The following is a 144,179-nucleotide window of genomic DNA, read 5'->3' as shown; positions in this document are numbered from 1 at the left end:
CGTCTGCAAGATGGATTACTGAGTCTGGAATGTGTGAGGATACAGTGGAAAGTGTGAAAGAAATTCAGAAAGAGGCGACTGAGGAGGAAAAACTTGCATGGAAAGAGAATACGGGTAAATTGGACTCGAGTGGGTGTTGGATTGATTGTCAGAACAGCAGCGTTGGATGTTGCCTGATGCGTATGTACTTGCAGTAGTAACGATGGCGCATGGAGCAGTGCACATCAGTTCTAAAGGAATTTGTAAGATGTTGGCTCCAGTCTGGAAGAATGATGGGATTAGTAAATGTGCAGAGAGAGTGGTGAGAAATTGCATGATATGCCTGATGCATAATCCTGGTAAGGGAATCCCCACACCCGCTGGTCATTTCGCTCTTCCTTCTTGCCCCTTTGAAGTGATTCAGTTAGACTTCATTCACATGGATCATTGCAATAATCTAAAGTACGTCCTAGTGGTGGTCTGTGCTTTTTCCAGATGGATCGAAGCATATCCACTGAAAGACAACACTGCCTTATCCACTGCCAAAATCCTTCTCAAAGAATACTTCCCCAGGTTTGGAATGCCACGGATTGTATGGTCAGATAATGGAAGTGAATTTGTAGGGAAAGTTATGCAGAGTGTGTGTGCCGGTTTAGGGATAAAACAGAAGTCCCACAGTGCGAATCATCCCCAGTCTGCTGGTTTGGTTGAGGGTTACAATGGCACCCTCAAACTGAAACTTGCTAAAATACAGGCTTCTACGGGTTTGTCCTGGCCAGATGCACTACCTTTGGCCCTGTTATCTACAAGAGCGACTGTGCATTCTAGAGTAGGGCTTAGTCCGTATGAAATTGTATTTGGTCATTCTGCAAATGTTTGGGGGGTACCTAGACCGAAGGAGTTTAAGCAGCTGGAATACCCAATGTTAATTGATTACCTTTTCGACTTGACTGCTAAATTGAGTCTTATTCACCAACAGGTTTTCGATGCATTGCCAAAGCCACCTGAGAGTCCAGGTCATCAACTGAAACCAGGTGACCAAGTGGTTATAAGGAATTTTGGACGGACGAGAAATCTCCAACCCAGATTCGTCGGACCATTTCAAGTCCTGTTGGCGACGAGGACTGCTATACGTGTGGCTGGCCGAAAGAACTGGATCCATGCAACGCACGCCAAGCGTGTGCCCCTGCCGCTCCCTTATGACAATTGGGTGAAGAAAGGAATCGGCACTTCTGAAACTGAACAAGTCCCCAGGTTTATCCCTTTCAGTGATGCAGAACTAATCACTGATTCATCGAACTCTGACTCCCCTTCTGAAACTGCTCCTTTGAACTCTGAACATTTATCCTCTGCATCAAAAGAACATTTGCCATCTGCGAACCTGAACATTGCAACCCCTGCTGAAAATACACTGTTTTCGGATCAAACAGCTCCTGCAAAACTGAGATACAACTTGCGGTCTCACAATAAGGACAAATAAAGCAGGAAACTGCCTATTTTACACATTTGAATTTTGATACATTGCCTCCAGCCAGGAAGTTTGCTAACACTTTGTATAGTTATGTTGTTTTAAATTGCCTTGCCGTCTGGGTAGCCGTAGGGTCGTGGCTGTGTGCCTAGTTGAATCTGCGGGGGTCAGACACAAGGTCGATCTTTCTGTTAGTTCTGGGAACTCCCAGGACTGATAGAGGCATTTTCATCTACGTACACATCATCAGTGGTCGCGAGCGGTCGTAGAAGATGGAGCTTCCTGAGCTGCACCGAGAGAATGTAATTTATGTTCGCAGAAATAGACTTTACAAAATTCTTCATAGCAAATGCTTTCTGATGCAATGTGCAATTAAGTTTTTGATTGTTTTAATAACGTTGGTGGGCGGAATCATCTTTGGTGTGCATTTAATTTTTACACCGGTAACAACTACAGTACCGCCTCTTGATCCTGTTTCTTCTACTGTTGCTTCTGATCACTCTTTTCACTCGTTTCCTGAACATGAACAAGCTCGACGCTCAGAATTCATTAATAACACATTTGTACAGCTCTTGCATCAACACCAACTGGTAGTTAACATAACAGACTGCTGGGTGTGTGGTTTGATACCCCACACTATGGATAAAGGCATCCCTTATCTGGTCTTGCCTATTAGCTATAATGGATCATTTCAGGCCTTTCAGACAATTTTTGTCTATGCTCTTGAGACCTATCCCCCGCATCCACCACGTTCCACTAAATATAACTCTGCCAATAAAGCTTTAGTCAAGGGAATCATTGACATGATTAAAGACGTCAATAACACCCCATCTTACCCTAGAGATGAATTACGGGTATATTTGAGGTGGAATTCTACAGAATATCACATTAGTTTGGGAGAAAGCAAGCGTAAGAGCTCCGCTCCAGTCTGGGTCGTACCTCACCGAGGTCAAGTCTGTTTGCAAGGAAATGGGAGAAATACGAGAGCTCAGCTAGGGAAGAGTGAGTGCGTTGAGACTTATGTGTATCCGTCTAACTCTTCCCTTGCCTTTCTTATTGCTAGGGGTACCTACTTCATTTGTCAAGATAGAACATATACATGGCTGCCTGCTGACTTTTCAGGTTCATGTTATATTGCTCGACTGTTACCTCCAACGTACACTGCTTCTTCAGACTATCACAAGACCAGAGTAGCAAGAGGTGTTTTCAGCAAGGAAGATACCGCTGGTCAGGAAGCTGGAGACTTCTTCAAAGGTTTCCTTCCGTTCTGGGGGCCTATGGCCAATAGTAGAAATATACGTCAGCTAACACAGGTAGTTGAATCTACTATTACAGAAACTGCTGGTGTCCTTAGTAATTTAACAGCTGAGCTTCAGGCGGATCGTCTCATGACGTTGCAGAACCGTATGGTTCTAGACGTAATACTTGCAGATCGAGGTGGGGTATGCAGAATGATCCAATCGAGCTGCTGTGTTTTTTTTCCCAATAATGCTCCGACTGTCTACGAAGCGATCTCTAAGCTACACAAGATTTCCGACTCTATTCACGTAGACAAGGGAAACTGGTCCTTAATGGAATGGCTTTGGACTCTGTTATCCGCGTGGGGATGGAAGGTTCTGATGGTCATTGGTATCATCCTAGTATTTCTGTTCTCGTGCTGCCTTATTATCCAATGTAGTCCCGCTTTGTGTAGTCTCTGTGCTGCAACCTGTTTCAGAAAACCACCTGCGTTTGGAGACAAGGTACGAGAAAGGATGATGATGCAACAACATGTCACTGACCTGATGAGCATAGAGATAGATTCCGACATAGACTGAGTAATTGCCTATGTAAGGGCAAAAGGAGGGTCTGAGGTTCCGTGACGATTTGAACCCGTGTTTTCAACATTGTCGTAAATACATAATTTTGGTATCAATGAACCGCAAATGATCCATTTAGTCTATCCTGGTGTTTTCGCTATGCTACGAGCAAGAGCACTCCTGTTATGAACACATTTCTGATCTACCCATGGCATCCATCTTAGATTACGGCAGCCATTTTGTATTTCTTGCCCTCACATAGTCAATGGACACGCAGTGACCTCTGATCACTTCATTTCAATTAAGGACACGTAGGCTTTGGCCGGCGATTCACCTCTCTAGTGACACGTGCACCTTAAGACAGAAAACGCCATAGCTGCATGACTCGACAGAAACTGCCTCCTCTGCCTGAGGCCAGTCCTGCCATACTGGTTCTCGTGTTCGTTGGCCTGATCATGATTAGGCGGCCGAAGCTGGTAGCCTTGCCCATTTACGACCCACAAACATCTCTTATCCTGCTTTTCTATCTTCTGCACCTGGCTCTGCTCCTTTCCTTCTGGGCCTTTATTAGGGGGAGGTAACGAAATTTACAATGAGGCGGTCCGGCTCTTGAATGAAAAGTTGACATTTGATTATGATAGAACAGTGGGAACCCCTCGTTCGTAATGTTTTGACATCAGATATTGTTGAAGATTCCTGTGTAACACCAAATATTTATTGTTTAGGACACAAGGGTTTTGAAATGTACTAACATGTAAAGAATTTGCCCCGAGCTGAAAATTTAGTATTTAAGGAGCAACCCACTTTGTACAAATCGAACAGGCTCCTAGATACTGCCCGTGTGTAGTTTCTGTGACTTCTGTGTCCCTGCAGTAATAAACCTTTGGTCTTTGACGCCACCATCGAGAAGCCCGTGTTTCTGTTTATTTGTGCACCGAGACAGGTAGAACTCCGGGGTCTTCGGGTGTTATCCCTGACACCTCTGGACGGAACCAAAAAGTCCAGAACTCCAGAAGGCCAAGTGCACTTCTATACGGTTGCCAAGTAGGCTTTGAAATATACTAAACATATCTGCCCGTGTTCGTCGCCCACACATTCCTCAAAACATTCAGCTACTAAACGGACTCTAAGCGATAATGACTAATTTATACCACTTCCTATCTGTATTATTGCTACTCAGTCCTTTACAATATTTCGTTGATTGTAATGTTATAATTTCCTGCATTTGTGGTCTTTGGTCCAGCTTTTCTCATGGTATCACACTTGTCGTGTTACTGGTTAATGTAGACCATCACTAGACTTATGGTTCAGTACATCTCTCAAGTGCCAATTAGCAAGATCTGCTCTAGTCACGCATAAGCCTGGACACCCTGCCAGTAGGGAGGTTTAAGCCATCGCCCCTAGTCCCCACAGGGAAATCTCCCAAGTTCTTGAATTTCAGTTTGGTTTTTGAGGCTATTTGAGGGTGTGTGGGGGGTTCTGAATCTCAATCTAATTGTTAGGTTGCAGTGGTAGGAGGGAGGGACATTATTTCCAGAGAAATGTTTATTGCTTGCAATGTTCTCACATGACTGGTATGGCACATGTGGTTCCAGCACTACAGGAACATTGTTATATTTGTGTCGCCGTCACTGATACAATAGGGCAGCCCTTTCTCGGGCCCACCCACGTTGCTCATTTTTCACAGTTTTCCCTTGTCTGAAACTAGGTTCCTTATGTGAAACCTGAGGGGCTGAACGATTTTAGGAAAGCTAGACTGTGGTACTGAAAATTCTGCACCCGTGTCATAAACATCGCCGTATCATGACGATTTTGGTACCAGCAGACCGGTAATGATTTGAATACTATGCATAAGCATTTTCATCATGATCGAGTCACGAAATCACCCTGAAATCAAAGTTTTCATCCTGAACCCTCAGGTTCCATTTTGTGAACGGCAGGCACTTTGTGATTGCCCTCACATAGCCAAATAACTAAGGCTAAATTCGATCTGAAGGACACGTACACCTTTGCTTACTCCACTGCCTGAAGCTAAACCTGTTCGGCTAGCTCCTTTCCCAGTGACCGAATGAGATTAGTATCAAGGCGCAACATGTCGTAAACAGTTCATCGCACACAAACTATGCCTAATCTTACACACACCTGTCCCTGTTTCTTCTTTATGACCTGCTTTACGAGGAGGAGGTGCCCGTTTTTATTGGGGGTCCGTCAATATCTGATGAAAGTTCTGGGCCTTGCCGGGTAATTGATCATGGACTGGACAAACTGAAATGTGGGCTTGTCATCATGACTCTGCTTTTTCTTTGTAGTGAAAATATGTGAATGGTCTACTGTAAAATAAGGAATGTTTGCCTGAAGCATATAATTTTGTATAAAAAGAGAAGGCTGGCTTTGTAAATTTGAGCAGTCTCCTGAGAACATACATGTTGTTGTACTTCTAGGATACCTGTTACTAGCTGCAGCCAATAAATACGATCTTTGACTTCACCAAGAAGACTCTGTGTTTCTGTAGTCTGAAACAGGAAGGACTCGAAGTCTTTGGGTGTTCTCCCTGGCACCGCTGCGTTCTTAAAAACCCGGTACTTCAGTTGGCGCCCAACGTGGGGCGGTATCAGCGGTACCGGTCCAAGCCAGAGGTTCGTGAGGAGCTCCGTGTGAAAATTCTGGAGGAAGGCCTCCACTTCATCGACCCCTGTATGTCAACGTGGTCTGAAAGTCTTTGCTGCGAGGTTCCCCGCGTCCCGACGGCTACGAAGGACTGCTGCCCTGACTATCGCCCTGTTTTGGACCCTTGATGATTGGTAGAGCGAAACGATAGACGAGTCTTATGGTGACGTCATCGATACCTCAGTTAAGTATAAGTGAAGCGTCTCCCAGTCCTTAGTTTGGTTCTTAGTTTTTGGTATCCCCTTGCGATCGCTTTGATTTGGAACTTGCAAGTGCCAAAGCCAAAGGACTCGTGTATTCACAAGACTATCATATTCGATAATCCTTTGAAGTTTGAAGCTAGACTAGAGAGCGAAGATGCCTGCTCTTAGCAGACTTGGAAATTTGTTTTGTCTTGGTTGTAATAGGGATTCCCAGTTGGAGGACTCGTGTCCGGTTCCTCCGATTGGAACTCCGACCTATGAATTATATGTGAAACATGGCGTAGGCCCTATCACGTATAACGAAGTATGGATCCGATACACCAGAAAGGATGGTGTTTTAAAATGGCCCCAATATGGTAGTTTTGACACAGAGATTTTGGATAATCTAGAGGTTAAACTTTTTAAGAAGAAAGCCCGGCCGGCGATGTTTGACTCTTTCCGCTTACGGCCTAAGGAAGCCAAACAGAAGGAAATTAAATTAGCAAAGAGAAATAAGAGAGAAAGGGGTATCTAAATAATGCAAGCTGCTACCCAGTTTAAGGATAATGAAGAAGAACAGGCAAGTGAGAAGTTGCACAGGCAACGTAAAATGGCGATCGATAAATCTTATCCAGTTTTGGCGCCTCTTCAGCAAGATGCAGCAAAAGAACTTGAAAAAAATCCTTTAATGTCACACTTGTTGAGCTCACCACCCCCTTATGCACAGAATGCTACGGCACCACCGCCACCAGTCATGGCCGTACAACCTCCGATTGTTGTGCCACCTGTGATTCCTCCACAGCCAGCTCCTCTTCCGTTGGCTACCGTTCCTTTGGCGCAGCCTCCTCAGGGGCCGCCAACTTTGCCTTTGCCTGCTACTTCTACGTCTGTTCTTAATGCTCCTCCTGCTCCGACTCTGGATTCTCCTACTGTTGTTCCGTCTTCCCTTATTCTTTCTTCTTCTCCTTCTACTAGACAGCGAATGACTGCTGCCTTTTCTGGTTTCTTTTCTCCTTGGTTGGGACAATTCGGTATGTCCCCTGCTACAGAGCGTAGACAGTCACGTAGTCAATTGCCTGATTCTAGAGAGAGAGAGATATTGGATCGTTTGGCACATAAATGGGTTACAGACCCGATAAGATACGAACTAGAATCTATCATGGATGTCTTCCATCAGTGGGAAGCATCGAAACAGAGATACGTTTTTGAGAAAATGTGTGTTTTTCTTTGTGAGGACTTGGAAGAAAATAATTTGGATTCCAATATGTCTGAGTTGTATCATGTACGGTTCGAGTTTGCAAAAGGCACAATTGTAGGTTCTGATGTTAAGAAAGCAGTTGCGACATTGTTGTCGTTTAGGAGTGAGAGTGTTTCTCAGTTGTTGTTTGAGTCCGAGGTTGAGCAGAAGGCAAGACAATATCCCATGAGAGAGGTTCCCCCAGTTTGGAGGGAAGGGGATGCAAATGCTAATCCCGCCATTCCGCCACATTTTCAGCGTGTGTGGGTACATGTTCCATGGAAGCGAGCTGAGGTTTTGGCTCTTATACAGACATTGCCTGATCCCCGTAAAAATCCTGCAGGGTACTACAAGGAATTATCACAGACTGCAAGCTCATGCATTATGAATTTAGCCGATATAGACATGCTGTTTGTAAATGTCGTTCCACAGCCTTTATGGGGAAAGATTTGTCATGCAGACCATGATAAAGAGTTAGGCAACACATGGGTTAATATTGCTGCTGCTGATGGCAGACAAGTTGGTGGTGCTAATCTCGAGCCTTTAGTAGCAGAACTTCCTGGTAGGATTATTACATATATGAAGACTTTAATGCCCAAATTGCGTGTTAATTGGGGCAAGTTGTCTGCGTGCAAACAGAAGAAAGATGAGACTGTGTCTGACTTTTTCATGCGGTTTGAAGAGACTTTCGTAGATCATAGTGGTCAGGATATGGCTAGTGAGGGTGGCCAGAGACTGTTTGTAGACAAATTTGTACATAATTTGCTTACTGAACTGTGTAATAAGTTGAAGGATTCTGAGAGTGCTTGGGCTGTTTCCACGTCAGCACAGATTTTAGCTACGGCCCAGTACTATGAAAATAGGCGCAAAGATGAGTTAGAGAAAGCGGATAAAAAGACAAAGGAATTGAAGACTGAAGTTCTTCTACAGCAAGCTTATCCACCCCGTAATAATAGCCAGTGCGATTATCAGCAACCTCAGCAATATTCGAGAAACTCGCAAAGCAACGAGTCTTCTCAACTGCGTTTTTCGTATGGTCCAAATCAGTGTGCGTATTACAAAGAAGAGGGTCATTTCAAGAGTAGTTGTCCGGTTTTGTTACAGTGTACGAATGGTGCTTCTGGTGCAAGAGGTCGTGGTGTTCAACAAGCGCCTAGAGGTAGGGGACGCGGTGCGTTCCAGCAAAACACACGTTCTTTGCCCCCACAGAACTCAAGGAATCGTTTTGACCAGCAGAATAACACATTTGGTAGGACAACTCAGTACTATGCTGATGACTACTATGCAGAAGATGAGAATATGAGTGGTAATGATTGTTAGGACAGCCATGGACAAAGAGAGGGAGTTGTTTCAGTTCCAGTAGATCAGAGTGGACCTTATGTTGAGGTGATTACAACAGGTGTGTCAGAGCCTTTTCGGTTGGATACTGGTGCTACAAAGAGTTCTATTATGCACTCAAAACTCCCTGGCGCACCTTTGTCTGGCGAAATGAACGTTTCAGTAGGTTTTACTGGCGCCCCGGTTAGGAAGCCGATTTCTAGTCCTATGTCCCTTTCTGTTGGACCTTGTGAATTCGAAGCACCCCTTATTCTTACAACAGGTTGTGGTGAAAACTTGTTGGGATTGGATCTGTTGAAAAGATTATATGCAACTTTGTACTGTTCTCCTTCGGGAGTACAACTTAAACTGGGTAAGAAAGTGGTTTCTCCAATGTATTTTTCAAAGGATGAACTTCCGAAAGAATTGTCTTCTCTTCCGGATATTCTTTGGGCTACTGGTCCTAATGATGTAGGTCTCTTGGAAATACCGCCAAATGTTGTGACATTGAAAGCCAATGTTAAAATGCCACGCATTCCCCAATATAAGATCTCTAGCGAAGGTGAAAAGGCGTTGTTAACGATCATTTATGATCTGACTGAAAAAGATGTAATTGAAGAGACAAGAGGTAACATTTGTAATAGTCCTGTTCTGCCTGTTTTGAAGCGTACTGATCCTTCTCAGCCACCTGTTTACAGGTTTGTGATTGATCTTAGGGAGGTCAATAAAATAGTTGTGCCACAGTTTCCAGTTGTCCCTGATATCACTGCCCTATTGACTATGATTTCAGCTTCAGCCACTTGGTTCTCGGTGATTGACTTGAAGAATGCTTTCTTCAGCATCCCGATTGCCGAGGAGAGCAGGGATATTTTTGGCTTCAGTTTAGAAGGCCGAAGCTTCCGCTTCAAACGCGCTCCTCAAGGCTACTGTGAAAGTCCATCAATATATAGACAGGCTTTAAAAACACAGCTTGATACGATTGTTTTACCTGACGGCGCTACACTTATTCAGTACGTCGACGATTTGCTAATCACTGCAGATACTGAGGAGATTTGTAAAGAAGCCACATTGTCGTTGTTGCGTCATTTGTGTGATCTGCATCACATAGACTCTCTTTCAAAACTGCAATATTGTCGACAAGAAGTAACCTACTTAAGTCACCTCTTAACGAAGGAGGGAGGGAAATTGACCCCAGAAAGAATTCAGGCAATTGCAAAATTGAGTGTGCCAAAGACACAGAGAGAAGTGCGTGCTTTCTTGGGCATTACATCATATTGCAGACAATGGATACCAAATCTTTCCTATTGGCCAAACCTTTGGTGGCATTAACTTGTAAAGATACACCAAATCCCATTCCGTAGTCTGAAGAGTGTCAGAAAAGTTTTTCCGAATTGCGTGATGCATTGTGTTCGGCTCCTATGTTGGGTGCTCCTGACTACAGTAAGCCCTTTACATTGTATGCCCATGAGAAAGAAGGTTGTGCATTGTCAGTTCTGACACAGTCTTTTGCGGACCAACAGCGTCCATGCGCATACTTTTCGTCGACTTTAGATCCGGTAGCTAAGGCGTTGCCGAGTTGCTTGAGAGCCACTGCGGCAGCAGCTGTTTCTATTCGACAGTCTGCTGGGTTAGTGATGAATAACATGTTAATTGTGATGGTCCCGCATGCAGTGGACACTCTGTTAAACAGAACAAAGACACAGCACTTAGCTAGTGCTCGATTGTTAGGTTATGAGCTGACACTGTTAGTGAGTCATGTGCACATAAAGAGGTGCTATACGTTGAATCCAGCCACGTTATTGCCGATTTCAGTAGAGACAGAAGAAGAAACGAAAGGGAGGATAGATCTTAGGGATACTCCTCTTCCAGAGTGTGATGGTACCTTGTGGGTTGATGGTTAGTGTTTCAAGTTGCCGAATGGTGATACGACTGCAGCATATGCTGTGATGACTTTGCATACGATTGTTGAAGCTGCACGTATCCCACAAAATTTAGCGCAAGCAGCAGAGTTGATTGCACTTACAAGAGCGTGTGTGTTGGCGAAAGGAAAACGAGTGAATGTTTACACGGACTGCCAGTATGCATTTGGTGTGGTTCACAGTTTTGGAAGATTGTGGAAAGAACATGGGTTCCTGACTTCGCATGGTGCTAAGATCCAGCATGGTCAGTTGGTGAATGAACTTCTCGAGTCACTGACCTTGCCGTTACACGTCGCGATTGTGAAATGCAGTGCACACAAAAAGGTTACTGATGATGTTGGTCGCGGAAATGCATTTGCGGATGAAGTTGCGAAAGAAACTGCAAGGAATGTAATGAGTCGAATGTATGTTGCAGGCCCTGCAAGATTGGTTGGTGACGTTGGTATGTGTGAAGATACGATTGAGAGTGTGAAATCCATTCAAGCTGAAGCTACAGAGAAAGAATTGAGTGTGTGGAGAGAAAGTATGGGTAAATTGGATGCAAATGGGTGTTGGGTTGAATTGTCAGAGCATCAGCGATGGTTGTTACCCGATGCGTATGTGCTTGCAGTGGTGACAATGGCTCATGGAATGGCTCATATCAGTGTGAAAGGGATTTGTAAGTTGTTAGCTTCAGTATGGCAAAATGCTGGAATTCCTAAGTGTGCAGAGAATGTGGTCAAGAATTGTATGGTGTGTCTGAAATACAATCCTGGTAGGGGAACCCCAACTCCAGCTGGTCATTTTGCGCCTCCAACGTATCCGTTTGAGGGTTTGCAGCTAGATTTCATCCACATGGAAAGGTGCAACAATTTGAAATACGTACTCGTTGTTGTTTGTGCCTTTTCAAGATGGGTAGAAGCATATACCTTAAAGGACAATACTGCCTTATCCACAGCTAAAGCCCTTGTCAAAGAATTCTTCCCCAGATTTGGAATGCCGAGAATGGTTTGGAGTGATAATGGGAGTGAATTTGTGGGTCGAGTGATGAAGAAAGTGTGCGAAGGGCTAGGCATTCAACAGAAATTCCACGCTGCAAATCCCCCCCAATCAGCTGGACTAGTAGAGTGCTATTTAATTTAATTTAATTTAAAGGAGCTTGTAGAGCGCCTGGTGACGCCTCCCGGCGTGTCCCCGCGCTGTGGAGAGAGTGTGAGAAGGAGTAGAGGACAAAAAAACCCATCAACAAGTGAAGAGGCAAGTTTTTAGTTTCTTCCTAAACAGGATTTCATTATTCTCCATCCTGATATCCGCAGGAAGAAGGTCCCATTTCCTGGCCGCCAGGGTCCGGAAGGATTTGCCTCCCATTCTGACCTTTTTGGGGCGTGTGGTTCTGAGCAGACCCATACCTTTAGACCTAAGCGACCTGCTCGGTTCATAGACAGTAGCCAGATCCGACATGTAGGCCGGTGCTCTGTGATGAATTATTTTATGGCACCACAGCATAGCTTTAAAATCAATCCTCTTCCTAATGGGCAGCCAGTGGAGGGCTACAAGAGAGGGGCGAGATGGAGCTCGCCGAGGGAGCCTTAAGACTAGGCGAGCTGCTGAATTTTGTAGCACCTGAAGCTTTTTAATATTTTTCTCAGATGTGCCCATGAGCAGCACGTTTCCGTAATCAATACGGGACGTTATCAGTGCTTGCGTCATGGTACGCCTGGAATTAATAGGTAGCAGGTCAAGGGTGCGGTTCAGAGTTTTCATTACCCCAAAACATTTGCCCACCGTTTTTCTTATATGGCTGTCAAAGGACAGTTTATTGTCCACCCACACACCCAGGTTCTTAGCCTCTCGGGATGGGGAGGGCAAAGGACCAAGGCAGCTGGGCCACCACTCATTCGTCCATTTAGCCTCATTGCCTCCCATGATGAGGACCTCCGTCTTAGTCCCGTTCAGTTTCAGACAGTGGTCGTTCATCCAAGTGGCCAGTTTGGTCATGCAGACATTGAAGTTATCCGCTTCCTTGGAAGGGGCTTGGGTCAGAGAAATAAGGAGCTGCGTGTCGTCGGCGTAGGAGACAAGCTCCACGCCGAACGATTGCACTACCTCTGCCAGAGGGGCCATATATAGATTAAACAGGGTAGGGCTCAGGGCAGATCCCTGAGGCACCCCCTGCTCCAGCCTCACCCTGTCGGAGAGAAAGCTCCCCCTTTGGACTTGAAAGCTTCTATCAAGCAAAAAAGCCTTCAGCCATCTCAGTGCCTTTTTGGTGACTCCAGCTTTATTTAGACACTGTAGCAGGATGGAATGTGCTACAGTGTCAAAAGCGGCACTGAGATCAAGCATGATGAGTGCCATTGTCTTTCCCTCATCTGCTCCCTCACATAGGGTTTCAGTGGCCCTCAGGAGGGCTGTCTCCGTAGAGAACCCTGATCTAAAACCCGACTGGGATTTATGGAAGACATTATGGGTCTCCAGATGTTCCATCTGTTGGGTGTTAGCGATTTTTTCTGCCAACTTGGAGACATACGGTAAAAGGGATATGGGTCGTAGATTATCCATTACATCCTCACTGATGTTGGGCTTTTTCTTAATAGGTAGCACTATAGCCTGTTTCCATTCCTCTGGGAGGCAGGCGGTTGAAAAGGATGTTAGTAACAAGTGCCTCATGTGAGGTTCCAGAACTGAGAAAGCTTCAGCTAATATTTTAGGAGGAGCCGGATCTCTGGGCGATCCCGACTTGATCTTGTTACACATCTTAGACAGCATCTCATAGGAAGGGACTTCAAAAGATTTGAGACAGACCGGTGTGTTTATACTTTGCTCATTTTCAACGAAATCTGCGGCCGGGGCTCCCTGTTTAGAGAAACTGGTATAGATCTTACTTATTTTACCAGCAAAGTACTGAGCTATGTTATTACATGATTCCACTGAGTCATTTTGGATAGTGGAGGACATCTCCACAATGGATATCTCCTTATATATTTGGAATAATTCCCTGGAGGAGTTGCCAGCTTCCGTAATCCGAGTGTGATAGTGCTCAGCTTTTGCCCGGCGGACGGCTTTATAATATTCTTTCTGTGCAGTTTTATACTGTGTTTTTATGTCTGCACAGAATGTGTAACGCCAGGCCCTCTCAAGTTTCTTGCAGGCCGTTTTCATGGTCTGTAGATCTTGTCCGAACCAGGGAGCACTTTTCTGCGACCTTCTAGCATTGGGCATAGTGCGGCTAGGGGCAGTAATGTCCAGAGCCTTTGTGACAATATTGTTTAAGCTTTCATTGGCAGCCTCACAGTCAACTCCTTTCGGAAGACCTTCATCCTTAACAATTTGAGTGAAGGAGTCTAAGGAAAAACTTTTCCATTTCCTGCGTTTATACCGCAGAGACTGCTGACGAACGAGCTCAGTTTTTTCCAGTTGGATTGAAATGGGAATGATATAATGATCCGACCAGGGAATGGGTATGGGATCAGTAGTATGCACTCCCTGCCAATTACCAAAGACGGGGTCTAATAGATGCCCTAGTTGGTGTGAGGGTTCTTTATTTTTAAGGTCAACTTGAACCGATTGCAGTTCCATACATATGTCAGCTGCATCTTTGTCTAAAGGATCATCAAAGTGAACATTAAGGTCACCCAGAACTAACAGTTTTGATTTCCTTAAAGCAAGATGGGTGACCACCTCCATGAGGGTGGAATTGAAATCATATAATCTACCCGGTGGGCGATATATCAGAATACCTGATATCGAGTGATTAGGACCAGTGTTGATACTGAAGATGCCAGCTTCACTATGATCAACCTGAGTGAGTACAAGGGAGCAAACGAGAGGTGCTTTGGTGATAATGGCGATGCCACCACCTCTGCCGTCCTTTCTATCTAACCTGGCTATAGAATATCCGTTAGGTAGCGCCTGAATAATATCCGGATCCGAATATTCATCCAACCAGGTTTCCGTTAAGAAAAGGATGTCGAGTTTCAGGTCGTCAATCAAGTGGTAGATTTCCAGCGCATGCTTACGCAGCGATCTACAATTCAGTAGAGCTGCTTTAATGATAAGGCCGGAGCTAGTATCTGGGACTTGGGGGCGGGGCTCGAAGCTACACCTCCCGCATTTTGTAAGTGACTGGGCCATCGTGGTGTGCTTGCAGGTAGCATTCGTATCGGGTTGTAGAGCTAGTAAAGCATGTCTATCATACCTTATGGAGGTTAGTGTCAGGCTGCCAGGGTCCGTGGCCCCGCGCCCCGTCCGGCCGCGGACGGGCGCAGACGGGCTGGACTTTGGCTCGACTTCGGCGCGCTTCCGGCGCGCCCGCTGCACGCGTCCGCTGCGCGGACGCTGTCCGACACACATTTATCCTAAAGGGGGGAGGGGTCGCTAGAGCGCTGAGCTCAGCTCCCAGAGCCCGGATGTCCAAGGCTCCTCCTCGCCCTCCGCATCAATCGTCCATAATTGGACGTGGCGGACCGGGGCGGGAGTGGGATAGTTAAAATGCAGGAAGTAAATACACAAGAATTCACCACACTGAGCGTTTAAAACTAAAGCCTAAATGCTAATAAAAACATTCGCCGTTATAACAGCGCGCACAGTGTCCCACAGAGACTTCAATTAATTTCGCCAAGTGAAGGGGGCTGCCTCTGCCACCGGCAACACACTGCTCCACAGCGAGCGCGGTCTCCCAGCTGTTTAAATACCCTTGTTAGTATCAGCGTCGCTAGAGCGCTGAGCTCAGCTCCCAGAGCCCGGATGTCCAAGGCTCCTCCTCGCCCTCCGCATCAATCGTCCATAATTGGACGTGGCGGACCGGGGCGGGAGTGGGATAGTTAAAATGCAGGAAGTAAATACACAAGAATTCACCACACTGAGCGTTTAAAACTAAAGCCTAAATGCTAATAAAAACATTCGCCGTTATAACAGCGCGCACAGTGTCCCACTATAATGGCACGCGAAAACTGAAACTGGCAAAAATTCAAGCAAGCACTGGCCTTAAATGGCCTGACGCTCTGCCCTTGGCACTCCTATCAACGAGAATGACTGTTCACTCGCAAGTGGGACTTAGTCCTTATGAAATTGTGTTCGGCCGCCCGGCCAACATATGGGGAGTGCCAAGGCCAGCCAAATATAGCGAGATCGAACACCCTGTACTGCTTGATTACTTGTATGAATTGACGCCTAAATTGCGTGTTTTACACCAACAGGTCCACGACACTCTGCCTCAGGCCTCTGAAGCTCCAGGACATCCAATCGATCCTGGATCCTGGGTGCTGATTAAAAATTTTCAGCGAACAAAGAATGACCAGCCCCGGTGGACCGGCCCTCATCTAGTCCTTCTCTCAACAAGATCAGCTGTTCGAGTGGAAGGGAAGAAACACTGGATCCACGGCATTCATTGTAAGAGGGTCCCACTACCTCTTCCGCACGACCGTAGGGTCCAGGAGGGGATCGCTGACTCTGAAACTGAGACTGTGCCTCGTTTTCTACCTTTTAGCGATGCACGTATAAGGGGAACAATTTCTAAACAGGAAAGCGACAATATCTTGCAAGAAGCTGTGCCTCCGTCAATTCGATTGAACACTACAGAGCCTGAACTCTTATTCCAAGACCAGACAGCACCTGGAAGAAACCGTTACAATTTGAGGCCGAGAACTATGACTATGGACAAATATTATATTTTCTTTTTACTTTTTGATTGTGCAGCTCTCTCATCTGAGGAACTTGCTTATTTTTGTTTTTTCGAACCGCCATCCGGTTCTGCTGCTAGGGTCGCGGTTGCCCAAGTCTTTGGAGTGCAGCTGAAGACGTTAGGTCTACAGTTCTGGTCAGTCTAAGGGAGTTGCCCTGGACTGACAGAAGCACCCTTTAGCATAGAATACCCTACCACCGCGGGCAGCAAATTAGAGAGGATGGATTTTTTCAAGATGGTGAGACTTGCCAAACGTATGAACTTTAAAGACAAAATGTGTATATTGATGACGAAGAAAAGATCTTTGATATTTTGTATTTTCATGTTGCTTGGTGTAATGATGTTTTTAATAGGATATGTTTTATTCACTTTTCAAGTGAGATTTGCACCCACTACACAGCCCATACCTCCTCCTACTGTTTCCTCGCATTCTTTTCACCCTCTGCCTCAACATGAGTCCTCTAGAAGATTAGAGTTTTTTAATAACTCTTTCGTTCAACTGTTACACCAACACCAATTAGTAGTAAACACAACTAACTGCTGGGTGTGTGGTATTATGCGGAATACAACAGATAAGGGTATCCCATACTTGGTCTTATCATTTAGCTACAATGATTCTTTGTGGTCGTTTCAGACGATGTTCATATTTGTCATAGAACCATATCCCCCACGTTCCACGAAAAGTAACTCAAGCAACAAAGCATTGGTAGTAGGAATTGCAAATATGAGCAGAACTATTGACTCGTACAGAACGATTCCTAGGGATGAGTTGCAAGCTTACGTTAGATGGACTATAACAAAATATGGAGTTGCTTTGAGTGAGAACCAGCGAGCAAAGAGATCCTCCTCGATTTGGATTGTACCCCATCAGGGTCACCTATGTCTGCAAGGTAATGGCAAAAATCCCAGAGCTCAGTTGGGGAAGAGCGTTTGCACTGAAACACATGTTTTTGCATCTCGAAATTCCCCTTTGTTCCTAGCAGCTAAGGGTACTTATTTCATCTGCCATGATAGGGCCTATACATGGCTGCCCCCTGACTTCTCGGGTACATGTTTTGTCTCGTTCCTGTTGCCTCCCACCTACACGGCCGCGGCAGATTACCATACGACAAGGATAGTTAGAGGTGTCATCAGTAAAGAAGACACTGCAGGAAAAGAATTCAGAGATTTTGTAAAGGGTTTTCTGCTATTTTGGGGGCCTATGGTGAACAGCAGGAACATAAGGCAATTGACAAGGGTGGTTGAATCCACTATAGTTGAAACTGCTGGTGCCCTTAGTAATTTGACTGCTGAGCTCCAGTCGGATCACCTCATGACTCTTCAGAACAGGGTCGCAATAGATGTCATACTTGCAGACCGAGGTGGGGTATGTAAAGTGATCCAATCAAGTTGCTGCATTTTCATCCCAGACAACGCTCCGACAGTATACCAGGCCATTTCCAAACTGCATAAGATCTCTGAATCCATTCACATGGATGAAGGAGACTGGTCATTGATGGGGTGGTTCTGTGAACTGATATCTGCCTGGGGATGGAAGATTCTGATAGTCATTGGGATGATCTTAGCCATTCTTTTCCTGTTCTGTCTGTGTGTACAGTGTGCTCCTGCAATATGTGGCCTCTGTGTTACATCATGTGTAAGGACACCTGTATCAAGAAACGAGCTGAGTAATAGGATGATGCTACAGCAACATCTCATTACTTTATGAATATAGACCTGTACTCAGATTAGCGTGAGTATAGGTTATTGCCTATGTAAGGGCAAAAGGAGGGCCTGTGGTACTGAAAATTCTGCACCGTGTCATAAACATCGCCGTATCATGACGATTTTGGTACCAGCAGACCGGTAATGATTTGAATACTATGCATAAGCATTTTCGTCATGATCGAGTGACGAAATCACCCTGAAATCAAAGTTTTCGGCCTGAACCCTCGGGTTCCATTTTGTGAACGGCAGCCATTTTGTGATTGCCCTCACATAGCCAAATAACTAAGGCTAAATTCGATCTGAAGGACACGTATACCTTTGCTGACTCCTCTGTGACCTGGGCAAGCTGACTCCACTGCCTGAAGCCAAACCTGTTCGGTCAGCTCCTTTCCCAGTGGCCGAATGAGATTAATATCAAGGCGCAACATGTCGTAAACCGTTCATCGCACACAAACTATGCCTAATCTTACACACACCTGTCCCTGTTTCTTCTTTATGACCTGCTTTACGAGGAGGAGGTGCCCGTTTTTATTGGGGGTCCGTCAATATCTGATGAAAGTTCTGGGCCTTGCCGGGTAATTGATCATGGACTGGACAAACTGAAATGTGGGCTTGTCATCATGACTCTGCTTTTTCTTTGTAGTGGAAATATGTGAATGGTCTACTGTAAAATAAGGAATGTTTGCCTGAAGCATATCATTTTGTATAAAAGAGAAGGCTGGCTTTGTAAATTTGAGCAGTCTCCTGAGAACATACATGCTGTTGTACTTCTAGGATACCTGTTACTGGCTGCAGCCAATAAATATGATCTTTGACTTCACCAAGAAGACTCTGTGTTTCTGTAGTCTGAAACAGGAAGGACTCGAAGTCTTTGGGTGTTCTCCCTGGCACCGCTGGGTTTTTAAAAACCCGGTACTTCAAGACTGATACACAACTATTTACGCAGGCACTGCATTATTATATGTTTTCTCCAGGAAACCCATTTGAAACACAATTCCGACCCCAAACTCAAGCACAGTTATTGGGGAGAGATACATGCGGCCCCATACATAGTTGGAGTATCAATAATTCGAAGAGTTCTAGGCTGGTCCACACAATCACGCAATTCACACAAACAGATCCGGAGGGGCGTTGTATTATAATCACGGATGCGTCAAGATGATGCAGGTTACATTGGTGGCTGTCTAGGGCCCTAATGTAGATGACCCGTAATTTGTTCTCACAGTATGGGCTAAGATTATGGCTATGGGAGGAAAATGGTGATATGAGGCGGTGATTTCAACACAGTGCCTAATAATGTTTTAGACTTGTACCCCACATCACCCTCATCACAAAGCGACAGTGCAGTTAAAAAATATCATACACACACAGGCTGATTGACATTTGGCACAGTAGAAACCCCAATGCTCGGCAGGGTAGCTGCATCACCTCCTACAATAGTGCCTGCTCCTGACTGAACAATTGGTTAGTTACGTGCTATTTCACGACATGGACTGTTGATGTGCTGCAGTTACCTTGCACGCTTTCAGATCACGCTCCAGTTCTGCTTCAGTGGAGGGTCCCTCACATATTACCATGTGCTTTCGGCTAGCAGCTTCTCCCACAAACCGTGTTGGACGCTGCTTTTAAAGAAGAAATCAAGCTTGAACACATGCATTTCCTATCTACAAATGAGGGGTCAGTAGGCTCTCCGTCTATGCTGTGGGAGGCCTTCAATATGGTGATTAGAGGGGTGAGCATTTATAAACAGATGGGAGTGCTCGGATCTATTCGCTCAACTCGTACTAAACTTGAGAGAGAAATCAAATCTCTGGAATTACTCTACTTCAGCTCCGGTGATCCTAAGCTGCTGGCTTCTATACAAAGCACCATATCCAAATTTTAAACCAAAGCCGAAAGGGAAACTAGATTTCTCCGAAAGAATGCTAGGGCACGGAGTAATGGAGAGAGCGATAGACCCGGGAAAACAATGGCCAATGCACTTAAACAACATACAACACCAAACTTTATTGCTGAACTTGTAGATAACGACTCCTCCCCCATCAGAGGCCAAATGGCCACACACGAATGCCTGACCGCATTTTACTCTTTTGTTTACACTGCAACACAGATTATTTCCAACCCAGACTTAGATGACTACCTGGACTCACTAGAACTCTTATGGCTCAGCGCCACCCATAGACAATATCTGGATGAAGCATTCACTGTCGACGAAATTACGCAAGTGATAAAGGGCGTCCCGAGTGGGAAAGTCCCTGGGCCAGACGGGCTGACTACACTATTTTACAATACATATGCAGAACTACTTGCGTCACGCCTTCTTGATGTATGTCAGGAAACGCTGGAGATTGAGGAATTGCCGCCGCTTATGAGGGATGCTGTAATCCATACCCTACTGAAGCCAGATAAGACACCGACCTGCTGTGACTCTTACAGACCCCGACTGTTAATTAATGTGGATGCCAAAATTCTAGCCAAAGTAATTGTCAACACGCTGCAGCTATTAATGTCTCTTATCGCCCAACTGGATCAATCTGGTTTTATTCCAGGCAGTCGACAGCCCACAACTTGCGCACCTTCATTTCAGTCCTCCACCAAATTGATACCAAACTCAAGCCGTTGCAGTATTCTTTGATGCCACAGAGGCATTTGACTCCTTGGAATGGCCCTTCTTGTTCAACATTTTGCCCAGGTTGGGCTTCAGCCTCAGCTTTGTTAAATTGATCAGCCTATTATATACCAATCCCACTGCCCGGCTCCAAGCAAATGGCTTATTCTCAGACCCCTTTCCCATTACCTGTGGCACCAGGCAGGGGTGCCCTTCTTCCCCACTCCTATTTACGGTGGCCATGGAGCCATTGGCAGTTAGGATTTGCCAGCGCCACTACTTTGAGGGTTGGTCTTCATGGACAGAAACCTCATAATCTCAATGTATGCTGATGATATCACGCTGTACATTAGGAAACCAGATGACAACCTAAACTCCGTGCTGCGTGAAATACTCTCCTTCAGCGGTCTGTCGGGCATAAAAATAACCTGGACGAAGTTCTCCATCTTGCTCTGTACAGACACCCCACTTGACACTACACTGTAATTCCCACTGACATGGGTGGACTATGAGGTGAAATATCTTAGGGTCTTGTTTAGCAGGGACCTGCAACAGATTTGGTGCCTCAATTTCAGATGGTTCGTAGACAAGGTTACATTTTGGGCTGCGTTACCCCTAACACTGGCGGACAGAATCGCCATATTGAAAATGATTGTCCTCCCCAAATTGTTATATCTTTTTGTGAATATACCTATACCGCAGACTCAGGCCTTTTTTCAATCCCTATGCTCTATCACGATTGCCACGATCTGGGCTCGAAGCCAACCCAGAGTGAGTCTTGACCTGCTCACTCGTCCACCATAAAAGGAGGTTCTGAGAGCGCCTGACTTTGAACTCTATGCTCTGAGTGCGCAGACACATTTCTTCATTATTGGGTACACCATGTCCAGTTTCAACACCATGTGGCTACCGAGAAGGATATAGCTGATTCCATTCTGCTATATGCAGCTGTATATGCACTCTATCATGGACCCCCTACCAAAATAAACACAGTGGAGACCGTGAGATGTGTGTGGGAAGGACTGAGGAAGTGAACAGGAGCATCTTTATTATATGCACCCTCTACTCCACTAGCATCACACCCACACTTTTCAATCCTTCATGACATGTGCGCTGTAGATTGGGCATGCAAAATGGGCATATCAACGTTAGGTGACCTCTAAACTCAGGGGGTGTTTCTGGAGCCGGCGGCCATTCAAGATGGAGCGCTGACGTTGGTTCTTGAATTGTTCTTATACTGTCAGCTAAGAGCCACTTGTAGGACATTACACCCTGATTTTTCAGCATCCCCTGCTACCATGCAACAACTGGAGCATACACTGGTCAACCCGTCCTCTCGCAAATGAGTCACCAGACTTTACACTTACACTCAGGCACACACCCCATGGAATGCTCCGAAGCCAATGGAACAAAGGAGATCGAAGTTAGCAGACCTGCCTACAGATGAGCAGTGGACGTTTTGCTGTGCGCAGCTACAATACTTGTCCCCAACCTATAAGTTGAGTCTCATACATTTCAAATTCTTACACCAATACTATCGTACCCCCTACAACTATTTAGGTTAAAGCTGCGGCGGACTCGCAGTGCTGGAAATGTAGACGGGAGGGGGCCGCCTTCCTGCACATAGCATGGGAATGCCCAGCCATCTCAGAATATTGAGGGAAGGTATGTGACACAATCCAAGCCGTCACTGGACAAACATTGGAGCGTTCCGCATTAGTGACATTGCTGGGCTATGTGGAGAAGATCCCACCAGGGTGTCCCTGCCTTACTGCTATGCTTCTACTATTAGCAAAACACAGACTGCCTATACATTGGGGAGCCCCTCACCACCCCGAGTTCAGGAGTGGGTTCGAAACATTGCATATTGTCAGGTACAGCTGGCGAATGATTGGGATGTCATGCCCATGGCATCTCGCCCGAAAGATATCTGGGGGCCTTTCATGATCTGGCTAAGAGGCAGTGATGAGGCCTCCAATGAAGACCCCAGGCGATGGCTAACTCCCAGGAAACATCCCAATAGTAGCCTCGCCATTACGTATCTTACGAACAAAGCCCTGATACTGATAGTGCTATTCTTATAGCCTGCCGCTGAAACTGGCGACACACCATTAACCCCTTCCTACACTAGGACACCACAACAACCTTCGACTGATCTGTCTAGATTTTGCCTCCTTATGATTCAGTATTCTGATTATTGACCTCCTAACTCGAGACCTTTAAGTGTCCTGCTGTTACATTTAAACTGTAATGATGAAATCCATGTTTGTGCTATCACTGTTATTCTCTAAAGTGCAATTCATGTCTGTATATGCTATGTTTGTGTTTGCCTGACAAAACTTGAATTAAAAAAAAGAGTATACAAATACAATGTTCTCGACTCATAAAACTTGATGACATATTTAATGTACCTTTTTAATTATTTTATTTATGTTGTCATTGGATAAACCGCTTCCCCATTTCCAATCTGGAAAATGATTAATTGGCTTGAGAAACTAATGACATTTATACATCTTTATAAGCAAAGTTATGTATTTGCTGAACTGTGCTGTCTGGAAAAATAAACAGATTCTGACATAAACGAGCATAAATTAATGTATTAAATCCCCAGGATTCCGTACCCCGAGTACTTTTCACTGGAATAGTGTCATGTCAAAATCTATAACCATGTTCTAAAAAGAATTCAGGGGATTTTATAGTTTTATATGGAGTGACCAAACACATTGTCAATAATTAAAGGTATTTACAAATACTAGTTAGCAAATTATTCAGATGTTTTGACAATATTAATATAGTTGAATATTTCCTGGAAGTACTTTGAGCTGTGTAGCGTTCTAGTTGTTACACGTCACGTTGACGTGACGCACGGCGGCCATGTTGGCGCCGGATATGCGCGCGCATCATTAGCGCGCTGTACACTCACCGGAGCAGAGCGCCGGCCGGCGCTCCTCGGACGAGTTTATTTAAATATAAATAAACATACACAGTACTGCCACCACTGTCTCAGAGTCATCATTATACAACTTTACAGTGGCGACGAGGTCGGGACGACGACCAGACCGACGCTGGGAGCACAGGAAGGAGCACCAACCACGTGGCTCCCACGAGGCACAGGGACACCAGGCCCATCCAAGCACCAGCAAGGTACACCTGGAGCAGCAAGGGTGGGGACACTCCACAAACGACCCCAGTGAACGCACAGAGGCAGTGAGGAACCCGAGGAGCGTGGCAGTGCCACAACACAGCATTAAAGCGGCATAAAGGCCAGAGTTACAGCAAGTCCACACAGCAGCCATAGCACACGAGCCACCTTCCGGCATAACCACGCACAGGGAGCGCTGCGCTGGCTACTAAAGAGGAGGAAGGGGGGTCTAGCGACAAGAGCCCCCAGAGGAACAAGCACAAGGGAGAAGAAAACAGCACCCCAGGCAGCCCCCCAGGAAAAATCACCGACGGGACAGGCGGTAAGGAAGTGAAGATGAGTACCCCGGCGGGATACGCAATAGCACCGGTACAATTCCTACCGAAGCCCGGAGAGCCTCTAATGAAGTGGGAGGACTGGAAGGAGTATATAGATAACTTTATAGGGGTCCTAGAAGATGAAAATGAAGAAAAATTCACCCCCCAGAGAAAGAAACGGATCCTATTATTAAATCTAGGACCAGAAGGACTGAGAATATACAAGAGTCTAGTACCGAAAAAGAGAGAAGACACAGACAACGATGTATATGCACACGCGGTGGAGGACCTGGACGAAAGGTATCGCCCCACCATCTGTGTGTCAGTGGATAGATATAACTTCCAGCAAAGGAAACAAAAGGCGGGAGAAACTATCGAAGAGTATGTAGCAGCATTGAGAAAACTGGCAGCCACGTGTAAATACGCGCTGTGGGAGGATGAATTCATAAAAGACCAGGTGGTCATGCATACCACGAGTGCAAACGTACAGGACAAATTGTGGGCGAGCGGTGATACCACGCTAAAAGATGTGTTGGTGATAGTGAAGAGAGCAGAACTCGCAAAGAGATGCGCCAACGCAACCAAGAAAGAGGTAGCCACTCCCACCATGGTGAACAGAATACAGGAGGAAGATCACCGGAAAGACCAAAGAAACAAGCAACCACTAACCAAAGGAAGCAGCAGATGGCAAGGGAAACTGGCGAGCAGTGAGAACAAGAAAACGTGCTACAGGTGCGGAAGCTGGTCCCATGAAGCCCATGACAGAAAATGTCCGGCATTCCGGGCCAAATGCCTACACTGCGGCATCGTAGGTCACTTCGAGAAGGTATGTCGAAAGAAACAGCAGAAGGGAATGGTGAAATACGTTGACCAAAGTGAAGAAGACCCCGAGGAAGTCACGGAGGAAGAAGTGGTCACTGTCTTATGCATATACGATCAAGTGTTGAGCGTGGACAGCAAGAGATCTACCAAACCAGTCCTAGACTTGTCCATAGGCGGCATCACCATCACAGTTGTGGCAGACACGGGATCTCCGTTCACCATCGTGCAAAGAGCAGTGTGGGAAGAAGAATTCCAACCCAAGTTAGGCCCAGAACTGGAGAAACTTGACATACGGCCAGTCACTTACAACGGGGATCGCATTCCCATGTTAGGCTTCCGACACCTACTATTCGAGTTCAGAGGCCGATCGGCGTGGTGCAAGCTATATGTTGCAGAGAAAGGACCCTCCGTCCTAGGATGGCTAGACCAGGGTGATCTCGGCATAAAACTCGACCCCGGAGGAAAGGAACAAATTCTCCTCACAGAACAGGAGGAATGGCCAGACTTGAACAGATGGAAGAGGAACTACCCGAAGGTGTTCGGGGGCACGGTAGGAAGAATGGAGAAATTCCAACATAGAATAGTGCTTAAGGAAGGAGCCATTCCAGTGGCACACAAGGCGAGGAATGTGCCCATCGCAGTGAGAGAAGCGGTCCAGACAGAACTCCAAGACCTGGAAAAGAAGGGCATCATAGAGCCAATTACCTGCGCCGAATGGCTAGCGCCCTTGGTAGTAGTAATGAAACCCAACGGGAAGGTCAGGCTCTGTGTAGACCTGAGAGAACTCAACAAAAACATAGTAGTGGAGAAATTTCCCCTTCCCAGGATAGAGGAGATGTTGGCAAAAACCAGAGGGGTTCAGTGGTACTCCACCATCGACCTCACGTCAGCCTACCATCAGGTGGCACTGCACCCGGACAGCAAAAGCCTAACGTCCTTCATCACCCCGTTTGGATGCTACAGATTTTGTCGCATGCCGTTTGGGCTGGCCTCGGCGGCAGCCGTCTTTCAAAAAATGATGCACCACCTATTCAGAGGCTGTGAAGACGTCCAGTACTTCCAGGATGATATCCTGGTGATGGGAAGAGACAGAAGAGATCATGACCGGAAACTAGAGAAGGTACTGCAAACATTGGAAGCCAAAGGTCTCACGGCAGAGTGGTCGAAGTGTCGGTTGGGCCTACAATCGGTGACATACTTAGGCCACGAAATTGGACAACAGGGGATCACGCCTAAGGTGGAGAACGTGAAGGCCATTGCAGAGGCACCGCCCCCCAAGAACAAGGAGGAAGTCAGGTCGTTCCTGGGAATGGCGGAGTACTATAGCAAATTTGTGGTACACTTCGCCTCCAAAACCTACAACATGAGACTGCTGACCCGTGAAAGCACGGCGTTCCAGTGGACACCGGAAGCCCAAGCAGAGTTTGAAGTCATCAAAAAGGAGATCTCAGGAGCCATACCGCTCAAGGGGTACGATCCACAAGGCACCACCGTGCTCATCACCGACGCCAGCGACAAGGGCCTAGGCGCAGTCCTCATGCAAGACCGAGGAAGAGGAGACATGGAGACAATCAGCTTCGCCTCCAGAGCGGTGACAGAGACCGAAAGCAAATACAGTGTCATCGAAAAGGAGATGCTAGCGGTAGTGTGGGCCACGACGAGGTTCCGGCAATTCTTATGGGGCACCCGATTCCTGCTTAAGACGGACCACAAGCCGTTAGTGAAGGTACTAACATCGTGTGGACATGCCAGCGCCACACCCAGGATATCGAAAATGTCCTTAAAACTGCTGGAATTCAGATATGATGTAGAGTACATCCCAGGGAACAAGAATCGAGTGGCGGACTACCTGAGCCGAGCAGCAGCCATGGAGCCTGGGGAGGAAGATCCAGCAGATGGAGGGGAATTGGTGGCGCTCATAGAAGATCAAGAGAAGGTAATTAGCCTACAAGAATGGATGGAGGCGTACGAGGAAGATCCCGACATCAAAGATGTAAGGGTGCACATCATACAAGGTTGGCCAGAGAAGAGAAAGGTGAGGACAAACCTCAAACCATTTTATGAGGTGAAAGAAGAATTGTCAGTAGGAGACAAGGGCATCTTCATCTACCGCGGAGACAAGGTAGTTCCCCCAAGAAATCTCATCAACAAATTGCTGGATTTATTACACGAAGGCCATCTGGGAATAGGAAAGCTCAAGGCCCGGGCGAAGCAAAATTACTGGTGGCCAGGAATGGACGTAAGAGCAGAGAGGCATGTCAGAGAGTGTTCCCAATGCCAAGGGGCCGACAAAACGTTGAGACCACTACGTCCAGCTCTAGGAAAATTTGACAATCCCTTAAATCCATGGGAAGAGTTGTCTATAGACATTCTAGGACCGGTGCTGGATGACCAGAGCACACAGAACTATGTATGCGTCATCATAGACCGTTATTCCAAGTGGCCAGAGATCAAAGTGAGTGAATCCATGGACACGGAGAACATTCTAGAGTTTCTGTCCGAAACGTTCACCCGTGAAGGAATTCCTAAGTCCATCCTAAGTGACAATGGACCCCAGTTCAGGTCGGAAAGATGGAAACAATTCATGGAAAGGAATGGCATCTCCATAAAGCACACAGCCATCTACCATCCAGCGGGAAATGGTTTAGTCGAAAGATTTAACAGAGTAGTGATGGGAGCCATACAAGCGGCTATTTCCAACAACAAAGACTGGAAGAGAGCGTTGGAGAATATGGTATGGGCCTACAGAATAACCCCCACAGGTACGGGGTACAGCCCATTTCAAATATTGAGAGGACGTGAGCCCTTCACGCATGACAACAGGGTCTGGAAGGAGAAGGTGGTAACCAGTGAGTGGTCTCCGGCCGTAGTAAGGGCCAATCTTGAAAGAGCACAAGCCATCTACACCAACAACTACAACAAACGCAGGAATGTGAAGGACACTCAATTGGAAAGAGGAGAGTGGGTAAGAGTAAGGCTAGCCACATTACAAAGAAAAGGAGACAGCAAGTATAGCAAACCCTTGCAAGTCAAGGAAGTATATGATCGAGCGGCTCTGCTCAGCGATGGGAATGTGTGGTCGCAGGACCGCATGGCCAGGTGCAACAAGATAGTGAGGTGGGGACGACGGTCCTCAGAAGGTGTGGATATGGATGACGTGATCGGGGAAGAGAAGCCCAGTGGAAATGAGCAAGAAGACGGAGCAAGTGCCAGAGGAGAGCAAGGAGGTGAGGAAGGAAGCGAGACTCAGAGAGCAGAGATGGACGTGTTGGGTGGTAATACCAATGATGAAGGAGCAGTGAGCGGAGGAGCAGAAGATACAGAAACGCAGGGGCAAGGTGCCCGAGAGAACATTGGCAAGGTGACCCGGAGAGGCAGACAAATTGTAAGACCTGTCCGATTTCGAGACTTTGAGCTAGACTGCGAACTGTAAGTGACTGATCTTGGGTTTGGTAAAAGGGGGAGATATGTAGCGTTCTAGTTGTTACACGTCACGTTGACGTGACGCACGGCGGCCATGTTGGCGCCGGATATGCGCGCGCATCATTAGCGCGCTGTACACTCACCGGAGCAGAGCGCCGGCCGGCGCTCCTCGGACGAGTTTATTTAAATATAAATAAACATACACAGTACTGCCACCACTGTCTCAGAGTCATCATTATACAACTTTACAAGCTGTCATCCTAACCAGATCACTGTTGTCGAATAAAACAGAGGTGTTCAACCCTTTAAGGAGCAGTTTAATTGTGTTAGAGTTTCGTGGACTTGCAAAAGAACTAGGCACGATAATGTCATTCGACAAAATAGGTAGAATATGTGGTAGTTTTAACACCTCCGTTAGGCACAGTTTTGGGTACAGAACCCTACAATCAGGTGATTGATACTCAGTGATGCTGATAGCATTAGACCACCTTGTCGCACAATGCGAAGAGGAATGTTGCTGCAACTCTTGCACCACAGGACATGATGGAAAATGTTCTGGAAGTTAGTGCCTATGCACTATGTTCACAATTACAATCAGATTACTAATCCACAAAAAATAATTGGAAAGGGTCTGAATTATTCCATTTTGAGGATCCTATGAAGAAGATCATTTTGGATGTTAAAAAATCAAATTTGGCGCCAAAAAAGATTTTCCTCCCAAGATCGTTTATTCTCCTCAATAAGGAAATAAATAGGCTAGTGCGGGAGCAATACTTGTGCAGATCAACTGAAAGACTCCACAAAATTGATCGTTTAAAAAGAAGGAGAAGTAGGATTAAGAAAAAGATTAAAAAAAAGGAAAAGAAGATTCCCTATGGATAAGTCTACGGGAGGCAGTGGTTCATGGCAAAGTTAGACAGTTTTGGTCTCTTATTGGGGAGGGTTGTGGTGCAAGAGTTGGTCCCCTCCCAATTCCTATTCCTGAATCGTTATGGGTCAATTATATCTCTACTTTACACGCTATGAATGGGCAGTTGGTGGAGCTTAGGGGCCTTAGTATTGAGCTTGATTCCCCAATAGAGCCCTCTTCAGAAAGAACTATTGAACAGGCGATTACGGACATGCGTACTTCAGGAGCCATGGGGCCAGATGAACTCCCGATATCTGTCTTGAAACAGGAACCAGTTTTATGGAGCAAAATACTGTTTCCTGTTTTCAGATTTTGCTTCATTAAGAAAATTGTCCCTTCCTCTTGGAAAGGGAGCATACTGGTGCCGCTGTTCAAGAAGGGCGATAGGGATATACCGAAGAACTATCGTCAAATAGCCCTCCTTGACGCAATTGGAAAAGTTTTCACCAAATGTTTGTTATCCTTAATTAATGATTGGGTTGATGCGAACCACATTTTACCCCTAGAACAGACTGGCTTCCGCAAAGGGCACGGCACCCTAGATAACCTTACCGTACTTCAGATCATTTCTGATAAATATGTAAGGGTTCGTGGGGGATATGTGTATGCAGCATTTATAGACTTCTCCACAGCATTCGATAAAGTGGATCGCCCCCTGCTGTGAAGAAAGCTATCTGCCATGGGTATGCCTCCTCACTTGCTAGATCTGGTGCAGGTTTTACATACTGATACATGGTGTTGTGTCCTGCAAGGTGGAGAAAGGGGGTTATCACATGTGATTCTGTCAATTAATGGATTGAAACAGGGTTGTCTTCTTGCTCCACTGCTCTTTTCCCTGTATATTGCAGATCTTCCTGCATCTCTCTCCTCAAGTGACGGCATAGCCCCGGTTGTAGGGGGAACCCCTATCTCCTGCTTGTTATATGCAGATGATATTATAAAACTGGATCTAACACCTAAAGGGTTGGCCAATCCTCTTCATGCATTACATCTTTTTGCCGAAGCCCATTACTTGAGGATAAATGCAACAAAAAGCAAAATTATGTGTATTGCAGGGAGAAAAAAGTTAAAGTATAAGTACTTTGTTTGGACAGTTGGTGGCCATAAATTGGAGGTGGTAAAGACTTATGTCTTTTTAGAAAAAAATCATTTCCAATAATTTGAGTGACAAGCCCCACACCGATAACAATACCCGTAAAGCTTTGTCTCAGGGAAAAGGCTTGAGTGCATTATATTCAGCCACGGGGAGAAGACATTTCGATTGTCTACTGGAAGTCTTTAGGGCAAAAATCCCATCTTCCCTTTTGTATGGAATGGAATTGTTTGATTTAAGGCAATGGGATTTTTTACATTCTGTAGAAGGGAAGTTGTTAAGATCTATATCCTCTCTTAACACCGCTTGCTCAGAGGCTGCCTTGAATATGGCCTTCGCAGTAGCTGGGTGCAGGGCCTAGCAGCTGTAGTTCGGTGGGGTGCCAGTCTGGCTAGAGGAGAAATGGGTTCATTAAGAAATCTTATGAAGGTTGAACTGTTGGCCAGCTTAAAGGTGTACTCGCAAATTGTTAAGAATTTCAGAAAGGCGGCCGCCCTTCTCCAATTGTTTCTGCTGCACAGTTAAAATCACTCTTGAAAGAGGCATCTTGGGATCTTAGCTTTAAAATGGACAAGGAGGCTATTTATTTTAAGAAGGGAGCTAACCATCTTACTGACTCGTATGTTAGGAAAGCTATGCAACCTTATGTCGCCTGGAATCTACCGCACGCCATTCGGCGATTTTGGTTTCTCCTAAGACAGGATTTGTTGCCATTAAACAATCCATTGGCAAAGTGGTATGGTGCTCCTGCAATTTGTAATTTTTGCAACTTATCCACCCAGGATCGCTTGCACGTTCTCTTCATATGCCCTGTATTGCGCCCATTTCGGCGTAAGTGGTTAAGATATGTATGTTTGCAATTGGGTATTTTAAATGCTAACTCTTTCTTACTTACTTGCAGAATGGTTTTGACCGGGACACAGCACCGAGACTGCCTTGCTCTACATGATCGAGCATTTGCGTCTGGTGCTTGACTTTGGGCGGACGGCGGCGCTCCTTTTATTAGACCTGAGCGCCGCATTCGATACGGTGTCTCACCGTATTCTGATTCAGCGCCTAGAGGAAGCTGGAGTAGCAGGGACTGCTCTTCAGTGGTTCAGCTCGTTCCTTACTGATCGGTTCTTTAAGGTGGCTATGCCACCATGCCAGTCCACCTTCCATCCACTGAACTTGGGGGTCCCACAGGGCTCCTCATTAAGTCCAACTTTGTTCAATCTCTACGTGAAACCGCTAGCTGCAATCGTCAAACAGTGGGGTCTGACGATGACCTCATATGCAGACGATACGGAGCTGGCGGTGACACTTAGTGGAGACCCTGAAGTGGATACCCCCAGTTTCCGTGCTGGACTCTTGGCAGTGGCAAATTGGTTAAAAACCAATTGTCTACAACTAAATGCCAAAAAAACTGAAGTTATGGTTTTGGGGAAACATGCGGAGCTTTGGGGAGATCAGTGGTGGCCTCCAGAACTGGGCGTCACCCCCATTCCTACTTCAGAAGTAAAGAACTTAGGAGTATGGCTGGATCCGGCTCTTACCTTTACGGGTCACACGAAGAAGGTTGCTGCCACCTGCTATGGTATCCTGTGAGGAATAAGGCCAATCCTCAAATTTTTTGACCCCCCCACCCGGCAGCTCGTGGTCCAAGCCTCAATCCTGTCTCGGCTGGATTACGGTAGCGCACTGATGCTGGGGGTAAACCAGGCTGAGGCATCTAGACTACAAAGGGTACAGAATGCTGCAGCGCGGGCCATTGTTGGCCTTCCCAGGCACTGCTCGGCCTCCAGCACTATCTCTGCCCTTCACTGGCTACCGGTAAGGCAGAGAATTAAGTTTAAGGCGCTCTGTCTGGCTTTTAAAATCTTGAAGTTCTCCTCGCCGCCTGCATTGGCTAATTTGCTCATCCCTTATGTTCCTTCAAGGTCTTTGAGATCGGAGGCCCTTCATCTCGCGGTCTGCCCCCGTTTTAAACTCAGCAGGATGGGTGGTCGCTCCTACCGGGTACTTGCCGCTGGGTTATGGAACTCTCTCCCGGTGCACATCCGAGCTCTGAACAATCTGTCCGCCTTCAGACGTGCTATTAAAACTTTCCTGTTTCCTGCACCTGCTTAGATGTCTGTTTTTTCCCTATGTGTGTGTTATGTTTGGGTACTTGTTCAAGCGCCAGGACGCCCCTTTGCTGGGGCAGCTGCGCGCTGTATAAATAAAATTAACATAACATAGCATAACATAATCCCCCAAATGAAATTTTCTGTTTTAATATTTTTAACTTTTTTAAATGTTTTTTAGCTATTTATTGATGGCTTTTGTAGTATGTGAATCTGATTACTCTGTATTTTTGTAAACATTGTAGATGTCTTTCTTGCATTGAATGGGTCTTGTATTGTGTATGGTTTTTATGTGGATCTCCCCGGAGTTCCAAAACATAATAACGAATTGAATTGAATAATCCACAAAATGAATGGTGAATGTGCTGACAAAATGCAAATTTAGGATATGTGGAGGACGAATGTATCCACTACTTCCCTATCAATAGGTGATTATCCATCTTAATTGCTCACCACTTTCAGACATTGTCGTTACCATGAGAGACCGAAGAAAAACAACCCATCTGGGTCATACCTTCATGATGCAACGTCCTGCAATAGAAAATTGGGTTAGACTGTTGTGGTGCTGCAGATGCCATTGATGTTGATGTTGAAGCAGGCTCCGCTGTTGAAGTTGCTGATTACACGAAATCAGGATTTGTTGGGAAAAAGGCAGGAGACTAAGTAGTCTGTCTAATTGGGGAAACTATCTCAGCTGATATCATTTTAGGGTAGCCTCGAGTATATGGGGAGGAAGCATATAACTACTCTAGAAGCACCTTAGCAGAGATGAGGAGCCACTGAACAGAATCGCCCACATGATACATCTTGAAGGGTTCAATTGACACATACCTGTTTTAATTAGCACCAGCAATGGTGGCAGGATTACAGTGTGAGTGTCTTCTATTCTGAGAACTTGAACACGTGGTAAGTAGGACTGACTAAATGGTACTGTTTAAGACATCCTTTCTAGACTAACCTTCAGATGCATCAAGAACTCATTTTTCTATTCCTTAATAGCGGAAAAATAAGGATTCGCTATTACGGAATAGCAAAATGCAATGCATGCAGAAATAACAAAAAAAATAGCGATTTTTAAAAATTCCTTTTTTGCGACTCGCAAATTGCTACTCGCAATTAAGGAATACCTCCACATTCCTTCCTATGGGCCTAGAGGAATAAATGGGAAAACATTCTCAATTCGCGAATCTCAATTAGCAAATCGCAAATTGATAATGCGATTTCAAGGGTGCAGGGGTGTCCAAAGGACACCCTGTTGCACCCCTGAAATTGATCTGTGCACATATGTTGCGCACACACATGCCCTTAGGGAGAACAACTAGTGCGTCAACCCTGCCTCCTCCCAAAATGGCGGTCTCGCAGTGTCAGTGCAGACACCAGGAGATCGAGCCAAGCCCAGTGCAAAAAGCGATGTGCAAAATAGGCAAAGAACAGTTAAGTAGTGTGAGCAGCAATTTTTTTTAAAGATTAAAATGCGACAAAACGATATTCCCAGCGCGTTGGTCACTCCCGGTTGAGCCTCAGTAGGACATCTATAGGATGGGACAGCACCACAATCTTATGTCAAATACCTTTACTGTCACAACTTGTTAACGCATACGATTGGCTCACTCAATCATTCAGTCTGACTAACCAATGGAAGGGATGTGAGAATAGCAAGTATAGCCCAATTACAGACATAGCTAGAGCAACTGCTTGACTGCCAAGTCCATGTCTGATTAAAAGGTCACAAGTCTACCAAGGATGCTAGGCACTCCTAGTCTTGTATGACTACGCTACTTATTAGGCTTTTGCATGCCTTAGGCTTCAGGGACATTGCACTAAAATTGCTAAGGTCCTTTCTGGCCAACAAGACACAGTGGGTGGAGTTGGGAGACGCAAAGTCTCATAATTTCTTGCTCCCCTGTGGGGTTCCACAGGGCTCGGCACTCAGTCCCACTCATTTTAATGTGTATGTTACCCCCCGGTGCAGCTCATCCACAGCTTTGGTCTGACTGTATTGTCCTATGCGGCCGATACACAGATTGTGGTATCCATTTCATCACAGGTTGAAAAGATACAGATAACTTTTGCAGATGTATGACAGCAGTGGCAGGTTGGATTCAGAATATCTACACAATACTATCCCTGAGGAACCCCGCAATAGCCCTACCGGGAATTCTAATCCCACCTCCAGTGACAGAGCTAAAGAAGGTGGCTCTAAGTATTAAATCTGTTTCCCCTACTGATCCAGCTGCACCTAGCAGAATAAGGGAGGGTATAGAACTGATATTACCATTTGTGCAGCAACTAATGACATTATCTTTTAAATGTGGGGTGGTCCCTAGGACATGGAAGCATGTGATTGTCCTACCCTTAAAGAAAAAGTCCTCAGCTAACCCCAAGTTGCTGGAAAATTTGTGTCCCATCTCTCTGCTTCCCTACATCTCTAAAATCACAGAGAAGGTGGTAAATAAACAGTTAGTGGCTCACATTAATCTATAAAATCTTCTATAGCCATCACAATCAGGTTTTAGAGCCTCATAGTCAACTGAATCAGCACTCCTTTTTGCAACAGAGCCTCTACCGAGACGGGTAGATGCCGATCAGACGCTGCCCTGGTCCTGTTGGACCTAAGTGCTGCCTTTAACACAGTATCCCACAAACTTATACTTCAACGTCTACAGGTGTGTGAATTGGATGGAGAGGCACGCAAGTGGATGTGGTCCTTCTTACAGGACTGTAGTTTCCCAGTTGCGCAGCACCCTTATCAGTCTAAGACTTTGCCACTCCTCCAAGGGGTTCCACAGGGTTCTATTCTGAGCCCCACTCTTTTTAATCTCTACATCGGCCCATAGGCAGATATTATGATGACACTTAGTTTGTAGTGACCGTAGCACAAGACTCTAGTGAGTCAGCTATGCAGTTTTCCTCCTGTTTTAATGATCTAGCCTCATAGATGTCTAATAACTGTCTAAAGCTGAATGGCAGTAAGAAGGAGGTTATGTTCATTGGGAAATCCGCCTCAATCTGGGGCTCAGCCTATTCAGCCTAGTCAGCTAGGGCCCATCCCCACGCCAAAAACAGAGGTAAAAAATCTTGGAGTGTGGCTCGATCCAAAACTATCCTTCGAGTCCCACAGTAGGAAGGTGGCAGGGAGATGCTTTGGCACCCTCAAAATGCTAAGAAAAACCTTAGACATTCTTCTCACATCGGCAAGGAAAACTCTTGTCCACATCCTGGTGACCTTGTAGCTGGACTATGGAAATTTCCTATATTTGGGAGTGTCCAAGGGTAGCCTGCAACACCTTGAACACATTCAGACTGCAGCAGCACTCCTAGTTAGCAATCTACCTATGCGTGCCTCAGTGACGAAAGCCCTTAAATCCCTTCACTGGCTGCCAGTTGGGAAAATAATTCTCTTCATAGCCTTGTGTTTCTGTCACCGGAGTATAAAGGGGAAACGTCCCATCTACCTGCATGATCTCTTGACCCCCTATAACTGCACTCCACAGTTAAGATCGACAGGAGCTCACCTGCTAAAAATACCGAAGAATAAAAGGGCAAGGATGGGAGCACACTCATTTGGCTATCTTGAAGCCAGAAATTGAAACTCATTGCCACCCCTGGAGTGCGCAGAAAAATCTGAGTCCATCTTTCGTAGAGGCCTGAAACCTAGCTTTACCAGCTGTAGTCCTGTCTTCCATCTGACTCTCGTTGTAACTGCTTCTTAAAGCGGGAACAAACCAGTTGCTCTTGCCAGGGGCTTTATAAATGACTTATTACTATTATTATTAATAATATTATAACCGCCTTAAGTTAAACTCAGATAAAACTGAGGTATTACTCTTTGGGAAAGAGACGTCCTTTTGGAATGTGTCCTGGTGGCTGGCAGAAGTGGGCAACCTTCCGAAGCCTGTGGAGAAGGCAAGAAACTTAGGAGTCGAATTTGATACTAAATTGTGCTTCTCCTCTCAAATCAATACAATTACTTCTGTTTTTTTATGCTTTGAGTTCTCCAAAAAGTGCTCCCTACATTCCATTTGACTTACAGAAGAATGTTTTGATGACCCTCATCATTTCCAAATGGATTATTGTAACCCACTTTATCTTGAAACCTCCAAATATCTGGTAAACAAATTGCAGTCTCTTCAGAATGCCGCAGCCCACACACTTCGGCCGAGCAGAAGCCTTATATCCAGTTCTGCCTTCATGGTCAAGGTTCCAAGAATCAACATAGTAAAGTGAGGAGGCAGATCACTAGCATATCAGGGGGGGAAGTTATTGCACTCCCTTCCTCCGGCTCTCCGTTCACAGCCAGCACTGCAGCTACTTAGAAAGCAGCTTGGCTGTTTCCACCTAAGCAGCTTCATTGCCCAAGTTCGGGCTATCTTTAAACCTTTGGTACCTTCTCTTTATCAGGATCTGCCTAGCGCTATGACACCCTTGGGTAATGCGTGCCGTATAAAACTACTACATTCATTTGTTCATTCATTCATTCATTAATTCATTCATTCACTGTGCAAACAATGACAGTCTTTTGTGACCATACTGACAGGAATCTAGAACATGAATAAAATGAAACCCTAGTGTATCTATAATGGTTGACAAAGTGTCAATGTGGCCAAGGTAAACAACACCACAATGCTTTTCTTATTTATTCAGAGGTGTCAGCTGGCTTTGAAATAGTGGAGGATTTCATTTGTTGGCAAAAATACATTACTGTAATATCTCTTTTAACTTTGGACATATATGACCACCAATATCATTGGTGTAGCATCAAGATAGTAGGATTAAATCCTACACTGGAAGATGCCAGATCCTCATGAGTTGTGTGAGAGGCGGGCCCGGATCTATGATGTCCACTAATGAAAGTGGGCACCCTGCACCAGTCCAGACAACCCTTATGGTGATTAGAGATTTCCTAGACAACCTTAGAAAGCTCTCTAAATGGAAGCTGTGGAGAGAAGCCTTCGGGCTTAGTTCAGAAGGAGTGCAAAGCAGCTTTTTTTTACCAGAATGCAATCTTATTTGAATAGATTAAGAGATAAATAACCACACAATGTATTTATAAAAATATGTATTTATTATATAAGTAATACGTAGAGATAACTCCTACCCGGAGATATACACAATGCACACAATACTTTGCATAGAAATCAAGTTATAGCACAGAATACACAGTGGACCCTAGGGGGGACCAAACCATATACTAAGAAAGTGGTATAAGAACCACAACTTGTGTCAAGACAATTTCCAGAAAACGTCGAAGTGCTGGGGACCCATGGTGAGTGACTTGGAGCCCACAGGGATCGTGTGCAGTGTGTGAAGACGACAGCGTTCTCCATACAAATCAACATGTAAGTCGCGGTTACAATTTTAAAGATTAAGGACCCTCCCTAGTGGACTCTGAAGAAACCCCTTCAAAGACAGAAGGTCGGAGACCCACCCCACCCATGGATACCCTAGTACCAACATTACCTAAACCAGGGAAGCCGGTTGCATAGGTATGAAGAAGTGTAGGAAACCGCTGTCGAACCCAATGGAGGACGTCAAGAAAAGGAGAAAGTGTCCGGTGGAATCCGAAGGTGGCTTCAGGATGAGAAGTACCTGCAAGCAAAGGAGACGGAGTCTATGTCACTCAGGAGTGATCTGGAGACCGGGACGACGAATGCCCACCGATGTCGGGAGTTGCAGGAGAGTTGACAATGACCTTTACTCTGCAGCTGTGAGGACCAGGTGATGCTGAGAATGACCAGGACCATGCACTAGCTGTCCCACGTTGGATTTCGGGAGTTGAGGGGTCAGTGATGTCGGCAGCACCAACAATTCTTGGCAACTGCAAACAACATAGAAGTGGAAGAAGGTGCAATATCGGAACCCACAAGGTCCAGGGGAGTCAACACAAGCAGGGAAGTCAGGGCAGGCCCCAAGCAATCAGGGGAGCCCAAAAGACACAAAGTGACCCTCAGCAGGACCTACAGGCCAGAGGCACTGGAGTAGCAAGAGTAACTTGAGCAACTCACCAAAAGATGCAGGCCATGGTGCAAACAATGTGATGTGAACAAAGCTTCTGGTCACTGGAGATGCTTGAGGTTGGGGTTACTTGCAGCGTGAAGATTATGCTGGAAGGAAGCCAAGAAGCCTTTGCAAAAGCAAGTTGACGCAATGCACAGGGGTTTGGTTACAGCGGCTCCCACAAGGGACACTGGCCTCAAACCTGGTGAGAGGACAGGGCAGGCCACGAGAAGTGTGGAGAACATGACCTGTGTTGTTAAACTTTTCGGAGTCCATAGGAGCTCAGCTTCAGAAGACTGGTCAGCTTAGGTGCGGTGCCTGCAGATGCAGGTAAGTGACTCATTCACTTCAAGAGAGATTCCTTCAGGTGTTTTGGATGCCCACAGGCCTTGATAGGCTCCTGTATGGTGCACAGGCACAGATGATGCAGCAGACTGGAAGGGGGACAAAGTCAAGTCCAGCAGAGTCCCGAGTGCCCATCCGGTAGAAGATGAAGTGGTCTCCAAATTGAATTGTGTCCGACAACGCATCTAGGGACCTACACCCAGGTGAGCCCTAAAGTACCCTAAAGAAAGGGGATGATTCAGGGGACCCTCCTATGGGGGGGTTTAGAAAAGAGGGAGGTTACTCCCATGTCCATTGTCCAGTTTCAAGTCAAAGCGTGAGCATCAGCTCCCAGAGCTGGTTTGAACTGGACTATGCAAGGGGAGACCAACTGTGCCCCTCAAGCAGACTGAGTGGTGCTGGCAAGCACCCCCACCCAGCCCTATTACACGAAATCCTGTCTGGGTGTTGGTACCTCCGCCCTGTGGCAGGATACCTATTCTTCAGTCTTCCCCTGATCAAGCTTGGTTCAGCAGCAGGAGGGCAGAATTGTGTCTCTAATCGGCAGCAGCCATTTTGTGCTGTCTGAGTCTAAAAGACTGCTACCGGGAGCTGAGAGCTTAACGGAGGGCTGTTCCAGTGCTTCAAATCATACCTCCCACACCATTTATAGTGTGGGGGTATGATTCTATCATGTTTAATATCAAACATGATAGGATTTGTTGCAGCCAATCTCGAGATGATCCTCGCGTAATTACGCGGTGCCCCCTATATGGTATATGACTGTTTCAACCTGAGAGAATGGACTCCATAGGCTGTAAGGGTGTCCTGCTCATGCAGGGGCACCCTCACCCTTAGAACCAAGCACCCTGCCTTAATGATTGACAATACCTGCTATAGGGGTGAATTATAGGTATTAAGTGCAGTGACTCCAGATATAGGAAACCTATATCTTCCATAAATGGCACTAGCACCAGCTTACACAGGCTGCAATGGCAGGCTTGTATTTTTTTTTTAGAATTCTGATTTTTTCTTTTTTTTAATATTTATTTCTTTTATTTTATTTTATTGATGTTGCACATAATCGGAGTACAGAAGATGTATTAGACAATCACCTTGATAAGGATAATCTACGGAAAGTGACATGCAGCATAAAAACATTGTATCCATAAGTGCACATAGATCAATCACCAGGTACATTTATCAGAATCGTTGCATCTTGTACAGACCTCATCAATGAGAAATGGATTATCCCAATATGTAATTAAAGAGAACAATATATACATTGACAAGAGCAATATACAATAGTGCATAGCATTTAGGTCATTCTACAGGATACTCAGGATGTGGATTGGGAATCAGGATTGTTGTCTGTAGGATTATTTAGGAGGAACGACTGTAATGGTAGTTGTCACAGGGGCAGGATGACACTGGGAAAAGCTCAGCATATGTACATGTTTGGTCTTGCCATGGTGTCATGTCCCCAATCCACTCCTTGAATTTGAGTGCCTTTCCGCAACCCCATCTACAGGCCACCCACCGTCTAGCCAATACTAGACTAAAGGAAACAAATTTACGGGTCGTAGCCGGTATCAGCTCTGTGTACCTGAGCAAAGCTAAAAGAGGAGAGCGCGAAAGGGTCATGGAAGTCATGAGATCTAGCGCTGTGAAGACTTGTTGCCAATAAGTATGTACGGCCCCACAGCTCCAAGCAAGATGAAGGAAGTCAGCAGCTTCTGCATTGCATCTGTCACATCTGGACGTGTCATGCAACCCAATTCTGTGTAGTTTAACCAATGTGTAATAACTACGATGTAAGAATTTGTATTGAGTGATGCATAGTCTACTACTGGAAGAGTCCAGTTCAGTTTGTTTGCAGCAGAACGCCCATTGTGAGTCAATGATATCTTGACCCGGTTCAGCTGACCACTTATCCCGAGCAGCACAAAGAGGGTATTAAGCGTTGGTATACACACTATATTCCAGGACGTAAACAGACATAAAGAAAGGTCTCCATGACGGAGGGTGGGGGTCTGAATACACTTGTTGGAGAGTACGGAATTTGCCATGTAAGTATACATCTCCCCAACAGTGGAGTCGGCGTGTAGTTTTGACTCTTTTAAATAAACCTTCTTGTAGTAATGGCATCTGTGGATTATACATAAGTGAAACTAACTGGGAGTATAAGAAGGGCGCCTGCAGGCGGTCTGCTATGCGATTTCATGCCTTAACTGTGCACTCTACGGAGCTTGGGCAGGGTTCACGTGGCACGACCGTGGACAATATAACCTCATCTAGCAGGATAGGGTCTGCGAGCCAATGTCCAGTTGCTATGTTCGGTGTATATCTGGGAGGATGGAACCAGTAGTGAGCATATTGAGCTTGCGCACATAGGTAATACAATTCAAAGTAAGGAACATCAAATCCCCCATGGGAGTAGGGGCTTGTAAGCGTTTCCCACTGTATGCGCGGTTGCTTGCCACCCCTAACTAATCAAATCATTTCTGTTCGAATAGAGGAGAAAAAATGCTGTCCTGTGTCATATGGGATATTTAAAAACAGATATAGAAATATGGGGTGGATCACCATTCTGATAAGGGAGATGCGGCCTGCCATAGTGAGGGGGAGTGCATTCCACCTAGTTATGCAGCCAGTAACATGATCCAGCATACGCCTGTAATTGGACGTCATCAATTTCTCTCGGTATGCAGCGACGTGTATTCCAAGGTATTTTAGTTCAGTAAAGCACCATTCAATGGGAAATTATTTGTTGAACGGTGTAACAGAAGTAGTTAGTGGGAAGATTTGAGACTTGATCCAATTCATGTGGCTGCCGGAAGGGCGACCAAACCTGATGAACTCTCGCAGGAGCGGATTAAGGTTCTGTTGTGGTTCTTTGACATAAAGGGTGACATCATCTGCATACAGGGAGATGAGGATTGGGCGACAAAAGAAGCAAAGTGCTTTTTCCTGGTGGTGTTACCAGAGCTTAGCCCCTAGAGGTTCTATGGTGAGGGAAAATAGGAGAGGAGATAATGGGCATCCTTGCCGGGTGCCTCAAGAGAGGGAGATCAAGGGAGAGACATGCCCAGCGATCAGTATTTTCGCTTTCAGAAAGGAATAAAGGAGCCTAATCCAGGCTAAAAAATCCATGGAGAGCCCCATACACTGTGTATGTTAAATAGGTAGTCCCATTCTACTGAATAATAGACCTTCGTGGTGTTTAGGAAGACCGCCACTTGTGCCAATTGTGGATCCACATTCTGTAGAATAGAAAAAAGCGTTCGGAGAAGAGGTCGCCCTACCCGAGATAAATCTGGCTTGGTCCGGAAACATCAGTTTCTCCATCAGGAGACTTGAACAATTGGCAAGTAATTTCGCGGTTATTTGTGCATCTGTATTTATGAGAGAGAGAGGTCGGTAGGGCTCGCTGCGGTCAGCTGGTTTATTCGGCTTCAGGAGCGAGGTAATAAGTGCCTCTCTCATCGATGCAGAGAGGGTTAGAGTTTCCTGGGCTTCTATGTAAACCTCTTTCAGCACCGGAAGTATTTGATCAATGTAGGTTTTATAAAAATCTACGGGAAGTCCATCGGACCCATGTGCCTTTCCTGATTTCATCTGCAAGAGGCTTCGCGAAGCTCATCATCCTCAAATGGTGCCTCTAAAAATTCTCGCTGGTGGTCACCTAGCCATCCCAGTGCCACATCCTCAAGATAAGATGAGAGATCGGGGGACCAGTGCGATGAGAGAGATACAGCTTTGTATAGAATTCAGTGAACGTATATTTCAAGACTACCCCTGTGGCAAGCTCCTTCTCTGTTCACCACCTCTAAAATATGGTTAGAGAATCGGAGATGTCGGATATTCATCCTTAAGGCCCAGCTAGGTCTCCCGCGCTCGCCATAGCGACAAACAATTAAGTTTTTACTCGGAAATTTGACTTTATGTTCTGCTGTGTGAGTATAGTCGGTGAGTTTTTCCCGAATTGCAGCCATCTTGGCTCGCGCTCTCGCTCTCCACAAATCCGGTTTGTGTTTTTTTAAAATTTGCTTTCCAGGGTCCCAAACTTCTTTGGATGTCTCTGAGGACCCCAAAGCTTTTGAACATGCATGTGCCACGCATAGTGACTTTAAAAGCCTCCCAGATCGTGCCCAGTTGGGGGACCGAACCCTTGTTCCTGGTAAAGAAATCTTCAAAATCTTCACCAAGTTCCCTTTGAAAGACAGTGTCTAATAATGCCTCTTGTATGAGTCTCCAACTACGTGGTGTGGCAATAAGATTAAAGGGTGCAATCACCATACAGACCGGTGCATGGTCTGAGTATGTTCTGGCCAGATGTTCCACCAAGTGAATCCAAGGACCCTTTGCTTGATTCCTGACGCCATGAGGATACCCTGGTTGTTTCACCCTTCACCTCACCTGTACCAGCGCTACTGTTTGCCGCTCCCGCTTCGCGGGATCCGCTTCGCGGGAGCTGCTTCGCGGGAGCCGCTTCACGGGAGGACTCGTTACCTGCTCTCGGTTTGCCCCGTGTCCACCTGTGGTGCAGAGAGGCTGCAGGGGAGGCGCGCGGCAGGGACTCACTCTTCCAGGAGTCCCTGCGTGACCACACAACATCCTGTCAGCGCCCCCTACGTGCCCCGCCCACAGCCAGCAAACGGGTTAAAGGGACTAAGGAGCACCAGAGCATCGTGACCCTTTGCTTGATTCCTGACGCCGTGAGGATACCCTGGTTGTTTCACCCTTCACCTCACCTGTGCCAGCGCTACTGTTTGCCACTCCCACTTCGCGGGAGCCGCTTCACGGAAGGACTTGTTACCTGCTCTTTGTTTGCCCCGTGTCCACCTGTGGTGCAGAGAGGCTGCAGGGGAGGCGAGCGGCAGGGACTCACTCTTCCAGGAGTCCCTGCGTGACCACACAACATCAGGTCAGCGCCCCCTGCGTGCCCCGCCCACAGCCACCCTCCTTCCTATAAAATCAGGTGAAGGACCGATTAGCGGGACGCAAGCGGGACGCCGAGCGAAGCCCGGGCAAAGGGCGGGCCGTCTGTGGCCGTCCTGGGCCAGCAGGGGCCGGGACGGGCCACCCCCCCAAGATTCACCCAGGTAATCGTTGATATTGGCATTGCATTAAATAGCATACAGACTATTTTACATTGACTTTCCTATGTCTGCCTATACCCCAATGGCTACCCGCTCTGGTAGATGTTCAAGGAGAGGGGGAATTCAACATTAGGCACTATAGACAATTTTATAACTCGCGCTGTTTCTGTTGTGGAGAAGGAAATTATCCTAGCTGAGCGAAGACTATCACGGGAATATCTTGCACATAAGCGCTCTTCCTTGGGAACTCTGGTACAAGCAACATCTCCAACTAACACTATCCCAGCAGAACCCTTACTTTCAACTACACCAAGTATTAAGCAGCCCTGCATTTCTGATCCAGGGGTACATAATGGACTTCTTGACATTATCCCAGATCTAGAGATAACAAACAGGAGTCCAAGTAGTACTGTTGTAACATCGAACTATCCAGCCACAACAGTTGTAGACTCATCCACCCTCCCTGTGATAATGATTCACGAAGCACCGACACGACAAGATTCATTGGCTACCCCGGCAAGGGCAAATTGTGTAGCACTAAAAAGGAAAAGAATAGTCACCCCGCGCAAAGGCTACAGACTAAAGGCCCTCAAAAGAATACGAAGAAACCAAGTAAATTGGGGAGTCCCTTGCAAATCTATGGGGTTTGAGACCAAGAACGCAGGGATAGAAGCAAGTGACCGGCACGAGGGTAATTCTGCAAATGTACCACTTAGCCCCCCACCGGTCATTGAATTGGACAATTGCCCAAAGGATTCATCTGCAGACAATCCCTTGATGGAACAGATCCAAAATCTAATGTCAACCTTGCTTTTACCCGTGATTGAAAGACTGAAAGGGCTTTCGGAGCGTTTGGATAAATTCGAACAAGCTTCATTTGATAATTTCTTTGCATTAAAATCACTGGTCAAACTACACTCAAAGATTGGAGCAGACATAACAAGGGGAGAATTGAGCCCGACACTTCCCAAACCATCGGAACAAACTCGACCACCAAGAAAAGATAAGGTGATGGATCGCAAAAAGGACAATGGTGTACCGGGGGGGTCGCAAGCAGCTCCTTCTGGGGTGCTGTCAAAAAGTGGAGGAATTCTTACTGCTGTTCCCCCAAAACCTGCGCCACGTAAAGGAAAGCAGGTAAAGCAACAACAAAACCAGTGTCTGTTACTTCTCAAACGTTAGCGCCATTGATAATTGATGAAGGGATAGGAATCTCCTCTTGCACCACAAATTGTGTTCCTAACACTAAAGCCCCAGCAGCTGATCGCAACATAGGCAAATTAGTGCCAAAACAAACTCCAAATGCCGACCTTCCACCTGTATGCCAACCGTATGTGGTAGTGCTTACAGGTGTCCCTCCCCTGAAACCTGACAAAAGGGAGTCTTACGATGAACTTAAAAACAAGACCTTATATTGGCTAAGAGAAAATAGACCCCTCCCATACACTATTAACTGTCAGGTTATACACGTCCGAAGAGTGAATTGGCTGGGCACCAGACCTAAGGACATAAGGGGGGACTGTATTTTGGTGAACTTCAAAGACCCCTTGGTAGCCCACCTCGTGTATGGACAAAACCAACAGAGAGGTCACTTAGGGATTGGAACCTGTGACCTTAGCTACTTTTATCCAGAGCAACTAACATCAGGCAATAGAGGCCCACCCAATGCGGGCATGATGAGTACGAGGTACTCGTTCTTTGATCCCCCTACACCAGGTGGCAGAATGCAACTACAGAATATGGGAGTGGACACAAATTGGTCATGGTGGCTTTGGGACAATTTGAATGGGGGGGAAACACCCAATGTACATAATGAACACCCCAGTAGTTTAATACAATGCAATTTGAAACGTGAGATAAAAATTTTGTCATGGAATATTGCAGGGTTACATAGAAACCTCGGTGACAGGGTTTGGAGTTCCTTCATTGAAAAGCATGATATTATATTCCTACAAGAAACTTGGGCAATTAACATGGTTCATAGACTTGGTTATAAAGCATTTCACTGTGAGGCAATTGCATCTACAAGAGGTAGACCATCAGGGGGCTTAATAATTTGGATAACAATATCCCTGAATGTTGTTATCTCACCATTGCTTTTTGGTTCTAATGATTTGCTTGGGGTAAAGGTGACCACGAAGGAAATGGGGGATGTCTACCTAATAAACATTTACAACAGGCCCAACCTCCACAATAAGGAATCTATGATTGTAGAACAGTTAAGTTCGTACTTGGCCACTTTAGAACTAGACTCCCAAGTTATTATAGGCGGGGACTTTAACTGCCAATTCGAACCTGTATCGGGGCTAGAAAATTTATTAGAAAATGAAGACAGGGCTCGCGACATACCTTCCTTAGACAGTGTAAAACTAGTTAAAAGTTCAGTTGCAGCCATGCAGATTTTCGAATTAACTGTGTCCAATGATCTGAGAGCATGTAATGGCCGTCTTGACCCCGATAAACCTGCGAACTATACATACAGCAAGGGAATATCCAAATCCTTAATTGATTTTATGCTGATTACTACTAATTTGTGGCACTTATTGTTGGTTATATCTTTTTGTGAATATACCTATACCGCAGACTCAGGCCTTTTTTCAATCCCTATGCTCTATCACGATTGCCACGATCTGGGCTCGAAGCCAACCCAGAGTGAGTCTTGACCTGCTCACTCGTCCACCATAAAAGGAGGTTCTGAGAGCGCCTGACTTTGAACTCTATGCTCTGAGTGCGCAGACACATTTCTTCATTATTGGGTACACCATGTCCAGTTTCAACACCATGTGGCTACCGAGAAGGATATAGCTGATTCCATTCTGCTATATGCAGCTGTATATGCACTCTATCATGGACCCCCTACCAAAATAAACACAGTGGAGACCGTGAGATGTGTGTGGGAAGGACTGAGGAAGTGAACAGGAGCATCTTTATTATATGCACCCTCTACTCCACTAGCATCACACCCACACTTTTCAATCCTTCATGACATGTGCGCTGTAGATTGGGCATGCAAAATGGGCATATCAACGTTAGGTGACCTCTAAACTCAGGGGGTGTTTCTGGAGCCGCTTTCCATTCAAGATGGGGCGCTGACGTTGGTTCTTGAATTGTTCTTATACTGTCAGCTAAGAGCCACTTGTAGGACATTACACCCTGATTTTTCAGCATCCCCTGCTACCATGCAACAACTGGAGCATACACTGGTCAACCCGTCCTCTCGCAAATGAGTCACCAGACTTTACACTTACACTCAGGCACACACCCCATGGAATGCTCCGAAGCCAATGGAACAAAGGAGATCGAAGTTAGCAGACCTGCCTACAGATGAGCAGTGGACGTTTTGCTGTGCGCAGCTACAATACTTGTCCCCAACCTATAAGTTGAGTCTCATACATTTCAAATTCTTACACCAATACTATCGTACCCCCTACAACTATTTAGGTTAAAGCTGCGGCGGACTCGCAGTGCTGGAAATGTAGACGGGAGGGGGCCGCCTTCCTGCACATAGCATGGGAATGCCCAGCCATCTCAGAATATTGAGGGAAGGTATGTGACACAATCCAAGCCGTCACTGGACAAACATTGGAGCGTTCCGCATTAGTGACATTGCTGGGCTATGTGGAGAAGATCCCACCAGGGTGTCCCTGCCTTACTGCTATGCTTCTACTATTAGCAAAACACAGACTGCCTATACATTGGGGAGCCCCTCACCACCCCGAGTTCAGGAGTGGGTTCGAAACATTGCATATTGTCAGGTACAGCTGGCGACTGATTGGGATGTCATGCCCATGGCATCTCGCCCGAAAGATATCTGGGGGCCTTTCATGATCTGGCTAAGAGGCAGTGATGAGGCCTCCAATGAAGACCCCAGGCGATGGCTAACTCCCAGGAAACATCCCAATAGTAGCCTCGCCATTACTTATCTTACGAACAAAGCCCTGATACTGATAGTGCTATTCTTATAGCCTGCCGCTGAAACTGGCGACACACCATTAACCCCTTCCTACACTAGGACACCACAACAACCTTCGACTGATCTGTCTAGATTTTGCCTCCTTATGATTCAGTATTCTGATTATTGACCTCCTAACTCGAGACCTTTAAGTGTCCTGCTGTTACATTTAAACTGTAATGATGAAATCCACGTTTGTGCTATCACTGTTATTCTCTAAAGTGCAATTCATGTCTGTCTATGCTATGTTTTTGTTTGCCTGACAAAACTTGAATAAAAAAAAGAGTATACAAATACAATGTTCTCGACTCATAAAACTTGATGACATATTTAATGTACCTTTTTAATTATTTTATTTATGTTGTCATTGGATAAACCGCTTCCCCATTTCCAATCTGGAAAATGATTAATTGGCTTGAGAAACTAATGACATTTATACATCTTTATAAGCACAGTTATGTATTTGCTGAACTGTGCTGTCTGGAAAAATAAACAGATTCTGACATAAACGAGCATGAATTAATGTATTAAATCCCCAGGATTCCGTACCCCGAGTACTTTTCACTGGAATAGTGTCATGTCAATATCTATAACCATGTTCTAAAAAGAATTCAGGGGATTTTATAGTTTTATATGGAGTGACCAAACACATTGTCAATAATTAAAGGTATTTACAAATACTAGTTAGCAAATTATTCAGATGTTTTGACAATATTAATATAGTTGAATATTTCCTGGAAGTACTTTGAGCTGTCATCCTAACCAGATCACTGTTGTCGAATAAAACAGAGGTGATCAACCCTTTAAGGAGCAGTTTAATTGTGTTAGAGTTTCGTGGACTTGCAAAAGAACTAGGCACGATAATGTCATTCGACAAAATAGGTAGAATATGTGGTAGTTTTAACACCTCCGTTAGGCACAGTTTTGGGTACAGAACCCTACAATCAGGTGATTGATACTCAGTGATGCTGATAGCATTAGACCACCTTGTCGCACAATGCGAAGAGGAATGTTGCTGCAACTCTTGCACCACAGGACATGATGGAAAATGTTCTGGAAGTTAGTGCCTATGCACTATGTTCACAATTACAATCAGATTACTAATCCACAAAAAATAATTGGAAAGGGTCTGAATTATTCCATTTTGAGGATCTTATGAAGAAGATCATTTTGGATGTTAAAAAATCAAATTTGGCGCCAAAAAAGATTTTCCTCCCAAGATCGTTTATTCTCCTCAATAAGGAAATAAATAGGCTAGTGCGGGAGCAATACTTGTGCAGATCAACTGAAAGACTCCACAAAATTGATCGTTTAAAAAGAAGGAGAAGTAGGATTAAGAAAAAGATTAAAAAAAGGAAAAGAAGATTCCCTATGGATAAGTCTACGGGAGGCAGTGGTTCATGGCAAAGTTAGACAGTTTTGGTCTCCTATTGGGGAGGGTTGTGGTGCAAGAGTTGGTCCCCTCCCAATTCCTAATCCTGAATCGTTATGGGTCAATTATATCTCCACTTTACACGCTATGAATGGGCAGTTGGTGGAGCTTAGGGGCCTTAGTATTGAGCTTGATTCCCCAAAAGAGCCCTCTTCAGAAAGAACTATTGAACAGGCGATTACGGACATGTGTACTTCAGGAGCCATGGGGCCAGATGAACTCCCGATATCTGTCTTGAAACAGGAACCAGTTTTATGGAGCAAAATACTGTTTCCTGTTTTCAGATTTTGCTTCATTAAGAAAATTGTCCCTTCCTCTTGGAAAGGGAGCATACTGGTGCCGCTGTTCAAGAAGGGCGATAGGGATATACCGAAGAACTATCGTCAAATAGCCCTTCTTGACGCAATTGGAAAAGTTTTCACCAAATGTTTGTTATCCTTAATTAATGATTGGGTTGATGCGAACCACATTTTACCCCTAGAACAGACTGGCTTCCGCAAAGGGCACGGCACCTTAGATAACCTTACCGTACTTCAGATCATTTCTGATAAATATGTAAGGGTTTGTGGGGGATATGTGTATGCATCATTTATAGACTTCTCCACAGCATTAGATAAAGTGGATCGCCCCCTGCTGTGAAGAAAGCTATCTGCCATGGGCATGCCTCCTCACTTGCTAGATCTGGTGCAGGTTTTACATACTGATACATGGTGTCGTGTCCTGCAAGGTGGAGAAAGGGGGTTATCACATGTCATTCTGTCAATTAATGGATTAAAACAGGGTTGTCTTCTTGCTCCACTGCTCTTTTCCCTGTATATTGCAGATCTTCCTGCATCTCTCTCCTCAAGTGACGGCATAGCCCCGGTTGTAGGGGGAACCCCTATCTCCTGCTTGTTATATGCAGATGATATTATAAAACTGGATCTAACACCTAAAGGGTTGGCCAATCCTCTTCATGCATTACATCTTTTTGCCGAAGCCCATTACTTGAGGATAAATGCAACAAAAAGCAATATTATGTGTATTGCAGGGAGAAAAAAGTTAAAGTATAAGTACTTTGTTTGGACAGTTGGTGGCCATAAATTGGAGGTGGTAAAGACTTATGTCTTTTTAGGAAAAATCATTTCCAATAATTTGAGTGACAAGCCCCACACCGATAACAATACCCGTAAAGCTTTGTCTCAGGGAAAAGGCTTGAGTGCATTATATTCAGCCATGGGGAGAAGACATTTTGATTGCCTACTGGAAGTCTTTAGGGCAAAAATCCCATCTTCCCTTTTGTATGGAATGGAATTGTTTGATTTAAGGCAATGGGATTTTTTACATTCTGTAGAAGGGAAGTTGTTAAGATCTATATCCTCTCTTAACACCGCTTGCTCAGAGGCTGCCTTGAATATGGCCTTCGCAGTAGCTGGGTGCAGGGCCTAGCAGCTGTAGTTCGGTGGGGTGCCAGTCTGGCTAGAGGAGAAATGGGTTCATTAAGAAATCTTATGAAGGTTGAACTGTTGGGCAGCTTAAAGGTGTACTCGCAAATTGTTAAGAATTTCAGAAAGGCGGTCGCCCTTCTCCAATTGTTTCTGCTGCACAGTTAAAATCACTCTTGAAAGAGGCATCTTGGGATCTTAGCTTTAAAATGGACAAGGAGGCTATTTATTTTAAGAAGGGAGCTAACCATCTTACTCACTCGTATGTTAGGAAAGCTATGCAACCTTATGTCGCCTGGAATCTACCGCACGGCATTCGGCGATTTTGGTTTCTCCTAAGACAGGATTTGTTGCCATTAAACAATCTATTTTGAATTTGAATTTGAATTTATTTTGCATAGTTAATAAAAACCATTGCAGTTTCTCCATTTTAAAATACATATACATACTGTACATTTTCACCGTAAACGTAATATTGCTTATAAAACGATATAATTCATTTTTAAAATCTTCTAAATTAAATACAAATTTGCAATGATGTTCGTCTTAGCATCGATTTTCTTTGTGAATCTAAAAAAGGTTGGGTTCCAGTGTCCTCTATCCGCCGCCTTCATTGATTTGATAATGTTAGACAACATTTTACATATGGTTCAACCTAAACAAAAAACAGCAAGTTAAGTTAAGCGTCAAGTTTCTGCATCTTTTTCTCCACCTCTTTCATATACTTCACAAGGCCGCAGTTTAGCTGCGGATCATCGGGTGTGAAGCAGGCAAGGACTGCATTCCTTCGAGTGCGTATTCCTCGTTGGTTAAACAAAAATTTCAGCAAGCGTTTTCTTTCCTCTAGTAATTTGTCGCAGGAGCACAACAAATGTGGCATATCCTCCTTTGCCTAACTACATAAACGACAGAGGTGGCCCACTTTATCCCTCAGCCAATGTGGAAGGTGGGTTCTACAAGGTAACAGGCCCAATCTGAATTTTAAAAATTTCAATTTCATGGTCCTTGAGTATCCTAGATCGAGATAACTCTGTTGTCCTTGTTGAGAATAGGAGTTGAAAACGAACCAGCCATGTGACCTCTTGGCAACTGTCGCCTTATCCTCAATCCATGAAAGGTACTTTGTTGTTCTCTTTACCAGCCTTTTGACTGTGGTGTGATTAGTTGAAGTGTTCCACAGCTCCTGTATGCCTAGGTTCGACAGGCTTTATTCCAAATACTTAGCAGCTTGCGAGGCCGGATTTCGCTGCAGTTCTGACCATAGTAAACTATTTAAGGTCCCCTGTTTTGCTTTCCTGATTTTGTCCCACGTGATTATATATGCCCCCTGTCTTGCGAGAGACTGCTTCTGGCCACCAAACTCTAATCTAAGTTGAGCCGGGGAGGTATATTTTGGCAAGGCGAAGATGATTCTGTATGCTAATGTCACAGCCTTGTCCAGAGATACTGCATCTCTTCCTCTTTGTACCTCGCTGCCGTAAGTAATTGCGGGCAAAAGTTTGGCTCGTATAACTTGTGTCAGCGGAAGAAGAGATGGGCTGGTGAGTTTGCCATTTAGTTTTTTTAGCGAGACTGCTATCGCGATGCCTTTTCCTCTGATGCTTTCTTTTTGAATAATAAACTGGCCACTGTTATCAATTTTGACCCCTAGGTACTTATACAGTGTTGTGTCTTCTATGCGGTTGTTATTCCAAAACCAGCTATGTGGTGTTTTTCCTTTCTTATTGATTGACATTGTTTTGGTCTTTTCCAAGTTTATTGTCAGGTAATTCTCATCAGAGTATCTTTTTGTTGCATCCACAAGATTTTGCATCCCTATTTTTGTGTGACTGATTAAAACCAAGTCATCCGCATATAATAGCGTGGGCAGTACTTGGCCTCCCAGTTTGGGTGCATGAGAATTGCAATTAATAAGCACAGGAACAAGGTCTCCCAAGAACAGGTTTAAAAGCGTTGGGGCCAGAACACATCCTTGTTTGAGGCCTTTGTTTGTTGGAATGCGTCCTGACAAATGGGAGCCGTCGCCCAGCTTTACCTGTACCCATGTTTCGCTATGCAAGTTAATCAATAGGTCTAGTAAGTGCTTTGGTATTCCCCAACTCTTCAGTTTTGACCATAAAAGATTCCGATTAATATGGTCGAAGGCTGCCTTATAGTCTATGAAGCAAAAGTGTATTGGCATTTTTGTAGTTTTTAATTTGTCAATTAGCAGACCCCTAGCCAGAATGTTTGTTGATGTCCCCACAGATTTAGAAAAGCCAGTCTGATTCGCAGGAATTAGCGAGTTTTCTATAGCCCAGGCCTGCAATTCCTCCAATAGGGTCCCAGCAAAATATTTTGCTTCGTTATCCATAAGGGCAACCAGCCTGTAGTTGCATGGTAACGATTTGTCCCCTGCCTTAAAAATTGGGGAAATAATAGAACCCTTCCAGGAGGCAGGTAATACATTGAAGTGTTTAAACAATCTATTGGCAAAGTGGTATGGTGCTCCTGCAATTTGTAATTTTTGCAACTTATCCACCCAGGATCGCTTGCACGTTCTCTTCATATGCCCTGTATTGCGCCCATTTCGGCGTACGTGGTTAAGATATGTATGTTTGCAATTGGGTATTTTAAATGCTAACTCTTTCTTACTTACTTGCAGAATGGTTTTCGACCGGGACACAGCACCGAGACTGCCTTGCTCTACATGATCGAGCATTTGCGTCTGGTGCTTGACTCTGGGCGGACGGCGGCGCTCCTTTTATTAGACCTGAGCGCCGCATTCGATACGGTGTCTCACCGTATTCTGATTCAGCGCCTAGAGGAAGCTGGAGTAGCAGGGACTGCTCTTCAGTGGTTCAGCTCGTTCCTTACTGATCGGTTCTTTAAGGTGGCTATACCACCATGCCAGTCCACCTTCAATCCACTGAACTTGGGGGTCCCACAGGGCTCCTCATTAAGTCCAACTTTGTTCAATCTCTACGTGAAACCGCTAGCTGCAATCGTCAAACAGTGGGGTCTGACGATGACCTCATATGCAGACGATACGGAGCTGGCGGTGACACTTAGTGGAGACCCTGAAGTGGATGCCCCCAGTTTCCGTGCTGGACTCTTGGCAGTGGCAAATTGGTTAAAAACCAATTGTCTACAACTAAATGCCAAAAAAACTGAAGTTATGGTTTTGGGGAAACATGCGGAGCTTTGGGGAGATCAGTGGTGGCCTCCAGAACTGGGCGTCACCCCCATTCCTACTTCAGAAGTAAAGAACTTAGGAGTATGGCTGGATCCGGCTCTTACCTTTACGGGTCACACGAAGAAGGTTGCTGCCACCTGCTATGGTATCCTGCGAGGAATAAGGCCAATCCTCAAATTTTTTGACCCCCCCACCCGGCAGCTCGTGGTCCAAGCCTCAATCCTGTCTCGGCTGGATTACGGTAGCGCGCTGATGCTGGGGGTAAACCAGGCTGAGGCATCTAGACTACAAAGGGTACAGAATGCTGCAGCGCGGGCCATTGTTGGCCTTCCCAGGCACTGCTCGGCCTCCAGCACTATCTCTGCCCTTCACTGGCTACCGGTAAGGCAGATAATTAAGTTTAAGGCGCTCTGTCTGGCTTTTAAAATCTTGAAGTTCTCTACGCCGCCTGCATTGGCTAATTTACTCATCCCTTATGTTCCTTCAAGGTCTTTGAGATCGGAGGCCCTTCATCTCGCGGTCTGCCCCCATTTTAAACTCAGCAGGATGGGTGGTCGCTCCTACCGGGTACTTGCCGCTGGGTTATGGAACTCTCTCCCGGTGCACATCCGAGCTCTGAACAATCTGTCCGCCTTCAGACGTGCTATTAAAACTTTCCTGTTTCCTGCACCTGCTTAGATGTCTGTTTTTTCCCTATGTGTGTGTTATGTTTGGGTACTTGTTCAAGCGCCAGGACCCCCCTTTGCTGGGGCAGCTGCGCGCTGTATAAATAAAATTAACATAACATAACATAACATAATCCCCCAAATGAAATTTTCTGTTTTAATATTTTTAACTTTTTTAAATGTTTTTTAGCTATTTATTGATGGCTTTTGTAGTATGTGAATCTGATTACTCTGTATTTTTGTAAACATTGTAGATGTCTTTCTTGCATTGAATGGGTCTTGTATTGTGTATGGTTTTTATGTGGATCTCCTCGGAGTTCCAAAACATAATGACGAATTGAATTGAATAATCCACAAAATGAATGGTGAATGTGCTGACAATATGCAAATTTAGGATATGTGGAGGACGAATGTATCCACTACTTCCCTATCAATAGGTGATTATCCATCTTAATTGCTCACCACTTTCAGACATTGTCGTTACCATGAGAGACCGAAGAAAAACAACCCATCTGGGTCATACCTTCATGATGCAACGTCCTGCAATAGAAAATTGGGTTAGACTGTTGTGGTGCTGCAGATGCCATTGATGTTGATGTTGAAGCAGGCTCCGCTGTTGAAGTTGCTGATTACACGAAATCAGGATTTGTTGGGAAAAAGGCAGGAGACTAAGTAGTCTGTCTAATTGGGGAAACTATCTCAGCTGATATCATTTTAGGGTAGCCTCGAGTATATGGGGAGGAAGCATATAACTACTCTAGAAGCACCTTAGCAGAGATGAGGAGCCACTGAACAGAATCACCCACATGATACATCTTGAAGGGTTCAATTGACACATACCTGTTTTAATTAGCACCAGCAATGGTGGCAGGATTACAGTGTGAGTGTCTTCTATTCTGAGAACTTGAACACGTGGTAAGTAAGACTGACTAAATGGTACTGTTTAAGACATCCTTTCTAGACTAACCTTCAGATGCATCAAGAACTCATTTTTCTATTCCTTAATAGCGGAAAAATAACAATTCGCTATTAAGGAATAGCAAAATGCAATGCATGCAGAAATCACAAAAAAATAGCGATTTTTAAAAATTCCTTTTTTGCGACTCGCAAATTGCTACTCGCAATTAAGGAATACCTCCACATTCCTTCCTATGGGCCTAGAGGAAAAAATGGGAAAACATTCTCAATTCGCGAATCTCAATTAGCAAATCGCAAATTGATAATGCGATTTCAAGGGTGCAGGGGTGTCCAAAGGACACCCTGTTGCACCCCTGAAATTGATCTGTGCACATATGTTGCGCACACACATGCCCTTAGGGAGAACAACTAGTGCGTCAACCCTGCCTCCTCCCAAAATGGCGGTCTCGCAGTGTCAGTGCAGACACCAGGAGATCGAGCCAAGCCAGTGCAAAAAGCAATGAGCAAAATAGGCAAAGAACAGTTAAGTAGTGTGAGCAGCAATTTTTTTTAAAGATTGAAATGCGACAAAACGATATTCCCAGCGCATTGGTCACTCCCGGTTGAGCGTCAGTAGGACATCTATAGGATGGGACACCACCACAATCTTATGTCAAATACCTTTACTGTCACAACTTGTTAACGCATACGATTGGCTCACTCAATCATTCAGTCTGACTAACCAATGGAAGGGATGTGAGAATAGCAAGTATAGCCCAATTACAGATATAGCTAGAGCAACTGCTTGACTGCCAAGTCCATGTCTGATTAAAAGGTCACAAGTCTACCAAGGATGCTAGGCACTCCTAGTCTTGTATGACTGCGCTACTTATTAGGCTTTTGTATGCCTTAGGCTTCAGGGACATTGCACTAAAATTGCTAAGGTCCTTTCTGGCCAACAAGACACAGTGGGTGGAGTTGGGAGATGCAAAGTCTCATCATTTCTTGCTCCCCTGTGGGGTGCCACAGGGCTCGGCACTCAGTCCCACTCATTTTAATGTGTATGTTACCCCCCGGCGCAGCTCATCCACAGCTTTGGTCTGACTGTATTGTCCTATGCGGCCGATACACAGATTGTGGTATCATTTCATCACAAATTGAAAAGATACAGATAACTTTTGCAGATGTATGACAGCAGTGGCAGGTTGGATTCAGAATATCTACACAATACTATCCCTGAGGAACCCCGCAATAGCCCTAACGGGAATTCTAATCCCACCTCCAGTGACAGAGCTCAAGAAGGTGGCTCTAAGTATTAAATCTGTCTCCCCTACTGATCCAGCTGCACCTAGCAGAATAAGGGAGGGTATAGAACTGATATTACCATTTGTGCAGCAACTAATGACATTATCTTTTAAATGTGGGGTGGTCCCTAGGACATGGAAGCATGTGATTGTCCTACCCTTAAAGAAAAAGTCCTCAGCTAACCCCAAGTTGCTGGAAAATTTGTGTCCCATCTCTCTGCTTCCCTACATCTCTAAAATCACAGAGAAGGTGGTAAATAAACAGTTAGTGGCTCACATTAATCTATAAAATCTTCTATAGCCATCACAATCAGGTTTTAGAGCCTCATAGTCAACTGAATCAGCACTCCTTTTTGCAACAGAGCCTCTACCGAGACGGGTAGATGCCGATCAGACGCTGCCTTGGTCCTGTTGGACCTAAGTGCTGCCTTTAACACAGTATCCCACAAACTTCTACTTCAACGTCTATAGGTGTGTGAATTGGATGGAGAGGCACGCAAGTGGATGTGGTCCTTCTTACAGGACTGTAGTTTCCAAGTTGCACAGCACACTTATCAGTCTAAGACTTTGCCACTCCTCCAAGGGGTTCCACAGGGCTCTATTCTGAGCCCCACTCTTTTTAATCTCTACATCGGCCCATAGGCAGATATTATGATGACACTTAGTTTGTAGTGACCGTAGCACAAGACTCTAGTGAGTCAGCTATGCAGTTTTCCTCCTGTTTTAATGATCTAGCCTCATGGATGTCTAATAACTGTCTAAAGCTGAATGGCAGTAAGAAGGAGGTTATGTTCATTGGGAAATCTGCCTCAATCTGGGGCTCAGCCTGGTGGCCCCAGAGGCTAGGGCCCATCCCCACGCCAAAAACAGAGGTAAAAAATCTTGGAGTGTGGCTCGATCCAAAATTATCCTTCGAGTCCCACAGTAGGAAGGTGGCAGGGAGATGCTTTGGCACCCTCAAAATGCTAAGAAAAACCTTAGACATTCTTCTCATATCGGCAAGGAAAACTCTTGTCCACATCCTGGTGACCTTGTAGCTGGACTATGGAAATTTCCTATATTTGGGAGTGTCCAAGGGTAGCCTGCAACACCTTGAACGCATTCAGACTGCAGCAGCACTCCTAGTTAGCAATCTACCTATGCGTGCCTCAGTGACGAAAGCCCTTAAATCCCTTCACTGGCTGCCAGTTGGGAAAATAATTCTCTTCAAAGCCTTGTGTTTCTGTCACCGGAGTATAAAGGGGAAACGTCCCATCTACCTGCATGATCTGTTGACCCCCTATAACTGCACTCCACAGTTAAGATCGACAGGAGCTCACCTGCTAAAAATACCGAAGAATAAAAGGGCAAGGATGGGAGCACACTCATTTGGCTATCTTGAAGCCAGAAATTGAAACTCATTGCCACCCCTGGAGTGCGCAGAAAAATCTGAGTCCATCTTTCGTAGAGGCCTGAAACCTAGCTTTACCAGCTGTAGTCCTGTCTTCCATCTGACTCTCGTTGTAACTGCTTCTTAAAGCGGGAACAAACCAGTTGCTGTTGCCAGGCGCTTTATAAATGACTTATTACTATTATTATTAATAATATTATAACCGCCTTAAGTTAAACTCAGATAAAACTGAGGTATTACTCTTTGGGAAAGAGACGTCCTTTTGGAATGTGTCCTGGTGGCTGGCAGAAGTGGGCAACCTTCCGAAACCTGTGGAGAAGGCAAGAAACTTAGGAGTCGAATTTGATACTAAATTGTGCTTCTCCTCTCAAATCAATACAATTACTTCTGTTTTTTTATGCTTTGAGTTCTCCAAAAAGTGCTCCCTACATTCCATTTGACTTACAGAAGAATGTTTTGATGACCCTCATCATTTCCAAATGGATTATTGTAACCCACTTTATCTTGAAACCTCCAAATATCTGGTAAAAAAATTGCAGTCTCTGCAGAATGCCGCAGCCCACACACTCTGGAAAATTCATATGTTTAAACCGGTGTCTCATTTACTGCATGGACTGCACAGGTTGCTGATAGAGAAGAGGATCTCCTTAAAGGCACAAGGCTCTTCACAAGACAAACACTGTCTTATTTTCATGAACGATGCTCATGGTACCGGCCAAGCAGAAGCCTTATATCCAGTTCTGCCTTCATGGTCAAGGTTCCAAGAATCAACATAGTAAAGTGAGGAGGCAGATCACTAGCATATCAGGGGAGGAAGTTATTGCACTCCCTTCCTCCGGCTCTCCGTTCACAGCCGATTTTAAAAAAAGGGGGTGGTGATGAACAGAGTGTCTGAGTTAAACAGACCACTCTTACCCAGTCCAAAGATCAGGGCTTGATCCATCACCGTTATTTATCTCACTGCCCCATCCCAGCTCAGAACCTGGCTATATGCAAATCAGTCTGTCCCTGGCCCAGTGCATCATGGGAACAGGGCAGACTAAACTACCAAGCCAATTCTTCACCAGAAAGGAGACAAGCTACCGGGGACCGGTTTCTGGCATTTCAGCCTTCTTCGGCCCGGCTTGCTTGAATCCTGATGGAGCAGTGAGAAAGGGACTCATGTCTGAGTATACCCTGCCACACCTATAGTGGCCAAAAACGATTTTAAAAAAGGGGGTGGTGATGAACAGAGTGTCTGAGTTAAACAGACCACTCTTACCCAGTCCAAAGATCAGGGCTTGATCCATCACCGTTATTTATCTCACTGCCCCATCCCAGCTCAGAACCTGGCTATATGCAAATCAGTCTGTCCCTGGCCCAGTGCATCATGGGAACAGGGCAGACTAAACTACCAAGCCAATTCTTCACCAGAAAGGAGACAAGCTACCGGGGACCGGTTTCTGGCATTTCAGCCTTCTTCGGCCCGGCTTGCTTGAATCCTGATGGAGCAGTGAGAAAGGGACTCATGTCTGAGTATAACCTGCCACACCTATAGTGGCCAAAAACGATTTTAAAAAAAGGGGGTGGTGATGAACAGAGTGTCTGAGTTAAACAGACCACTCTTACCCAGTCCAAAGATCAGGGCTTGATCCATCACCGTTATTTATCTCACTGCCCCATCCCAGCTCAGAACCTGGCTATATGCAAATCAGTCTGTCCCTGGCCCAGTGCATCATGGGAACAGGGCAGACTAAACTACCAAGGCAATTCTTCACCAGAAAGGAGACAAGCTACCGGGGACCGGTTTCTGGCATTTCAGCCTTCTTCGGCCCGGCTTGCTTGAATCCTGATGGAGCAGTGAGAAAGGGACTTATGTCTGAGTATACCCTGCCACACCTATAGTGGCCAAAAACGATTTTAAAAAAAGGGGGTGGTGATGAACAGAGTGTCTGAGTTAAACAGACCACTCTTACCCAGTCCAAAGATCAGGGCTTGATCCATCACCGTTATTTATCTCACTGCCCCATCCCAGCTCAGAACCTGGCTATATGCAAATCAGTCTGTCCCTGGCCCAGTGCATCATGGGAACAGGGCAGACTAAACTACCAAGCCAATTCTTCACCAGAAAGGAGACAAGCTACCGGGGACCGGTTTCTGGCATTTCAGCCTTCTTCGGCCCGGCTTGCTTGAATCCTGATGGAGCAGTGAGAAAGGGACTCATGTCTGAGTATACCCTGCCACACCTATAGTGGCCAAAAACGATTTTAAAAAAAGGGGGTGGTGATGAACAGAGTGTCTGAGTTAAACAGACCACTCTTACCCAGTCCAAAGATCAGGGCTTGATCCATCACCGTTATTTATCTCACTGCCCCATCCCAGCTCAGAACCTGGCTATATGCAAATCAGTCTGTCCCTGGCCCAGTGCATCATTGGAACAGGGCAGACTAAACTACCAAGCCAATTCTTCACCAGAAAGGAGACAAGCTACCGGGGACCGGTTTCTGGCATTTCAGCCTTCTTCGGCCCGGCTTGCTTGAATCCTGATGGAGCAGTGAGAAAGGGACTCATGTCTGAGTATACCCTGCCACACCTATAGTGGCCAAAAACGATTTTAAAAAAAGGGGGTGGTGATGAACAGAGTGTCTGAGTTAAACAGACCACTCTTACCCAGTCCAAAGATCAGGGCTTGATCCATCACCGTTATTTATCTCACTGCCCCATCCCAGCTCAGAACCTGGCTATATGCAAATCAGTCTGTCCCTGGCCCAGTGCATCATGGGAACAGGGCAGACTAAACTACCAAGCCAATTCTTCACCAGAAAGGAGACAAGCTACCAGGGACCGGTTTCTGGCATTTCAGCCTTCTTCGGCCCGGCTTGCTTGAATCCTGATGGAGCAGTGAGAAAGGGACTCATGTCTGAGTATACCCTGCCACACCTATAGTGGGAGCTTGTTTCCTTCCCAGTGTAAGAATTGGCTTTTGTAGTTTGGTTTGCCCTGTTCCCATCATGCACTGGGACAGGAACAGACTAATTTGCATACAGCCAGGTTCTGAAACTGGGATGGTGCAGTGAGCTAAAAAACGGTGTTGGATCTAGCCCTGATCTCTTGACTGGGTGAGAGCTTTCTGCTTAATTCAGAGACTCTGTCCCTCACCACCCCTTGTTGTAAATATCTCCGTTCACAGCCAGCACTGCAGCTACTTAGAAAGCAGCTTGGCTGTTTCCACCTAAGCAGCTTCATTGCCCAAGTTCGGGCTATCTTTAAACCTTTGGTACCTTCTCTCTATCAGGATCTGCCTAGCGCTATGACACCCTTGGGTAATGCGTGCCGTATAAAACTACTACATTCATTTGTTCATTCATTCATTCATTAATTCATTCATTCACTGTGCAAACAATGACAGTCTTTTGTGACCATACTGACAGGAATCTAGAACATGAATAAAATGAAACCCTAGTGTATCTATAATGGTTGACAAAGTGTCAATGTGGCCAAGGTAAACAACACCACAATGATTTTCTTATTTATTCAGAGGTGTCAGCTGGCTTTGAAATAGTGGAGGATTTCATTTGTTGGCAAAAATACATTACTGTAATATCTCTTTTAACTTTGGACATATATGACCACCAATATCATTGGTGTAGCATCAAGATAGTAGGATTAAATCCTACACTGGAAGATGCCAGATCCTCATGAGTTGTGTGAGAGGCGGGCCCGGATCTATGATGTCCACTAATGAAAGTGGGCACCCTGCACCAGTCCAGACAACACTTATGGTGATTAGAGATTTCCTAGACAACCTTAGAAAGCTCTCTAAATGGAAGCTGTGGAGAGAAGCCTTCGGGCTTAGTTCAGAAGGAGTGTAAAGCAGCTTGTTTTACCAGAATGCAATCTTATTTGAATAGATTAAGAGATAAATAACCACACAATGTATTTATAAAAATATGTATTTATTATATAAGTAATACGTAGAGATAACTCCTACCCGTAGATATACACAATGCACACAATACTTTGCATAGAAATCAAGTTATAGCAAAGAATACACAGTGGACCCTAGGGGGGACCAAACCATATACTAAGAAAGTGGTATAAGAACCACAACTTGTGTCGAGACAATTTCCAGAAAACGTCGAAGTGCTGGGGACCCATGGTGAGTGACTTGGAGCCCACAGGGATCGTGTGCAGTGTGTGAAGATGACAGCGTTCTCCATACAAATCAACATGTACGTCGCGGTTACAATTTTAAAGATTAAGGACCCTCCCTAGTGGACTCTGAAGAAACCCCTTCAAAAACAGAAGGTCGGAGACCCACCCCACCCATGGATACCCTAGTACCAACTTTACCTAAACCAGGGAAGCCGGTTGCATAGGTATGAAGAAGTGTAGGAAACCGCTGTCGAACCCAATGGAGGATGTCAAGAAAAGGAGAAAGTGTCTGGTGGAATCCAAAGGTGGCTTCAGGATGAGAAGTACCTGCAAGCAAAGGAGACGGAGTCTATGTCACTCAGGAGTGATCTGGAGACCGGGACGACGAATGCCCACCGATGTCGGGAGTTGCAGGAGAGTTGACAATGACCTTTACTCTGCAGCTGTGAGGACGAGGTGATGCTGAGAATGACCAGGACCATGCACTAGCTGTCCCACGTTGGATTTCGGGAGTTGAGGGGTCAGTGATGTCGGCAGCACCAACAATTCTTGGCAACTGCAAACAACATAGAAGTGGAAGAAGGTGCAATATCGGAACCCACAAGGTCCAGGGGAGTCAACACAAGCAGGGAAGTCAGGGCAGGCCCCAAGCAATCAGGGGAGCCCAAAAGACACAAAGTGACCCTCAGCAGGACCTACAGGCCAGAGGCACTGGAGTAGCAAGAGTAACTTGAGCAACTCACCAAAAGATGCAGGCCATGGTGCAAACAATGTGATGTGAACAAAGCTTCTGGTCACTGGAGATGCTTGAGGTTGGGGTTACTTGCAGCCTGAAGATTATGCTGGAAGGAAGCCAAGAAGCCTTTGCAAAAGCAAGTTGACGCGATGCACAGGGGTTTGGTTACAGCGGCTCCCACAAGGGACACTGGCCTCAAACCTGGTGAGAGGACAGGGCAGGCCACGAGAGGTGTGGAGAACATGACCTGTGTTGTTAAACTTTTCGGAGTCCATAGGAGCTCAGCTTCAGAAGACTGGTCAGCTTAGGTGCGGTGCCTGCAGATGCAGGTAAGTGACTCATTCACTTCAAGAGAGATTCCTTCAGGTGTTTTGGATGCCCACAGGCCTTGATAGGCTCCTGTATGGTGCACAGGCACAGATGATGCAGCAGACTGGAAGGGGGACAAAGTCAAGTCCAGCAGAGTCCCGAGTGCCCATCCGGTAGAAGATGAAGTGGTCTCCAAATTGAATTGTGTCCGACAACGCATCTAGGGACCTACACCCAGGTGAGCCCTAAAGTACCCTAAAGAAAGGGGATGATTCAGGGGACCCTCCTATGGGGGGGTTCAGAAAAGAGGGAGGTTACTCCCATGTCCTTTGTCCAGTTTCAAGTCAAAGCGTGAGCATCAGCTCCCAGAGCTGGTTTGAACTGGACTATGCAAGGGGACACCAACTCTGCCCCTCAAGCAGACTGAGTGGTGCTGGCAAGCACCCCCACCCAGCCCTATTACACGAAATCCTGTCTGGGTGTTGGTACCTCCGCCCTGTGGCAGGATACCTATTCTTCAGTCTTCCCCTGATCAAGCTTGGTTCAGCAGCAGGAGGGCAGAATTGTGTCTCTAATCGGCAGCAGCCATTTTGTGCTGTCTGAGTCTAAAAGACTGCTACCGGGAGCTGAGAGCTTAACGGAGGGCTGTTCCAGTGCTTCAAATCATACCTCCCACACCATTTATAGTGTGGGGGTATGATTCTATCATGTTTAATATCAAACATGATAGGATTTGTTGCAGCCAATCTCGAGATGATCCTCGCGTAAGTACGCGGTGCCCCCTATATGGTATATGACTGTTTCAACCTGAGAGAATGGACTCCATAGGCTGTAAGGGTGTCCTGCTCATGCAGGGGCACCCTCACCCTTAGAACCAAGCACCCTGCCTTAATGATTGACAATACCTGCTATAGGGGTGACTTATAGGTATTAAGTGCAGTGACTCCAGATATAGGAAACCTATATCTTCCATAAATGGCACTAGCACCAGCTTACACAGGCTGCAATGGCAGGCTTGTATTTTTTTTTTTAGAATTCTGATTTTTTCTTTTTTTTAATATTTATTTCTTTTATTTTATTTTATTGATGTTGCACATAATCGGAGTACAGAAGATGTATTAGACAATCACCTTGATAAGGATAATCTACGGAAAGTGACATGCAGCATAAAGACATTGTATCCATAAGTGCACATAGATCAATCACCAGGTACATTTATCAGAATCGTTGCATCTTGTACAGACCTCATCAATGAGAAATGGATTATCCCAATATGTAATTAAAGAGAACAATATATACATTGACAAGAGCAATATACAATAGTGCATAGCATTTAGGTCATACTACAGGATACTCAGGATGTGGATTGGGAATCAGGATTGTTGTCTGTAGGATTATTTAGGAGGAACGACTGTAATGGTAGTTGTCACAGGGGCAGGATGAGACTGGGAAAAGCTCAGCATATGTACATGTTTGGTCTTGCCATGGTGTCATGTCCCCAATCCACTCCTTGAATTTGAGTGCCTTTCCGCGACCCCATCTACAGGCCACCCACCGTCTAGCCAATACTAGACTAAAGGAAACAAATTTACGGGTCGTAGCGGTATCAGCTCTGTGTACCTGAGCAAAGCTAAAAGAGGAGAGCGCGAAAGGGTCATGGAAGTCATGAGATCTAGCGCTGTGAAGACTTGTTGCCAATAAGTATGTACGGCCCCACAGCTCCAAGCAAGATGAAGGAAGTCAGCAGCTTCTGCATTGCATCTGTCACATCTGGACGTGTCATGCGACCCAATTCTGTGTAGTTTAACCAACGTGTAATAACTACGATGTAAGAATTTGTATTGAGTGATGCATAGTCTACTGCTGGAAGAGTCCAGTTCAGTTTGTTTGCAGCGGAACGCCCATTGTGAGTCAGTGATATCTTGACCCGGTTCAGCTGACCACTTATCCCGAGCAGCACAAAGAGGGTATTAAGCGTTGGTATACACACTATATTCCATGACGTAAACAGACATAAAGAAAGGTCTCCATGACGGAGGGTGGGGGTCTGAATACACTTGTTGGAGAGTACGGAATTTGCCATGTAAGTATACATCTCCCCAACAGTGGAGTCGGCGTGTAGTTTTGACTCTTTTAAATAAACCTTCTTGTAGTAATGGCATCTGTGGATTATATATAAGTGAAACTAACTGGGAGTATAAGAAGGGCGCCTGCAGGCGGTCTGCTATGCGATTTCATGCCTTAACTGTGCACTCTACGGAGCTTGGGCAGGGTTCACGTGGCAGGGCCGTGGACAATATAACCTCATCTAGCAGGATAGGGTCTGCGAGCCAATGTCCAGTTGCTATGTTCGGTGTATATCTGGGAGAATGGAACCAGTAGTGAGCATATTGAGCTTGCGCACACAGGAAATACAATTCAAAGTAAGGAACATCAAATCCCCCATTGGAGTAGGGGCGTGTAAGCGTTTCCCACTGTATGCGCGGTTGCTTGCCACCCCTAACTAATCAAATCATTTCTGTTCGAATAGAGGAGAAAAAATGCTGTCCTGTGTCATATGGGATATTTAAAAACAGATATAGAAATTCGGGGTGGATCACCATTTTGATAAGGGAGATGCGGCCTGCCATAGTGAGGGGGAGTGCATTACACCTAGTTATGCAGCCAGTAACATGATCCAGCATACGCCTGTAATTGGACCTCATCAATTTCTCTCGGTATGCAGCGACGTGTATTCCAAGGTATTTTAGTTCATTAAAGCACCATTCAATGGGAAATTATTTGTTGAACGGTGTAACAGAAGTAGTTAGTGGGAAGATTTGAGACTTGATCCAATTCATGTGGCTGCCGGAGAGGCCACCAAACCTGATGAACTCTCGCAGGAGCGGATTAAGGTTCTGTTGTGGTTCTTTGACATAAAGGGTGACATCATCTGCATACAGGGAGATGAGGATTGGGCGACAAAAGAAGCAAAGTGCTTTTTCCTGGTGGTGTTACCAGAGCTTGGCCCCTAGAGGTTCTATGGTGAGGGAAAATAGGAGAGGAGATAATGGGCATCCTTGCCGGGTGCCTCAAGAGAGGGAGATCAAGGGAGAGACATGCCCAGCGATCAGTATTTTCGCTTTCAGAAAGGAATAAAGGAGCCTAATCCAGGCTAAAAAATCCATGGAGAGCCCCATACACTGTGTGTGTTAAATAGGTAGTCCCATTCTACTGAATCATAGACCTTCGTGGTGTTTAGGAAGACCGCCACTTGTGCCAATCGTGGATCCACATTCTGTAGAATAGAAAAAAGCGTTCGGAGAAGAGGTCGCCGTACCCGAGATAAATCTGGCTTGGTCCGGAAACATCAGCTTCTCCATCAGGAGACTTGAACAATTGGCAAGTAATTTCGCGGTTATTTGTGCATCTGTATTTATGAGAGAGAGAGGTCGGTAGGGCTCGCTGCGGTCAGCTGGTTTATTCGGCTTCAGGAGCGAGGTAATAAGTGCCTCTCTCATCGATGCAGAGAGGGTTAGAGTTTCCCGGGCTTCTATGTAAACCTCTTTCAGCACTGGAAGTATTTGATCAATGTAGGTTTTATAAAAATCTACGGGAAGTCCATCGGACCCATGTGCCTTTCCTGATTTCATCTGCATGAGGCTTCGCGAAGCTCATCATCCTCAAATGGTGCCTCTAAAAATTCTCGCTGGTGGTCACCTAGCCATCCCAGTGCCATATCCTCAAGATAAGATGAGAGATCGGGGGACCAGTGCGATGAGAGAGATTCAGCTTTGTATAGAATTCAGTGAACGTATATTTCAAGACTATCCCTGTGGCAAGCTCCTTCTCTGTTCACCACCTCTAAAATATGGTTAGAGAATCGGAGATGTCGGATATCCATCCTTAAGGCCCAGCTAGGTCTCCCGCGCTCGCCATAGCGACAAACAATTAAGTTTTTACTCGGAAATTTGACTTTATGTTCTGCTGTGTGAGTATAGTCGGTGAGTTTTTCCCGAATTGCAGCCATCTTGGCTCGCGCTCTCGCTCTCCACAAATCCGGTTTGTGTTTTTTTTAAATTTGCTTTCCAGGGTCCCAAACTTCTTTGGATGTCTCTGAGGACCCCAAAGCTTTTGAACATGCATGTGCCACGCATAGTGACTTTAAAAGCCTCCCAGATCGTGCCCAGTTGGGGGACCGAACCCTTGTTCCTTGTAAAGAAATCTTCAAAATCTTCACTAAGTTCCCTTTGAAAGACAGTGTCTAATAATGCCTCTTGTATGAGTATCCAACTACGTGGTGTGGCAATAAGATTAAAGGGTGCAATCACCATACAGACCGGCGCATGGTCTGAGTATGTTCTGGCCAGATGTTCCACCAAGTGAATCCAAGGACCCTTTGCTTGATTCCTGACGCCATGAGGATACCCTGGTTGTTTCACCCTTCACCTCACCTGTACCAGCGCTACTGTTTGCCGCTCCCGCTTCGCGGGAGCCGCTTCGCGGGAGCCGCTTCACGGGAGGACTCGTTACCTGCTCTCGGTTTGCCCCGTGTCCACCTGTGGTGCAGAGAGGCTGCAGGGGAGGCGCGCGGCAGGGACTCACTCTTCCAGGAGTCCCTGCGTGACCACACCACATCCTGTCAGCGCCCCCTACGTGCCCCGCCCACAGCCAGCAAACGGGTTAAAGGGACTAAGGAGCACCAGAGCATCGTGGCCCTTTGCTTGATTCCTGACGCCGTGAGGATACCCTGGTTGTTTCACCCTTCACCTCACCTGTGCCAGCGCTACTGTTTGCCACTCCCGCTTTGCGGGAGCCGCTTCACGGAAGGACTCGTTACCTGCTCTCTGTTTGCCCCGTGTCCACCTGTGGTGCAGAGAGGCTGCAGGGGAGGCGAGCGGCAGGGACTCACTCTTCCAGGAGTCCCTGCGTGACCACACAACATCAGGTCAGCGCCCCCTGCGTGCCCCGCCCACAGCCGCCCTCCTTCCTATAAAATCAGGTGAAGGACCGATTAGCGGGACGCAAGCGGGACGCCGAGCGAAGCCCGGGCAAAGGGCGGGCCGTCTGTGGCCGTCCTGGGCCAGCAGGGGCCGGGACGGGCCACCCCCCTAAGATTCACCCAGGTAATCGTTGATATTGGCATTGCATTAAATAGCATACTGACTATTTTACATTGACTTTCCTATGCCTGCCTATACCCCAATGGCTACCCGCTCTGGTAGATGTTCAAGGAGAGGGGGGAATTCAACATTAGGCACTATGGACAATGTTATAACTCGCGCAGTTTCTGTTGTGGAGAAGGAAATTATCCTAGCTGAGCGAAGACTATCACAGGAATATCTTGCACATAAGCGCTCTTCCTTGGGAACTCTGGTACAAGCAACATCTCCAACTAACACTATCCCAGCAGAACCCTTACTTTCAACTACACCAAGTATTAAGCAGCCCTGCATTGCTGATCCAGGGGTACAAAATGGACTTCTTGACATTATCCCAGATCTAGAGATAACAAACAGGAGTCCAAGTAGTACTGTTGTAACATCGAACTATCCAGCCACAACAGTTGTAGACTCATCCACCCTCCCTGTGATAATGATTCACGAAGCACCGACACGACAAGATTCATTGGCTACCCCGGCAAGGGCAAATTGTGTAGCACTAAAAAGGAAAACAATAGTCACCCCGCGCAAAGGCTACAGACTAAAGGCCCTCAAAAGAATACGAAGAAACCAAGTAAATTGGGGAGTCCCTTGCAAATCTATGGGGTTTGAGACCAAGAACGCAGGGATAGAAGCAAGTGACCGGCACGAGGGTAATTCTGCAAATGTACCACTTAGCCCCCCACCGGTCATTGAATTGGACAATTGCCCAAAGGATTCATCTGCAGACAATCCCTTGATGGAACAGATCCAAAATCTAATGTCAACCTTGCTTTTACCCGTGATTGAAAGACTGAAAGGGCTTTCGGAGCGTTTGGATAAATTCAAACTAGCTTCATTTGATAATTTCTTTGCATTAAAATCACTGGTCAAACTACACTCAAAGATTGGAGCAGACATAACAAGGGGAGAATTGAGCCCGACACTTCCCAAACCATCGGAACAAACTCGACCACCAAGAAAAGATAAGGTGATGGATCGCAAAAAGGACAATGGTGTACCGGGGGGGTCGCAAGCAGCTCCTTCTGGGGTGCTGTCAAAAAGTGAAGGAATTCTTACTGCTGTTCCCCCAAAACCTGCGCCACGTAAAGGAAAGCAGGTAAAGCAACAACAAAACCAGTGTCTGTTACTTCTCAAACGTTAGCGCCATTGATAATTGATGAAGGGATAGGAATATCCTCTTGCACCACAAATTTTGTTCCTAACACTAAAGCCCCAGCAGCTGATCGCAACATAGGCAAATTAGTGCCAAAACAAACTCCAAATGCCGACCTTCCACCTGGATGCCAACCGTATGTGGTAGTGCTTACAGGTGTCCCTCCCCTGAAACCTGACAAAGGGGAGTCTTACGATGAACTTAAAAACAAGACCTTATATTGGCTAAGAGAAAATAGACCCCTCCCATACACTATTAACTGTCAGGTTATACACGTCCGAAGAGTGAATTGGCTGGGCACCAGACCTAAGGACATAAGGGGGGACTGTATTTTGGTGAACTTCAAAGACCCCTTGGTAGCCCACCTCGTGTATGGACAAAACCAACAGAGAGGTCACTTAGGGATTGGAACCTGTTACCTTAGCTACTTTTATCCAGAGCAACTAACATCAGGCAATAGAGGCCCGCCCAATGCGGGCATGATGAGTACGAGGTACTCGTTCTTTGATCCCCCTACACCAGGTGGCAGAATGCAACTACAGAATATGGGACTGGACACAAATTGGTCATGGTGGCTTTGGGACAATTTGAATGGGGGGGAAACACCCAATGTACATAATGAACACCCCAGTAGTTTAATACAATGCAATTTGAAACGTGAGATAAAAATTTTGTCATGGAATATTGCAGGGTTACATAGAAACCTCGGTGACAGGGTTTGGAGTTCCTTCATTGAAGAGCATGATATTATATTCCTACCAGAAACTTGGACAATTAACATGGTTCATAGACTTGGTTATAAAGCATTTCACTGTGAGGCAATTGCATCTACAAGAGGTAGACCATCAGGGGGCTTAATAATTTGGATAAGAATATCCCTGAATGTTGTTATCTCACCATTGCTTTTTGGTTCTAATGATTTGATTGGGGTAAAGGTGACCACGAAGGAAATGGGGGATGTCTACCTAATAAACATTTACAACAGGCCCAACCCCCACAATAAGGAATCTATGATTGTAGAACAGTTAAGTTTGTACTTGGCCACTTTAGAACTAGACTCCCAAGTTATTATAGGCGGGGACTTTAACTGCCAATTCGAACCTGTGTCGGGGCTAGAAAATATATTAGAAAATGAAGACAGGGCTCGCGACATTCCTTCCTTAGACAGTGTAAAACTAGTTAAAAGTTCAGTTGCAGCCATGCAGATTTTTGAATTAACTGTGTCCAATGATCTGAGAGCATGTAATGGCCGTCTTGACCCCGATAAACCTGCGAACTATACATACAGCAAGGGAATATCCAAATCCTTAATGGATTTTATGCTGATTACTACTAATTTGTGGCACTTATTGTTGGCTTTTAAAGTTGTGAACAGGCCTGAAAGCGACCACTTCCCTTTGCAACTAGGGTTACTTTCCGATCCATTCTTCACTTCCTCAGGGGAAATAGAATTTACCAGGGAGGTGGAAGAAGTCGAGGTCTCTAACAACAGAAGAGCTATAAAGTGGCCCCATATACTAGCAAAAAAAGAAATACTTGTGGACATTTATAATACCTTCGCAGACACGATCCCTTTATACAATAACTTGAGCTTGGGTTCCCATGAAGTTCTCAAAATGCACTACCATTTGGTCGAATTACTAATTCCCTTACTAAGCAAAACATGTAGCAATGATAAAAGTAACATAAGCAGGCAACTTGAACTAGAGACACCATGGTACAATAAACAGTGTCGCCTAGTGAAAAGTAACTTAATCACTGCTGTTAAATCTAAGGACCAGATGAGGGTAAGAGAGTGTAGATACGAATACAAAAGACTTCTCTCTAGTGCAAAAAGAGAATGGGATAATTCGATCTGGGAAGAACTTTTAAATGCTGCTAGGAAGCACGACCAAAGTACCTTTTGGAGTTTGATATCAAAAAACAACAAGACGGGTCGCTCCAATAGGGACTTTTTCCTAGACGAGAAAATTTGGTATGACCATTTTGTAAAGTCGTATAAATCGGCAGATGTGTTCCCATGCTCAAACAATCCTGAAACTGTTTTGCCCTTGTGTACTAGCTTTCCCCAATTTAGCGCCGAAGCGACACTACGTGCAATAAGGGCAATTAAGGCGGGTAAGGCACCAGGCCCTGACAAATTGCCTGGGGACTTATTTACACACAATATTGAAGTTTGGTGCCCCGATATAAATTTTTTGTGTAACTCATTATTGGCAGGGACCCCAATCCCAGAAACGTGGAAGGGGGCGGAGATAGTTACCATTTATAAAAAAGGGGATCGCTACAATCCAGCCAATTACAGACCAATTAGTTTAATTGATATTTTACAAAAAAAAATTGCCAGGCATATTTTAAACCGACTTTTAGATTGGATAGAGGACTCCGAAATCCTCTCCAAATATCAAGCAGGGTTTAGAACCAAAACAAGCACTGTGGACCAGGTGCACAGGTTCATGTGCATATGCTGGAAATATGTACACATAAAGAAGGGTAGCCTTTACGTAGCATTTATGGATCTACGTGCAGCGTTTGATCTTGTTCCACGTTCCCTACTCTGGGATACTTTGAGGAATATGGGTGTCCCGGGCGAAATATTATTAAATCTTATAAAGCTTCACACAGATAATTTTGAAAAAGTGAGGTGGGGAAGAAATGGTGAACTTACCCAGGTTATACCGGTAAAAAGGGGGGTACGACAAGGGTGCGTGCTGGCCCCCACCCTTTTCTCCTTATTTGTGAATGACATCCCCCCTTACCTGGCACAATGTAACCACAATTCCCCGAAACTATGCAATGAGGCAATTACAGCACTATTATTTGCCGACAACACCATCCTAATATCGCAAACCCCCAAAGGACTACAAAATTTAATAAACCAATTTAATGGTTATTGTGAAGCTAAAGGGCTAGAAATTAATCCATCAAAAACCAAGTATATGGCCATTAATCCCCCAAAAACCTTCAAGAAGAATTTGGTCCTAAACAATACTAAACTAGAGTACGTGGAATTTTTTGATTATCTGGGTATCAGGCTTGATAGTAAATTGTCTTGGAAAAAACAACTAGAAAAGAGCAGGCTGGCATTCAAACACAGCTCACTTCCTATTTTGAAGATTCATGGTGGGAGTGCTTCTAAAGCTATTACTCCTGCTATAGAAGTATTTAAAGCCAAAGCACAATCTGCAGCCCTATACGGGGCCGAGATTTGGGGTCCATACTCGAACAAGACCTTTGACACTGATGAGAATGCGTTCTTTAGGCGATTATTAAGATTACCCGTAAGAACGCCCCTAGTGCCTGTCTACTTGGATATTAATGTAAAACGTACTGATCTTTTATGTTGGTTAAGGCCTCTGCTATACTGGGTAGGACTATGGTCCGCCCCGGAACTCACAGACTATAGAAGTGGCCTATTGGAAATTATGGAACTGGATACTTTTAATTTAATCAAATGGCTGAGACATATATCCACTTGGTTTACAAAAATAGGTCTTTCACACTTTTGGGTTAACCCACTTGAACTGCCAACCAATTGTAAAGAACAGGTAATAGCTGCCTTCTGGTCCCACGTTATTAATAATGTGTATTTATATGAACGTGGCACCGGCTCCCTAGCCCAGAGGTTTCTGCAATTTAAGGACATTCCCATGTTTGAGCAGTTTATGGACGAAATTGAGCCACTCCTGGCAAAAACTGTTTACTTGCAACACAGGTATGGCGTTTTGCAAATAAATGCTAATACCGGTCGCTGGGGAAAAACCACAGGGAATGATTTGTGCAACTGTAAATTGTGTGATCCTAAGCATAAAGAAGATGAGGCCCATATCATCTTCTTTTGTCCAGTGTACAAACACCAACGCACAAAATGGATCAAACCACTTTGTAATAATCTGGGCTTAAGAACTTACAAAGAGGCAGAGAGGATACTTAAAACCACAACCTCTCAGACGGTAGCTTTTGGTGTCAGTAGTAGGCGTGGGCGGAAAATCCGTTCCGCTCGCGGATTTTGCGGATTTTCGGGAAATCCGCAATCCGCGAGATTTGCGAATTTCCCGCAAAATCCGCAAATCCTCGAGCAGCGGATTTTGCTCGCACTGCTCGCACTGTTCGCGTGAGTTCGCGCCCCGCGAATAAGTGCAAAATTGCAGAAATACGATTTTAGCAAAACTGAAAGTAACTACTTACCAGGTTCAAAAGTTCAGGCTCATCATTAGTAGCCATTTCCTGGAGTGCTTCCTGAGGGGCCCCTCCAGAGTTCAGTTGCCAGTTGAAACTAGTATGTGACCCTGCTCTGAACCTCAGAATAGTTACACATATGCCACAAAGGTCCTGAATTACAGCTAAGGGAGACAAGCAGGAGCCAGGCTGGAAGTTAAAATCCATTAATCAGCCCCTAATTCATTATTGTCAGTTGGGGCAGGGCAGGTGTTGTAACTAATTTTGCAACAATGAAAGCACTTAGCAAGTGCAAAAGATCACTAATCAGGGCGCACTAAGGAAGCAGGTGCCAGCTAAAAAAATATTCTGTGACACATGAATCAGCCCCAAATTAATTCAGGTCACTTGAGGCAGGGAAGGTGTGCTTTGCTTTGCCGAAAATAATGTACACTGGACAACCAGAGGGTGTGGTGATGAAACAGAGGGTGGCATGGGTGGGCCAGAGGGTGGCATGAGTAGTCAGAGAGTGGCAGTGGTGACAGAGAGTGGCAGTGATGAAGAAGAGTGTCCCAAACAGGCTGGACACGTAGAAACAACAAGTTCGCGAAACTTGCGACCCGACAGGTAAGTTCGCAATTTGCGAAAGTGTACAAAACCCTCGCGAACTGGCAGAAACACGGGCGAACACAAAAAAAAAAAAAATCCGCAAATTCGCGGGAATTCGCGGATTTTGCGGATTGCGAATCCGCAAATCCGCAAAATTCGCGAACGCGAGATCCGCAAAATTCGCTCATGCTTAGTCAGTAGGTACCTCCTCAGTGTATGCTTGATTAGAAAGAAACTGGGGGTTAAAACATAGCACTAAACCCCATAAGGAACTCTTGAAACTTATTAACAAGTGAAAACAAGATTTTTAATTACTGGCATTTTAATTATTTATATATTGTACATAGGTTTCTTTTTTAAACCGGTCTTGTAATTGATCTTTAACTGGTAGCATATTGTATTGCGTATGTTATACTTTACACCATGTATTGCAATGTATCCTTATACAAATTGTAAACATCCCCTGATGTTGTCTTGCAGCACCAAATATGTACCCATTGCACTTTCTGATAATCATGTTATTCCTTGCTTTTGGTAATTATGTATGAGAATGTACTTTAAATGTTTTCACGGCTTTATGACTAATATGTCGAAATAAAAGCTTTACAAACAGAATCCAAGGACCAACTACCCCAAGAGAAAGCCCAATAATCCAGGTGCGACCAGGACGAATGCAATGATGTATAAAAGGTGCCTTCTTTGTCATTTGGGTGCCCGTGATGCCATACATCTATGAGCCTATGATCTAGAAAGAGCTGACAGAGGGTATCTTGAGTGTTGGAGTAATGGTGGGGGAGAGGGTTGGATCTATATATGGATGGACAAAAAGTGATATTAAAATCTCCTCCCATATGTTGTGAGTGAATCCCACCTTGAGTATTAGCCCCCTTAGGGAAGTGAAATAATATGGGTCATCTGTATTTGGTCAGATGATACAGAGTATACAGGGGAAACGTCCCATCTACCTGCATGATCTCTTGACCCCCTATAACTCCACTCTGCAGTTAAGATCGGCAGGAGCTCACCTGCTAAAAATACAGAAGAATAAAAGGGCAAGGATGGGAGCACACTCATTTGGCTATCTTGAAGCCAGAAATTGGAACTCATTGCCACCCCTGGAGTGTGCAGAAAAATCTGAGTCCATCTTTCGTAGAGGCCTGAAACCTAGCTTTACCAGCTGTAGTCCTGTCTTCCATCTGACTCTCGCTGTAACTGCTTCTTAGAGCGGGAACAAACCAGTTGCTGTTGCCAGGCGCTTTATAAATGACTTACTATTATTATTAATAATATTATAACTGCCTTAAGTTAAACTCAGATAAAACTGAGGTATTACTCTTTGGGAAAGAGACCTCCTTTTGGAATGTGTCCTGGTGGCTGGCAGAACTGGGCAACCTTCCGAAGCCTGTGGAGAAGGCAAGAAACTTAGGAGTTGATTTTGATACTAAATTGTGCTTCTCCTCTCAAATCAATGCAATTACTTCTGTTTTTTTATGCTTTGAGTTCTCCAAAAAGTTCTTCCTATATTATATTTGACTTACAGAAGACTGTGTTGATGACCCTCATCATTTCCAAATGGATTATTGTAACCCACTTTATCTTGGCACCTCCAAATATCTGGTAAAAAAATTGCAGTCTCTTCAGAATGCCGCAGCCCACACACTCTGGAAAATTCATATGTTTAAACCAGTGTCTCATTTACTGCATAGACTGCACTGGTTGCCGATAGAGAAGAGGATCTCCTTAAAGGCACAAGGCTCTTCACAAGACAAACACTGTCTTATTTTCATTAACGATGCTCATGGTACCGGCCAAGCAGAAGCCTTATATCCAGTTCTGCCTTCATGGTCAAGGTTCCAAGAAACAACATAGTAAAGTGAGGAGGCAGATCACTAGCATATCAGGGGGGGAATTTATGGAACTCCCTTCCTCCGGCTCTCCGTTCACAGCCAGCACTGCAGCTACTTAGAAAGCAGCTTGGCTGTTTCCACCTAAGCAGCTTCATTGCCCAAATTCAGGCTATCTTCAAACCTTTGGTACCTTCTCTCTATCAGGATCTGCCTAGCGCTATGACACCCTTGGGTAATGGGTGCCTTATAAAACTACTACATTCATTTGTTCATTCATTCATTCATTCATTCATTCATTCATTCATTCATTCATTCATTCATTCATTCATTCATTCATTCATTCATTCACTGTGCAAACAATGACAGTCTTTTGTGACCTTACTGACAGGAATCTAGAGCATGAATAAAATGAAACCCTAGTGTATGTATAATGGTAGACAATGTGCAAAGTGTAAATGTGGCCAAGGCAAACAACACCACAATGCTTTTCTTATTTATTCAGAGGTGTCAGCTGGCTTTGAAATAGTGGAGGATTTCATTTGTTGGCAAAAATACATTACTGTAATATCTCTTTTAACTTTGGACATATATAACCACCAATATCATTGGTGTAGCATCAAGATAGTAGGATTAAATCCTACACTGGAAGATGCCAGATCCTCATGAGTTGTGTGAGATGCTGGCCCGGATCTATGATGTCCACTAATGAAAGTGGGCACCCTGCACCAGTCCAGACAACCCTTATGGTGATTAGAGATTTCCAAGACAACCTTAGAAAGCTCTCTAAATGGAAGCTGTGGAGAGAAGCCTTCGGGCTTAGTTCAGAAGGAGTGTAAAGCAGCTTGTTTTACCAGATTGCATTCTTATTTGTATAGATTAAGAGATAAATAACCACACAATGTATTTATAAAAATATGTATTTATTATATAAGTAATACGTAGAGATAACTCCTACCCGTAGATATACACAATGCACACAATACTTTGCATAGAAATCAAGTTATAGCACAGAATACACAGTGGACCCTAGGGGGGACCAAACCATATACTAAGAAAGTGGTATAAGAACCACAACTTGTGTCAAGACAATTTTCAGAAAACGTCGAAGTGCTGGGGACCAATGGTGAGTGACTCGGAGCCCACGGAGATCGTGTGCAGTGTGTGAAGACGACAGCGTTCTCCATACAAATCAACATGTAAGTCGCGGTTACAATTTTAAAGATTAAGGACCCTCCCTAGTGGACTCTGAAGAAACCCCTTCAAAGACAGAAGGTCGAAGACCCACCCCACTAATGGATACCCTAGTACCCACTTTACCTAAACCAGAGAAGCCGGTTGCATAGGTATGAAGAAGTGTAGGAAACCGCTGTCGAACCCAATGGAGGACGTCAAGAAAAGGAGAAAGTGTCCGGTGGAATCCGAAGGTGGCTTCAGGATGAGAAGTACCTGCAAGCAAAGGAGACGGAGTCTATGTCACTCAGGAGTGATCTGGAGACCGGGACGACGAATGCCCACCGATGTCGGGAGTTGCAGGAGAGTTGACAATGACCTTTACTCTGCAGCTGTGAGGACGAGGTGATGCTGAGAATGACCAGGACCATGCACTAGCTGTCCCACGTTGGATTTCGGGAGTTGAGGGGTCAGTGATGTCGGCAGCACCAACAATTCTTGGCAACTGCAAACAACATAGAAGTGGAAGAAGGTGCAATATCGGAACCCACAAGGTCCAGGGGAGTCAACACAAGCAGGGAAGTCAGGGCAGGCCCCAAGCAATCAGGGGAGCCCAAAAGACACAAAGTGACCCTCAGCAGGACCTACAGGCCAGAGGCACTGGAGTAGCAAGAGTAACTTGAGCAACTCACCAAAAGATGCAGGCCATGGTGCAAACAATGTGATGTGAACAAAGCTTCTGGTCACTGGAGATGCTTGAGGTTGGGGTTACTTGCAGCCTGAAGATTATGTTGGAAGGAAGCCAAGAAGCCTTTGCAAAAGCAAGTTGACGCGATTCACAGGGGTTTGGTTACAGCGGCTCCCACAAGGGACACCGGCCTCAAACCTGGTGAGAGGACAGGGCAGGCCACGAGAGGTGTGGAGAACATGATCTGTGTTATTAAACTTTTCGGAGTCCATAGGAGCTCAGCTTCAGAAGACTGGTCAGCTTAGGTGCGGTGCCTGCAGATGCAGGTAAGTGACTCATTCACTTCAAGAGAGATTCCTTCAGGTGTTTTGGATGCCCACAGGCCTTGATAGGCTCCTGTATGGTGCACAGGCACAGATGATGCAGCAGACTGGAAGGGGGACAAAGTCAAGTCCAGCAGAGTCCCGAGTGCCCATCCGGTAGAAGATGAAGTGGTCTCCAAATTGAATTGTGTCCGACAACGCATCTAGGGACCTACACCCAGGTGAGCCCTAAAGTCCTAAAGAAAGGGGATGATTCAGGGGACCCTCCTATGGGGGGGTTCAGAAGAGAGAGAGGTTACTCCCATGTCCTTTGTCCAGTTTCAAGTCAAAGCGTGAGCATCAGCTCCCAGAGCTGGTTTGAACTGGACTATGCAAGGGGACACCAACTGTGCCACTCAAGCAGACTGAGTGGTGCTGGCAAGCACCCCCAACCAGCCCTATTACACGAAATCCTGTCTGGATGTTGGTACCTCCGCCCTGTGGCAGGATACCTATTCTTCAGTCTTCCCCTGATCAAGCTTGGTTCAGCAGCAGGAGGGCAGAATTGTGTCTCTAATCGGCAGCAGCCATTTTGTGCTGTCTGAGTCTAAAAGACTGCTACCGGGAGCTGAGAGCTTAACGGAGGGCTGTTCCAGTGCTTCAAATCATACCTCCCACACCATTTATAGTGTGGGGGTATGATTCTATCATGTTAAATATCAAACATGATAGGATTTGTTGCAGCCAATCTCGAGATGATCCTCGCGTAATTACGCAGTGCCCCCTATATGGTATATGTCTGTTTCAACCTGAGAGAATGGACTCCATAGGCTGTAAGGGTGTCCTGCTCATGCAGGGGCACCCTCACCCTTAGAACCAAGCACAATGCCTTAATGATTGACAATACCTGCTATAGGGGTGACTTATAGGTATTAAGTGCAGTGACTCCAGATATAGGAAACCTATATCTTCCATAAATGCTACTAGCACCAGCTTACACAGGCTGCAATGGCAGGCTTGTATTTTTTTTTTTAGAATTCAGATTTTTTCTTTTTTTTAATATTTATTTCTTTTATTTTATTTTATTGATGTTGCACATAATCGGAGTACAGAAGATGTATTAGACAATCACCTTGATAAGGATAATCTACGGAAAGTGACATGCAGCATAAAGACATTGTATCCATAAGTGCACATAGATCAATCACCAGGTACATTTATCAGAATCGTTGCATCTTGTACAGACCTCATCAATGAGAAATGGATTATCCCAATATGTAATTAAAGAGAACAATATATACATTGACAAGAGCAATATACAATAGTGCATAGCATTTAGGTCATACTACAGGATACTCAGGATGTGGATTGGGAATCAGGATTGTTGTCTGTAGGATTATTTAGGAGGAACGACTGTAATGGTAGTTGTCACAGGGGCAGGATGAGACTGGGAAAAGCTCAGCATATGTACATGTTTGGTCTTGCCATGGTGTCATGTCCCCAATCCACTCCTTGAATTTGAGTGCCTTTCCCGACCCCATCTACAGGCCACCCACCGTCTAGCCAATACTAGACTAAAGGAAACAAATTTACGGGTCGTAGCCGGTATCAGCTCTGTGTACCTGAGCAAAGCTAAAAGAGGAGAGCGCGAAAGGGTCATGGAAGTCATGAGATCTAGCGCTGTGAAGACTTGTTGCCAATAAGTATGTACGGCCCCACAGCTCCAAGCAATATGAAGGAAGTCAGCAGCTTCTGCATTGCATCTGTCACATCTGGACGTGTCATGCGACCCAATTCTGTGTAGTTTAACCAACGTGTAATAACTACGATGTAAGAATTTGTATTGAGTGATGCATAGTCTACTACTGGAAGAGTCCAGTTCAGTTTGTTTGCAGCGGAACGCCCATTGTGAGTCAGTGATATCTTGACCCGGTTCAGCTGACCACTTATCCCGAGCAGCACAAAGAGGGTATTAAGCGTTGGTATACACACTATATTCCATGACGTAAACAGACATAAAGAAAGGTCTCCATGACGGAGGGTGGGGGTCTGAATACACTTGTTGGAGAGTACGGAATTTGCCATGTAAGTATACATCTCCCCAACAGTGGAGTCGGCGTGTAGTTTTGACTCTTTTAAATAAACCTTCTTGTAGTAATGGCATCAGTGGATTATATATAAGTGAAACTAACTGGGAGTATAAGAAGGGCGCCTGCAGGCGGTCTGCTATGCGATTTCATGCCTTAACTGTGCACTCTACGGAGCTTGGGCAGGGTTCACGTGGCAGGGCCGTGGACAATATAACCTCATCTAGCAGGATAGGGTCTGCGAGCCAATGTCCAGTTGCTATGTTCGGTGTATATCTGGGAGGATGGAACCAGTAGTGAGCATATTGAGCTTGCGCACATAGGAAATACAATTCAAAGTAAGGAACATCAAATCCCCCATGGGAGTAGGGGCGTGTAAGCGTTTCCCACTGTATGCGCGGTTGCTTGCCACCCCTAACTAATCAAATCATTTCTGTTCGAATAGAGGAGAAAAAATGCTGTCCTGTGTCATATGGGATATTTAAAAACAGATATAGAAATTCGGGGTGGATCACCATTTTGATAAGGGAGATGCGGCCTGCCATAGTGAGGGGGAGTGCCTTCCACCTAGTTATGCAGCCAGTAACATGATCCAGCATACGCCTGTAATTGGACCTCATCAATTTCTCTCGGTATGCAGCGACGTGTATTCCAAGGTATTTTAGTTCATTAAAGCACCATTCAATGGGAAATTATTTGTTGAACGGTGTAACAGAAGTAGTTAGTGGGAAGATTTGAGACTTGATCCAATTCATGTGGCTGCCGGAGAGGCCACCAAACCTGATGAACTCTCGCAGGAGCGGATTAAGGTTCTGTTGTGGTTCTTTGACATAAAGGGTGACATCATCTGCATACAGGGAGATGAGGATTGGGCGACAAAAGAAGCAAAGTGCTTTTTCCTGGTGGTGTTACCAGAGCTTAGCCCCTAGAGGTTCTATGGTGAGGGAAAATAGGAGAGGAGATAATGGGCATCCTTGCCGGGTGCCTCAAGAGAGGGAGATCAAGGGAGAGACATGCCTAGCGATCAGTATTTTCGCTTTCAGAAAGGAATAAAGGAGCCTAATCCAGGCTAAAAAATCCATGGAGAGCCCCATACACTGTGTGTGTTAAATAGGTAGTCCCATTCTACTGAATCATAGACCTTCGTGGTGTTTAGGAAGACCGCCACTTGTGCCAATCGTGGATCCACATTCTGTAGAATAGAAAAAAGCGTTCGGAGAAGAGGTCGCCGTACCCGAGATAAATCTGGCTTGGTCCGGAAACATCAGTTTCTCCATCAGGAGACTTGAACAATTGGCAAGTAATTTCGCGGTTATTTGTGCATCTGTATTTATGAGAGAGAGAGGTTGGTAGGGCTCGCTGCGGTCAGCTGGTTTATTCGGCTTCAGGAGCGAGGTAATAAGTGCCTCTCTCATCGATGCAGAGAGGGTTAGAGTTTCCCGAGCTTCTATGTAAATCTCTTTCAGCACTGGAAGTATTTGATCAATGTAGGTTTTATAAAAATCTACGGGAAGTCCATCGGACCCATGTGCCTTTCCTGATTTCATCTGCATGAGGCTTCGCGAAGCTCATCATCCTCAAATGGTGCCTCTAAAAATTCTCGCTGGTGGTGACCTAGCCATCCCAGTGCCACATCCTCAAGATAAGATGAGAGATCGGGGGAACAGTGCGATGAGAGAGATACAGCTTTGTATAGAATTCAGTGAACGTATATTTCAAGACTATCCCTGTGGCAAGCTCCTTCTCTGTTCACCACCTCTAAAATATGGTTAGAGAATCGGAGATGTCGGATATCCATCCTTAAGGCCCAGCTAGGTCTCCCGGGCTCGCCATAGTGACAAACAATTAAGTTTTTACTCGGAAATTTGACTTTATGTTCTGCTGTGTGAGTATAGTCGGTGAGTTTTTCCCGAATTGCAGCCATCTTGGCTCGCGCTCTCGCTCTCCCCAAATCCGGTTTGTGTTTTTTTAAAATTTGCTTTCCAGGGTCCCAAACTTCTTTGGATGTCTCTGAGGACCCCAAAGCTTTTGAACATGCATGTGCCACGCATAGTGACTTTAAAAGCCTCCCAGATCGTGCCCAGTTGGGGGACCGAACCCTTGTTCCTGGTAAAGAAATCTTCAAAATCTTCACCAAGTTCCCTTTGAAAGACAGTGTCTAATAATGCCTCTTGTATGAGTATCCAACTACGTGGTGTGGCAATAAGATTAAAGGGTGCAATCACCATACAGACCGGTGCATGGTCTGAGTATGTTCTGGCCAGATGTTCCACCAAGTGAATCCAAGGACCCTTTGCTTGATTCCTGACGCCATGAGGACACCCTGGTTGTTTCACCCTTCACCTCACCTGTACCAGCGCTACTGTTTGCCGCTCCCGGTTCGCGGGAGCCGCTTCGCGGGAGCCGCTTCACGGGAGGACTCGTTACCTGCTCTCGGTTTGCCCCGTGTCCACCTGTGGTGCAGAGAGGCTGCAGGGGAGGCGCGCGGCAGGGACTCACTCTTCCAGGAGTCCCTGCGTGACCACATCCTGTCAGCGCCCCCTACGTGCCCCGCCCACAGCCAGCAAACGGGTTAAAGGGACTAAGGAGCACCAGAGCATCGTGACCCTTTGCTTGATTCCTGACGCCGTGAGGATACCCTAGTTGTTTCACCCTTCACCTCACCTGTGCCGGCGCTACTGTTTGCCACTCCCGCTTTGTGGGAGCCGCTTCACGGAAGGACTCGTTACCTGCTCTCTGTTTGCCCCGTGTCCACCTGTGGTGCAGAGAGGCTGCAGGGGAGGCGAGCGGCAGGGACTCACTCTTCCAGGAGTCCCTGCGTGACCACACAACATCAGGTCAGCGCCCCCTGCGTGCCCCGCCCACAGCCGCCCTCCTTCCTATAAAATCAGGTGAAGGACCGATTAGCGGGACGCAAGCGGGACGCCGAGCGAAGCCCGGGCAAATGGCGGGCCGTCTGTGGCCGTTCTGGGCCAGCCGGGGCCGGGACGGGCCACCCCCCTAAGATTCACCCAGGTAATGGTTGATATTGGCATTGCATTAAATAGCATACTGACTATTTTACATTGACTTTCCTATGCCTGCCTATACCCCAATGGCTACCCGCTCTGGTAGATGTTCAAGGAGAGGGGGGAATTCAACATTAGGCACTATGGACAATTTTATAACTCGCGCTGTTTCTTTTGTGGAGAAGGAAATTATCCTAGCTGAGCGAAGACTATCACAGGAATATCTTGCACATAAGCGCTCTTCCTTGGGAACTCTGGTACAAGCAACATCTCCAAATAACACTATCCCAGCAGAACCCTTACTTTCAACTACACCAAGTATTAAGCAGCCCTGCATTGCTGATCCAGGGGTACATAATGGACTTCTTGACATTATCCCAGATCTAGAGATAACAAACAGGAGTCCAAGTAGTACTGTTGTAACATCGAACTATCCAGCCACAACAGTTGTAGACTCATCCACCCTCCCTGTGATAATGATTCACGAAGCACAGACACGACAATATTCATTGGCTACCCCGGCAAGGGCAAATTGTGTAGCACTAAAAAGGAAAAGAATAGTCACCCTGCACAAAGGCTACAGACTAAAGGCCCTCAAAAGAATACGAAGAAACCAAGTAAATTGGGGAGTCCCTTGCAAATCTATGGGGTTTGAGACCAAGAACGCAGTGATAGAAGCAAGTGACCGGCACGAGGGTAATTCTGCAAATGTACCACTTAGCCCCCCACCGGTCATTGAATTTGACAATTGCCCAAAGGATTCATCTGCAGACAATCCCTTGATGGAACAGATCCAAAATCTAATGTCAACCTTGCTTTTACCCATGATTGAAAGACTGAAAGGGCTTTCGGAGCGTTTGGATAAATTCGAACAAGCTTCATTTGATAATTTCTTTGCATTAAAATCACTGGTCAAACTACACTCAAAGATTGGAGCAGACATAACAAGGGGAGAATTGAGCCCGACACTTCCCAAACCATCGGAACAAACTCGACCACCAAGAAAAGATAAGGTGATGGATCGCAAAAAGGACAATGGTGTACCGGGGGGGTCGCAAGCAGCTCCTTCTGGGGTGCTGTCAAAAAGTGCAGGAATTCTTACTGCTGTTCCCCCAAAACCTGCGCCACGTAAAGGAAAGCAGGTAAAGCAACAACAAAACCAGTGTCTGTTACTTCTCAAACGTTAGCGCCATTGATAATTGATGAAGGGATAGGAATCTCCTCTTGCACCACAAATTGTGTTCCTAACACTAAAGCCCCAGCAGCTGATCGCAACATAGGCAAATTAGTGCCAAAACAAACTCCAAATGCCGACCTTCCACCTGGATGCCAACCGTATGTGGTAGTGCTTACAGGTGTCCCTCCCCTGAAACCTGACAAAGGGGAGTCTTACGATGAACTTAAAAACAAGACATTATATTGGCTAAGAGAAAATAGACCCCTCCCATACACTATTAACTGTCAGGTTATACACGTCCGAAGAGTGAATTGCCTGGGCACCAGACCTAAGGACATAAGGGGGGACTGTATTTTGGTGAACTTCAAAGACCCCTTGGTAGCCCACCTCGTGTATGGACAAAACCAACAGAGAGGTCACTTAGGGATTGGAACCTGTTACCTTAGCTACTTTTATCCAGAGCAACTAACATCAGGCAATAGAGGCCCACCCAATGCGGGCATGATGAGTACGAGGTACTCGTTCTTTGATCCCCCTACACCAGGTGGCAGAATGAACTACAGAATATGGGAGTGGACACAAATTGGTCATGGTGGCTTTGGGACAATTTGAATGGGGGGGAAACACCCAATGTACATAATGAACACCCCAGTAGTTTAATACAATGCAATTTGAAACGTGAGATACAAATTTTGTCATGGAATATTGCAGGGTTACATAGAAACCTCAGTGACAGGGTTTGGAGTTCATTCATTGAAGAGCATGATATTATATTCCTACAAGAAACTTGGGCAATTAACATGGTTCATAGACTTGGTTATAAAGCATTTCACTGTGAGGCAATTGCATCTACAAGAGGTAGACCATCAGGGGGCTTAATAATTTGGATAAGAATATCCCTGAATGTTGTTATCTCACCTTTGCTTATTGGTTCTAATGATTTGCTTGGGGTAAAGGTGACCACGAAGGAAATGGGGGATGTCTACCTAATAAACATTTACAACAGGCCCAACCCCCACAATAAGGAATCTATGATTGTAGAACAGTTAAGTTCGTACTTGGCCACTTTAGAACTAGACTCCCAAGTTATTATAGGCGGGGACTTTAACTGCCAATTCGAACCTGTGTCGGGGCTAGAAAATTTATTAGAAAATGAAGACAGGGCTCGCGACATTCCTTCCTTAGACAGTGTAAAACTAGTTAAAAGTTCAGTTGCAGCCATGCAGATTTTTGAATTAACTGTGTCCAATGATCTGAGAGCATGTAATGGCCGTCTTGACCCCGATAAACCTGCGAACTATACATACAGCAAGGGAATATCCAAATCCTTAATTCATTTTATGCTGATTACTACTAATTTGTGCCACTTATTGTTGGCTTTTAAAGTTGTGAACAGGCCTGAAAGCGACCACTTCCCTTTGCAACTAGGGTTACTTTCCGATCCATTCTTCACTTCCTCAGGGGAAATAGAATTTACCAGGGAGGTGGAAGAAGTCGAGGTCTCTAACAACAGAAGAGCTTTAAAGTGGCCCCATATACTAGCAAAAAAAGAAATACTTGTGGACATTTATAATACCTTCGCAGACACGATCCCTTTATACAATAACTTGAGCTTGGGTTCCCAGGAAGTTCTCAAAATGCACTACCATTTGGTCGAATTACTAATTCCCTTACTAAGCAAAACATGTAGCAATGATAAAAGTAACATAAGCAGGCAACTTGAACTAGAGACACCATGGTACAATAAACAGTGTCGCCTAGTGAAAAGTAACTTAATCACTGCTGTTAAATCTAAGGACCAGATGAGGGTAAGAGAGTGTAGATACGAATACAAAAGACTTCTCTCTAGTGCAAAAAGAGAATGGGATAATTCGATCTGGGAAGAACTTTTAAATGCTGCTAGGAAGCACGACCAAAGTACCTTTTGGAGTTTGATATAAAAAAACAACAAGACGGGTCGCTCCAATAGGGACTTTTTCCTAGACGAGAAAATTTGGTATGACCATTTTGTAAAGTTGTATAAATCGGCAGATGTGTTCCCATGCTCAAACAATCCTGAAACTGTTTTGCCCTTGTGTACTAGCTTTCCCCAATTTAGCGCCGAAGCGACACTACGTGCAATAAGGGCTATTAAGGCGGGTAAGGCACCAGGCCCTGACAAATTGCCTGGGGACTTATTTACACACAATATTGAAGTTTGGTGCCCCTATATAAATTTTTTGTGTAACTCATTATTGGCAGGGACCCCAATCCCAGAAACGTGGAAGGGGGCGGAGATAGTTACCATTTATAAAAAAGGGGATCGCTACAATCCAGCCAATTACAGACCAATTAGTTTAATTGATATTTTACAAAAAAAATTTGCCAGGCATATTTTAAACCGACTTTTAGATTGGATAGAGGACTCCGAAATCCTCTCCAAATATCAAGCAGGGTTTAGAACCAAAACAAGCACTGTGGACTAGGTGCACAGGTTCATGTGCATCTGCTGGAAATATGTACACATAAAGAAGGGTAGCCTTTACGTAGCATTTATGGATCTACGTGCAGCGTTTGATCTTGTTCCACGTTCCCTACTCTGGGATACTTTGAGGAATATGGGTGTCCTGGGCGAAATATTATTAAATCTTATAAAGCTTCACACAGATAATTTTGAAAAAGTGAGGTGGGGAAGAAATGGTGAACTTACCCAGGCCATACCGGTAAAAAGGGGGGTACGACAAGGGTGCGTGCTGGCCCCCACCCTTTTCTCCTTATTTGTGAATGACATCCCCCCTTACCTGGCACAATGTAACCACAATTCCCCGAAACTATGCAATGAGGCAATTACAGCACTATTATTTGCCGACAACACCATCCTAATATCGCAAACCCCCAAAGGACTACAAAATTTAATAAACCAATTTAATGGTTATTGTGAAGCTAAAGGGCTAGAAATTAATCCATCAAAAACCAAGTATATGGCCATTAATCCCCCAAAAACCTTCAAGAAGAATTTGGTCCTAAACAATACTAAACTAGAGTACGTGGAATTTTTTGATTATCTGGGTATCAGGCTTGATAGTAAATTGTCTTGGAAAAAACAACTAGAAAAGAGCAGGCTGGCATTCAAACACAGCTCACTTCCTATTTTAAAGATTCATGGTGGGAGTGCTTCTAAAGCTATTACTTCTGCTATGGAAGTATTCAAAGCCAAAGCACAATCTGCAGCCCTATACGGGGCCGAGATTTGGGGGCCATACTCGAACAAGACCTTTGACACTGATGAGAATGCGTTCTTTAGGCGATTATTAAGATTACCCGTAAGAACGCCCCTAGTGCCTGTCTACTTGGATATTAATGTAAAACGTACTGATCTTTTATGTTGGTTAAGGCCTCTGCTATACTGGGTAGGACTATGGTCCGCCCCCGAACTCACAGACTATAGAAGTGGCCTATTGGAAATTATGGAACTGGATACTTTTAATTTAATCAAATGGCTGAGACATATATCCACTTGGTTTACAAAAATAGGTCTTTCACACTTTTGGGTTAACCCACTTGAACTGCCAACCAATTGTAAAGAACAGGTAAAAGCTGCCTTCTGGTCCCACGTTATTAATAATGTGTATTTATATGAACGTGGCACCGGCTCCCTAGCCCAGAGGTTTCTGCAATTTAAGGACATTCCCATGTTTGAGCAGTTTATGGACGAAATTGAGCCACCCCTGGCAAAAACTGTTTACTTGCAACACAGGTATGGCGTTTTGCAAATAAATGCTAATACCGGTCGCTGGGGAAAAACCACAGGGAATGATTTGTGCAACTGTAAATTGTGTGATCCTAAGCATAAAGAAGATGAGGCCCATATCCTCTTCTTTTGTCCAGTGTACAAAAACCAAAGCACAAAATGGATCAAACCACTTTGTAATAATCTGGGCTTAAGAACTTACAAAGAGGCAGAGAGGATACTTAAAACCACAACCTCTCAGACGGTAGCTTTTGGTGTCAGTAGGTACCTCCTCAGTGTATGCTTGATTAGAAAGAAACTGGGGGTTAAAACATAGCACTAAACCCCATAAGGAACTCTTGAAACTTATTAACAAGTGAAAACAAGTTTTTTAATTACTGGCATTTTAATTATTTATATATTGTACATAGGTTTCTTTTTTAAACCGGTCTTGTAATTGATCTTTAACTGGTAGCATATTGTATTGCGTATGTTATACTTTACACTATGTATTGCAATGTATCCTTATACAAATTGTAAACATCCCCTGATGTTGTCTTGCAGCACCAAATATGTACCCATTGCACTTTCTGATAATCATGTTATTCCTTGCTTTTGGTAATTATGTATGATAATGTACTTTAAATGTTTTCACGGCTTTATGACTAATATGTCGAAATAAAAGCTTTACAAACAGAATCCAAGGACCAACTACCCCAAGAGAAAGCCCAATAATCCAGGTGCGACCAGGACGAATGCAATGATGTATAAAAGGTGCCTTCTTTGTCATGTGGGTGCCCGTGATGCCATACATCTATGAGCCTATGATCTAGAAAGAGCTGACAGAGGGTATCTTGAGTGTTGGAGTAATGGTGGGGGAGAGGGTTGGATCTATATATGGATGGACAAAAAGTGATATTAAAATCTCCTCCCATATGTTGTGAGTGAATCCCACCTTGAGTATTAGCCCCCTTAGGGAAGTGAAATAATATGGGTCATCTGTATTTGGTCAGATGATACAGAGTATACAGGGGAAACGTCCCATCTACCTGCATGATCTCTTGACCCCCTATAACTCCACTCTGCAGTTAAGATCGGCAGGAGCTCACCTGCTAAAAATACCGAAGAATAAAAGGGCAAGGATGGGAGCACACTCATTTGGCTATCTTGAAGCCAGAAATTGGAACTCATTGCCACCCCTGGAGTGTGCAGAAAAATCTGAGTCCATCTTTCGTAGAGGCCTGAAACCTAGCTTTACCAGCTGTAGTCCTGTCTTCCATCTGACTCTCGCTGTAACTGCTTCTTAGAGAGGGAACAAACCAGTTGCTGTTGCCAGGCGCTTTATAAATGACTTACTATTATTATTAATAATATTATAACTGCCTTAAGTTAAACTCAGATAAAACTGAGGTATTACTCTTTGGGAAAGAGACCTCCTTTTGGAATGTGTCCTGGTGGCTGGCAGAACTGGGCAACCTTCCGAAGCCTGTGGAGAAGGCAAGAAACTTAGGAGTTGATTTTGATACTAAATTGTGCTTCTCCTCTCAAATCAATGCAATTACTTCTGTTTTTTTATGCTTTGAGTTCTCCAAAAAGTTCTTCCTATATTATATTTGACTTACAGAAGACTGTGTTGATGACCCTCATCATTTCCAAATGGATTATTGTAACCCACTTTATCTTGGCACCTCCAAATATCTGGTAAAAAAATTGCAGTCTCTTCAGAATGCCGCAGCCAACACACTCTGGAAAATTCATATGTTTAAACCAGTGTCTCATTTACTGCATAGACTGCACTGGTTGCCGATAGAGAAGAGGATCTCCTTAAAGGCACAAGGCTCTTCACAAGACAAACACTGTCTTATTTTCATTAACGATGCTCATGGTACCGGCCAAGCAGAAGCCTTATATCCAGTTCTGCCTTCATGGTCAAGGTTCCAAGAAACAGCATAGTAAAGTGAGGAGGCAGATCACTAGCATATCAGGGGGGGAATTTATGGAACTCCCTTCCTCCGGCTCTCCGTTCACAGCCAGCACTGCAGCTACTTAGAAAGCAGCTTGGCTGTTTCCACCTAAGCAGCTTCATTGCCCAAATTCGGGCTATCTTCAAACCTTTGGTACCTTCTCTCTATCAGGATCTGCCTAGCGCTATGACACCCTTGGGTAATGGGTGCCTTATAAAACTACTACATTCATTTGTTCATTCATTCATTCATTCATTCATTCATTCATTCATTCATTCATTCATTCATTCATTCACTGTGCAAACAATGACAGTCTTTTGTGACCTTACTGACAGGAATCGAGAGCATGAATAAAATGAAACCCTAGTGTATGTATAATGGTAGACAATGTGCAAAGTGTAAATGTGGCCAAGGCAAACAACACCACAATGCTTTTCTTATTTATTCAGAGGTGTCAGCTGGCTTTGAAATAGTGGAGGATTTCATTTGTTGGCAAAAATACATTACTGTAATATCTCTTTTAACTTTGGACATATATGACCACCAATATCATTGGTGTAGCATCAAGATAGTAGGATTAAATCCTACACTGGAAGATGCCAGATCCTCATGAGTTGTGTGAGATGCTGGCCCGGATCTATGATGTCCACTAATGAAAGTGGGCACCCTGCACCAGTCCAGACAACCCTTATGGTGATTAGAGATTTCCAAGACAACCTTAGAAAGCTCTCTAAATGGAAGCTGTGGAGAGAAGCCTTCGGGCTTAGTTCAGAAGGAGTGTAAAGCAGCTTGTTTTACCAGATTGCATTCTTATTTGTATAGATTAAGAGATAAATAACCACACAATGTATTTATAAAAATATGTATTTATTATATAAGTAATACGTAGAGATAACTCCTACCCGTAGATATACACAATGCACACAATACTTTGCATAGAAATCAAGTTATATCACACAATACACAGTGGACCCTAGGGGGGACCAAACCATATACTAAGAAAGTGGTATAAGAACCACAACTTGTGTCAAGACAATTTTCAGAAAACGTCGAAGTGCTGGGGACCAATGGTGAGTGACTCGGAGCCCACGGAGATCGTGTGCAGTGTGTGAAGACGACAGCGTTCTCCATACAAATCAACATGTAAGTCGCGGTTACAATTTTAAAGATTAAGGACCCTCCCTAGTGGACTCTGAAGAAACCCCTTCAAAGACAGAAGGTCGGAGACCCACCCCACTAATGGATACCCTAGTACCCACTTTACCTAAACCAGAGAAGCCGGTTGCATAGGTATGAAGAAGTGTAGGAAACCGCTGTCGAACCCAATGGAGGACGTCAAGAAAAGGAGAAAGTGTCCGGTGGAATCCGAAGGTGGCTTCAGGATGAGAAGTACCTGCAAGCAAAGGAGACGGAGTCTATGTCACTCAGGAGTGATCTGGAGACCTGGACGACGAATGCCCACCAATGTCGGGAGTTGCAGGAGAGTTGACAGTGACCTTTACTCTGCAGCTGTGAGGACCAGGTGATGCTGGGGATGACCAGGACCATGAACTAGTTGTCCCACGTTGGATTTCGGGAGTTGAGGGGTCAGTGATGTCGGCAGCACCAACAAGCCTTGGCAACTGCAAACAACATAGAAGTGGAAGAAGGTGCAGTATCGGAACCCACAAGGTCCAGGGGAGTCAACACAAGCAGGGAAGTTAGGGCAGGCCCCAAGCAATCAGGGGAGCCCAAAAGACACAAAGTGACCCTCAGCAGGACCCACTGGCCAGAGGCACTGGAGTAGCAAGAGTAACTTGAGCAACTCACCAAAAGATGCAGGCCATGGTGCAAACGATGTGATGTGAACAAAGCTTCTGGTCACTGGAGATGCTTGAGGTTGGGGTTACTTGCAGCCTGAAGATCTTGCTGGAAGGAAGCCAAAAAGCCTTTGCAAAAGCAAGTTGACGAGATGCACAGGAGTTTGGTTACAGCTGCTCCCACAAGGGACACTGGCCTCAAGCCTGGTGAGAGGACAGGGCAGGCCACGAGAGCTGTGGAGAACATGACCTGTGTTGTTAAACTTTTCGGAGTCCATAGGAGCTCAGCTTCAGAAGACTGGTCAGCTTGGGTGCGGGTCCTGCAGATGCAGGAAAGTGACTCATTCACTTCAAGAGAGTTTCCTTCAGGTGTTTTGGATGCCCACACGCCTTGATAGGCTCCTGTATGGTGCACAGGCACAGGCACAGATGATGCAGCAGACTGGAAGGGGGACAAAGTCAAGTCCAGCAAAGTCCCGAGTGCCCAGCCGGTAGAAGATGAAGTGGTCTCCAAATTGAATTGTGTCCGACAACGAATCTAGGGACCTACACCCAGGTGAGCCCTAAAGTACCCTAAAGAAAGGGGATTATTCAGGGGACCCTCCTAGGTGAGGGTTTGGAAAAGAGGGAGGTTACTCCCATGTCCTTTTTCCAGTTTCACGTCAAAGCGTGAGCATCAGCTCCCAGAGCTGGTTTGAACTGGACTATGCAAGGGGACACCAACTGTGCCCCTCAAGCAGACTGAGTGGTGCTGGCAAGCACCCCCACCCGGCCCTATTACACGAAATCCTGTCTGGGTGTTGGTACCTCCGCCCTGTGGCAGGATACCTATTCTTCAGTCTTCCCCTGATCAAGCTTGGATTAGCAGCAGAAGGGCAGAATTGTGTCTCTAATCGGCAGCAGCCATTTTGTGCTGTCTGAGTCTAGAAGACTGCGACCGGGAGCTGAGAGCTTAACGGAGGGCTCTTCCAGTGCTACGAATCATACCTCCCACACCATTTATAGTGTAGGGGTATGATTCTACCATGTTTAATATCAAACATGATAAGATTTGTTGCAGCCAATCTCGAGATGATCATTGCGTAATTACGCGGTGCCCCCGATATGGTATATGGCTGTTTCACTGTTTCAACCTGAGAGAATGGACTCCATAGGCTGTAAGGGTGTCCTGCTCATGCAGGGGCACCCTCACCCTTAGAACCAAGCACCCTGCCTTAATGATTGACAATACCTGCTATAGGGGTGACTTATAGGTATTAAGTGCAGTGACTCCAGATATAGGAAACCTATATTTTCCATAAATGGTACTAGCACCAGCTTACACAGGATGCAATGGCAGGCTTGTATTTTTTTTTTAGAATTCTGATTTTTTATTTTTTTTAATATTTATTTATTTTATTTTATTTTATTGATGTTGCACATAATCGGAGTACAGCAGATGTATTAGACAATCACCTTGATAAGGATAATCTATGGAAAGTGACATGCAGCATAAAGACATCGTATCCATAAGTGCACATAGATCAATCACCAGGTACATTTATCAGAATCGTTGCATCTTGTGCAGACCTCATCAATGAGAAATGGATTATCCCAATATGTAATTAAAGAGAACAATATATACATTGACAAGAGCAATATAAAATAGTGTATAGCGTTTAGGTCATACTACAGGATACTCAGGATGTGGATTGGGAATCAGGATGGTTGTCTGTAGGATTATTTAGGAGGAACGACTGTAATGGTAGATGTCACGGGGGCAGGATGAGACTGGGAAAAGCTCAGCATATGTACATGTTTGGTCTTGCCATGGTGTCATGTCCCCAATCCACTCCTTGAATTTGAGTGCCTTTCCGCGACCCCATCTACAGGCCACCCACCGTCTAGCCAATACTAGACTAAAGGAAACAAATTTACGGGTCGTAGCGGTATCAGCTCTGTGTACCTGAGCAAAGCTAAAAGAGGAGAGCGCGAAAGGGTCATGGAAGTCATGAGATCTAGCGCTGTGAAGACTTGTTGCCAATAAGTATGTACGGCCCCACAGCTCCAAGCAAGATGAAGGAAGTCAGCAGCTTCTGCATTGCATCTGTCACATCTGGACGTGTCATGCAACCCAATTCTGTGTAGTTTAACCAACATGTAATAACTACGATGTAAGAATTTGTATTGAGTGATGCGTAGTCTACTACTGGAAGAGTCCAGTTCAGTTTGTTTGCAGCGGAACGCCCATTGTGAGTCAGTGATATCTTGACCCAGTTCAGCTGACCACTTATCCCGAGCGATTCAGAAAAGGGGGTGGTGATGGACAGAGTATCTGAATTAAACAGAACACTCGTACCCAGTCAACAGATCAGGGCTTGATCCATCACCGTTTTTTAGCTCACTGCACCATCCCAGCTCAGAACCTGGCTACATGCAAATTAGTCTGTCCCTGGCCTAGTGCATCATGGGAACAGGGCAGACCAAACTACCAAGCTAATTCTTATATTGGAAAGGAAACAAGCTTCCGGGGACCGGTTTCTGGCATTACAGCCGTCTTCGGCCCGGCTTACTTGAATCCTGATGGTGCAGTGAGCAAGGGACTCACATCTGAGTATACCCTTCCACGCTTATGGTGGACAAAACGATTCAGAAAAGGGGGTGGTGATGGACAGAGTATCTGAATTAAACAGAACACTCATACCCAGTCAACAGATCAGGGCTTGATCCATCACCGTTTTTTAGCTCACTGCACCATCCCAGCTCAGAACCTGGCTACATGCAAATTAGTCTGTCCCTGGCCCAGTGCATCATGGGAACAGGGCAGACCAAACTACCAAGCCAATTCTTATACTGGAAAGGAAACAAGCTTCCGGGGACCGGTTTCTGGCATTACAACCGTCTTCGGCCCGGCTTGCTTGAATCCTGATGGTGCAGTGAGCAAGGGACTCACATCTGAGTATACCCTTCCACGCTTATGGTGGACAAAACGATTCAGAAAAGGGGTGGTGATGGACAGAGTATCTGAATTAAACAGAACACCCATACCCATTCAACACATCAGGGCTTGATCCATCACCGTTTTTTAGCTCACTGCATCATCCCAGCTCAGAACGCGGCTACATGCAAATTAGTCTGTCCCTGGCCCAGTGCATCATGGGAACAGGGCAGACCAAACTACCAAGCCAATTCATATACTGGAAAGGAAACAAGCTTCCGGGGACCGGTTTCTGGCATTACAGCCGTCTTCGGCCCGGCTTGCTTGAATCCTGATGGTGCAGTGAGCAAGGGACTCACATCTGAGTATACCCTTCCACGCTTATGGTGGACAAAACGAATCAGAAAAGGGGGTGGTGATGGACAGAGTATCTAAATTAAACAGAACACTCGTACCCAGTCAACAGATCAGGGCTTGATCCATCATCCTCAAATGGTGCCTCTAAAAATTCTCGCTGGTGGTCACCTAGCCATCCCAGTGCCACATCCTCAAGATAAGATGAGAGATCGAGGGACCAGTGCGATGAGAGAGATACAGCTTTGTATAGAATTCGGTGAACGTATGTTTCAAGACTATCCCTGTGGCAAACTCCTTCTCTGTTCACCACCTCTAAAATATGGTTAGAGAATCGGGGATGTTGGATATCCGTCCTTAAGGCCCAGCTGGGTCTCCCGCACTCACCATAGCGACAAACAATTAAGTTTTTACCCGAAAATTTGACTTTATGTTCCGCCGTGTGAGTATAGTCGATGAGTTTTTCCCGAATTGCAGCCATCTTGGCTCGCGCTCTCCCTCTCCACAAATCCGGCTCGTGTTTTTTTTTAAATTTGCTTTCCAGGCGTCGCAAACTTCTTTGGATGTCTCTGAGGACCCCGAAGCTTTTGGACATGCATGTGCCACGCATAGTGACTTTAAAAGCCTCCCAGATCGGCCCACTTGGGGGACCGAACCCTTGTTCCTGGTAAAGAATTCTTCAAAATCTTCACCAAGTTCGCTTTGAAAGACAGTGTCTAATAATGCCTCTTGTATGAGTCTCCAACAACGTGGTGTGGCAATGAGATTAAAGGGTGCAATCACCATACAGACCAGTGCATGGTCTGAGTATGTTCTGGCCAGATGTTCCATCAAGTGAATCCAAGGACCAACCCCCCCAAGAGAAAGCCCAGTAATCCAGGTGCGACCAGGACGAATGCAATGATGTATAAAAGGTGCCTTCTTTGTCATTTGGGTGCACTTGATGCCATACATCTATGAGCCTATGATATAGAAAGAGCTGACAGAGGGTTTCTTGAGTGTTGGAGTAATGGTGGGGGAGAGGGTTGGATCTATCTATGGATGGACAAAGAGTGATATTAAAATCTCCTCCCATATGATGTGAGTGGATCCCATCTTGAGTATTATCCCCCTTAGGGAAGTGAAATAATCTGGGTGTTCTGTATTTGGTCAGCAATAGTAAGTGAGTGTAATCGATTCTGTGATTGCATGCTCCAGATCATGCAGCTTCTACCTACAGTGTCGCTGAATGTGCCACCAAGTATGAAAGATGTGTTTTTCTTGACTAATATGAGCGTGCAGCATGAGTTTGAAGAGTAGGAGGAAAAGACGAGTGGAAGCCCATTTGCTACTGAAACAGCTGGGAAGGCGGGGGACTGTGTGCGTCTCTTGAAGCATTGCAACTTCTATGTGATGTCTGTCAAGATACTCCAGTATTTGTCTACCTTTGCGGGGGTCACCAATGCCTCTGACGTTCCAGGTTCATACATTTATTCGTAGTTTCTCAGTGGGTACGGCCAGTGCCAAGATAGTGATGCACTATAAATAATGCTGCAATGTAAGGTACTTGTGTAGGTAAGATCAACTTATGGTAGCATGTCTATCTGCTGGTGATTCAAATGCATCTCAGAAATGTGCAACAATCTCATACCACCCCCTGCCCCCAACAGCAGCACAAACGTGCTGGTATTATATTGTCCACCCAAAATCCCCTCCACCCCAATTGTGCCAGTACTAGTGTGCCCACCCAGACCCCAGAGAAAACTGGACAATGCAAACTTATTCAATAAAGTCCAACAGAGAAGGGGAAAAAAGGGGGAATAAGCAATATGGGGATATCCCATTAGTGGATGCGCTTCTGGGCTAGGAAACCGTCCAGTCTCCCAACTTTAACTGCAAGCAGACCCCAGGTGGCGCTGGGTGAAAGAGAAGGAGGGAGAAAGACAGGGAAGGGTGCTTGGCATTGTCCAAGACAAACCTACAAAATACCAGAACAAATGTGTCGAACCGTAAGGCGTACATAGCACACATGAATCGCAAAACACTTAGCTGTCACCGTTGAGTTGCAGAAAAATTTACCCATTCGGAAGGGAGTCAATGGTCATGCCAAGTGAGACGGGCAGTGCGAGTCATACCCGTACAAGAGTAAAGCATAGCAAATGGCATGAATAGTGCATAGGATCCAAAAATAGTCACATAGAATTAGTGGCCATTGTCCCAGGTTAGCTTCCTGTGGGGGACGGAGATCTGGAAACATGATCTCGGTATGGTGATCGTCTATTGATAGTTTTAAGAAAGTCCTCAACCTGTTGCAGATTAGTGCAGAGAGTATGTTGGCCTTGGTAAGTAATCCGTAGTCGAGCTAGGTACATGAGGGCATATTCAACTTGGGCTTTTTGTAGTATTTGCTTGACAGGCAAGAACTTACGGCATGCCCCCGGTACCGCCATAGTGAAGTCAAGATAGATGGTGAATTAATTGCCTTCAAAATGCAATGATTTCTGCTCTCTAGCTTTTTTTAGTGCGGCATCTGGGTCTCGATAATTCAGGAGACGGACCGCAATGGGCCGTGGGGTGCCACCTGGAGGAGGACAGGGAGCCAAGGAGCGATGTGCGCGCTCCACCACTAGTTGCGATGAGAAGGTCTCAGCTCCAAAGGTATCTAACTGGAGGCGCTCAATGAAGTCCTCCATATGACCAGTGTTGGTGCTTTCCGGTATACCTATGATTCGGATATTATTCCGGTGACTACCGGCTTCCAAGTCTTCATTCTTGGCCGCAATCACTTTTCACAGTTTGTCCATTTGTGTCACTTGCTGCTGCATTTGGAAGGTGGCATCCTCATTATCTGAGATACGTCACTCGGCCTCTTTCAACTACCCATCATGCTTATCTACTTTCTGGATGAGGATATCATGATAGTTATTCATTGTGTCCATTTTCCCAGAAAGATCAGAGAGGCTGTGTTGTATAGCAAAGAGCAACGTTTTAATGTCACCTTCTTGGGTCGGTGAGTGTGCCTGTGACTGTTCACTGCCAGACTGTCTAGAATCAACATCGGTAGACCGTGTAGCAGTCTCAAGAGAAAACAATAGTGTCCCATGTTGTGTCGGTGCCACTAAGCAGTGTTCCAAGTGGGGGCCAGCACTGTGAGCAGGCCTGTAGAGATCCCTGGAAGCAGCAGGAACCCTGTACAATTATGCAAGTGGCACAGTGCAGCTCCACAGCCTCGTCCCCACCACTTCACCACCCACGCAGGATCCGAAAACACAGGGTGTAGCGATAAGACAGCACTAGGCGTGCAGGGGGTATCACCAGCAGTAGCCTCCAGCCGAGTGGAGAGGTGGGCCACTCAAAATATGTGCAAGCGGGATTGCACGCAGTTTATGGACGAAGCAACAGCTCCAAGCAGCATCAAAGGCATGAACCGAGAGCACAGTGTAAAGGAAAAAAAACAGCTCTCATCAAAGGTCACAGGTAGGTGTGTGCCCAGGATGGTTAACGAGGTTTGTCAGGGGGGTTTCCACAGTAACAGCTAGGGCTCGAGAGCTTCCAGGCCCACACACAAAATGGTGGTGTTTCACGCAAGGCTCCCTGAAGAATCTCGCAGTGTCACCAGACCGCACTTATTGGCGTCTTCTTTACACCGTACCTGCGTAGTCCCCAGTCCACATGCAGGAGATGGCTGTCAAGTGGTAGGAACAAAATCATGGCACACAATCTGTAGAGAGATCAGTGCGATGACAGAACGCAACCATCATTACAGAAATGGTGTGGACCCAGGGCCAGCCCTCCTGATCTCAGCAGCAGACACGTCCCCCCATCTCTTGTCTTCGGTCCGGAAGGCGACGAGGGGTTTTGCTATCATGCACCAGGTCACGGGCTGAACGGTACCGGTAGTAGGCAGACCAATAATGCTGCAGGATATGTAAACAACAAGGAGATTTTCAATTATAACCAGGGAAATTAGGCGCGCACCAGTGTGTCCGCACGGTAGAGAGCACTATCAAGTGATGGGTGTAGGCAAAAGGGCGAGCGGTAATCTCTCAAGACCGCCCAAAGTTGGACCCAGGGGATCTACACAAACAATAGAACAGCAATGCCCCTGCACTATACAATAGTGTAATACTTTATAGTAATGACATTTGTGGCGAAAGATGATCAGTGAATACACATCCACATTTTCAAAGTGACTGTAAAGGATTAGTTACTCCAGGTTCAGATACAAGAGTTCCGTAAAAGAAAGAGAAATGTTCAGTTCTTGGTGTAAAGTAATAGGTTTATTGTTCCTTTGTTAATGCCAACACGTGTTTCATCGCAGGGAACCTACTGCGAATCTTCAGGGCTGGACGGAAAACATAAAAAAGGTGCATTTGCAAACGGTTCTTATTATAAAAGCAGATGGTTGGTGACTTACCAAAGTGAGAAAGTGGTCAAGCATGTAGTGACTATGTGCATTTGTGACATGTTTGATATAACAGTGAATTTGTGATGGTATACACGGTGCGAGTGGTTGAGTGATTCTACAGTGACATCCTTTATTGCTTTTAGTGCCATTGTCTGTCTGAACACTGGATTAAGGAACATTGCATCGGTGATGGTAGGTCTAAAACATTTGCCGTAGAGAAAGTGTGGTGGTGTGGTGAAGAGAGTGCGATTGTGGCTGAAAGGACGATAATCCCGAGTGACATAGGTAAATATATGGTTGAAATCAAAAATACGTTTAAAATAAAAACACACGTTTATCAGTATATAATCCTAGTTGAACGCTTAACAAGTATTGCCTCACTAAGGCCTAGCATCATAGTTACTTCACTATGCATAGACTGTGGGTAAGTTTCAGGAATTCGCCTGGCTGGGTGGTTTAATCGAGATAATTGAGAAAGCCTTGACGAGTAAGCGTTATCTGTTTTGCGAGTGTGCGTTGTTGGCTGAAAAAGACCTACATGTGACGTGTTGGAGGTAGCACTGACTAACGTTGGTGATAGAATGCAACCTCTTAATGGTTGCCAAATGCGAGAAAGGAGGAACTGGTTTAGTAAGGTGATGGAAAATAGATATTAATGTTGATGTAATTTAAAGCAACGTAGTTGTTTCTATCAGGCTCCGAAGTCTAGCTTAAGGGTACGAGTTTCGAACAGAGTGTCTCGCTTACCTTCAAAAGAAAGTATGCCAATTTGTATCACAGTAGTGCGCAACGTCCGTGTCAGGACGAAATTTTAGTTAGTAGAACCATGTGGAAAAAAGAGGAATGTAGCACGCTGCCCGCGTGTTCGCGGAATCTGGGTGGGAACAAACTAAATTTAAGTTCCCGATAATTCTCTCATGGTGAATACGTACAATCAACAGAAGAAATTGTGAGATGTAAAACATACTCATACCTTGTTCGGTTTTTATGTGTATCTATAGCCGGGAGGAGTTGACGATAATACGCAAGGTCTCTTGATTAGGGACATGCGTTCCATGCAGGCGAGTACACCTAAAAAAGAATACTTAGGTGAAGGTGAGTGCGCAAAGAGAAATACTCTTATGTCGCATTAGGATGAACGCTGGATATAAAATCCACTCTAAAAGGGGGAGAAAGCTGGCTTACCTTCTTGGTCTTAGACTCCCTCTTGTGTTTCCCGGTGCCGTTTTCCGAGGACGGTCACGTGACGGGAAGTGTGGGCCGGTTATATACCGGAAATGTGTCTACTACTCCCTGAATAGACTAGAGCGTGTCTGTTTTTTCGAGGGGGATCAATTAGAGTCCCTGAAAAGAAGAGTTACTTCCAATAGATAGTAATGTCGTTCGGGCAGCGTAATTTTTCGAAAAGCTCTAATGCATATAAAAGCGAGTAGAGCTGTGGGAGCCTACGTTTAAAGAGGTCTTATTTGAAATATACAGGAGCCATAAATAAAAATTCATGATATGAGAGTATAACTCATAAGTCGGCAGGTTATGAACAAAATTTAAATAATAGAGTAATGTACCGAATTTCCTAGTTGAATTCTTTTATATGGGGCTAATGTGTCATATAGGGACAGTTACTAGTAGGACACAGTGTGCATGGTGGTGTATAATCGCATTAATATAGGCATAAGGATTATGCTATTCATGTAAATAGAGAAACAGAAAACTGATCATAGTGTGTATGTGAGTAGATGTTACTAAATGGGTTTCACTATTCATACACCTTAAAAAGGGAGACAAGCATTGGTCAAAGAGTTTTGTCATGGTCTGTTAGCCTAGGAAGTACTGGAGCTCGGGATCATAGTTAAGCCCGAATTCAATACTCCGAAGACGCATAATCCAGGTGGCTTCTTTCCGTCTTAAAGTCAATTCCCGGTTACCCCCTCTAATATGGACAGGCACCGTTTCGATTCCGTAGAAAGACACACTGAAGTCCTCCGTGTTTGCTTGACACTTGGCCACATGGAGGGCTACAGGATATCTCGGATCTTGTTTTTGGATGGCTCTCATGTGTTCCGATATTCTGTCTTTCAGCATCCTGATTGTGCTTCCTACGTATTTTTTACCACATCGACATTCTATTATGTAGATCACATACTTTGTGGTACAGTTGATGTTGATTCTGATGTCGTAGTTTTCTTGTTTGGGTCCCTGAAAGTGCTTAGTTTTGTGCTTCGCCCATTTGCACATAGTGCAGAAGCCACATTTGAAAAACCCATTGCTGCGTTGGGTTAGCCAATCAGGGGCCACATCTGCCTGTGGGACGGTGGGGCTCAGTCTGTTTCTCAGCGTTCTCCCTTTGCGAAAGGTGATTTGTGGAGTTATGGGGATCAGTTCTTTCAATATCGTATCTTCTTTAAGCAGATCCCAATGTTTGGTGATGCTTCTTCTGACTGAATGGTGTAAGCCATTGTACTCGGTGATCATTCTAATAGTAGAGTCCTTGGGTTGTTTGGGGTTCGTCATCTTGAGAATATCAGGTCTTTTGATTTTGGCGAGTCTCTTGCTCGCTGACGTTAGTGTGGTTTTAGGATAACCACGTTTCAAAAATCTGGACTCCATATCTAGGACAGTTAATTTAAGGTCTGTGTCATCACTGCAGTTACGTCTTGCTCGCAGAAATTCTCCGTAAGGTATTGCTTTGATCTGGTGAGGAGGATGGAAGCTGTCTGCACGGAGTATAGCGTTGCAGGATGTTGGTTTCCTGTAAAGTTTGCTTTCCAGCTTGTCATTCTTGACATAGAGTTCCAGGTCTAGGAATTCTATGTTGGTTTTGCTGGATTTCATGGTGAAACTGAGTTCCCAGTTGTTTTGGTTAAGGTGGTTGGCAAATTGCTGCAGTAGGTCATCAGTTCCTGTCCATAATAGAATACAGTCATCTATGTAGCGACCCCAAAACAGAATAGAGTCTGTGTATCTGCTTCCATGGGTGCCCCAAATATGGTCAGCTTCAAAAGCACCCATGAAGAGGTTGGCGAAAGAGGGGGAGAATTTAGAACCCATGGCTACTCCACGTTTTTGTTGGAACCATTGTTTATGGAAAATAAAGTAGTTGTTTTCAAGGATTAAGGTCATCATGGAGATAAGCATTTGAGTATGTGCCCATAAGGATGCCGGTCTGTTCGATAGTACGCGAGTAATTTCTTTTAGGCCTAGAGTTGGATTGATACTAGTGTAGAGTGCTACAACATCCATGGTCACTAAGGTAGTGTTGGGTTGCCACTCCAGGTCACTCAAAAGGCTCAATATATGTTTCGAGTCCTGTATGTAGGAGGGAAGATTTCTCACTAGTGGACCCAGAAACACGTCCACATACTCCGCCAGTCTTTCAGTGGGACCCCCTATTCCAGAGACGATAGGTCTGCCTGGTGGGAAAGGGAGATCTTTGTGGATTTTTGGGAGAGTATATAGCCAAGGGTACGTGGGTTTATTAACTTTAAGGTAGAGATATTCGTCATCATTTAGTAAACCCTCCTCTTTCCATTTTCGTAGGTGGTCGTTAATGGTCACAGTTAGTTGACCCATAGGGTTGGATGCCAGTGGTTCGTAGCAAGTGGGATCTGCTAGTTGGCTTAATATTTCATTGTTGTAATCATCAGTGTTCATAACCACGATGTTTCCTCCTTTATCTGCCTCACGAATAACAATGGTGGGAATTTGTATGAGAGTTTTGAGTGCATAACGTTCTCCTTTAGTTAAGTTATCCTTAAATGTAAATGTTTCATTCAGTTTGTTAGTGTTAATCTTGTTTAAGTCTTCCAGAACCCGTTTATGAAAATTATCAATGATGTTTCCACCCGGTAAGGTGGGTATCCAGGTGGATTTGCTCTTAAGACCACTCACAGTCCCAAGTTCTGTGTCTATATTGAGGTCCTGCAACAGCTGTTCCATTTCTATGGGACTATCTTCTCGTTCAGTTATAGACAACAGTACGTATGATGATCTTGACATAGATCTCCTGAAAAAATGGGAGGATTCTGTAACCAATAACTCTTTCTGCCTAATGGATATCCTGATAGAAAGCGCAGATCGCAAATCCAACCAACTACTAGGAGAAATTGCTACACTAGAACAAGAGATTAAGGATCTTAACCTACCGGAACCCACTTGTAAAAATTATACTATTCTAGACGATGTCCTACTTAAACACCAGGAAGAAATTAAAACTAGAAAAGCAAGGCAAATTAAGAGAGACGACGCAGACTACCGCAACGGTAGAATCTTCACCTATGATCGCAAATACGATGCGATGATCCGGCCTGACAACTCTAAAAAATCCGGGGACAATGTATCTGCCCCCAGCTCTGTTTCATCTAGTAACACTTCTTTGAACAGTGCGGGAACGAGTGCACCTGACCAAGATCTGGGTGGACTTTCAGATGCTAATAATCTTCCTTTTTTAGTGGAAATGAAACGTATCCGCAAAGGGAGCAGGACTCAACCCCAAAGGGTCGTACCAAACCAAAAACCCACAGAGGTAGTAGAGGAGGTAAGCGAAGATTACCGCAAAAAATTAAGATCAGGGACAATGAGGAAATAGAAAGTGGTAACAACGATGTTCAAGTAATAAACCTTTCGTCCCTCTCTCTAACTCCCGACATGAATAAACTCCTCTCTAAAGGTCTAAACTTTAATCCTTACTCCACAGGAGACATCTGCCAAACCAAGATAGATCTCTTCAAATTTGTTCGCAATCTTAAAATTAAAAAACATTTTGCCGGTAAAACTTGCACTAACAAAAATGTGTTGAATATTCCTGACTCTGTATTGCATGATGAGCTGACAATAAAAGATGTACAAGCCACTCATCTACTGTTGTCTATAACTGAACGAGAAGATAGTCCCATAGAAATGGAACAGCTGTTGCAGGACCTCAATATAGACACAGAACTTGGGACTGTGAGTGGTCTTAAGAGCAAATCCACCTGGATACCCACCTTACCGGGTGGAAACATCATTGATAATTTTCATAAACGGGTTCTGGAAGACTTAAACAAGATTAACACTAACAAACTGAATGAAACATTTACATTTAAGGATAACTTAACTAAAGGAGAACGTTATGCACTCAAAACTCTCATACAAATTCCCACCATTGTTATTCGTGAGGCAGATAAAGGAGGAAACATCGTGGTTATGAACACTGATGATTACAACAATGAAATATTAAGCCAACTAGCAGATCCCACTTGCTACGAACCACTGGCATCCAACCCTATGGGTCAACTAACTGTGACCATTAACGACCACCTACGAAAATGGAAAGAGGAGGGTTTACTAAATGATGACGAATATCTCTACCTTAAAGTTAATAAACCCACGTACCCTTGGCTATATACTCTCCCAAAAATCCACAAAGATCTCCCTTTCCCACCAGGCAGACCTATCGTCTCTGGAATAGGGGGTCCCACTGAAAGACTGGCGGAGTATGTGGACGTGTTTCTGAGTCCACTAGTGAGAAATCTTCCCTCCTACATACAGGACTCGAAACATATATTGAGCCTTTTGAGTGACCTGGAGTGGCAACCCAACACTACCTTAGTGACCATGGATGTTGTAGCACTCTACACTAGTATCAATCCAACTCTAGGCCTAAAAGAAATTACTCGCGTACTATCGAACAGACCGGCATCCTTATGGGCACATACTCAAATGCTTATCTCCATGATGACCTTAATCCTTGAAAACAACTACTTTATTTTCCATAAACAATGGTTCCAACAAAAACGTGGAGTAGCCATGGGTTCTAAATTCTCCCCCTCTTTCGCCAACCTCTTCATGGGTGCTTTTGAAGCTGACCATATTTGGGGCACCCATGGAAGCAGATACACAGACTCTATTCTGTTTTGGGGTCGCTACATAGATGACTGTATTCTATTATGGACAGGAACTGATGACCTACTGCAACAATTTGCCAACCACCTTAACCAAAACAACTGGGAACTCAGTTTCACCATGAAATCCAGCAAAACCAACATAGAATTCCTAGACCTGGAACTCTATGTCAAGAATGACAAGCTGGAAAGCAAACTTTACAGGAAACCAACATCCTGCAACGCTATACTCCGTGCAGACAGCTTCCATCCTCCTCACCAGATCAAAGCAATACCTTACGGAGAATTTCTGCGAGCAAGACGTAACTGCAGTGATGACACAGACCTTGAATTAACTGTCCTAGATATGGAGTCCAGATTTTTGAAACGTGGTTATCCTAAAACCACACTAACGTCAGCGAGCAAGAGACTCGCCAAAATCAAAAGACCTGATATTCTCAAGATGACGAACCCCAAACAACCCAAGGACTCTACTATTAGAATGATCACCGAGTACAATGGCTTACACCATTCAGTCAGAAGAAGCATCACCAAACATTGGGATCTGCTTAAAGAAGATACGATATTGAAAGAACTGATCCCCATAACTCCACAAATCACCTTTCGCAAAGGGAGAACGCTGAGAAACAGACTGAGCCCCACCGTCCCACAGGCAGATGTGGCCCCTGATTGGCTAACCCAACGCAGCAATGGGTTTTTCAAATGTGGCTTCTGCACTATGTGCAAATGGGCGAAGCACAAAACTAAGCACTTTCAGGGACCCAAACAAGAAAACTACGACATCAGAATCAACATCAACTGTACCACAAAGTATGTGATCTACATAATAGAATGTCGATGTGGTAAAAAATACGTAGGAAGCACAATCAGGATGCTGAAAGACAGAATATCGGAACACATGAGAGCCATCCAAAAACAAGATCCGAGATATCCTGTAGCCCTCCATGTGGCCAAGTGTCAAGCAAACACGGAGGACTTCAGTGTGTCTTTCTACGGAATCGAAACGGTGCCTGTCCATATTAGAGGGGGTAACCGTGAATTGACTTTAAGACGGAAAGAAGCCACCTGGATTATGCGTCTTCGGAGTATTGAATTCGGGCTTAACTATGATCCCGAGCTCCAGTACTTCCTAGGCTAACAGACCATGACAAAACTCTTTGACCAATGCTTGTCTCCCTTTTTAAGGTGTATGAATAGTGAAACCCATTTAGTAACATCTACTCACATACACACTATGATCAGTTTTCTGTTTCTCTATTTACATGAATAGCATAATCCTTATGCCTATATTAATGCGATTATACACCACCATGCACACTGTGTCCTACTAGTAACTGTCCCTATATGACACATTAGCCCCATATAAAAGAATTCAACTAGGAAATTCGGTACATTACTCTATTATTTAAATTTTGTTCATAACCTGCCGACTTATGAGTTATACTCTCATATCATGAATTTTTATTTATGGCTCCTGTATATTTCAAATAAGACCTCTTTAAACGTAGGCTCCCACAGCTCTACTCGCTTTTATATGCATTAGAGCTTTTCGAAAAATTACGCTGCCCGAACGACATTACTATCTATTGGAAGTAACTCTTCTTTTCAGGGACTCTAATTGATCCCCCTCGAAAAAACAGACACGCTCTAGTCTATTCAGGGAGTAGTAGACACATTTCCGGTATATAACCGGCCCACACTTCCCGTCACGTGACCGTCCTCGGAAAACGGCACCGGGAAACACAAGAGGGAGTCTAAGACCAAGAAGGTAAGCCAGCTTTCTCCCCCTTTTAGAGTGGATTTTATATCCAGCGTTCATCCTAATGCGACATAAGAGTATTTCTCTTTGCGCACTCACCTTCACCTAAGTATTCTTTTTTAGGTGTACTCGCCTGCATGGAACGCATGTCCCTAATCAAGAGACCTTGCGTATTATCGTCAACTCCTCCCGGCTATAGATACACATAAAAACCGAACAAGGTATGAGTATGTTTTACATCTCACAATTTCTTCTGTTGATTGTACGTATTCACCATGAGAGAATTATCGGGAACTTAAATTTAGTTTGTTCCCACCCAGATTCCGCGAACACGCGGGCAGCGTGCTACATTCCTCTTTTTTCCACATGGTTCTACTAACTAAAATTTCGTCCTGACACGGACGTTGCGCACTACTGTGATACAAATTGGCATACTTTCTTTTGAAGGTAAGCGAGACACTCTGTTCGAAACTCGTACCCTTAAGCTAGACTTCGGAGCCTGATAGAAACAACTACGTTGCTTTAAATTACATCAACATTAATATCTATTTTCCATCACCTTACTAAACCAGTTCCTCCTTTCTCGTATTTGGCAACCATTAAGAGGTTGCATTCTATCACCAACGTTAGTCAGTGCTACCTCCAACACGTCACATGTAGGTCTTTTTCAGCCAACAACGCACACTCGCAAAACAGATAACGCTTACTCGTCAAGGCTTTCTCAATTATCTCGATTAAACCACCCAGCCAGGCGAATTCCTGAAACTTACCCACAGTCTATGCATAGTGAAGTAACTATGATGCTAGGCCTTAGTGAGGCAATACTTGTTAAGCGTTCAACTAGGATTATATACTGATAAACGTGTGTTTTTATTTTAAACGTATTTTTGATTTCAACCATATATTTACCTATGTCACTCGGGATTATCGTCCTTTCAGCCACAATCGCACTCTCTTCACCACACCACCACACTTTCTCTACGGCAAATGTTTTAGACCTACCATCACCGATGCAATGTTCCTTAATCCAGTGTTCAGACAGACAATGGCACTAAAAGCAATAAAGGATGTCACTGTAGAATCACTCAACCACTCGCACCGTGTATACCATCACAAATTCACTGTTATATCAAACATGTCACAAATGCACATAGTCACTACATGCTTGACCACTTTCTCACTTTGGTAAGTCACCAACCATCTGCTTTTATAATAAGAACCGTTTGCAAATGCACCTTTTTTATGTTTTCCGTCCAGCCCTGAAGATTCGCAGTAGGTTCCCTGCGATGAAACACGTGTTGGCATTAACAAAGGAACAATAAACCTATTACTTTACACCAAGAACTGAACATTTCTCTTTCTTTTACGGAACTCTTGTATCTGAACCTGGAGTAACTAATCCTTTACAGTCACTTTGAAAATGTGGATGTGTATTCACTGATCATCTTTCGCCACAAATGTCATTACTATAAAGTATTACACTATTGTATAGTGCAGGGGCATTGCTGTTCTACAATAATGCTGCAGGGTAAAGGCCGTCAGGGTAGAGGCCTGTCGTCATGTGGAATCTCTGAGGCTCAATTAGCAGAGGCAGCCGGAAAGACTACCAGTAGCGTTACCACATCAGTTCTCCGCAGCACTAAATCTGGTCCGGAGTCAGTTGTCGGCGTCGGAGAGCCACAATTTTTTCACCAGAGCTGCTGGACACTCAAAGGCACTGGTTAACAGATTCACAGACTGAGTTCATGTGGTAGGAATCAGGATAATTGTTGGAGATGCTACCAAGCTGCCAGAGCCTCATAGATGTGCAGCCATCTTCGTCGTGCGCAACCTAGTGCCCCCCTATGGCAGGCTTGTAGTTGCATTTTGAATGGTCTCCCATGGGTGGCATAATGCATGCTTCAGCCCATGGTGGAACTCTGGGGTACCTATGCCCTGGGTACCTTAGTACCATATACTAGGGGCTGATAAGGGTATGTCAGTCTCCAATCTAGGATGTACCTAAGTACCTAAGTACTGTCCATTTTAGCAGTATTCCAGATAGGCTTGTCAAAATATCTTAGCACCAGGCAAACAGTGGTGGTAATCATAAAAGCAGATCCTACTTTCCAACACGCTGCCTTATTATCACGTCCTACTATACTGCTTCATTTAGGAGGTCTCTATGCCATATTCTTGGTAAAAACACTGTAGGAATGTTATCCTGAGCTAGATCATAGAACTATGTATCACAAAATTCTTCAAGTTGATTTGCCTCTTTTAATGTTGCCTCTATCACCACCAGCATTTATCAAACTGCTGCCTTTGCACTTTATTTACCTACACTTTTCCCTTTAGCATGAATTCCTTCACTTTTATGGGCCATCATATGATCAGATGCTGTACCTAGACCAACGACAGCTTATCCTATGAGACAACTACCTTTACCCAATTATTTTTAGCTTTTATTGATTTACTTTATGAATCCAGACTTGAACACAGAAAAAAGAATCCAAAACTCCATGTTTGGGAAACAATTGCTTTTTCTTCTGAAGAGTTAACAGGAGGTATTGGCTCCCAAATCACGATCTTGGGAAATACCCTACATTGCAGCACAAGCCATGGAGTAAATCTGTGTATTACCAATCACATGCCCAGTCAAGCAATTAGTAGTAAAAGAACACCCTTTTATGCTCATTTAAGGCTACTATGTGGGGGGTTTGTAGTAGTACCTGTGTTCTCAGTGTTACATAATACTCAAAATGCTTATCATGCATATGCTGAGTTGAGGCCCACATGCAACATTGTTTAATATGATTGATTTAGTCTCTGCCTCTGAAGTAGATGCAAAAGAAACCACTTTAATTGGAATTCCCTGTGCGAGTGGAAAAATCTTCACAATGGTCACCTGAGCAGCCATAACAATTTTCCTCACTGCAGTTACTTGTTTCTCGGTACTGTATATGAATGTAATTAGAATGCTATGGGATTTGATTGCCCCTCATTATATGGCATTTAAATGTAGCTTGATGTGCTCGGGACAGACCTAAGAGCTAATATTCTTTTAGTGCCCTGTGTTTGCTAATATTTCAACTTCAACCTATCTGCTTGCAACCTGGGTAAGATGGTAATATGTGTACCCATTCAATATTTTTCAGAAAATAGTGTGTAACCTTACATCACATAAAGGCTTCACTTGATTAGCATAGCATGACAGAAAAGTCCAATCTAAAATTCAAAATCACAGTAGGTAATTTTTTTTACTGCATTTGGGGTAGCACAGAAGTACATTTCTGCAAGAAATCCAGAGACAATCATTTGCCGTGACGAGAAAGTTCATATCTCAGAAAGATTACATTGAGAAAGGCAAAATATTATACCATGAAAGTTAATCTTTGATTTATTGAAATGTATTTTTTTCCATGTTTGCCTAAGGTATTTATTATTCTGTCTGTCTTTTATACAGTTTCTCATGAGTTGCTGTCAGTCAAATGTATATAAGGGTTCTCCCATAGAATTTGTATTATTGTTGCTGTAAGTAACTCTGGTGTGTTTTCATGCACATTTGGCAATCTTACACACATGTGTTGTACGCCTCCAAATGTGAATACAGTCAGTGTGGTATGCTTTCCTAGGTAATGTATCTGTATTATTCTTTTATTGTGTTTGTTACTTTAACAACACAACAACGCTCTCACAGAGATGCAAACGACGAAAGACTTCCAGAAAGAGGTGCAAACCGGTAAATCCGCAGTTACGACAGGAACTTGTGAAAAAAACATACGAACCACAAATTTGGCAGACGACATAGTCAGCCATTGTTATAGAGAAGAAAAAATTCAGACAACAGAAACTCAGAAGAGTACACAGCTTCACGATAAGGTAAAAGATATAGGACGGAATTATACAGAGGGGCACCTGAAAACAATTGAGTTAAAAACAATACTAAAGCCCCAAACCCATTTGAACGGCCAAAAATCTGCTTGGGACTCACCCATAATCAAGGAAATTGATTGTGGAATCATTCAAAAAATCACAGATATCTGTACCGAAGAAGAGAAAAAGAAAAAGATTGCCTCATCACCACAGACATGGAAAGAAACAGGTGATCAAGATCCTGTAGAGGCACATCAAAGTCCAATATAAAGATCTACGGCAGCAAAGCAATGTAACTTGAAACAAGGCAAATTAAGCTTCTGTATATCAAATCAGGGTAACTTACATTCCAATAATCATGATGATAAGGATATAAAAAGGGGAACTCCGCAGATCAACGATATACATCAACAGATAATATCGACACCGGAATACGAAACGCAGGGTAGGCATGATATTCTGAACAGAAGTAACATTTTGAAATCTATGGCTGAAATTATGGAATTAAGTAACATTCAATCAATAGACCTAGTAGCCGTCCTATTTCTTCAAGGGAATAACGAAGTAGCAAAAGAACAAACATTAACCACCTGGAAAACGCCAGAGTTAGCGCAAATGATACTAAGAAGATCGGATATATTTCTAAGCTGGGGCATCCAATTATCAGTACCCAGTATCCATTGTTAGCCTTTTCCTTTAAAAGAACCTCACAGACAGCAAATTAACAGGAAATTAGATAAGAGGGTACCACAAAATCAGGTCTACTCAATTTTACAAAACGCTAAAGGTAGAAGTGACACAGCCTACTCCTCAGAGAGAGCAGCTGTAGATAATGCAGGGGAGCTTACCTCAACATTGGATCAATGGAATTGGCTTCCCAGCTTGCTAAGTGATAAGTGGAGAAATTGACCAAAGAGTGAATGGGAGATCTATGCAGAATCCGAAGGTATACATCTGCTATTGTGGAACATAGCTGGAGCGAAGAAATTGCTAGAGGACGGTCTGCCTCTAAAGGAGTGGGCTAATTGCGACGTAATTGCCCTACAAGAAACATTGTTGCAAGAAGATTTTCCAATAGCAGGCTTCGTCCACTACACTGTAGCAGCAGAAAAATTTAAGTATTGTGGTCGTGCAATAGGCGGCCTGACAGTCTATGTATCTACAGCTTTAATAATTGAAACGGAACAGCTTAAATCTCCTGACCCTAGTATACAACTAATTAAATTCTTGGATCAAAACATAGTTCAGAAAAGAATGATAATTTTAAATAATTATTACACACAACGAAGTTCCAAGTCAAAAATGTAAAAAATGCCCTACTAAGTAAAGTAATTACAGGCCTACGCAGTGCTGAGCCTTCATGGAGTATAATAGTGAGTGGAGATTTTAATTCAAACTTGATTTCGCACCGGAAGAAGTTGAAATTTTGACAGCAGACAATATGCACAATCTCAAGCTTGGGTGAGGATTCAAAAGGATCGACTCGGCCAGCAATTAGTGACAGGTCTTGAATATCAAGGCATGTGAGTGCTTAATGGAAAGACTGACAAAGACCGTCCGCCCCAAAAAATGTACTATGCCCTCAGTCTCAATCAATAGTTGATTTTACAATTATAAGTCTTTCGCTAATGCCATTACTAGTCAGTTTCTATATAGACACACCCCATTGAGTGATCACGCGTTTCAACACATCAAATATAATTTTTGCATGGAAAGATTTCAATCATCTAATATACTGGAGGGCAAATTAAATACACTTAATCAAAAACATATTAATTGGACAAATACAAACAAAAGTGATAATAAAGGATATCTTGGCTGAATTAGGAAACAAACCTATGAATAAGATTCAAGCCTGGTCTCTCTTCTTAGGAAAACTAAAGATGAAAATGAAAGTTTCGAGTGTGAAGGACAAAAGACACTATCCAATTACTGATCTCCCGAAAGCGGTGCAAGATCTAAGAAGGACCTTAAGAAGAACACAAAAGAAGTTACAATCAAATAACACAGAAGGGCCATTATTGGAGACATTTCTCCTACAAAGAAAAAAATACAAAAACCAAAACTGAGAACTTTTGGACTAAATTGACATTCAGCATTAGGCATCCAAACTCAAATGCACTTTGGAATACAAAAAATCAATTGACTAGGCATCGAAACATCTTAACGTCGAACGTTCAGGAAACGGAATGGGTCAACTTTCTTTCGCAAAAATTTAAACAAAAGTTACCAAACGTTCTACGGAAACAATTATTATCCGAAAATCTGAAAAAAACTGAACTCGGAAGAAGAAGGCAGCTGTCAGTCCCTACCAACAGACCTGTTCCAATCATCTATGCCAGTAGTAAATCATGTTATCTATTCAGCAGAGTAATAGCAAAAATAATCAAAAAGAGTAAAAGTAATGGGGCTCCAGGGCCGAATGGCATTCCACAAGCTATCTACAAATACACCTCTGAATACTGGAGCTCAAATTTTGAGAATCTTTTTCGCTGAGTAGAGACTAACAATCGAGTACCTGACAGCTGGCAAGGATCGATTATAACGCCCATTTATAAAGGAGGAGAAATAACAAACCCAATTAATTACAGACTAATTGCACTGCAGGACGTAGAAGCTAAATATTTCGCATCATTATTTCTGAAAGACCTGGTCAATTAGTCCGGGGAAAGAAACCTGATTCCAATTAATCAAACAGGATTTAAAAATTGGATTGGAACCACCTCCAACATCTTATCTATTTCAATGGTTGCTGAATAATGCAATCGTGAAAAACAGGACTTGCACCTGTGTTTCATAGACATAAAAGCTGCTTTCGACAGCGTGGACCGGAATCTGCTGTGGGCAAAGTTGAAAGCATGGGAAATACCAGAGAGGATACTGAGGGGTTTGTTATTATTCTATACTGACACCTAGACTCAAGTAAAAATCAAGAAAAGTGTACACAACTATCGGTTTAATACAGGGGTGCGTCCTGGCCCGGCACTTATTTAATCTTTTTGTTAGACCTGTCAGCCCTTAGGGTGGTCTTTCCCTGTGATTTTTTGCCCTTGCCTCATTTTCCCACCTACTTTTTGACTCTGGGTACCCTCCCATTGCTAATCAATGCCAGGGTGCAGGTGCTCTCTTTCCCCAACATGGCTGCCACTGACCCCTGCTACTGCAGCGTGATCTGTATAGGCGCACTCTAATAGCTAGGAGCTGGCTGGAACCCTTAAACAATGTTGCCATACCAGCCTGCCAGCCTGCCCATAGCTAGAATGAGGGAAGCTCCGGGAACCTTCCAGAATAGGGGAGGCACCAACTGCCAACTGCCAACTGACACTATATAAGGAAAGGGAGGGAAACTTTCTAGTCAGTTGGGGCATCATTGACCTGGGGAACCCACGCAGGAGTTTTAGGCAGAAGGGCCTAGTGAGGAACCTATGCTACTGGGAGTGACAGGATTTAAGTGCTGCCTCTTAAGCTGGGTGAGTTGTCCTAAGCTAGCCCCCTGATCTGGCCCAGTGGTAGGGAACCCCAGGGTCCATCTGCAGTGACTGAGGAAAAACTCATCAAGTCTTCAACTCAGAAGCCCCCCCCCTCTCAGCAACTTCAAGTACCCAGCAACTAAGGGCGCAGAACCATCCAAGCGCCAAGGAGTCTACTTTCCTGTGACCAGAGATCGCTGGGGGATCGACCAGGTACTGGACTTGTGCGGCCCTACGCAACCCCTGCCTGCATTGGGGTCTAACCGCCCCACCTGTGTCCCCCCTGACTGACTCTCTGCCCTCCATTCCCCCTGCATTGCTCGCTGTCTCACTTGAAAAGCGCTATAAATGGTCCCCTCCTCAAGCGCTATGGCCAGAAACTGCCTGTTCTTTGGAAACTATTGAAATGGCCTTCCTTGCCCTGCCGCGCCTAGCGCTGTGAAGCATCTCCCAAGCGCTGTGGCTTGCGCTCCTCTGAGGGGCCTGAGGGAATCCTGAGACGAGCGCGGCATTGGCACCGCTCCTTCAATGCCCGGGGCGCTTCCGGCCGCCAACGCTGCTGCCTGCCCTTGCACCGGGTCTCGCGGCCCCAGCGGAGCCCACTCCATCACTTGCTTCCCCCCTCAGCGGCCCCCGTATGCCAGGAGAGGGCTGCCGCATCGCGTGGACCATGCCACGTAGGCCTGAAGGCAAGCTGTTCCATCTCACGTGACGGGGAGCGCGACCACGTCACCGGCCACTCCCCCGCCAGAGCCGCACAGCTATTGGAGGCTGCAAACAAGCCCCTCATCAGCGCCGGCACCCGGAGAAGAGCTGGATTCGCCGCGGAGGGGTGGTGGAGAAGCCCCGGTGCCCCCTCCGCTCTGCCCCGCATTGTGTCATCTTGCCCCGGGCCGGTGTTGTGCGACAGTCCCTGCACTGCGCTGGACAGCATGCGAGCCCGGTTGGAAGAAAGCTCCTCCCTCCACCTCAAGCCACCGCAAGGGCCCCGTAGGGCCGAAGAAGTGAGGTAACGCCCTGGGGAGGAGGGCGGTAGGCCGAGAGAGGCCCAAGGTCACCCCTCCCCGGGGTTAACTGAGACTGGGCCCTGTTGGCCCCTTCTAATGTGCCTTAAGAGTTTGGAGGTTGGAGGATTAAACACTGTTCATAGTGCACCATATTTACAAGCCGGAAATGTTCATAGAGCACCATATTTACAAGCCTGAAATGTTCATAGTGCACCATATTTACAAGCCTGAAATGTTCATAGTGCACCATATTTACAAGCCTGAAATGAGAGGGAGATTCACTTCACTGTGCTGAATTTTCTTGCAGAGGTGGGCTTCCATAGTATTCTGATGATCTGATCTAGGTCGCAAGCCAACTGGTATTCACAAGAAGAAAGGCTTGTCACAAATGACTAAAGGTTGTGTTCTTTGGAGTTCCTTGTTAGACTGATAAATACTTGCCGATATATTTTATTACCTTTAAGGAAAAGCGTCCATGAGAGGTTTGAAGTGTTACTTAAACGCATTACTATAGTCGCTTCTTGTAGGATCCTCCAGGTTAATACAAATACCCCTTTGCCTGTCAGAGAGTCTGATACGACAGGCGGGATTAGTTAGTGTTTCACTGCTAGATGAGCGGGTTATTGTTTTAATGAAATGTTCACCCATTCCTAGGAAATGCAACCTGAACGTGATTCATGAAATGTCTTAATGAAATGCTTACCTGAAATGCCAATTAATTAATAATGCATCGCTCTATTTGAAAGCCTATATAAAAGATCTTGATTTTTCAAATACAACTACTGGTGTGATCTCCATTATTGCGCCACTGTGTGTTTCATTGGATGAGTGTGTTAAGTAGCTGCTTTACTGGCAAGCCCCTGGCTGCCTTCCTGCTCGAGCCATGCTACCCCCTTGTGAGCTGGTGCCCCCAGTTCTTACACTTTTCATATCAGATCTCTCTGAAAAACTAGACAATACTATTACACATTCCCCGAAATTAGGCAAGTTAAAACTTTCTCACCTTGCTTATGCAGATGACATTGTGCTATTGAGATTAACTAAAGTTGGTTTGACGAGGCTCCTAACTGTACTTTCAGATTTCCTGTCTATAAATAAGTTGGAACTTAACTCATCTAAAACAAAAACAATGCTTCTTACTAACCGACAAGCTGCACATCATAACATCTGGCTAGAAGGTAAACAACTGGAAAAAGTATCCTGTTATAAGTACTTTGGATACCACATAGATGACAAATTATCCCTACAAGATCAGAAAAATTATATGACTCAGAGAGTGGGAGCCTTAATATTTGCATTTAGCTCACTGGCAAAGAAACAGTATAGACCAAACAAGTACTGAGAGTTACTTATACACAGATATCATGAACAACCCAAGAAACCCAGGGCCATGTTTTGTATACCTCAGTGCGACGTCCTAGGAGAGATGGTCATGCCCAGTGGAAGGATATGTCCAGACGTGGGTCCTGGGAACACTGTGCCACTAGAACCACGCTATACATGAGAATAGAGCTGCAAAAAAAGCAAAACCAGTCTTGGAGTGCTTGCGTTCTGGTTCAGGAAGACCTGGCCTGGAAGTTTGGTCTATACTGTTTCTATTGGAGCACGGTCAAGACTGAGTTGCATATGGCTAGGTTCAAACTTGTGCAAAATTAAGTTAGACTGGGATGCAGTCCTGGGTAATTGCTATTGGCTGAGATCAATTCAAGCATTCCATACATCACTTTTTGTATATGTTAGTGCAACGAAGTAGGCAGGATGTGTATGCACAGACAAGGGCCCTGTGCAGACTGTGCCAATGGAACCAAGCTATACCTGTCTGATAATCCCTTACAAGGGTGAAACTGGTCTTAGGTTGCTTGAGTGTGCAAAACGAAGATGGACTAGGATGCAGCCCGAGTAAACCAGTGGCTGGGATTATTTTATTCATTGCATCCATCACTTTTTTGTATACTTAAAGTTAAATTTAAATTATGCCTATGAAATTTGTGAATTTTGTGTTATGCTTTTTAGACGGAGTTCCTGAAATGATTCTATTATGCCATTTTGCATAAATATGTCCCACCTACCATCAATGGTGACATTCTCGGCAAAAACGTTATGCAAATGCACATGAACAACAGAACAACCCAAGAGGCTGTGGATTGCACTGTTTTAGCTTAAATGTGTCCTCTTGCCATAAATTGATGCAAGGACACATCATGCTACAATATTGCACAAAATGATGGATTTCCATTTTGCATATCTATGTAATGTTTCATATTTTTGCCGAAGTATTGTATAGGTAGGTAAAAGCAAATTATGTCGCTTAAAATCAAATGTTTAAAACAATGGTGAGAGATTAACTGAGCTTGTGCGTAGAAACCAGTGCATCACTGCAATTATTGGGTATGGTAGCTCTAATAATTTTCGAAAAACTATGGGGTGAAGTGCTCCTTTAACGTAGCAGCTGCAAAATTATGGAATAGCTTACCTCCCTCTTTTAGGCAGAGGCAGGACCTCCTTGGTTTCAGGAGGCATTTAAAAACCTGGCTCTTCCAACAATAGTGGATATGCGCACATTTCCTATACACACTGCTTTGTCATGGGTTTTTGAGATAGCGCCGGTACACTCCCCGGAGTAGCCACGCACTCAACTAGCATAAAATAACAAGAATGTGTGATAACGTCAGCAAGAGTAGCGTAAGGCAACCTTCAACATTTCAACCCATCGCTGGAAAATAACCCCGTTTCAAAGTGGAATTCACAACAATGCGGAGGCATCCGATACTCATCAGATAACGCGTCAAAAATCATTGAGGAAATCAACACCACATTGCAAAAAAGCGAAAAGCGAATGCAAAAAAACATGCGATTAGGCCAATTGTGGTGCAAAAATCAGAGAAAATCAGCCACGGGCCTGCAAACCCCACACGTCTGGTGGGAAAATGCACAATAAAAGAAAAACAAAAAGAAACATTTCAAACTGCGTAGCACCATGGATGCACCCGGACTGAGTGCAGAGGACAAGCCAGACCACAAAAGCCCCACGGAGGACCAGCATGGAACCCCATGTTCGGGAATGGCAAGGACAAGAGCAAGAGGAAGACAGGGTTCAGTACGCAGGAAGACCGGACCATCATCACAGAGGTCACAGGACACTAACAACAACTGTCCGCCACCTCCACTGCAACATTGGAAACCCAAAAGGAAATATGGCAGGCCATCGTCAACAACGTCAATGCAGTTAGAGAGGCGAGAAGGCCACTGGAGTAGGTCAAAAGGTGCTGGCATGAAGTGCACAGCCAAACCAAGGAAAAGCTCCCTGCCAAGACTGGCAGTCAAGACTGGAAGTGGGAGTTCTGCGACACAGGAGGTGACTGATGAGCTGGAGGAAATGGTGGCCACAGTCAGCAGGGTGGAGACGGTGGCAGGAATCAGGGGCGTGGATGCAGACGATATGACCTGACCCAACAGCAATAGGGTGAATAACGACCAGGGAAAGGGGGAACGGGGAAGATGGGCACAATGGAACACATGCACATTTATGTGTAGCACACCCACAATGACCCTAGATCATGAACTGAGAGCCGTGGCACACCGCAGCACACATAGAAATGCCAAGTAGGCCCCCGTCCACAATGTGCACAAAGGGGCCCTCTCCAGATCACTAATAACACAACCGACCCATGCACATGTGATGAACCCAGCAGAGCAGCTGCACTGTGACCCACACTGACTATGCAAGTAACACTGCATGCCCAATAGCATAGCAGCAGACGAAAAACATGAGATGGGCAATGAATCAACATGGAAGTAGCCAAGTGCGGATCACATCCGTAAAGGAGCAGGTCACACTCCGACATGTCCACGTGCATACACAACCTATGCCGTACAATACACACAGCAGATGAACAATGCACCAAGCCACAAAATCTGAGCATATATGACCCAACTCATAAACAAAACAGGCAGTGAAAAGCACACAATTCAAAGGCACTCCGCCTCAAAGGGAGAAGGCTACACGAAATCAAAGCTACCGGAGCAACTCCCCCACAATGCAGCACACATATAGCAATCACAGAACATCAGCAATGACCGCAATGGGGTACAAAGTGCAACACCAGCACCATAGGACATGACTCACAACAGGTCCCGTACGTGCGTACTAACTGTCCATTCAGATCAGGCATTGCCTGACACTGTGTGATGACAATGCACGGGTACTCCACACATCCATCATGTAGTCAAAAAACACACTGACTGCCATCAAAAAGCCAGATTCACCAAAACGGTCACAGTATATATTGGCATGCAGTCTGAACGAAAACATCTGCAAATCTCCAACATGTACAAGTCTGTTAACCTGCATCTCCCCTATCACATTACAGAGGGACAAACAACACCTCCTGCAGAGCAGACCAGACATATCTTCATTGACGATGAAGAGTATTTCCTGGTCATCTGCACCGACACCCTCCAACGGATCAAAGAAAGCCTCCGCACCCCATCCCCAAAAGCAGAGCAGGCCAGTAGCCATGAGGTGACCACACAGCAGGAAACACATATCCACAGCAGTCTCCCAGCACCCCCCACCAATTCATAGAGTCCCAACAGCATATGTGGCATTGCCAGTTGGAGTTGGCTGACCAGCTGTGGGTGGACTTCGAGCTCATGGCAGTCAAATTTGTTGCCATACATGGGTGTTTGAGTCCCATCAGGGACAGCATACAGTCCCTATTGGACACCCCCTGTATGCACCATGCTCCACCACAGACATTGGCTGACCTTGCTGGGGCAATGAATCTATTACAAGAAATGTGTGGTCAGACAGGCAAAAGCGAGTACAGAGTTGGCACAGATGGGGAGGTCAATGGAGATCATGGAGCAGATGCAGGCTGAAGGTCTGTCTGCCACCGCTGGACACAAGCGAGTAGTAACTGGGAACCTCAATACCCTGCAGTACTTTATCTTGCCATTGCTGCCACTGAGCGGTCCCAGATGACTTCAGCAGGAACATTGACACACATAGTTCCTAGCCCTGACATATCCGTGGCACACAGTGATGCTGCACCATCACCTTCAGAGTCTTTTGTGTTAGTGGCACACAGTGATGCAGCCTTCACCCCGCCACAAATCCCAGACACACTGGAAACAGAACCTGTATCAGTGTAGTATGAAGGGGATGGGAATTACCTAGTAAGGAAGGAGGCAGTAGCATCCATCACCGCCATATGGCCGGTCCCCGACTGGTCATGACATATGCATCATGCCCTGGGAAACACCTCATGCTGATCCCCGGAACACTCTGCATCATGCACCCGGACTCCAACACGGACTGGCATTTCATCACTGCTAGCCCCTTACACAGCTCTGGTTGGCCCACCACTGGGCTTCCATGTGATGTGGGCGTGGATGGCCATGTACAACACCAGCTCCGTCACTCACCTGAATGTGAATAAAACATTCAAATCACACAGATGTGTCATTACTATGTTCACTCATGTATAGAAGTATGGCTGGATGTTGGGACAATGATTGCACATGAAGGTACACCATGGTAACTTACATCAATGTGCATGGGTATTCCTGAGACACATGGAAAATTGGTTGACTGTGAAGGTGAGTACGAGCTGTGTCCCCATTGCACATCAACAATAATCTCACGACCCCCCAAACTAGCCACACGTCCATGTGTTCAAAAGGTCTGTGGGTAGGACTGACCAAATCGGTATCAGGCCAGTTGTGGTGGCCTACATTACATGTGACAACAGAACAGCATGTCTGACGACCAAAATAGCTGGTTTTAAAAATGGGGATAAAACTTGGGGCCACCTCTCAACAGGTTTTGGTGCTGGACAGCACTGCAAGCAAAGTTGCAGTGCTGCCCTGCGACAAAACTACAGTGCAGGAATGCACACCATCAATAGGATAAAGTGCATTGCTGGGCTCCAGTTATGAAAATTGTAGCAACAAGACAGTGTTGCTACACTTCTGACTGCGCTCTTCTTGCGACTGAGTGGATGCGCTGTATTCACTGGACAACGCTCCATGACGCAAGTAATGACAGATATGCCAGGAATCCTGACGTATCTGTCTGCACTAAAATCACACATTGTTGCAGTTGTGTCACAACCATGACGCAACTCCAGCAATGCATTTGGCTAGCCTATCACAGTGGCACTGCGTCACCCTTACGCCTTCCATCAGGCAGGCAGAAGGTAGTGACGCAGTGCTGTTCATTTGAGATGCCCAAATGCCGGTGCTGCTGGAGATCCAACGGTGGTGGTTGCGATTGCAGTGTCATCGTTTGGAAGCTTAGGTGGAGTGGTGGTGCTGAGGGAGTTGACCGGACGTTCTTCAGTGGCCTTGATCCAGCTGTGAGGGGGTGCGATAATGGTGGTGGTGCCCGGTGGGCAATGTGAAGATGTGATGTTACCAATGATTGTCATTCCAGGAGAGTCCGGTGTTGTGGCAGCAGTTGAAGTTCCTGCTGACAGAGGTGACGTGCCCAACTGTGTGTCCTGCTATGTGGCTTGTTGAGCTGACTTGCTGCTTGTGTCTGATGTATTATTATTATTATTATTATTATTATTATTGGACATTTATTAAGCGCCTGGTTACGCCACTGGCGTGTCCCCGCGCTATGACAAGTGGAGTGACTGTCCCCCCTCCTCCCAACCAAGCTATCTACTGAAAAAGGTGCGTTTTAAGTTTTTTTCTAACCTGAATTTCGGAATGTTCAAGCCGAAGTTCCAGCGGAAGCTTATTCCAGCACTTGGGAGCAAGGTATCTGAAGGATCTGCCTCCCATACGAGCTTTAAATATTCTTGGAACTTTTAGCAGCCCGGTCTGCGAGGACCGCAGACTGCGTGCAGGCTCGTAGTGGTCTACTAGGCTCTGGAGCGGAAGAGGTGCTTTGCCATTCAGGATACGATGGCAGGTGGCAAGGGCCTTAAACTCCACTCTCCTCTCGATGGGGAGCCAGTGGAGCGCCCGCAAGGCTGGTTTGGCGGATGACCTCCTAGGGAGTCTGAGGACCAGCCGCGCTGCCGCGTTTTGAAGAACCTGCAGGCGGCCGATGACCCTGCCTGTGGCCCCCAGATAGAGCAGGTTCCCATAATCAAGTCGGGAGGTGACCAAGGCATGCACCAGTGTCTGATGAGCAGAAATGGGAAGCAGATCTAATACTTTCCTGAGAGCTCTCAGAACACTGAAGCAAACCCCCGCCACCCGACCGACATGTGGGCCAAAGGTAAGGTCCTTATCCAGCCACACGCCCAGGTTCCTGGCCTCATGGCAGGGAGCGGGGACTTCCCCCAGACAGGGTGGCCACCACGCCGACGACCACGCCGACGGTGCACCCCCCACCACGAGCACCTCGGTCTTGCTCCCGTTCAACTTTAAACAGTTGGCAGACATCCAGGCAGCAAGGTCTTTCATGCAGTTCCTGAAGATGTCCGCCGCAAGACCGGGCGCGCGCGATAGGGAGATGACCAACTGCGTGTCATCGGCGTAGGACACCAGGCGGAGACCATATCCCTCCACGATAGCCGCCAGGGGGGAGACGTAGATGTTGAATAGAGTTGGGCTCAGGGACGAACCCTGCGGTACGCCCTGGCCCAGCTCAATTTCCCTGGAATAGCACTCACCCAATCTGACTTGAAAGCACCTCTCAGAGAGGAAGGACTTGATCCAACCAAGCGCAGCTTGTATGGGACCTTCCCCAAGAGGGGGTGGTGTCCTGGTCACTGGGGTTTTCCAGGTGGAACTTGAGTTCACTGAGTAGGATGTCATTGGTGGATGGGAGACCCTGGGGTGCAATGAGGTCTACAATGGTATTGGAGAATGGGGGCCATAGCACGGGGGCCTGCACATGAAGGTGCCGCAGAGGATGTGCTTGGACTTGGTCCGTATCTGGCAGTTGAGGTGGCCCATGGTCACCCTAGGGTCATTAGAGTGCATGGTCCGTTGGAGTGTGCTTCTGTACGTGATGGCAATGCCTCCTCTTTCATGGTCGGGGTGTTGTTTGCGAGTGATACTGCAGCTGTCAGTGATAACGATGGCAATGTCTGGTCCGGAGCAGAGGTTGGTCCTGGCAGGCAAAGTGGCATCCAGGGTTGATGGCGAGGAGGGTGCTGGCATCGTAGCGGTGGAGTGTCCAAGAGGAAGGCTCCTTGGTGTTGAGCGAGATCCAGGGGCGGACGGACGCAAACAGCGTAGCCTATGGGTTGCCTTTGGCATGGGAAAATACCATTACAACTCAGGCAGTACATCGTTAACAATGCAACACCGACAACGCAGGTGCCTTTACATCGCATTTGATTACAAAGCATTGTGACGTTAGTAATGGTGTAATTTAAATTTTTTTAGGTGGGTATGTGTTTCGGATGTAAAATATGAACATTGGGGTGTGCCTTTGAGTCTAATTAGAATTTTGGGGTGTGTTTGGGGTTAAAATATGAAAATTAGGGTGTGTTTTGGGGTACAATATGGAAATTGGGGTGTGCATTTTGGTCAACTTTGATTGTTGGTGTGTGTTTTGGGGTCAAATATGAAAATTGGGTTGTGTTTTGGGGTAAAATATGGAAATTGTGGTGTGCATTTGGTTCAAATGTGATTTTTGGGGTGTGTTTTGTGGTCAAATATGAAAATGGAGGTGTGTTTAGGGGTAAAATATGGAAATTAGGGTGTGTATTTGTGTCAAATTTAATTTTTGGGCTGTGTTTTGGGGTAAAATAAGAAAATTGGGGTGTATTTTAGGTAAAATGTGGGAATTGGGGTGTGCGTTTCGGTCAAATTTGATTTTTGGGTGTGTGTTTTGGGGTGAAATATGAAAATTGGGGTGTGTTTTGTGGTGAAATATGGAATTTGTGTCTGCATGTGAGTCACATTTGATTGTTGGGGTGTATTTTGTGGTCAAATATGAAAATTGAGGTGTGTTTTGGGGTGAAATATGGAAATTGGGGTGTGCATTTGGGTCAAATTTGATTTTTGGACCAAAAAAAGTAAAATTGGGGTGTGCTCTGGGGTAATATATGGGAATTGGGGTGTGCATTTGGGTCAAATTAGATTTTTGGAAGTGTTTTGGGGTCAAATATGAACATTGGGGTGTGTTTCGGTGTAAAATATAGAAATTGGGTGTGCATTTGGGTCAATTTGATTGTTGGATTGTGTATTGGGGTCAAATATGAACATTGGGGTGTGTTTTGTGGTAAAATATGGAAATTGGGGTGTGCATTTGGGTCAAATATGATTTTTTGGGCTGTGTTTTGGGGTAAAATATGAAAATTGAGGTGTGTTGTGGGGTAAAATATGGGAATTGCGTGTGCATTTTGATCAAATTTGATTTTTGGATGTGTTACGGGGGCTCAAACAGGAATTCCAGGGTTCACAGTTGGGTTTGGGGTGCAAAGTTTAGTTTTGGGTTGCACTCACTGAAGTGAGAATAGTAATATTAATGTCTCCACTATGCAACACGTACTCTATTGTTGCAATGTGCCTAGTATTAGTATGCATTGGAAGGGAATGCAATGTTATGGTATGCATTGGAACCACGTATGTGTCTTTGGCACACGAGTGGTACGCCAGCTGTGCATAGACGCACAGAGGCTGTCATTGAGAAGTGCTGAAGGGGGGGACAGCTATGAAGTGGTAAACGCTGGAAAGAACACTGGATGGGGTGTGGATGCCGGGATGTGTGTATGAGTGGGTGTTGTAAATATTTTAATAAGGGTTGTCCTGTGTCTTCGTTGCTCCTGCTCTCCTGCATCTGCTTCCAGGAACGGGAAGTGAGGCAAACACAAGCAGATGATGGGTGGTGCGTAGAAACTTTTCAGACACTCACCCCCAGTCACAGATCTGGGTGAATCTATCATCATTCTTTAGCTGTATTTTATTATTCTGAGTTCAGGCACACTAAATTCGAATTTCTACTGTGTTCCCTGAGTCAGTTAGCATTATAAGAATGTAATAATCTAACTTCCCAATCTAACCTAATGAGAACAGGTAGCCTTCAATAGTGAAAAACGAAAATGGCTGTAATTCACTATTAGAACATGCTACACACATCAGAGCATGTCCTACCTTATACTTACAATGCACCCTGCCCTTGGGCCTGCCATAGGGGTGTCTAATATGAAGCAAAGGAAAGGTTTAGGGACTGGCAAGTGGGTGCACTTGGCCAAGTCGATATGGCAGTGTTAGACTGCACACAGGCCTTGCAATGGCAGGCCTGAGACACATTTTACAAGTTGCTTCTGTGGGTGGCGCAACCAGTGCTGCAAGCCCACCAGCAGCATTTGACTTACAAGCCCTGGGCACACATGGTGCACTGTAATATGGGCTGACAGATAAATCAAATAGAGGTGCCGCTCGTAGGCGCAGACTTTGGGCATTTTGTATTCCTGCTGCCTCACCTGGAAATATACGGAGACTGGGAACTTTTGCCGACTTGGGGCAGCATGGATTGTACCTGCTGATACCTGTTCCGTCGCGGGACTGCGAGGCCCAGCTTACTCAGCGGCTTGCCATCTGCCGCAGCTGGGGCCTCTTCCCGCTTCTCCCTCCTGTAGCCTAAAACACCTCGCGGCCCCCCCTTCGCGGGAGCCGCTCGTAGGCGCAGACTTTGGGCATTTTGTATTCCTGCTGCCTCACCTGGAAATATACGGAGACTGGGAACTGCTGCCGACTTGGGGCATGGATTGGACCTGCTGATACCTGTTCCATCGCGGGACTGCGAGGTCCAGCTTACTCAGCGGCTTGTCATCTGCCGCAGCTGGGGCCTCTTTCCGCTTACTCCCTCGTCTATTTAGACACGCCCATCCACGCGGCCGCCGGGCAAAGACCGGGCAAAGGGCGGGCCAATTCTAGCCTGTTACAGACCGACTAAGACCGGACCGGGTAACCCCCCTTGTTTTTAAATCTTCGTGGGACTAAAAGCTGTATGTACTCTATATTAAATTATTGATTACGAGTGCCCGCGCATCATCATATATTAAGTGTCTTTCCGGATGGCCACACGTGAAAGTAGGAAAAAACACACAAAACAGTGCCTCACCACCTACATTTGAATCCACACTTGAGGATAATTAACCACGCAAATTGTCGTAATCAACTGGGTATTTTTATTTTTACCAACGTTTTTATCAATTAATCAAAGTTTGTCGAAAAAACATGAATGAGAACACACAAAGATAGTTATCAATAATACATATTTACACCAAGAATGAATGAACTAGTCATTAAACAAATGAATTGTGGTCAAATAGAAAGGTATTCAAGCATAAATGACAAAAATGATTTAAAAAAACAAACAGAATAATTTAAGCATGTGCAGTATAAAACAGTGAATTTACACAAAGTAGGAAATGGGTTTAGTGCCCAAAAAGAGTGCGCAAAAAGGAAAGAAATTAGCAATGAAGCAAATACAGTTTGTAACTCTTTTTGCAACCAACAAAAGCTGGTGTGCAGGAACAGATCATAATAATTCTTTGTTAACTGGCCGACGCGTTTCGATTCCAGGTAGTGGTTTCCCGGAATCTCATCAGGGCGCAATGAATCTGTCTGTGGGGTGAAAGAGGGTAACCAAATTTAATATATGGAATGGTAGACACTAGACCCCTATATAGTGGCACCTCATTGTTTACAAAGAACCTACCAGTGTAGGCGATGAAATGAATTCGAAAAAGAGCACGTTGAGTCGGAAAGTGCAGAATTGGGCTTTTCATTATGTAGTCGCAGTAAGGGCGGGGGTCACCTGAAAGAGTGAAAGAGCCATTAGGTTACTGGCTCCAACTTACTATGGTCAATCGGTGAATGGAAAAGAAAAAAGCCTGACTGCAGCTGGGAAGCTTTAAGGAAGGCTGGCGTGTGGCATTGTATTCAGTTAATCTTCTGTGGCAATATTAGGATGGGCCGTGCTGAGCGGGTACTGTGGAGGCAAGAAGGCATTAACATCAGGATCGCATTTGGGGGTTACTCGATTGCACTGTGCAACCCTCGGTGAAAAACGTACCTGAGGGAATCAGTCCTGGTAGCGAGTGGCCTCGTGTTTTTCTGAAAAAATGTTTTTGTTATCCTCGTGGAGTCAGAATATTCCCCGGCATCCGCTGCAAGAAGTAGCGGAGTCGGTTTAGTGAAAAGTTAACCTTAGCTGTGAATTGAATGGCACGGTTAGAACGTGAAAGTAGGAGCAAGGCTACAAAGGGGGGAGGACAGCTAATAGGTACCCTTGATAACTTTATTACTAGAGCCAATTCGGTAATAGACCAGGGCATAATTTTAATGGAGCGAAGAGTGTCACAGGACCTAGCAGTGGCCAGAAGATTGTCACAGGACCCTGCAATGGCCAGAAAATCGTCCCTGGGCCACATAGCATCTGCTAGAACCCCCGAACACACTGATGGTCTCGCTCTTATTGAGACGCTTGCAGACGTACACCACATATCAAGCTCATATCTTTAGGCACCTATTCTTACACAAGTCCCAACACAACTGCCTAATAACACCACAGCCCTTACAGGGTCAGATGCAGTGGATGCCACTATAAATGAAATAATAGAGGCAGAGGCCCAGGAAGATGAGACTAACACAAGACAACTATGCGGGAGGCGGGAGGGTGCTATATCGAAACGGAGACGCCCAACCGTTTCTGCACACGCCAGGAAAAAAGTAAAAGTTACAAAAGCACAGGAGAATAGGGACACAATGAATAAAGAGAGAGAGGAAATAGGACTTGTTCCAGAGGTAGTGCAGAATGGGCAGGACGATGTTCAAAGTATTGTTAATCTTGATATACTAGGTGAATCACAGGACTTTGTAACTAGAGATGAGGTGGGAGATAGTAGCGTAAGGATGGCTGATGATGGGACCTCAACCCTGCTAAAGAACATGGGGGAAATCTTAACAAAGCTCCTAAACCCATTGGAAACCAGATTAACATGCATAGAAAACCAGTTACTTGAGGTTGAAAAAAGCATTATAACACTGGCAAGTCTCAGTATAGTTGGAATACCATCTAAACCAACCTCAGGTACTGCTTTAATAGCACTAGATGTGAATAAATCTCAGCCATTGATCCAGGGGACGAGTAAGAAAACTATAAATGCTACTATGGTGAACCTAGCATGTACCATTGCAATAGCTAAAGAAACCACAGTACAAGGCACTAACGTTATTAGGCACAATCAACAGGACCAGAAAGGGCACCAAACAGGGAAGAAATCAAGGGGAGGTTATATCAATCTACCACCAGATGTTAGTCCCTATGCAATTGTCATGACCGGGGTCCCTGAGCTAGGCAACCGACACGAAGAATCCTTTTGGTCACTTAAAAATAAAGTATCACATTGGCTAAATGAAAACAGGCCCCTACCTACTCACTTAAACGGTAACATTTTAATGGTTCGAAGGGTCCCATGGATAGGCTCCACAAGAAAATCAATCACTGGTGATTGTGTGATAGTAAACTTTGAAGACCCACAAACTGTGTACCATATATGTCCATGGAACTCTCTAGGAGGGAACTCTTTAATTGAAACTAGACCACTTTCATTTTTTTACCCACCCAGGACACGACCTGAAGGTGGCGGAAGTTGGACTAGGGTCAACAATCATGCTTGGGATGGGCCCAGTGATAGGGACCTGGGTAATCCAAACCAATGGGTAGGGGCACCAACTTTTAATAGATTTAGCTGCCTAGAAGCAGTAGATTGACTAAAGCCAACTCGGGTTGTTTAACCAGCACCAAGGGGAGACTATGCATGTTGAGTCTTATCTTCAATCATGAACACAGGAAAGGACTCACAGAAGGGATTGTGGGTGAAGAAATTGAAATCGGCCTTATTGCCCGTGCTCAATCTGGGGACTTGGAAGTCCTGAGTATCACTAGCAGCGAAGGAACAGTAGTGGCTGCCTTTCCCCAGGGGAAAGGACCACAGAATCCATCAATGCAAAACTCAGCGTGTGCAAGTATTGTCACCTTACAGGGAGAGCGAACCAAACCACTGGAAGGTCAGAACTCTCTGGGAAAGCTGTTCACGGGAGTTACTAATTTAAATATTAGGCCTTCAACTCTAGAGTAACCACCCACGAGTAGCAGTAATGATAAGGTCTTGAAATTAATATCATGGAACATAGCTGGCATAACAAAAAACCTGAGGGACCCTGATTGGGCAAAGTACATTGAGTCGGGGGATTTCTGCCTTCTTCAAGAATCATGGGCACTCGATACGCCACACAGGGTAGGCTATAAGTCTTTTTGGAATTGGTGCCATCCCCTCTGTAAGGGGAAGGCCATCAGGTGGTTTAATCACTTGGGTCAAAGTAACTTTAAGGATCCAGGTAGAAGTTATAGACACAAACTCGTTGGATATACTGGCATTAAAAATTACAACCTGCAAAGGGAAAATACTCTATCTAATTAATGTCTATAATAGACCTGCTCCAGCATCTAAAGAATCATTGACTTTGGTAAAACTGAACTCCTTCCTAAATAGAATAGCCGACAAAGAAGCTGCTATTATAGCTGGTGACCTAAATTGCAACTATTAATCCAATTCTAGGGCTGGGCGATGTTTTTGACGAAGAAGACCAGGCAAATAATATTCCCTTGTTGGATAATAATGACCATGCACATTGCTCAGTTTTGGCAGTTCAATTAGTGAAGCTGTCCGCGGAACATGGTCTCAGGGCTTGTAACAGACGTCTCCTGTCGGATAATTCCAAAAAGCCAACATTCCTTAGGAACAATTGGAAAAGCAACTTAGATTTCGTAATTGTTTCCTTGAGTATCTGGCAGTATGTGATCGACCTTGAGGTAAAGGACAGGCTAGAGAGTGATCATCGTCCTTTGGATTTACTGCTAGAAGCATGTTTGGTCAAGGGGGTTGGGCGTATCAAGACAACTGATGCCCATAGTGGTTCCCGCGACGAGATTTTGGTTAGCAACAACAGACGAGCCCTAAAGTGGTCTCATTTACTGGAGCATGGAGACATCCTTGCGGAAATCTATTCTCAATTTGCAAGGTCATTCTCAGCTTTCATAGGTTCTCCACCTGAGGACGATAATTCTGGATGCTTTATTGCACTCCATAATGAGTTTTTCAAGACCCTGAAAAGCCTAGTCACAAAAATGCCAAAAAAGACACACCAGAAACTGCTAAACCTGGCCCATAGTAAGCCATGGTATGATAAGATACGTAGGCAGTCCAAGGAAAGCCTACTGTTGGGGGTTAAAACTAAATCTTCGGACGATGTGAGTTTGGCACGAAAAGTTTATAAGCAGGTGCAGGCTGCCTCAAGGAAAGCTTGGGAGGAAGATAGCTGGGCAGAATTGCTGGTAGCTGCAAAGACAACGTAGGCTTCTGGAGGTTGGTTGCTAACGGGAACCACGTAGGGAGAGTTGTCAAGGATGTTTACCTTGACAAACTCACGTGGGTTAACCACTTTACCAATCTATATAAAAAATACGATGAAGTCGCTAACGATACCAGCAAAGAAGCTCCATGGCTCATACCTCCCAATGTTAATCTGGAATTCACATTAGAGGAAACAGAAGCAGCCATTAATGCAGTGAAAAATGGCAAAGCACCTGGCTTAGATAAAATCCCCGGGGATCTCTACAAGCATGACTTAAAGATATGGGCACCATATATAAACTATTTGTGTAACACGCTAGATTCTAGTGTAGATTTCCCAGAAAGTTGGCGGGGAGCCGAGATCGTTTAAATTTTTTAAAAGGGTGATCGGTCCGAACCCTCAAATTATCAACCAATTACCTTAATAGACATTCTCCCAAAAATCTATTCCAGGCATATTTTATCCCGTGTAAACTTATGGCTGGAAGATAATTCGGTCCTCACTAAGTTTCAAGCTGGGTTTAGGAACAAAGTGAGCACTGTTGACCAAGTCTTTAGATTTTGCTGTCTCTACTGGAAATATGTTCATATTAAAAAGCGTCATCTATACGTTGCTTTTGTAGATCTTAGAGCAGCATTTGATCTAGTGCCACAAGATCTTCTATGCAGGTCCCTCCATATGGCAGGGTTACCCTGCGGCCTGTTGTTTCAGATAGTTGGGCTGCATGCTAATAATTTTGCCAAAGTGAGATGGGGCCCTAATGGGGAACTAACCCAGAATATACCTATTGAGTGCAGCGTTCGCCAGGGCTGTGTCCTGGCCCCCACTTTATTCCCCCTTTTTGTGTATAATATCCCTGCAAACTTAGAGGGTTGTAAAAATGACTCCCCAAAATTAAATGGGGAAAGGGTACCTGCGTTACTATTCGCGGATGATACCATTTTAATTTCTCAAACTAAGAAGGGTCTACAGGCACTAATTCATTCCTTTAGTGACTATTGCAACAGGAAAGGTCTGGAAATTAATGCCAAAAAAACTAAATGCAAGGCCTTAAACCCTATCAAACCACAATAAGGTTGCCTAACATTAAACGGCCAAAAATTGGAATCGGTCCAAAACTTCTCATATTTGGGGTTTCCCTTGATTCCAATTTCACGTGGAAGCCCCAGATTGAGAAAAGTAAGCTATTATTTACTCAAAACACTATACCCATTCTAAGAAAGCAGGGTGCAAGCACTATTAAAGCTGTGTCACCAGCACTAGAACTATTTAAACTTAAAGTCCAATCGGCAGCCCTCTATGGTGCTGAGATGGATCACTGACTAAATATCGAGGGACAAAATATAGACTACCCAAAATATAGATTCCAAAATATCGACAGACAAACTATCGAATTCCTATCTACAAACAGGTAAGTACCAAATTATCGAACCCAAAATATTGTTTAAAAATATATACTTTGTAAAAATATCGAATTTCTTAAAAATAATGTAAAATTACATTTTTTTAAAAAATTCATAGCTAAAATATACTTAAAAATACTTAAATTACCTTAAAATTATTAAACAATTAATTTAAAACATATATATATTAACATAATATTAATAAAAGATACACAATATTATTGCCATAGGATAGCGGGAGTGTAAAAATTACTATTCCCACTCCAGAGAGTGCAACAGTAGGGAAGGAGTTGGATAGCGTAGAGGTAAAAATTACTATTCCCACCCCAGAGAGTGCAACAGTAGGGAAGGCGTTGGATAGTCGAAGCCGGCACGCCAACATCAGGCGGACTCAGGGATTGCCTGATAGAGGTCAAGAGTTGGATGTCTTCATCCTCTCTAAAATTAAACGGAGACAAAACGGAGCTGATGCTCTTGGGACCCTCCGATCCCAGCCTCTTTAAATCACTATGGCCCCCATGTCTAGGCACCCCTCCAGCACCTAAGGACAACATCAAAAGCCTTGGGGTGTGGCTAGACAGCGCTCTCTCTTTCAATACCCAGGCCACAAAACTCTCGGCCACCTGCTTTGGTCTCCTCAGAATTCTAAAAAACATCTTGCCAGTTCTTCCTTTCGAGGCCAAGCAAGTGGTCATCCAAGCCCTCATACAGTCACGCCTGGATTTTAATAACGTTCTTTATCTCGGCACTCCTGAGTATACCCTACGCAGACTGCAGACGGTACAGAATTGCGCGGCTCGCACTCTGCTTCAGCTTCCCCGCAGGCAATCAGTAAAATCTGGACTGATCAGCCTGCATTGGCTGCCAGTACGTCAGCGAATTCTTTTTAAAGCAATGTGTATCGCCCATCAGGCATTCTGGGACTCAGGTCCCATGATCACCCGCGAGCTAATCACCCATTATCAGCCCAGCAGAAATCTCCGTTCTAGCCAGACCTTTATGGCCTCGACCCCCAGAATAAAAAAAGCTAGATCTGGCGGTAGGACATTCGCCTATAATGCTGCAAGGACTTGGAATTCCCTCCCCCTCCATCTCAGAGCTGAACCCAACCTTTTATCCTTTTGTAAACAGCTAAAAACATTCCTATTCCACTCCCCTCTGTAATTCCTATGCGGTCCAGACCTCCTCCCATGTTTCCCTCAGCCGGTTCCTTAGCGCTTGGACACCCACGGGCAACAATTCGCGCTTTATAAATCCACCAAATACAAATAGTGTAGGGGTAAAAATTGCCATTCCCACTCCAGAGAGTGCAACAGTAGGGAAAGCGTTGGATAGCGCAGGGGTAAAAATTACTTTCCCACTCCAGAGAGTGCAACAGTAGGGAAAGCGTTGGATAGCGTAGGGGTAAAAATTACTATTCCCACTCTACTGAAAATAAATTAATATAATTCACATAATTATCAATTAATCAATTAATAAAAAGAACTACCAATTAAGAATTAATAAATTACCAATTAAGAATGAATTAACAATTTATTCAAAATAAATAACAATAAATCAATTAACATATTTAATTAATTATAATAAAATTACTACCCACCCTATTCCCCTATAAACCCACAACCCGCTACAGAAAATAAATTAATATTATTCACATATTTATCAATTAATCAATTAATAAAAATTAATTATCAATTAAGAATTAATTAATTACCAATTAAAAATTAATTAACAGTTTATTCAAAATAAATACCAATAAATAAATGTACATATTTAATTAATTATAATTAAATTACTTTCCACCCTATTCCCCTATAAACCCACAACCCGCTATAGAAAATAAATTAATAATATTCACATATTTATCAATTAATAAAAATTAATTATCAATTAAGAGTTCATTAATTACCAATTAAAATGGTATTAACAATTTATTCAAAAGAAATACCAATAAATTAATTAACATATTTAATTAATTATAATTAAATTACTTCCCACCCTATTCCCCTATAAACCCAGAACCCGCTACAGAATTAAATTACGCAAAAATTAAATAACATAAAATTAATTACTTCAAATAAAATACAAAAAATATACACTTTTCTCACATATACTAACATACAAAACACTTAAAATTCGATATTATTAAAAATTAGATATTTTTAATAACCTATATTATGTACTTCGATATTTTGAGTTTTTTCTATATTTTTAAAATCGATATTACATTACTTACTTTAAAAATGATATTTTTGATGTCTATATTCTGTCCATTCGATATTTTGTCCATTCTATATTTTGGAATCGATATTTGTGTTAGTCTATATTTTGGAATGTATATTTTGACCATATACCGCTGAGATCTGGGGTCCGATGTCAAAGGATATTTTCACAACTTTGGAGAATAAATTTATGAGAGGCCTCCTAAGGGCCCCAAAGGGCACTCCTTTAGAACCACTTCAGTTGGACCTAAACGTTAAAAGAACCGACCACCACACTATTGTTCGGCTCCTAATGTTTTGGGTTAGACTCTGGCAAACACCAGAACTGCTTGACTACAGGAATGGGTTAAAAGAGGTAATGTGTTTGGATGTATCGAACTCTAATATATGGCTAAAGCATGTTAGATTATGGTTTACTAAAATAGGTTTATCTCAATTTTGGGAGAATCCGGAAAGGTTGCCGTACAATTAAAAAAAATGGTGAAAACGGCTTTTTGGGGTTTTATCAATAACCAAATAACTGATGGAAATAGTGGCGGGACTTTAGTAAACAACTTTCTAAATTTCAAGGATGAGCCTCTTTTTGAGAATTTCCTTGATGAAGTCAAGCCCCCGCTTGCAAAACCCTATTTATGAAACTAAGATATGGTAACCTTTTGACCAACTCAACCCTGGCACGCTGGTCTAGAAGGGGTAATGTTGATGACACAATGACCAGCGAAACTTGTACTATGTGCGAGGGCAATCTCAAGGAGGATGACCAGCATATCCTTCTCTTCTTCCCAGCCTATGCGCTGGCCAGAAGAAAGTGGATTAAACCTTTATGCAAACTTTTGGGAATAAGGTCATGTAAGACGGCACTAAGAATGATAAAATCTGACACAACCCGAACAATAGTATTTAGTGTCAGTAGATTCTTGCTCTCCATCCACTTTGTGCGCAGGAAAAAAGGCCTAAAGCTATAAGGTCAATGTTGTATACCACTTGCTCATTTGGTTTTATCTGTTCAAGTGGTCTGATAGTATGTATCTTTATGGTCCATTTTCCAGCTCTTTGTCCAAAAGTACCACTAGCCAGGTATCCTACCATGTTTTTATTCTTGTTTTTTTTTATTGTTTTGATTTTTCTAGCAACAATTGTTAGTTGTTTAAGAATTGTGTTTGATATGTATCTTTTTTAAATGACATGTGTTTGCTATGCAAATCTTTTATGGGCATGCAGGGCCGAAATAAAGATTATACAAACAAATAACCCAATCATGGAATAACCAATTAGTACATTAATTTAACATAGGGAGCACTTGCACTGTGGATCTGATTAGCAGTGGCACAGTGCCCAAAGCATAAATCCAACAAAAACATATAAAAACAGAGGAAGTATTCCGTCAAAATGGAAGGGAGACTCACGCCAATGATGTCAGGTCTAACAATGATGAAAAAGAAGGTTGTCAATTTCGTATCATCACTCTTCCAAATAAAAAAGATGTCATCAATATACCATTAAAACGGTGCAATATAGTTGGTATACTCCTCTGTTTCAGATGCCCACAGCACCTGGGTCTCCACCTGTCCATTACGAAATTGTCATAGAAGGGGGGAAAAGCATGTGCCCATAGAAGTCCCTTGTGTTTGCTTGTACAGTTATTTTTCACAAAGAAAAATGTTTTCTTTCAAATAAACGCAAGTCATTTGTACCAACATTTGTGCATGTTCGAATAAATGAATCCTTCCGATCCTCATGTAATGCTTGCACGCACATATGCCTTCATGTTTTATAATGGGGTACAGCAAGTTAACATCTAGGGTTACTTTGACGAATGAAGTTTCCCAGGTAAAATTCAGAATGTTGGCAACAAAACCCTAACTGCCTCTGACAAATGAATTAAGATTTTGTACATAAAGAAACAAAAGGTTTTCAACATATATTGATGAATTTTCAAATAAGCTATTGCAAGATCAAATTATTGGATTGCCTGGATGACTAAAAGGATTCTCATGTATATTCCTAAGAGGTATAATGTGAGATAGTAGTTGTCTTGTTTTTTAGACTTTGATATTCTTCCCATTCCAAAATGGTTGCATTCTGCCCCTCATCTAGCCTTTCCATATATCTGTTCTTAATTTGAATGAACTAAATTGTATCAGTTTTCTTGTAGCATCCTTGTTCATTCTATTGTTTATTGACCTCCTGTACATACTCCTCTCTGGATAATATCACCAGATTCCCCTATTTATCAGAGGGGTTGTTCACTACTGATTTATCTTCCAGTTGTGAATGTAAAACCTCAAACTGTGCATTGCTCAGATTGCGTTTACCCTTTCTGCTTCAATATTTAGCTTCATCAAATCTTTAAAAATAAGAACACAAAAAATCCAGCAGACAAATTTAGATTTAGTTTTAAAATGTGTCCCCACGGGGAAATGAGTGCAACCCCAAACTCATTTACTGTTGAGATTGAAAGCTTCTAAGCGGTCAATATCCGAAAAAGTATTCAATTAATGACTCAGGTCACATAATGTATTTATTGTTTCAGTATCTGTGATTAAATATTTGATCCATTTACTGAAGTTGGAGTTACAGCTTCAACCTTATTCTTTTAAATTTAGTATATGTTCTACAGTTGTGAATCAAAGGAAACATTAAGTCTTGTTAACATTAGTAGGGTAAACGCCAATCCAAAAAAGTTAAAACCTTCTTTGAAATCATAGTTAGTTCAGAAAAATTACATCTATATCCATCAACGTTTTCCTTGTCAAACTCACACTTCTCATGTTTGGCAATCAGGAGATGTTGCTTAAGCTTTGATAACTTCAATATCACAAATTCTTGATGCTGCACATTGGTGTTGGCAAACCCTAAAATATTATCTAAATAGAGCAAAACAATTGATTTAAACTTTAACAAACATTTAATCCATTAAATATCTATGTCCGCCCCCTGGCTGAACTGGTTGAAAGCTTTGACCTGACCTTCTTGTTCTGACCTACTTGTATGAGTAAGGTTGCCTCATGGATGAATACAAACTCTCTGAAACTCAGCGGAGAAAAGAAAAGATTCTAGGAAAGAATTAGCACTGGCCTAAAAATCTGGTTGTTCTTCCCACTCTGGCCCATGAGCTGAAGAATCTAGACTTCCTGCTGGATAAAAAGCTGTCCATGAAGCCCCAGGTTGCGAAAGTTGATGCTACATGTTTTGCTTTCTGAAATCACTGCTGAAAATCATTTAGATATGTACACGGACAGTCCGAAGGACATACATACAGGCACTCATACTATCTAGATTGGACTGCAGTAATGTCCTCTATTTGGGAGCTAATAAAGCCTGATTGTATGATGTTACAACGCATACATTTACAATGCATGCCTTTACAACACAGTTTTTACATCGCAACTTCCTTTCCGTTATATAGCATGCCATTACATTGCATTTTCAGAAACTACCTTTACAACGCATTCCATTACATCTCATTATACCTTTACAACCCATACCATTACAATGCATACCATTATATTGCATTTCAGTTAAGTGTTAGATACTAAAGGGGTAATAATTACTATGTTATGTTATGTTATGTTATGTTATGTTAAAATGTGTTTATATAGCGCTCGGCTACTCTAAAAGAGTGTCCCGGCGCTTTCCACATACAGCTACAGTGTATAACAACATAACAAGAAAAACAGAAGCCCCAAAAGAAACAGAGAAGAAAATCCACCTAAACAGAAAGATTAAAAAGCCAGGTCTTCAAATTCCTTCTGAATTGAAGCAGATTGGGAGTGCTGCGAAGTTCCAGTGGGAGCGAGTTCCACAGCTGGGAGGCCTTGAGGCTGAAAGAGCGCCCCCCAATCCGGGCCTTCCTCACGCGTGGAACCACAGCCGTAAAAAGAGATTCCGAGCGCAATGAACGGGCAGGGCGATAGAAAGCCAATCTCTTCTGTAGATATCCTGCGCCTGAGCCAAACAGAGCTTTATGCACCAGCGTCAAGGATTTGAACATAATCCGCTTTCGGATCGGGAGCCAATGCAGCGTCCGCAGAAGACCAGATGCCCGTGCGCGTCTGTGCAGACCAAAGATTGCGCGCGCTGCAGAGTTCTGTGTCACCTGCAGACGCTGGACCAAGTAGTCTGGAAGACCCAGGAAAAGAGCATTGGCATAGTCTAGCCTGGATCCGATAAGCGCCTGCACCGTAATCCGTCTATGCTCCGCAGAAAGTAGTGGAAGAAACTTGCGGAGCATTTTCAGAACGCCGAAACAGGTGCCTGCCAGGCCAAGAACATGTGATCTGAGAGAAAGCTTGTTGTCAAGCTTAACGCCAAGATTTTTGGCCACCAAGGAAGATTGTGCCGGAGGACACATGGCGGCCGGCCACCACTGCCGCCACTCGGGATCGGTGACACAGCCGAAGAATAACACCTCCGACTTACTGGAGTTGGCCTTTAGACTGTTCCGCTGGAACCAGCCAAAGACCATATCCAGACAGTCCCGAATTTTCTCCCCATCAAATGGCTGGTCTTTAGCACATGTGAAAAGGAGTTGCGTGTCGTCGGCATAGGACACGATCTGGGCTCCGTAAGCCTCCACCGCTGCCGCCAGGGGGGACATAAAGATGTTGAACAATGTCGGGCTCAACACAGACCCCTGTGGAACCCCAACTCCCAATGGCGGCATCTCGGCGGAGCTCTGGGAAACCCAGACCGTCTGGCGGCGGCCCTCCAGAAAAGATGAAAACCATCTGAACACCGTCCCCCTTAGGCCGATGTCATGAAGCCTAGCGAGAAGCGCCTCATGAGGGACGGTGTCGAAGGCCGCCGACAGGTCCAACATGACTAGCATGGCCTTGCCACCCACATCCAAGGTCTCCCTGATGATCTCAGAGACCTCCACCAACGCCGTTTCCGTACTGAAGTTCGGACGGAACCCGGATTGGGACGGATGTAGCAGGTTGTTAGATTCTAAAAAGCTCGACAAGACACCATGAACATGTTTCTCGGTGATCTTAGCCAGGGCCGGAAGCAGTGAAATTGGCCTATAATTGGCCAGAACCTCGGCATCAAGACCAGGCTTTTTCAGGAGGGGGATCACCATCGCCCTTTTCCAGGTGCGAGGGACACTCCCCTCTCTCAAGGAGGCATTGAGGATTGGGTTGACCAGGGGATTCACCACAACGGCCATCCCGGCCAAAAATTTGGCAGGGCAGGGGTCAAGCGGGGAACCCGATTTGAGACTGGCCAGCAGAGCCCGGGACATATCACTGGAGACAGGTGGAAAGTCAGCCAGAACTGCCGTAGGCAGGGACGATGTTCCAAGTCCTGCCCCGGGGCCGCAGTAGCCCTCCACAGCGCTCTCCGAGAAGGAGGCCTGAATAGCCTTAATCTTGTCGGTGAAAAAAGTGGCAAGATCACATGCCCACGCATCCGAAGAGACAGGCGGGGGAGAATAAGAGGAAGGGGCCGTGAACTCCTTCACAATCGTGAAGATCTCCTTACAGGAGTTCGCCGCCATCTCAATCCTCCTGGCAAGGTATTCCCGCTTGGCACCAAGAATGTCACGATGATAGGCCTTCACCGCCGATCTATAGGCGAGTTTGGCCTCCCCATCATATTGAAGGCGCCAGGCACGCTCAGCAACCTTGCATTAACTGCGAGCCAGACGCAGCGCCTCCGTAAACCACGGTGCCGACTGCCGTATCACCGAGGACCGGGGGGTCACCCTTGGTGCAAGATCATCTAACCTCTCAGTCAGCCATAGCTGCAGGGCCTCAGTGTCTCTTTCCGGATCTCCCGAGAGGGGACAGGGATGTTCCGTGAGCGCCTGCTCCAACATATCTGGCGTCACTCTGTGCAACGCTCTCGAGGCCGTTCTGGGCACCGTGGGGGCGCAGATGTCAGACCGCCCATTTTCCAACACGGAAAACCCAATCAGTCTATGATCCGACCAGAGCACCGGCCGCGTTTCGATGTCAACAATTGGGACAGAAGAGAACACTTGATCGAGGGTATGCCCTCTCTCATGTGTGGGCCCTGACACAAACGGTGTCAAGCCAAGCGGGGATGTAATATCCAGCAGTTTAGCCCCATTCGGATCGTCCGTGACATCGAGATGAAAGTTGAAATCGCCTGCCAGCAAGCAATGCTGTGCAGAAAGCGCCAGCTCCGAGATGGCTGTCTGTAGATCCTCCCAAAAGGAACCCACCGGGCCAGGAGGCCTGTAGACTAGCAGACCCTTAAGTGCTTGAACTGGAGACAATCTGAGCGTAAAGCCAAGGGATTCAGAGCCCTCAATGGAGTTAACCGGAAGAACAGAGCAAGAAATGTTCTTCCTCACCACCACAGCAACTCCGCCCCCTCTGCCCTTCGCCCTGTCTTGGCGGAAAATATTATAGGATGGAGGGATCGCAGTGAAGATGTCCGGATTGGACGCCTCTCCCAACCAAGTTTCGGTCAGGAGCAGGCAAAGAGGATTATCCCTGACAAGAAGATCGTAGATGTGCTGGGCATGTCCTCCTACCGATCTGGTGTTCAACAGCAGACAAAGATGTTTCGCATGCACTTTGGGTGTCCTAGGGGCGCAACAAAGAGACCCAGTGGGCGACCAGCCGCACGCCGGGCAGCGACGTTTACCCTTGTGTCGACCGGGGAAAACAGAGCGACACAGGCTAGATGTAGTACGCAAGGCTCGAAGCGTAGCAGAGGTATAATGTATCATCCTCCCTGCTCCAAATCAGAGTCCGCTACCGCCCCGCCGCCTCCGAGACGCTGACGGGCGCAGACGGGCAGGACTCTGGCACGACTCAGGCTAAGCGAAGGCGTCCACCTGCGCGTTCCGCTGCGCGGAAGGGGGCGACTTTAAGTAGGCTCGCCCGTCACCCTACGCGCGCGAGTCCGCTCAAAGATGGCGGCCGGCGCTGAAAGTAATGCCCCAAACCAAAATGGCACCCAAAATCGATCCCCAGAACCCGGACCCACCAAAGTGGTGGTGCTTGGAGGCACAGAAGTGCACTTTTTAAATGCAGTGAGGGGCCAGAGGGCGCGCGCTACAAGCTGGAAGCAGCAAGAGGCAGTGCAGGTTAAAAACGAAGGTAAGCGCTAAACAAATACAAACCCAGAAAGAAAACAGGGAAAATTGTTAAAAACACAGCGCTAGTGCAGCGCGAGCTTTACGAAGTGGTAGGTGGTCAGGAACGCCGCCACGAAAGGAGCCGCCTTAAGTAGGCTCGCCCATCACCCTACGCGCGCGAGTCCGCTCAAAGATGGCGGCCGGCGCTGAAAGTAATGCCCCAAACCAAAATGGCACCCAAAATCGATCCCCAGAACCCGGACCCACCAAAGTGGTGGTGCTTGGAGGCACAGAAGTGCACTTTTTAAATGCAGTGAGGGGCCAGAGGGCGCGCGCTACAAGCTGGAAGCGGCAAGAGGCAGTGCAGGTTAAAAACGAAGGTAAGCGCTAAACAAATACAAACCCAGAAAGAAAACAGGGAAAATTGTTAAAAACACAGCGCTAGTGCAGCGCGAGCTTTACGAAGTGGTAGGTGGTCAGGAACGCCGCCACGAAAGGAGCCGCCTTAAGTAGGCTCGCCCGTCACCCTACGCGCGCGAGTCCGCTCAAAGATGGCGGCCGGTGCTGAAAGTAATGCCCCAAACCAAAATGGCACCCAAAATCGATCCCCAGAACCCGGACCCACCAAAGTGGTGGTGCTTGGAGGCACAGAAGTGCACTTTTTAAATGCAGTGAGGGTAAGTAGTAGTACAGTAGTACAGTAGGGTAAGTGTTGGATAGTGTAGGGGTAAAAAATACTATTCTAACTCCAGTGAGTGCAACAGTAGGGTAAGTGTTGGATAGTTGAGGGGTAAAAACTACTAATCTAACTCCAGTGAGTGCAACAGTAGGGTAAGTGCTGGACAGTGTAAGGGTACTATGCATTGTAATAGAATGCGTTGTAATGACTTGCGATGTAATGCCTGCGTTGTCGTGACATGCATTGTAATGACATGCATTGTAGTGACCTGCAATGTAATGGCTGCATTGTAATGATATGTGATGTAAAGGAGGTTGCGATGTAATGACTGCTATGTAAAGGTAGTGCGATGTAATGACTGTGTTGTAAAGGTTGTTTCCCTAAAGCCTCCACGAGAAGACTGCAAGTGGTCCAAAACTCGGTGAGTATGCCACTCTATAGGCTCCCAAAAAGTACATCTGCCTCCGCTCTTCTGCAGGATTTACACTGGCTTACGCTGGAGAAACCCATCCTTTGTAAAGCCCTATGCTTCGTGCACAGAGCAAGATAATGAGCTGGCCCAGATACCTTATGAACCAACTCGCACATGACCTTCCAGTGATCTCTCCTTATGCACTGTTCTGAGAGTTAAACAGCCTCATATGGGAGGCTGGCCCTACGCATACAAGGGTGCTAAGCTCTGGAATACCCTTCTGCAATCCTTGAGACGCTGTAGCTCACTGACTACTTTTTGGACACAGCTGAACAATTGGATGTTTTGAAGTAGGGGGCCTTGTGGAGACAATTTCGTGGGGCATTTGTCTGTTTGCCGGATCCTCACCTATCTGACCTGCCGACTGACAACGGGGACATCTGCTGTTGGTCTCCCCTGCCGCCGCTGCCTGTTCCAATTGCGCGGTGGCGGAGGGGGGAGACTGCAGCTCCCAGGACTCCCTGCGGCTGGACGCGGCCCACGACCACTTCCACGCCCGGTGGCGCTTAAAAGAAAGGCTGCGCTTACGCGTCGCGAAACACACGCAGGCGGAGCCGGGAGAAGACCAGGACAAGGGCGGGGCCGTCTTTGGCCATCAGAGGCCGAAGTAGGCTGGGCTGGGCCACCCCTTTAACTCTGTAAAGGACTAGGAGCGGGCTACTTTTAAATAAAGTACTCTTATTGTTGTATAAGAACAGAGACATATCCGTCCCACCAGTATGGCAAAACGGCAAGCAAAACCCCTGTTGGGGAAAATACGTTCCACTATAGACACGTATTTGACAAAAGCAGTTAGCGTTCTAGCCGAAGAAATTGATCGCACTGAAAGACGTTTATCTAGGGGGTCCAGTATCATGTTTGGAGACCAGGTTAGTTTGAGTGAAGTGCCCCTTCCAACTAGTAAGGATAGACCGACTACTCCAGTATTAGTTACCACCCCTTCGGATACAACAGATGTAATAGATGATGAAGCTTATACTGACGTAGAGCACTTGCGTATTTCGGCTACACTGAAATAATCTATTTTGGCCCCTTCCCCTTCCCCTGTCTCTCCAATACAAACAAAAGGACATAAAAAGAAATCTTTAGGTCAGGGAAATACAAGGGCCAAAAAGGATTAAAAAAACTACCACACGGGGGATTTAGTAACCTGAAGTAGTAAACTAGGTCCTGACGATGCGAGTGGTACTTTAAATATAGAAGCCATTTTGGGGAAAATAACCGAGCTAATCAGGCCATTACACGAGAAGGTTGATAATCTAGCTAGGGAAGTACATAAGTTAAGTGGGCACATTGACAAATGCAGTCTGAGAGACCAATTACTTTACCCAAGGGTATCTGCTACCACAATCACAACTAGTGACCCGAT

The sequence above is a fragment of the Lissotriton vulgaris genome, chromosome 3_2 (genome assembly GCF_964263255.1).
Source record: "Lissotriton vulgaris chromosome 3_2, aLisVul1.2, whole genome shotgun sequence".
In the NCBI taxonomy this organism is placed as follows: Eukaryota; Metazoa; Chordata; class Amphibia; order Caudata; family Salamandridae; genus Lissotriton; species Lissotriton vulgaris.
This window is presented reverse-complemented; position numbering follows the sequence as displayed.